The following is a 142524-nucleotide window of genomic DNA, read 5'->3' on the forward strand; positions in this document are numbered from 1 at the left end:
CCGCCTCTTAATTTTCAAATCAGAAACGGAATAAATTAACATCTATATAGGTATACCAAGGATAAAAGAGAGAAAATTCAAAATTTTGAACATGAAAAATAAAAATAAAAATTGTAATCCAGAAAATCGTCTCACCTTGGAGCTTCAATTCAAGCAAACGGTTGAGCTTTGAAATGAAATCAATCAAATGTCCGAAATAAATAAAAAATGCAAATGGAATAAATAGATGAAAATTTTTCCTCTTTCTTCTTAAAAGGAAAAAATGATGGTGAATAAAGAAAATAGAAAAGGTTGGGAAAACAGCTAGACAAGATGCATAAAAATTCCGAGAAAGAGGGAAAACAAAAGCCAACAGCGCTTCTTTTCCTTCTTCTCCGCCTATCTGACCCTACATTGAATTTTGGGAAGAGAAAGAGAGAAGAAGAAGAAATGCGAGTAAAAGACAGCATTGCGAATTGCGATGCAAAATGGAAAAACAAAGGCGATGTCCTAGACCTTTGCCTCCTTGCACTTTCTCTTTCTGACTTGGAATACTACCGACCTTTCAAACATAACCGCCACCACCCCCCATTAACAAATCGGACATGTAGATTCTGGTCTTGCTATTTTTTAACCTTTAATTTTCCGAGTATTACCGCTCTCGCCACCCTGTCCAAAGACATTACATTCTTTTTAAAGCAACATCTGTATCCAATTTATCTTTTCAACCCCATTTATATCCTTCGAATGCCAATATCAATCAATTTTTTTTCAATAAAAAAAACCAAAATCAATTTTTTTAAAAAACCCCAAAATCAATTGCTTTTAAAAAAAAATAAAGTTGTTATTTTAGTCGCTCTAAATTTTTTTATTCAATTTACTCCCTCTAAATAAGATAATTATTCAAACTAGTCACTGCAATTAAAAATTTCTTTAATCCACTGGCAAATGACTGACGTAGCACATTAATCAATTGAATGACGACATGCGACTTTTTTTTTTACTTTTGACTAAAATTTAGGGACTTCTCTATAATTATTCCAGTGCACATTTTTTTTCTCTTCTCTTTTAAAACGCCATGTTGTTATCTTACCCCCTTTCTACATTAGCATGATACGACACTTTTTCAGCTGAGATGATAGCAAGGACGTTGAAAGCATGTCCTACACGATGTTTTTTCTGTCACCTCAACTGAAAACATGTCCAATAGGACATGTTTTTTTTTCTCTCTCCAAAATTAACCTATTTATATTAATATGAAAAAATGGCCTATTTTGCTAAATATGTTTTAAAATTGACAATTTTTTGCTAATTTTCCCTAATCTATATCATGTAAAATTAAATATATAATGTTGGAAAATTTGGACATCAAATATATAATAAGGATAATTACATGTTATTATTTACTATCATGATAGGTTAGCCCAACTTAAAAGTGATCTAATTTGGTTAAAATTTTATTGGGCTTTTAATTATTAAATAAAGTATGAGTCAAATATATGTAGATACTCTTCTAATCAAATTCTAATTAATGATGGGCTAATTAGAATTTGAATGCTAAGGTTATAAATATTAGGGTTATGGTCTTCAAATTATACACAAGATATCTTTTCTAATATCCCATCATTAGGAAAGAGAGAGTAGATATTCTCTGAATTTTTTGTGTGCTAATTTGGAAGATCAAATCCCCAAGTTCTAGAAAGTTTCAAGAAATCCATGGATTCAGGTACGTTTCCGCATCTAATTTTGTTCTTGATTTATTCTTAATGATTTGACATGACAGATCCTGATTTATTAAGTTATATTGTAGATTTATTTTAATAAAATCTAACAAGTGGTATCAGAGCCTCGTCATATTGAATCATTGAGAATGAATTTATTATTTATTAATTTTGGATTGATTCTTTTTTTTATTTTATGAATTTGATATTTTAATTATATATTATGTTGAATCTTTGAGATTCTTGATAAATTTTTTGGTTTTGATTGTTTAAATAAAGTTTTAAAATTTTATAAATAGAATCTAGTTTAATATTTGCATATGCTATTCGAAAGATGAAGGTTTATATATTTATTTATAATCAATTGATAAAAATTGATTTGTGAGATTTCTTTCTTTTCTTTTTACACAATTATTTTATAAGTTTTGGTAAAGTCATTATTAAATTAAAATTACAGACTTACAACTTTTTTGCAATTGAAGAATTCCAATTGAGTTGTATAATTGGCTTTGAAAGTTGTTCACTTGATAAGATATATTTTTTTTCGTACTATTTATTTTAAATTTTCTGTTTGTAGTTGAATATATATAGAATCATCATCTTTTATCTTTATTTATGATGAACTATATTCACAATTGAATTCAATTCATATATACGAATGATTACTTTTGGTTTCAATTCATCTTTTATCTTTATTTATGATGAACTATATTTTATGTAAGTTTTAGTCTTTATGGAATATGACTAAAATTAAAATATTTTGGATTATTTTTTTTTAAATATGGTGGTTATGAATTTTCATAAGTAGTTGCACATATAAAAACTTTTATATAATTTGGGATTCTTTTTATATTTTGTGGTTATGGATTTTTTTTAAGTATTTGTGAGTATAAAGAAGTTTTATAATAATGTTTTTAGTCATGAATATAAATTTGAGTTTACATGAAATATATAAGGCAAGCCAGTATTGTTTTTATATTTGTGTGTGTATATATATTATATGCATATCAATGATTTTGATGATTAACGCATGATTATAGTTTGTGTGAACAGACGTTTATAACCATTATTCAATAAAATATTTTTTATAGTTTAATTGGTGAAATTAAGTTTTGATAGATATCATTGAAGTTAATTTTTTGTTATGGTTATATATTCAATTTTATGGGTGCTTTGGTGCAATTTCATGTCAACTATATACATATTTAAATATTTTGGTTTTAAATTTGGTTATATAATCTTAAGTTTTGGCATCTTATGATTCTAAATATTTGGTTAAATTATGATGATATGATTTATTGTATGAATTGTGGGATATGTCAACTATTATGATATTGTTTTTTGAGATTTATTGGCTTGAAAATATTTTTCAAGTATTTATGTGAATATTTGTTTAATCATAAATACAACTTTGAATTTACATGGTAAATTTAGGATAAGTTTTTCTATTTGATTATGAATACATGTATATGCGTGAATTGCTTTGGTGTTTTTATCCATGCCAAAATTATGAATACATGTGCTTGTTAATTATTTGGCTTTGAACCACTACTTGATTTCTGTTTGGTTTTGATATATGATTTTGGAAAAAAAAAGGGAAGGAAATAGTCAAAAAAAATTAAGGTTTTTGTTTTTTTTATTGCACTATTAAGACAAACTTATTTTGGGTTATTTTAGAGTCTATAAAGCAATAAAAAAAATTAGTTTTGACATTTGACTATTGAGGAAATTTAAATTTGAATATTGATATGTTTATATATATATTTTAAAATAACTTAATTGAAGCAAAAAGTCACCAAAGTGATGATTTTTTTTGTTTAAATTATTTTATTTTAAAATATAAAAGTTTGTGTGCATGTAACTTAAATTATGTTAATTGGCCCAAGTGAAGGTTAATAATATTACATGTGCAACTATGGTGATAAACATGTGACGGCTATTCAGTTTTACATGTGAGTAATAAATTGGCCCAAAGGAAGATTTATTATTCGACACGCTCTTATTGTCAATGTTTGATTACTACACCGAGATATCACTTACAAATTAATATTTTGTCCAAAGATGAAATATTAATGGAGTGTCCGATATCTTAAGATGAGGTTTACCTTTATTCAAATTATTTTGGTTTAAATTTGAAGCCTTATGTGAAGTTGTCTATGGTTTATGATTTATTCAACTATTATTATATTTGCCAACATCATTGTATGTTGTTTTAGGATAAATATATATAAATATTTATTATTATCTTTTAATTTGATTGAAAGATGAAATTAAGGTAAATATTTTGAAACAAAAAAATTCAGATTTTGGCTTTTAATTAAGGATGTCTAATATTTTAAATAAATTAGTTGAAACAAAATGCCGCCAAAGTGACCTCTTTTGTGTAGTTTAGTTTATTTGAAATATTAAGATGATTATATGTTTTTAATTTACCCAAAGGTAAGTTAATATTTGCCGGAATTACAACGACATCTGTGGTGATAAATATGTGACAATTATAAGGTATTTTATATGAGCAATAAGTTAGTCCAAAGATTAATTCATTGTTTGATATAGTTTTATTGTCAATATTTGATTGCTACAACAAGAGTACCGCTTACTATTAATATTACTGTACAAAGACTTGATATTAATGTTGTGTTTGGTATCTTGAGATGGGATTAGTCATTATCCTGAATTTATTGTTTACTATGAATATTGATGTGAGCTTATTTTTATTTATTTTTTGTTCTATATTCAGCTAATTCATATTCTACTACCACAATATCTGCTAATATAAATTCTATACCCATACTTAATGGGGCTAATTTCAATGAATGGAAAAGGCACTTACTTATAGTGCTTGGCTATATGAACATAGACCTTGCACTAAAGGAAGAACTACTCGCACCTCTCACCACGGAAAGCACCCCCTATGTTAAAAGGGATTTTGAGAGGTGGAATCGTTCAAATTGCATGAGTCTAATGATCATGAAGCACAACATTTAGAAGCCTTTAAGGGCATAGAATCTGAAAAGATTACTCAGGCCAAGGTTTCCTTGATGAAATTGAGAAATGTTTTGCTAAAAACGATAAGGTTGAAATGACATCACTTATAATTTTTTTGATGTTTGTAAAGTTAAGGGTTAAGGAAATTCTGAGCAATCTAAGGGCTATGAATTTTATGATCCCACAATTAGGAATATTTTTGAGACAAGAATTGCAACATTCTTTGAGGATGTTGAGTTTGGGGGAGAAATAAGGTTAGAAACATTGCTTTTGAGGAGGAATTGGATTCTAACTCAGTTCCTACTATGACTTTTGATGATGTTTAGACTCTCATACCTATCATTGATTAAGAAGTGAATCTAGAACCTCAATAAGACAATGTTAAACAACTCCCTATTCAAGATGAGGTAATTGTTCCAGAAGAACAAACTCAACAACCTCAAGAATGAATGTCATTAAAAAGTCCACTAGAGAAAGGGTTATAATAGCTTTAGTGGAATATTTTGACCTTAAGCTACATCAGATGAATATTAAGTTAATGGTTTCTCAATGGTAACATCGATCATACATTTATATGGTGCGATTAGAAAACTTTGTGTCTGATGATACAAAAGTAATGATTTGCAAATTAAAGAACTTCATCTATGGGCTTAAGTAGACTTCTCGTCAATAATATTACAAAATTTACCAAATGATTATCTCATTCGGTTTAGAGATGAATTTTGTTGATAATTGTTTATACCATAAGTTTAGTGGGAGTAAAGTTTTATATTTGGTTTTATAAGTTAATGACATATTGCTTGTCAATAATAAGTATAGCCTCAATCAATGCCCTAAGAATGATATTAAGATTACAAAAATGCATTGGATTTTTACATTTTAGCAGTGGAAAGTCTAATGTATGTTTAGGTTTGTATACATTGGAATCTTGTATACACTATTGGGATGTTAGGCAGATATTTTAAGCAACCCTGGTTTGGACCATTAGATAGCATCCAAGAGGGTTATAAGGTATTTTCAGAGAATAAACGATTACATGCTCACATATTTGAGGTCTAATAAGTTAGAGATCATCAGGTATATAGACTCCGATTTTGATGGAACATGGATACAAGATTTTGTCACTAACGTGCAAATTGTGAAAACAAATTGCAGTCTTTTATTCTAATAGCAACAGTAGCACATTAAAGTCAAAACACAAAGACTTTAAGCTCCTGGTTGTTAAAGTAAAAGTTCAGAGTGGTTAAATGCTTATAAAGCATATTAGGACAAATTCCATGATTGCGGATCCACTTACTAAGGAACTACACCTAAGGTTTTATAAGAGCATATTGCTCATATGGGTGTAATGTCATTTAAAGGATATTTGGTTTTAGTGGGAGTTTGTATTTTTAAATGCTTTTATGTTATAGACACATTTTCAGTTATTTCAGTTTAAAGATAATAAGTTTATTTCTTGCAGAAATAAAGTTTATTTGGTTTATTCACACTCTGATTTTGGTAAGATTTGATCTCACTGAGGAGGACCAGTTGGAAATAGACATGTTTAGATCATATTGCATGTAATTTCCATGCTACACATCCATACTTGATCTATGTCATTTGGTTGTGTTAATATACGTGATCATAGATGGATTTAGTTACGATATTTGTAACAGCCTAATTTTCAATGGTGTCGGAACAGTGATTCGAGATCACTAAATCCGAAAAATGAGTAGAAAATATTATTAATTTAGTGAGTATAAGTTAAATGTGAAGTTAGGAAAATTTTTGAAATAGTGAAATGTACAGAAATATATATATTAAAATAATTAGAATTGAAAACGAGGTATCGAGACCTCGGGAATTTTAAATCGAGCCATAAATATTTATTATAAATATTTATGGAGTGTTAATAAGTTAGTATTAAAGTTTCGTCAAGAAATTTTAAAGTACTGATAGCTAATTGAACAAAAAGAACTAAATTGTATCAAATGCAAAATTGTGGAAAATGATTAAATAGCTTAAATGATAAAATAAAGAGGGTTTAAAAGGCAAATAGACCCAAGGTCTATTTGGGCTGGACGGCAAGAGCATGAAATCACCAAGAAAATAAGGGCAAAATTGCAAAATTGCAAAATTTACTTAATAAAGCTAGGACTAAAGTGGAATTATCTAGATTTCTCTTTATTTTTCTGCATTCTCATCAGCAAAAACACCATGGAAGAGTTCCCTTAAGCTTGTTTTTCATATTTTTACTGCAAGTAAGTTCAATTCTTGATTATTTCTTGAAATTTTTGTGTTTTTGTGACTTTTACAACTAGGTCCATTTGTTGAATTCATTAGTTCTTGATTCTATGAAAGAAATTGAAAGTTTCTATGAATATGTGCTGGAAGTATATGATTATTTGATATAGAATTATAGCTTTAAATTGTTTATATGCTGATTTTATTGAAAGAATTGAATAGAAAGTGAATGTTTGGGACCTAAATTGTAAAAGAGTTTGAAGTTAGAGTTTTATGTGGAAATTCTGAATTTCAATAGTTATGAAATAACTTATAATTTCTAGTAAAAGTATTAATTGAGAAAATTAGTTTAATTGAGGGGTTAATTAAATAAGGACTGAATTGTATGAACTGTGAAATTTGGGGCAAAATGAAAATCAACATTTTGCACTAAAACAGTTTTGGACAGCAGCAATAGTCTAACTTTGAAAAATCTCCAAAAATTTTAAAAATATAATTAGACGATGAATAAAATATGAAATTAAAGCTTATCGAGTCTAGTTTCTTATAGAAGAAACGGTGTAAGTAATGGAATTGTAAATCATGAGATATAATAAGTTTTGTGAGACAATGTCAGAATGATTTCGGGTTCCCCTGTTCTGACTTTGGAAAATCATAAAAAATTTGAGAAAAATAATTAAGGGATTAAATTTATATGTTTAAAATCCTTAAAGAGTCTATTTTCAATAAAAATAAGCAGGAACATCATCTGAATCTCGTATGATGATATAATTAATTCTTAGTGAAGAAGGGTCGGAACTGTCAGACAGCAGAACAGGGGCAACTTTAAAGAATAAACCGTACTTATTGGCTAAACCAAAAATTCTGAAAATGTTATGGTAATAAAATAAGTAAGTCTAGTTTCAGGGAAAATTAGCGGATCTTAATTTCGAGTTCTGTAGCTTAAGATATAAATAATTTAGTGACTATGACGCAAATGGACAGTTTTGAATATACATAAGTAAATAGTGGAATTATTGATAATGTTACTTGTTGCATGTTATATAAATTAAGGATGTGGAATGGAGAGGAGGAGGAGGAAAATATGTATGAATATTCAGCTAGCATGGCTAATTTGTATGTTTTAGACTCATGGACTAAATTGAATAAAAGTAAAATTTTATGGGCAATTTTGAAAAAAAAGTTAAAAATGACCAATTTGCATGAAATGGATTATTTTATTATTTAAATTACAAAATTGAATGAAATTATTAATTTAGCTCAAGATCAGGGAAAAACATGTTTTAAGGATTAAATTGAAAAGTGTTGAAATTATGGAAAATTCTGACATTTTATAGAATTCATAGGTTGTTATCAATTTGTGTGAGAATAACGGCTAGAAATAAGGATTAAATTGCAATAATTTTATTTTATTTTAACCTAAGGATGAAATCGTCATTAATTAAAAGTTTAGGGGTAAAATGATAATTTTGTTTAGAGCATTAGTTGAATGTATTATAACATGAAATAAATGAAAACGACGATCAAATTTCTTTATAAAGATCCGGATGACTTGAATACGAGACTTGAACGTGGAAAAGAAAAGATATCGGATTAATGAAATATCTGATAAATGAATCGGTAACTCCGGTAATGCTCCGTAACTCTATTCAGTGACAGATTCGGGTTAGGGGCGTTACAATATTTGTAACGAAAGTCGCCTTGGTTCTATGTTAACATAATTAATGGACGAGATTGTACGAAATGCCTTTTGAATATGATAGTAAAATTTTGAGCTCATAAGGTTATATAATGACATGTAATCATAAAATAATTAGTATATATATGTGGTCCAAGTGGGAGATTGTTGGAAAATTTGGACATCACATATATAATAAGGATAATTACATGTTATTATTTACTATCATGATAGGTTAGTCAAACTTAAAAGTGATCTAATTTGGTTAAAATTTTATTGGGCTTTTAATTATTAAATAAAGTATTTGTCAAATATGTGTAGATACTTTTCTAATCAAATTCTAATTAATGATGGGCTAATTAGAATATGAATGCTAAGGTTATAAATATTAGGGTTATGGTCCCCAATTTATACACAAGATATCTTTTCTAATATCCCATCATTAGGAAAGAGAGAGCAGATATTCTCTGAATTTCTTGTGTGCTAATTTGGAAAATCAAATCCCCAAGTTCCAAAGTTTCAAGAAATCCATGGATTCAGGTACGTTTCCGCATCTAGTTTTGTTCTTGATTTATTCTTAATGATTTGACATGACAGATCCTGGTTTATTAAGTTATATTGTAGATTTATTTTAATAAAATCTAACATATAATACTATGTAAATATTAAAAAGTAAGTTAAGATGTCTATTATTAAAAATTTAATAGAAGAAAAAAATTTAAAATGTTAAATGCTAAATTAAAGAGAGATAAAACAACATTTAATTCTTAAATTTGACAAAATTTTTAACTTAGTCCCTAAACCTGTTTTTTATATTAGCCATTGAATTTGACAACTTTTTCCAGTTTTTTTAAATATGACGAGGTAGCACTTTGATATCGTGTCATGTTATCACCTAAAAATATATATTTTTTATAAAAAATTTTAGTTAATAACATAATACAATCTCAAAGTGTCATGTTATTATATAGACCAAATTTTTTTTAAGAATTAAGTTGAAAAAAAATTGCTATATTCTAAGATTAAATGTTGGCTTATTCCAATTAAAAACAATATATATATTTTTTTAAATAAATAAATAATATAGATTGGCCTACAACATGCTTGAATTAATTATTTGTAAATATAAATAAATTTAGATAAAACTTTAGACTCGGGTAGACAAATATAAAATATACTAATATTATACATATATGCTTCCTAAATTTTACTTATCAACACCTCCTCGTACAACACATGAATGTTAATCCTTGCAAATTGGCGTTACTCTTGCAAATGATTTAAACAAACAATAGATGATGGTAAGGAATGTAACCTTTTTAGAATCGTCAAAGTTATCGGAACATGAAAATGATAATAAACTTAACTACAACTTAAAAATTAAATATTTATTTTAATTTTTTTAATAAATATTTTCATAATTTAATAATATATTTTTATTTTTGTTACAAAATTATCAGTATTATCTACCGTGTTCAAAGATGATGAAGCTTAAGAATAGTTTGATTTTAACTTTTTAGAATAGATATTTTATTAACACTTTTAAAGACTTCAACCTTACATTTGCTTTGATTTGATTTGGTCAAAGCAATTGGTTAAATTATTGATTTTGTTGTCCAGGAAGATTGAATCTATTTTGTTGAATTTGAATCTTGAGCACACCATCTATATCATATTTTGTGTATAGTGACATAATTTGGTATCTAAGATAATTCTTGATGTATAATTATGGTCATAATGATAACAAAATGACCACAAAATGTTATCTTATATATAAGATAATTCTTAACACATAATTATGCATGTGGTGTAATAACTTATATAATTAACTTAAATTATGATTACAAAATGATTCGATTCAATTTAACTCGATCGAATACTAATCCTAATTATTTTAGTGTGATATGTTAAGGGACTAAGACCCACAGCTAATTACAGCCAGAAAAAAAAAATCATCTCTCTACTCTATCCCCCCCCTCACAATCTCTCTCTCTCTCTCTCTCTCTCTCTCTCTCTCTCTCTGCGTCGGTCTCCGTTTCCCTTTACTTTCCCCAGATCCGATGAAACCAAAAAAGACATCCCCAAAACCCCAATTTTAAACACCCCCAGCCCCCTCCCATATGGATTATTATTATTCCCTATTCATACTTTCTGATTTATAAAAGAAAAACCCATCTTTATCTTTTTTTTTTCTTGCTCCCTCATTTCATTTCCCAAAATTTTACCTTTACCATTTTGCATTTGCAATTCCCTAACCCTAGAGGAGAAGGGGGGAAAAGAAGGTAGAGAAAATGGCGACGAGAGGGAGTAGATCAGAAAAGGTGAAGAGGATTTTCCAGCAATTCGACACGAACCGAGATGGGGGTCTTAATAGGGATGAAATGGCAGCGTTAGTCGTCGCTGTTAACCCCAGAGTCAAGTTTAGCGACGAACAAATTAACGCCATTCTCGACGAAGTATTTCGAACCTATGGGGAGTTCATTGACGGCGAAAAGGGGTTAACTTATGACGGTTTGTTGAGAACTTACGACGACGGAGCCGGTGACGTGGACCGTGACTTCGACGCGCTGGGGCTCGAGCTCAATTTCGACGAAAACAAAGGCGCATCCATCGTGTCCGAAGCATCGTCGTCGTCGATTGCGGATGAGAGAGTAATAGAGTCGCAGAAGAAGCAACGGACGGCGGCGTGGGCAGTGTCGCCGCATCACGGGATAGTTTTCGACGACACGTGGAAGCTCGTTGATGATTTGGAGATTTTGCTCAAGAGGTTGAAAGCAAAGCAAGCGAAAGACGCGAAATTTAGAAATGATAATTTTGATGCGTATTCAGATGCCGGGTGGTCTAGGGAATTAGGAGCCTCTGCAGAGCTTTCAGAGAAAAGGGTATATTGGGAAGAATCAGGGCCTGATTATGCACTTTTTGTTAAAGAATTGGGAGCTTTAAGGAGTAGAGCTGATGGCGCAAGGTCAAGAGAAGAAGCATTTGATGGACACATGGCAATTGGGAGGGTCTTATATGAGCACCAGTTGTTTAAAGAAGCTTTGATATGTTTCAAAAGGTCTTGCGAATTACAGCCAATGGATGTCAGGCCACATTTCAGAGCCGGGAATTGTTTGTATGTGTTAGGGAAGTCCAAAGAAGCTAAAGAAGAGTTTCTGTTGGCTTTGGAATCAGCTGAGGCTGGTGGGAACCAATGGGGTTACTTGCTTCCTCAAATTTATGTCAATCTTGGGATTGCTCTTGAAGGAGAAGGTATGGTTTTAAGTGCTTGTGAGTATTATAGGGAAGCTGCTATTCTTTGCCCTACTCATTATAGAGCTTTGAAACTTTTGGGTAGTGCTCTTTTTGGGGTAGGGGAATATAGGGCAGCTGTAAAGGCTTTAGAAGAGGCTATTTTTATGAAACCAGATTATGCTGATGCACATTGTGATTTAGCCTCAGCTTTGCATGGTATGGGTGAGGATGAGAGGGCAATTGAAGTTTTCCAGAAAGCTATTGATTTGAAACCAGGTCATGTTGACGCTCTATACAATCTAGGTGGGCTTTATATGGACTTGGGTAGGTTTCAGAGAGCTTCTGAGATGTACACTAGGGTTTTAGCTGTGTGGCCGAATCATTGGCGGGCACAGCTCAATAAGGCTGTATCCTTGTTGGGGGCCGGAGAAACTGAAGAAGCTAAGAAAGCTTTGAAGGAGGCCTTAAAAATGACAAATAGGGTTGAGTTAAATGATGCCATATACCATCTGAAGCAGCTACAGAAGAAGAAAGTCAAGACTAACGGTGGTAGCAATGGGGAGGCGGCTTTTGTAATAGTGGATCCCTCAAAATTCAAGACTTTGGGTGAGAAGACTACACTGAGGCAGGATTTAGGAAATGCTCTTCAAATTAGGGCTTTCCAGAGACTTACTAGATTGAACCGATGTGAAGTGGATCTTTTGAAGAAAGAAATGAGTGAAACTGATGTACCAGTCTCCTATTCTGGTAGCGGTGGTCCTCAGAAATCCATACGCAAGCCTAATTTGGAAGAAGTTCTACGCAAATTACTTAATTTTCTAAAACCTGAAACCTTCCAAGGAGCTGTCAAAGCTATAAATGAGAAAATCCTCTCAGTCTTGGATGAAACAGGATCGGGAAGGGTGGACTTGGGCATGTTTTATGCTGTTCTTGCGCCCCTTTGTAGTGGACCTCCAGATAACCGAAAAAGGATCGCCTTTGATGCACTCTTATGGCGACCTGTAAATGAAGGTGGTTCTCATATTAGAAAGGTAGATGCAGTTCAGTACATCAAATTGTTGAGGGCTATATTTATCCCTTCTCATGGAGTTAGTGAAATGCTGGAAGTTCATGGAGAAACAGATACCTCAATGGTATCTTTCAATGAGTTTCTTGTCATGTTCAATGATCCTGATTGGGGCTTTGGTATCTTGTCCACTTTCCTGAAGTTAGAAACTGGAGATAGGAATCGTCATGAACACCATGTCTGCTCAGTTTGCCGTTACCCAATTATCGGTTCTCGCTTTAAAGAAGTAAAGTCTCATTTTAGTCTTTGTAATCAATGCTACAGTGAGGGGAAGGTTCCCCCTAACTTTAAACAAGATGAATATAAATTCAAGGAGTATGGGAAGGAAGCTGAAGCAATGAAAGATAAGTGCTTGTGCTTTAATTTGCAATCCCGCAAAGATCCATAGCTAGTTGGTTTTAAAGTCTTTTGCTAATCTTGTACCATTCCATCGTATTATTTTAGGCATCCCGTGTGCATTGTGCAATATACAGTTCATCAATATGTTCAGTGGCCGTGTCATGCTTTTGTGTAATAACCGTTTTCAAGTGATGGCTCTGAAATATCCCTGTTTCATAATAGTTGTTGTAGAGTATTTTTACTCTTCTGTTTTGGGGGGGAAAATTTGAGATGATGTATATTTGAGATTATTACACTGTAACTTCTGCTTCTGCTTCCTTTTTTTTTCCCTTGGTGGTGTTGAATTTTCCAGGAGAAATTTCAATGGAGAAACAAACGTTATGTTTCTATTGGGCAAAAAAGATGTTATCCTTTGGGGATGCAGAGCATTAATTCTGCTCAGACTATTCAGCTGAAGTAGTTGATACTAATTGATGAATTGTGATTATTGTTTTGCCTACTTGACTCTTGTTGAGTATCCATTGTTAATTTAGAATAACCCCAATTGTCCTTTTATATATGACTACTGAATACATCATTGGTGATTGCAGGCCCAGCAATAGAAGATAACTAAAATGCTTTAAGGAAGAGTTGGTGAAACTCATTCCTGTTTTTTCAGTTCGACAGTCTTAATTTAAGCATATAGAGCTCCATCAATAAATAAAAGTATAGTGGAAAATATCCCAAGCCGGTTTTGCCATTGTTGTAAGTGCTAAATACCAGTAGTTAATGCTCATGAATGGGAGATTTGACTTTACAAAATCATCATTCCAGCGGATAACAGTAATTACAGGGTACAAGAACAACACCCCGTATTAACAACTGTTATATGAGCTTCTATGTTCTGATATTCATTGCTTTCTGAAGAGAGGCTTTTATTGTGTTGCCAGCAGTAATTTCAATTTGCTAAAGAGTATGATTGTTATATATTGATATCTGCATTCAATGTAAAGAAAATATGAATAAATTATCAATTATTCCATTTTTATGTCCAAAAAAAATTATTCCATTTTAATATAAAGTTATTACCATAAATCATGTATTAACTGAGAGTTTCCTTAGGAGCAGCTCCACCGAGTGACCTGGAGCGCACTGAGTCAACTTTATAAATCAGTTATTTAAGTGGAAAACTTGCCATAGTGGTTCAGAGCCCCATCAGATCAAACATACATGCATATTCTGATACTTAAAGATGAAATCTGAGCAAATTTTTGTATACCCTTTTCTTATTTCCTATTCGGCATTTATATATATATAAAGATCTAAGATTTTCATTAAAAAAATTAAGATTGAGGGCCTTAATCTGTTGGTAGTTGCAAGTAACTGTAAATCATTCAAATCAAACATCAGCAGTACAGCAGCATTAAATTTTCATTTCGTGGTTTCCTTTCTTTGGCCCTTCATTATTATTACAAGACTTTTAATGGTAGCGCTATAGTGGAAGCTCTCAACTCTCAAGGATGGGGCAGTGAGGACATCTGACAGCAGTTGTAGGGATGCCATCATTAGTCCTGACTTTGAGAAAGAGGGCAGGTAATACAGTTGACCTATGCAGATTTAAAGTGTCTTTGTCCTTTTTTATGTTATTGAATTACAGTAACAATAATAAATATATTTTGAAGTAGTGGAAGGATTTCATCAAGAACCCTCCACCCCTCATATGTCGCAATTAATCTTGCAGAAGATATGAGACAATTTTTAGGTTACCTTCCATTTGGGGGAATACTCCAGTTTCAATTATTGAATACTAAGGTCAAACCAACCACTTGCCTCTGTCGTTTAATGTTTTTCTTTTTATCCTTTTTGTGTGTGTGTGTGTGTGTCGGTTTTTCTCGCCGCGTTCAAATGCATAATTCCAAAAACTAAATTGCTTATTCCACTAACGAAACTTGTGCCGAGAACTTGGGATGGGAAAACATGTATATGTCCATCAACACTGACCTTGCACTCACATCTAACTCAAACTGCTGGTGACGCTTAGTAAAACCGATGATAGCTTATACTCAATAAATAATTCACTCCCAGGATGTTAATGGGCCAGTCTTCCTATCTTGGGATGACAAAGTAAATGTTAAGACAACTTGATATGTCAGGACAACCTGGTCCAAACCCCAGTAAGAGAATTGCAAACAAACGCAGTTCAGGCTTCAGCCCAACTTAGATGGAACGTGAAAGAAAAAGTACTGAAACTAATCTACTCTTTATATATAATAATGATAATAAACTCCAACCAAAATCCTGACACTTTGAGTGGTCTCCCAACTTGCTCTTTTGTTCAATCGTGTGTGTGTGTCTCTCTCTCATCTCATCGTTTTCAGTTTGTCTGAGAATCAAGCAAAGCAATCCATGTTTTGGAGTTAGGACAAGCACTAGATGGCTGGTGGTTAGAGTTAGGACAAGCACTAGATGGGGTGGTTTGAGCCTGAATCTGAATTAGTGAGTGCCAGATCACTTTTTGGAATATTTTATTTCGGATATGAAGTTGGAGGCATGATGGCACCACCGCTCTGAAATCAATTTGTTATGTATCTTGTGAGGAATACGTATTTACAAGCAAGATTATGGTATCCCCACAACTGTTATTTACTCCACTGCTTTTTTCCATTCCCCAAACTTCAGGGTGAAGCAAGTTTGTCTGGTAAGGAGGAGATTGAGAAATTTTCAGAAAAATAATGAAATACCAAAATTGTCATATGTTTCCTAGATTGCTCTTGTTGAGGTGTAATTTAAAGCGAAAACTTGAACAGGCTAGTGGATGCTATTTGGTTGGTTTGTTTTATTACCAATGTTCAACTCTGCTCAGCTTTTAAACATCCTTAACTACATCAATTCTCTTGGTCCTTTTTCAACTATATTTTCATTTTCCAGCTCTCATCAGATTAGTGCTTGTTATTAATTTCCACCTTTCCATCAAAAAGATCGTTTTTTGATCATTGCATTTGGGAAAAAAAAAAGCTGAAAAACTTTTCGATAGTCGATGAATGTCAATGAACATAGCCGCCTTAATAGATCGGTGCCACTATGCAAACAATCAACAAACAGACCCTAAACATACTTTCAATGTTTCTTCAACCTTCCAAAGAAGCCAACAAAACTGATGAACCCGGCGCTCGAATATGGCTAAGTGTTCACTAAATCGAGTCCATGGCACGTTGCACTTCTGCTTTCCCTTATACTTATATAATCAGGATTTAGGATACACTGATATTATTCTAATTATGTATCTTAGTTCTCACATGTGCAAGTGGGCGAGGGTGAATTCTGAGGCTTCCGGCATGCGCTAGTCACATTACAAGTGGGGACAAAGTGTGTCCTAAGGCATCTCAAACTTTACCACTTTTTGGAAGAAAACAAGTAGCAATTGGTTGTTTTGGGTTTTCCTTAAGATCTGGGTCAAAGTGGGACCAAATGTAGCTGTAGTTAAACTTTCATACAAACCCAAGTATGTATATATAGGTCGAGCAGGTTTAGGCAACAGTTGCATCTTAGTAGACATCGAAGGATGGGGACATCTGTAAAAGGTTACTGGGTCGTCGTCCTTTTCGTAGCAGTGGCGGTTGTTAGGCTGAGAGGCGATGACTTGGTAAATGGTACTGCTGCTCAAGCTCAAGGCAATACCAACTCTTCCTCACCCTCAGTTCATCTCAAGCTTCCCCCAGGTAAAGACAATGTTGAAGCAAGCAATATAAGTTCCACTGAAGTTGTGCTCAACAACAACAAAAATAGAGGACCTTACAATAGAGGTGTTGGTCGTGGGGGAGGTGGAGGTGGTGGCGGCGGGGGTGGAGGTGGAGGAGGAGGAGGTGGCGGTGGCGGGTACGGATGGGGATGGGGTGGAGGAGGTGGTGGGGGAGGAGGAGGGGGAGGGGGAGGAGGCGGGGGGTGGGGATGGGGAGGAGGAGGTGGTGGTTGGTATAAATGGGGATGTGGAGGAAGAACAGCAGGAAAAGGCAATGGAAGAGGAAGAGATAAAGGCAGCATTGGCAGAAATCAAGCGCATAGGAAGAGAGTTTTCAATAAGGAGGATTATAAGATGGGAGAGTTTGCTCAATGCACGGTTAGAGGCAGGTGCAGAGGCATGAGGTTGGATTGCCCCCTTCATTGTGGTGGACCTTGCGTCTATGACTGCCAACATATGTGCAAAGCTCACTGCAGACGCCCATGATCTCATCTAATTCAAATTCTTCAATAACCTTTCTCATTTATATATACGTTTGTTTCTAATCAGCATGGAGAAAAGTGATGGTTTGAAGATTTTTAAACTAATTAATGTTTGTTTGATTCCATCTTGGATTAATCTTTGAGTTGCTTGCAATTTGATGGACCTGAGACTTTCTGTGTGCTTTTTTTCTTGTAACTGGCTTGTGTTTCAGTGGAAAACCTTAGTGGATGAAAATAGCAGAAACTTTATTTAAGCGTTTAAAAAGCTCATTCACCTTATCTTTAAAGCCTCAACCAGTCATTTCCAATTAAGCCTTCATAGAACTTGTTGGACCCGTAGTAAAGCAGAAACTTTTTGGAGCAAAACAGATTTTGGGCTATTGGAGGCACATGTCTCAACTAAAATATACAAACCCATTTATCCACTACACTCCTTTAAGCTACTTATTTTTCTCTCTTTTTTACTGAGGTATAAATAATGTTTTAGTATTTTGGTAATGTTTGATTTTTTGATTTTATATTTAATAATTTAAAGTTCATATAATATTATTTATCAAAAAATATAATAATTATATTTATTTTTAATCATTTTAAAAAATATTAATAATATATTTTAATATGGTTGAATGAAAGTAATATGAACTTATATATTATATTATTAGTGTATCAAATACAAATTTATTTTTTTAATTAGATAAGTATAAATTTGTATGCATAAATAAATAATATATAATAAGATCCGATAAAAAACAGTATATAATAAAATAAGAAATAACCTACGCTAATACAACATAGAATCTAACACTTTTATTTATACTAGATTATAGCATATTTTTATTTGTATTTATAAAAAGTTAATATAAATAATGAGATTTAGTTAAATGATAAAATACAAATATTGAAAACTATAGAAGTTTGGATTCAAATTTTATTATATAAAATAAAATATCTTCATTATCATCCAACTAACTGAATTGATATTCGATTTGATTTATGATATCAATATATATAAACATTTAATATATAATACATATTAAATATTATTTAAAAAATAACAATTAATTCAAATCGATATATTGCGGATATCAATACATACTAATATCGATAATAAATAAATAAAACAATCACCGTTTCAATACTAACTACCGTCATAAAAAGCAATTGAAACAAGCCTACATCCGGCACCATCTTTGCTTGTCTAGTGGGCGAAATCGACCACTACAACGCTGAGATGAAAGAAGATGGCTAATGATCCAAAACAGCCATAATCAAGCAAATTAAGATCTTGATGTGATATTTCATCCAAGTAACATGTAAAAGTCATTTGAGCCCACCACAAGAGTCAACAAAAAAGTAATAAAGTTACGATTAAAGTTGCTCGTGATTAGTAACAAATTCGGATCCAACCTAATATATTAGTATATTTTTATTTTTATTCAAGTTTAATTTGATTGAGTGTAAAATTGTAGTCTAATTTATTTATATTTACAAAAGATTAATCTAAACTCGTTTTAGATTCATTCATATTATTTTTTTAAATATTTATATTATTTTAATTTAATATTTACTAGTTTTATATATTTTTTATTTATTAATTTTTTATATAATTATTTTACTATTATTTTAATATTTATATTAAAATAATATTATATATTTAGTATATATTTATTTTTTATATATTATAAATTATATAATATATAAAAATAATATAATATAATATATTATAAACTTAAAAGCTGACTAGACTAAACTAAAATTTTAAATATTCAAACTCAAACTCATACTTTAAACTAATCTATTTTTTAAATATAATATTTTTACCTACACTTTCAAATTTTAAGCCGACTTCGTGCTCAACTCCCCTACGAATTAGCTTAGGTAGGTTGAGGTTTGGGTGGTCTAGACAAAGAAAACCTTTCGGCTCCCCCAAGCAGTCCACATATTGACCCAGCAGTCGTCAATTTTGAACTGTGACTTTCTACTTTTATCCCATCATCACAAAGTACGTTCATAGTGTAAAAACAAGACCAGACTAGAAATAGAAATTATTTCATATTTTAAAGAAGATATTATTTCTGACTATTCATTTTTTATTTATAAAATTTAGAAAGTTCGTGCATGAATTGCCGTATCTAGAATAGGGACCTCCTTAGGATGTGGTCGGCCCACCAGCCGATAATGCAGGCTGCTTTAGGACAAAACCAGAGCATCCCTTTTTGCCTGCCCCTACCCCTAGCCCTGGCCCCACCCTCCTTTCCTTATCCGATCCCATCATCAGTTTATCATAAACTATCATCTATCTTCTTCCTCTTATTCCCTTCTCATGATGTGGGTCGCTCTGTCAGTTTCCATTCTTATTGACATGATACATCTCCCCGACCAAAAGGAAAGGGCAGAGATTACTTTACTTTGTTCCCATGAATGTTTGTTACTTGAGACAATTCACTTATAGGTTCTGTTGAGATTTTTTTTTGATAACGATATGCCATCCCTGCTGTTAGATTCTAGTTTTTTAAATTGGGTTTTTATTTTTATTTTTCATAGTTTCGCCCTATACGTTTTTGTTTGTAAAAGTAAATAAATTTTTGCATTAATATTTACGAAGTCGTTGCATTCTGCAAGTACACAAGGGGTAAAAGAAAGAAAGTGCTACAAACGAAACCGGCTCTATTAGAGTAGGGGGGAAAGGTAAACATCACACTGAAATCTAAATTAGCAAGAAATGAGAAAATGCAAAGAAAGGGCAATGATGTTGTCCAAGTATAAGAGAAGTTGAAGTTTTTGTACTTTGAAAATCTGATCCTACCAGAGACGCTTAGATCTCTTGGAGCTAGTGGATTGAGGGCTGATCCAAGGAACTGTAAAGGAATCATCTACCCGTCTCCTGTTAGCTTTCATGCCTATAATTTCGTCTGTCTCCTTCAACCCGATTTGCCCTCCCATTTGTGAAGAATATTGGGGAGGATACAAGGAATATGGTGATTGGGGAACCAAAAGCCCCAAACTTTCTGGTGAGGAAGTAGTCATATTGCTCTCAAGATCAGCATCAAGGAACGGCAACATACAATCATCACTCTGAAAACCAAAAAGAAAACAAAATTATTCAGATCCAAAAGAAAAAAATCACATCATTCATAAACACAACTTAATAAAAGGGAACATATCATTCTGTGTCATGACGTTAGTGGTAAGAAAGGGAAACAATAGATCAATGCAAACCTTACAGAAACCAAAGGAAGGTGAAGAGGAATCAAGAAAATCTTCGACGTGCCACCCTGGGAGCATCTCTATCAAGTATTCCGATATGCTACTCGTTGAACCACCCTCTACACTTGCTAACAAGTCATCTCCACCGCTCTTGTTATTTGTTACTGCAGCAGATGTTGTACTGATTGATGAAGATTTAGCAAGCGAAGTTCGATTTAAATTTGAAGTAGAAGCAGAGACAGAGTTCTTGACCGATTGTTGAGACTTGAATTCAGGAACAGAATGGCCAACGTTGGATAAAGAAGCGACTGAGGATGAAGAAGAGGATGTGTAGATAGCGGTGGTAGGAGAGAGTTTAACCCCTGTAAGAAGAAACCTGTTATGTTTCTTGGTATGTTCGTTTGCCGCATGAATTGGAACATCACAATCTCTGCACAGAATTGCTCTGTCTTGCTGACAGAACAAGAAAGCTCGTTTCTCCTATCAAAGAAAAAACAAACCCAAAATCAATCGATCTGCACGCCAACTGCCACATCTACACTGTAACTAAACCCAGAGAGCAAAAAAGGGAAGAAAGTACCTGACAGATATCGCAAAGAGGGACTTGCCTAGAAGAGGAAGGATGGAGAAGGGAAAAGCGTTGGTGCTTAGAGGCAAGCTTGTTGGCGTGGTGAACTCGGTGGTCGCAGGCGTCGCACAGGGCGGCTTCGTCGGCGGTGCAGAACACCGAGGCCTCCTCTTTGTTACAGACATCGCACTGGATCTTCATCTGTTTGTTGATCTTTTGCACCAATCAGATCACTCTTGGTCCCCTGAAAGAGTCTAGATGAGCTGGAATGAAGAAGGGTTTATAAGCATATGTGTTGGAGTAAATGGTAAGAGTTTACAGTTTAGAAATGAATAGATTATTTTTGACAAGCTGAGTATTCATATTTCGGATGCTGTAAGAAAGTGGGAGACACGGAAATATAATAATAATTTCGTCAATACTTTGTCTTTAAAATGTTTTTAAATTATTTCATGCTAGCAATCTAATTATGATATATAATTTTTTTTTTTTTGAATTTTTTTTTATTTCTTAAGCCATCTACTGAATTAGGTATCTAATCTTTCACTTTATGTAGGTAGAATAGATTATTTTTTTTAATTTTAATATATAATATTTTTTTAAAAGAAAAAGATAAGAGTGGGTAATCACTTATTATTTTAGTAACTTTTTAAAAATACATTTAAATTTATTATACATATAATAATATATTATCTAACTTATATAATATTAAAATTCTCATGCGGATGTTACAAATAATAATCCATTTAGTATGAGTTTGTAAAATGAAAAAGATGCTGGAATGAAATTATGACATGATTTATTTATCTAAGTTAGTAATCCACCAAATTTCTCAATACCATATTGTACTATTTTATTGACTTAATTACCTTATTTCTATGGTCAATTTTTTTTAGCAAAGTTGATTAATGAAAGCAATGGGAAATCAGAATTCTTATCTTTCTTATTATCTGGACAACATGACAGATATCAACCAGCTCCAGTATAGACACTAAAATGTATTTTCTGTTGAACATTTAATTGTATAAAATGATGGGCAAATTTTAAATTTAAGACTAATACTCTATTTTGTCTCTCATCTTTTGAAATTTTATTAATTTAAGAAAGATTTATATTTTATATATTATTAGTATATGGGGATGCATTTATAGTCTTTTTTTTTATATTTTGTTTACTTTCTTTTTATGTATTCAAAGACATGAATAAGTTAGAAATAAGTAAAATGAGATAGAAATTTCATAATTAATGAATTCAGTTCATTTGGAAGGAATAATATTAAATGGTTGAATCACCATACATATGAATTTCCAGTAAAGGAAAAGGGGACCACACTCTCACCACTAGCCTAGTTTTGTCACTTACGCAATTAAGCCATTTCTTTCTTTTCTTTTTTCCGAATCTTATTTTATAGGGATAATTATAATGTTAAATGATGATATGAAAAAAATAATTCAGAAAACAAATTATACGAAAAACGATATTCTTTTTGTCCTTTAAAAGGCTGACAAAGTAAATTCAATATGGTCATAATTAGTTGGTCAATAGGAAAATAAAGGAAATATTTCCTACTCGTAGATATAGCATATAGAGAGATGCTTCTGTTTCTCTATCAAAATATAATTATAAATATATGTTTAATGAAATAAAATCAATTTAATATAAAGTATCAATAAATTAAAAATCAAAATAAAATCTACATAAAACAACTGTTTATCATAAAATTAATGATTATCATACGATAATTGTACATATAGTAAAATTTAATCACCAAACTAGAGGTGATTATGGGCCGGGTCGGGCCGAGCTCAAATAAAATTTTAGGCCGGGCTCGGACCGGCCCAAAATATGGGCCTAAAATTTTGTCCAAGCCCAGCCTGAAATAAAATTACTGAGCCCGAGCCCGGCCCGGCCCGGCCCATATTAATTTTTTTTCTTATTTCATTAAATAAAAAAATTTAAAAATATAATAAATCAAATATATTTAAAAACATAAAAATAAATATTAAAACAAATAAAAATAATACTAAAACAATTCTTAAAACAATACACAAATTAACAATATAATAAAAAATAGTTATATTAAAAATTTAAAATAATTAAAAATAAAATAAAAAATATATATTAATATATAATTCGGACCGGGCCGGGCCTGGCCCGGGCCAAAAAACTCTTACCCGAGGCCCGGCCCGTTTTTTAAACGGGCCTCGTTTTTTTGCCCAAGCCCATTTTTCAGGCCTATATTTTTACCCAAACCCTCCCATTTTTCGGGCAGGCCTTCGGGTCGGGCCGGGCCGCCCAGCCCATGATCAGCTCTAGTCACCAAACACAATAAAACACCATAATTTTAACACGTGCATACTATATTACTATGCATAAATTCGACATACAAATTGATTTCATATCTTAGGGATTTATGAGCACTATGTTGATGGCTTTGTTGGAGATTTAATTAATTATTATAATTAGGAAATGATTATATCAAATAATGACGTTATATGATCTATATTCATTTTTAATCATTTAATGACATACCAGTTATTAATAATATTTTATTAATGATTTATAAATTAAATGTAAGTGTTTATTCTTATCATATGTTTTGATTTTCAAAAATTCAACTAGATAAAAAAATAGTAATTAAAGCAGTGTAAGGTATTAAAAAAATGCATGTTGTTGAGGGTTGTGACTTTGACCTTTTAAATTGTGAACTAAAAATAAGGGCTACCGCCTAAGGAAATGGGAAAAGTACCAAGTTACTTTCTTTCAAAGAATAAAGTTATTTGAGCTATGAAGCATACGTATTTCTCATTAGTATTTGTACATAGGGAGATATCTTGGGGAAAATCACAGGATTTACAATTTCAAGGATTTCTTTCAACTTAAAAATAGCAAGCGAAAAGTGGAGGTCGAACATCGTTAATGTGATCGGTACCACCTCATATATATGGAGAAGTTGTGTCCGCTAATGGGCGACCATTCCATTTTGATTCCACAAAACACTAAGGATAATTTTATATTTTTCTTTAATTTCTCCCCCATATCTCGTTTGTAAGATTATTTTTAATAATAAAATTATTAAAATATGAGATTATTAATTACATTATTTTGTTTAATTTATTTAATCGGAATATGAAATTTTAATATCGAAATAGAAGATTTTTAAGAGTTTATTTTATGAAATTGTCACCGTCATAAAATCTATCTTCTTATTTTTCGTAAAATTACAATAATTCTTATTTTGTATTAAAATTCGACAGGGTTGAGAGGCTTTTAAGGAGTTGGATTGGGCACCTCCGAAGGATGATGGGTTAGTTTAAACTGTGACGGGTTGGTAAGAGGTAATGAGGGTTGGCATCGGCTGGGGGGTGCTGGGGGATCGTTTTGGAAATTGGATGTTGGGGTACTCGCGGTTTTTAGGTTCTTGTTCCATCTTGAGGCTGAGTTGTGGGGGGTACTCAAGGGGCTTACTGTGGCTTGGGGCATGGGGGTTCGTCGACTTGAGGTAAACTGTGATAGAGCTATGGTGGTGCAGCTGTTATCGGTACAGCAGGGAAATAATAGTAGTTTGCTATTGGTTCGGAACATTAGATCATTCTGTAACAGCCTTGGGAGGTGTCGTTCAAACACGTCTACAGGGAAGCAAACCAACTAGTGGATGGAATGGCGAAATTATCTCACACGCACAATCTGACGTTGATGCAGTTTAAGCATCCCCCGACGCATCTGTGGAGTATTTTTCTCCATGAATCAGTGGTTATTCAACTGCTAAAAAAATTTATATATTAAGAAGTGTATATATAACTTTGAAATAAATTTAAAAAATCCATAGTTATAATAATTAATTAAAAGTTGTTACATCACCAAAAATTGACTCTTAAAATTTTTAGAACTCAAAACAATTATTTCAAATAATATAATAATTAATAATAAATAGGTGGTAAAATAGTTTTTGAAAATGAAACTCCTTCTTAGACTTGTATATTTATTTAAAAAAGGATAAAATTGACAAAAGTAATAAAAATGAAAGGTAAAATTATCAAAACTTTAATATTTCATTTAGAAATTTAAAATTACTTAAAGAAGATGTGTTATTAAAATTATTCTTTATATCTCAAAATCTTAGAAAATATTAAATAATATTATATTTCGCTAAATTTAATATCTAGAATAACCAAGCAAATCCACCTAAATTTGATTTTATAATTCTCTAATATTTTCTTTTTCCCATCTCTTTCGCTATCCCGTACAAAGATGGTGGAGATCTTAAAAAAAAAAGGGAACAACCAGAAGCCTCCCACGTGCCCCCGTCCTTGGAAAAGGGTCTAAACTGTAATTCGATTTAATCTGTAAGAAAGTATTGACACCTTGTACTTACAGATGATAACCCAAGCAAAAAAGTTAAAAATTTGTTTTAAGTCTAGTTCCAATAAAAAAAGTTAGAACCTGGGCCTTACCTGGCCAGTTTACATTAAAATTTTATATTATATTTTTACATAATTTTTAAATATATATAATAAATAAAAAATACTAAAAATATTAAAATAAATATTTCCGAATAAATTAAAAATAAATTTTAAAAAATATGTATACTTAAAAATATTAAGATAGATGTAACTTACCAAGAAAATATCTTTAAAATAATAACAAAATTAACAATAAAATAAGTGTTACACAATATCCAAACAATAACAACAAAATAGTAGCAATATAATAGTGAAATTGTTAAAAATCAGGAGAAAATAACAAGAAAAATATCATTAAAATACAAAAAAAAAAGTTTTTTTTTTGCTATTTAGTGAATTTGGGCCGAGCCAGGCTCAGGAAAAAATGTCTTACCCAAGGCCTGGCCTGTTTTTAAAACCGGCTTATATTTTTTTTCAAATCCTTTCACTTTTCGAGCGGGCCTTCGGATCAAGCCAAGAGACCTAGCCAATGAGTAGGTCTAGTCGTACTAAACATGGTATTTTTTTTTTGCATTATAGGTTAATGGTTAAATCTTAGATTTTGGTCTTGATTTAATTTTTTATATTTTAATTTAATTCTTGTATTTTTATAATTTATTAATTAATTTAAAAAGTTTATAGCATTATGTTTTTTTTATTAAAATAGTATATAATTATATATAATTTAAATGCCTTAAGAGTCTTCAATATTGACATGTAATTTTCATTTCATTTGAGTTTGTCTTATTTCTTTTTATAATGATTAAATTTTAGTTTTGGCTTTTATACTATGTGGGAATTCAAGAGTTACTCTATATGCTTTAATCTTTTTATATAATTTAGTTTTTCTAATTTATAATGTTATTAGTTAGTTTAGATAGTTAATATTGTTAATTATTTCAACCACAATGTTAAAGTTAATTTTTCTTAAAAATACTATAGCCAAAAAAAAAATTATCATAACAAATTCGAACGAGTTTTTTCTTTAGATCCTAATCATTATTCTTATTATTACATGTCTACAAAGTGAATTTTTTTTTTAAATTTCAAAATGCCATTTTAGTAAATTTAATATAATAATGTTAACAACGGTAATAACTTGACTTGAATTTTTCAATTTGAAAAAAATAAAGGGACTAAATTAGTTAAAATAAAAGTAATGGACTAAATTCTAAATGTACAAAGTATATAGAGACTTAAAGCATATTTTAATATTTAATTTTTTACTCTATACAAACAAATAATCAAACCCAACGAGAGAACGTAAAATTATACTAGTTAATTTTAATTTGAATGTACTAAATCATATTAGAATTATTTAACTAAATCGTATTAGAATTATTTAATTATTACTTTAATTTTTAATTTAATATACTATTTTTTATTGAATTTATGGAAAATAATTTTTAATTTAATACTTTTTTACCCTTTAACTGCAAGTTTCCTTATTTTAATATTGTTTTAATGTGTTTCTTTAATTATCATATGTAATGGAATTAATCTTATGTTTAGGTAAATAATTATTAAAAAAGAAAAGAAAAGAAAAGAAATGATGTATATTTATTTTGTTTAGATAGAATTAATTAGTAAAAGAATAATTAAAATGTTGGTTTAGTTAAATTGTGAAAAGTAAAAAAATGATTAATTATAATTATTTTTTTAATTATATCATTTTTATAACATAACTCATGTAAATAATTATATCCATTTATTGTTTTGTCATATTTGTAGTATTTTATATGATATTATTTTAAGCGTCGCATTTTGTTGTAGTGTATATACACCGTGATTTTAAGAACTTTTGTCCACAATGAAGAAGGAAGTTTGGAGTTGCTAAGTGTACTCCGTACCATATCTATACCATATTTATTAATATACGATTTCTTCTCTGTTACACCATTTTGATCTGGTGTGTCTGACAAGGTGTTCTGAGTTATAATACCTTGCTCTTGAAAAGAATTAGCGAATGGACCAATTGCTTCCCCAATTCTAGTGTATCTACTATGATATTCTCCACCTTTATTTGATCTCATGATTTTAATTTGTTTTTCTCATTATCTTTCTACCTCTGCTTTAAATATTTTAAAAGCATCCTACGCTTCATCCTTGTTGTGAAGCAAGTCGAGATACATGTATCGCAAGTAGTCATTTATGAAGGTGATAAAATATTTATTATCATGTAAACTCATATCAGGAAAACAAATATTAGCACGTATGATTTCTAATAATTCAGTACTTGTAACATCCCTAACCCATATATGTCGCCGGAATAGGGTTACGAAGCATTACCATAATATACAGAACAAATACAGACATTTCATATTATTTAACATTCATGTCAGAAATTATTCATAAAGTCCCTTATATGAGCCCTGAAGGCCCAAAACATACATTAGAAACAGGTTGGGACTACACTGGACACTCAGAGAATTTTTCACAAAATCTCAAAATTTTTACAAGGTGCAAGTGACAAACGCCCATGTCATAGGCCATGTGGGCATTCGAAATAGGGCACACAGCCTTGTCCCAGCCCATGCCCGTACCCGTGTAACTCTCTGACCTGGGTCACATGGTCAAGTCACACGTCCGTGTGCTAGGCCGTGTATATGTTCAGGGGTCACACGGCCAAGACACACGCCCGTATGCCAGGCTGTGTGATCAATTCTGAGTATTCTATTTTGAAATTTTAAAGATGCAAGGGACACACGGCCGAGTCACATGCCCATGTGCTAGGCCGTGTGTCACACACGACTGAGACACACGCCCGTGTCTCTGCCCGTGTGGACAAAATAAGTTCATTTCTAAGCCATATTTCTTACCCTTTTGGTCTTTCACCTACATTAACATTTTAACACATTCAATAACCAATCTAAAACATTTAAACTAAACCCAAAACCAAGTCATAATCATGTCATATACCTCATTTCTCAACATTCAAATTTACCATATTAATCAAAACATCTATTTGCTTACTTATATCAACTATACTATCTCATCTCATACATTAATATGCCTATAACTCGGGATGCTCCGAAGAGCTATTAACAGCAAGCTCGCAAGAACCATATAACGGGAAGCTCGAGAGGGCTAGTAACGGGATGCTCTTTCGAGCTATGGTGTGTCCACAACATATGCAGGACCACAACTAATTCGGGGAATCCTGTATCCATTGCATTTCATTTATTCAATTGGGACTTGATATTTGTCAAACGTTGTCGGATATAATATTAATTTTCATATTCATAGCAACAATACAATCACATACACAACATCCAATTCAAGTATATAAATATACACTGTAACACCCCGTACCCGAGACCGTTGCCGGAGTCGGACACGAGGGGTTCACAGACTAAATTTACTTACTATCACAGTCCATTTTAAAAATTTCTAGGCAGTTGGCTAACTGTGTCACTGTCACCTTAAAAATCATATCTTGAGTTCCAAAACTCGAAAATCAGTTTCGTAATTTTTCCCTGAAATAGACTCATATGTCCATCTACAGATTTTTTCTAGAAATTTTGGTCAGGCCAATTAGTACAGTTTATTAGTTAAAGTCTCCCCTGTTATAGGGTGCAACTACACTGACCTTCATGCATTACGACTTGGATATCTCCCTGTACAGGGTTTCAATACTGATTCCGTTTGTTTCTATAGAAACTAGACTCGAAAAGGAATCTATACATATATGGCATGACTTTAATTATCTCTGGTTAATTTATAATGAATTTCCAAAGTCGGAACATGGAATCCAGAAACTGTTCTGGCCCTGTCTCACGAAAACTTTAACATCTCATAATATACTGTTCATATGGACGTTTCGTTTCCTTCCTATGAAAATAGATTCATCAAGGTTCGATTGCATAATTTATCCACTATTTAATTTCATTCCTACTATTTTTAGTGATTTTTCACATCCACATCACTGCTGCTGCCAGCATCTATTTTTAAGGTAAACTTTACCTATTTCATGATCCTCCATGGATCAACTAGAGTTTGTCATACATATACCAAAAGTGATCATGAATAACCATTCCCATGGCTAACCGTTACCAACATTTCCATACCTCTCGACGGACAACATACAAAACGATTATAATGCTATGATCAAAGTATATTTAAGCCATTTTCGCATGGCTATCCAAATTTACACAAAACCAAAGGGTCAATGACCAACAACAAAACGGGTAGTCCTATACATGCCATTTCAAAGTTCAACCAAAAGTATACCAAAAGGAGCTTTGATAGTGTGGGCGACTTCGACTTCAAAATCCCGAGTCCGATAGCTGAAGAACCAAAATCTATAAAACAGAGAATTAAATAAACGGAGTAAGCATTAAATGCTTAGTAAGTTTGAGCAAAGAATTTAAGCACAACTGAAGTATAGCATTCATATAACTAAACGGATAATTCCATATATACATATTCTCAAATCATTCCTACTTCACATTCCAACCCCTATATTCATACATAAGGGATCATCTTAGCCAAATACCAGAAGCTCATTACTCGACTGAGCGAATATTATTCGAAGGGAATCAACTATTCCAATGCACATACGAAACATACCTCATTGTTGGGATTTTACAAGCGTATTAACTGAAATTTTTACAGCAAGATCGCTCATTCCCGAATCACGTACCTTCGGAATTTAACCAGATATAGCTACTCGTTCAAATGCCTTCGGGATATAGCCCGGTTATAATAACTCGCATAAATGCCTTCGGGCTTAGCCCGGAATTAGTAACTCGCACAAATGCCTTCGGGCTTAGCCCGGATATAGTCACTTAGCACAAAGCCTTCGGGACTTAGCCCGGACATCATTCGAATAACCATGCACATTTATCAATAAATCATGACACATCCGTATTTCATTTTCATTACCAAAGCTCAAACACAAGACACTTATCACACTTGCAATTTCGGCTCAATAGCCACATACAAAGAGCATGATTTTGATTTGCTTAAAACATGATCTAATCAAATCATAATCTAAGTTCCATTACTCGAAAACTTACCTCGGATGTGGTCGAACGATTTCGGCGGCTATTCGATAACTTTTTCCTTTCCCTTATCCAACTGTGGTCCTCTGAGCTCTTGAGCTAATTCAAACAAATTTAACTTATTAAAGTCTCATTATGCTAGCTTATGGCCGAATATGACAAGGAGTTTAATAGGTCATATGGCCACCCTTTAGCTCAAATACACAATGGTCATGCGCATTTTTAATCACATTAAGCAATTTAACACAATTCATTTGAACATCAAAAGGGGACCTCAAGGTACTTAGCCCATATATACATTAGACATTAGAGTCACATATGTACGAAATCACGAATCGAATTTAACATATTAGCTAATATTCCCCTTAGCCGAATTTTCTAAGTCAAGATAAAGCCATCAATATGCTTACCTATGGCCGAACATACACATCAACTTATGTACTCATTCATGTGGCCGAACATACATGTCTATGTTGAGGCCGATTGCAACACTTAATACATTCTACAAGTATGGTCACTTGTATGGACTAAACACCATTTTGTTTCAAGTTCAAAACTTGGCCAATACACATATATACACTAGTAAAGCATCCTCTCCCTTTCCATCAATTCAACACATGCATTACTCATTAATATACAAAATTATATTCGGCCTTGGCACACAACTTGCTAGCCGATTCTTTTCCATCTAGCAACTAATGCACATATGTGCTCATTTGTTAGACTCTACTTCTTCTAACAACAACCATATTTCCCTTCTACTTCCTACCATGGCCGAATGCATCACAACACCATACCATTTCAATTTTGGTCATGGTTAAACAAAGAACTTAATGTTTCACTCAAAAATGCTAAAAAGAAGATTCAAGAGTCATCAATCCACCATCACATGCATCATTACAAAGCTTCACTTTTAGCATGCAAATGACATCAACACAAATCCACCTTAGCCGAATATCATCTCCATAACATAGTAAAGATTTGAACCATGGGCTAGTTAGAACTCAAACTAACAACTAAAAACATGCATGAATCTCATGGACAACATCAAACATACCTTAGTCTAGCAAACCACCATAGCCGATTTTCTCAAGCTCTTCCCCCTTCTTTTCTTTCTTCTATTTAGCCAAGAACAACCGAAGAATGAAGCCTTTTTTTTTGTTTTCTTTCTTCCATTCACGGCAAAGGGGGGGCATGGATGAGACCATTTTTTTTCATCACTCCTCCCTTTCATTATTTAATTACCATGCTCATTATTTTATTTTTCCTAACATACATCACTAGCATAACATGTTTGTGACATGTTTCCACCCATAGCATGGCCGGCCACTATGCTTTAATTTGGCTAATTTGACATGCAAGGACAAGCACTTTCCCACATATATTAATAGGCCACTTGAACACTTGCCTAGCATATTTCTAAATTGTCTCACATAAGTCCCTACTAATAAATTTCACATACACTGACCAAATTAAAGTATGGAACTATCACACAAGCATTTACGCACATCATAAACACAGAATATAACCTTTAATCATTTATAAGACTCGGTTTCGTGGTCCTGAAACCACTTTCCGACTAGGGTCAATTTAGGGCTGTCACAACTCTCCCCCACTTAAGAAATTTTCGTCCCCAAAAATCTTACCAGTAAATAGGTTTGGGTATCGCTCTTTCATAGAGTTCTCGGGTTCCCAAGTAGCTTCTTCGATCCCGTGTTTGAGCCATAACACTTTCACTAACGGAACCCTTTTGTTTCGCAACTCTTTCACTTCACGAGCTAGGATACGAATCGGTTCTTCTTCATAACTCATATCGGCTTGAATTTCAACCTCGGAGGGGTTTATTACGTGCGAAGGATCGGATCTGTAACGTCGAAGCATCGAAACATGAAAAACGTTATGGATTCTTTCGAGTTCAGGGGGTAAAAGCAACCTATATGCAACTGGGCCAACTCGTTCGGAGATCTCATACGGTCCAATGAATCTCGGACTCAATTTGCCCTTACGGCCAAATCTGAGTATCTTTTTCCAAGGCGATACCTTAAGAAACACTTTGTCTCCCACCTGATACTCAATATCTCTTCGTTTTAAATCCGCGTACGACTTCTGACGATCTGATGCTGCCTTCAGACTTTCACGAATTATTTTTACTTTCTGTTCAGCATCTTTAATCAAATCCACTCCGAAAATTTTGCTTTCACCGAGCTCGGTCCAAAACAATGGCGTACGTCATTTACGCCCATACAAAGCCTCGTAGGGTGCCATCTTAATACTTGATTGAAAACTATTGTTGTAAGCGAATTCAATCAAAGGTAAATACCGTTCCCATGAACCACTAAACTCGAAGATGCAACATCTCAACATATCCTCAAGTATCTGAATTATCCGCTCGGATTGACCATCGGTTTGTGGATGAAAAGTGGTGCTAAAATGCAGCTTGGTACCCAAAGCTTCTTGCAATTTCTTCCAAAATCGCGAGGTGAATCTCAGATCTCTATCCGACACAATAGAAATCGGTACCCCTTGTAATCTCACAATCTGAGAAACATACAATTCAGCTAGTTTATCCAATGAAAAATCCGTGCGTACGGGGATAAAGTGAGCCGACTTAGTCAGTCTATCCACAACAACCCAAATTGCATCTTTCTTACTTGTCGATACTGGCAACCCAGATACGAAATCCATCGTGACTCGATCCCATTTCCATTCAGGTATCATGATCGGCTGGAGTAAACCCGTAGGCACTTGATGTTCCGCCTTCACTTGTTGACATACTAAGCACTTCGAGACAAAATCGGAAATGTCTCATTTCATACCATGCCACCAAAACTGACGTCTTAGGTCGTGGTACATTTTCGTACTCCCCGGGTGAATTGACATTCGGCTACAATGAGCTTCGTTCAGAATCATCGAAATGAGTTCTGAATTTCTTGGAACACACAACCGATTTCTGAACCTCAAACAATCGTCATCATCAATTTGAAACTCTGATTCCACATTCGGAATACATTCAGCCCGTTTTGCAACCAATTCATCATCAACTTTCTGAGCTTCACGAATTTGATGAATCAATAATGGCTTGGCCTTTAATTCAGCTACTAACACATTGTCAGGTAGAACAGACAAGTGTACATTCATCGCTCGTAAAGCAAACAGTGATTTCCGGCTTAAGGCGTCCGCAACCACATTAGCCTTTCCCGGGTGATAATCAATGACAAGCTCATAATCTTTCAACAACTCAAGCCAATGCCTTTGTCGCAGATTCAAGTCTCTTTGAGTCATCAAATATTTGAGACTTTTGTGATCCGAAAATACATGGCACTTCTCACCAAATAAGTAATGTCGCCATATTTTCAAGGCGAATACGATGGCAGCTAATTCGAGATCATGGGTCGGATAATTTTTCTTATGTGGCTTTAATTGTCTTGATGCATAGGCCACAACTCGACCTTCTTGCATCAATACGCAACCTAACCCAAGTAGGGAGGCGTCACTATAGATGACAAACTCTTTGCCTGATTAGGGCTGCACTAAAATTGGAGCTTCAGTCAAATAAGTTTTCAGTTGATCAAAACTTTTCTGACATTTTTCCGTCCATTCGAACTTAACATCTTTTTGAAGTAGCTTCATCATGGATGTGACTATCATCGAGAAACCTTTTACAAACCGTCGGTAGTAACCGGCAAGTCCCAAAAAGCTCCGAACCTCAGTAATATTTCTCGGAGGCTTCCAGTTAAGTATGGCTGAAATTTTGCTCGGGTCAACTCGAATACCCGATGCGGATACCACATGACCCAAGAAGCTAACCTCTCTTACTGAACTTAGCATATAACTGCTTATCCCGTAAAATTTGCAACACTAATCCCAGGTGTTCAGCATGATCGGTTTCATTTCTTGAATACACCAAAATATCATCGATAAACACAACTACAAACCGATCCAAATATGGTCTAAAGATCCGATTCATCAAATCCATAAATACCGCAGGGGCATTAGTGAGCCCAAACGGCATCACTAAGAATTCGTAGTGACCGTATCTCGTTCTGAAAGCAGTTTTGGGTATATCCGAATCTCGAATTCGCAACTGGTAATAACCCGATCTCAAATCTATCTTTGAAAACACTGAGGCTCCCTTTAGTTTATCAAACAAATCATCAATACGCGGTAACGGATATTTATTCTTTATCGTCACTTTATTCAGCTGACGATAGTCAATGCACAACCTCAAATCAATAGTCTTGCTTTTGCAATTCACAACCGCATCATGCACGGTCAACCAATCTAAACCGAGGATAACATCAAATTCATCAAACGGCAAAAGCATCAAGTCCGCCGGAAAATAGGAACCTCGAATTACTAGGGGACATTTCTTACACACTTTGTCGACAAGCACGTAACGGCCCAAGGGATTTGACACCCGAATTACGAACTCAGTAGACTCAATAGGTAAAGTCTTACTGGATGCTAAGGTTTCACATATATAAGAACGGGTAGAACCAGGGTCAATCAAAGCAATCACATTAGTATCAAAGAGAGTAAAAGTACCGGTAATAACATCTGGCGAGGAAGCATCCTCACGTGCGCGTATAGCATAAGCCCTAGCAGGAGCACGAGCCTCAGATCTGGTCGCAGCATCTCTAGATCCTCTCTGACCACCACTAGCATTGCCCGTATTTCTAGATGGTCTACCCCGAGCAGTGGTAGCACCCGTTTTCCCACTCTGATTTACATTCTGTTCAGACAATCTCGGGCAATCTTTGATAAAGTGGTCGGCTGACCCGCACTTGTAACAGGAGCGGTCATGGAATCTACAGCTCCCTGAGTGCCATTTACCGCAATACCGACACTCCGTCCTGTCTCGACGGTCATTTCCAACACTGACGACCAAAGTGACTCGTGCACTCACAGGGGGTCGATCACGGTCTCGTCTAGAAAAACCCAATGTGTCTCTAGATCAGCCCAAATCATCTCTAAATTTCTTCGATGACTGTTGAAAGGGCCTTCCTGAAGACCTCTTACGGAACTCCTTTGCTCCCATATCAGCTTTTCTTTTCTCCATACTGAGCTCCTCGGCTTTGTAAGCTCGCTCGACAAGTACCACAATTTCTCGGATTTCCAATATGCCAACATACAGCTTTATATCATCATTCAATTCATCCTCGAAACGTTTACACATTACGGCTTCTGAGGAAATGCATTCTCGTGCGTACCGGCTAAGCCTTACAAACTTTCGTTCATAGTCGGTAACCGACATGGAACCTTGTTTAAATTCAAGAAATTCCTTCCATTTTTGATCCATAAATCTCTGACTGATATACTTTTTCCGAAACTCGGTTTGGAAAAACTCCCAAGTTACTTGCTCTCTAGGCACAACAGAAGTCAACGTGTTCCACCAATAGTAGGTAGAATCACGTAGCAAGGAGATGGTACACTTTAGGCACTCATCGGGTGTGCAAGATAGCTCATCGAGTACCCGGATAATGTTGTCCAACCAAAATTCCGCTTGCTCGGCATCATCGGTGTCCGTAGCTTTAAATTCAGTAGCCCCGTGTTTTCGGATTCTGTCAACTGGGGGCTTATTTGACCTTATTTGGTCAGTTACCGGAGGTATTGTAGGTGTGGGGGTGGTATTTGTCGGAAATGGAGGTTGTGGAACAGCCGTATTAGTTCGAATGTATTGGTTGAACCAATCATTCATCACGCTATAGAAAGCTTGTCTAGCTTCATCATTCGGATTACTAGCAATAGATTGAGAGTCCGCCGGCGCTGTCCCTTGTGCGGGAGCAGGCGCTACACTATCAAATAATCACAAAATGGCATTTATAGCTAGACCCAAACGTAGTACGGTAGTCCTAGAATCGACTAAACCGTAGCTCTGATACCAATAAAATTGTAACACCCCGTACCCGAGACCGTTGCAGGAGTCAGACACGAGGGGTTCACAGACTAAATTCACTTACTATCACAGTCCATTTTAAAAATTTCCAGGCAGTTGGCTAACTGCGTCATTGTCACCTTAAAAATCATATCTTGAGTTCCAAAACTCGAAAATTAGTTTCGTAATTTTTACCTGAAACTAGACTCATATGTCCATCTACATATTTTTTTTCTAGAATTTTTGGTCGGGCCAATTAGTACAGTTTATCAGTTAAAGTCTCCCCTGTTACAGGGTGAGACTACACTGACCTTCATGCATTACGACTTGGATATCTCCCTGTACAGGGTTTCAATACTGATGCCGTTTGTTTCTATAGAAACTAGACTCGAAAATAAATCTATACATATATGGCATGACTTCTAATTATCTCTGGTTAATTTATAATAAATTTCCAAAGTCGGAACAGGGAATCCAGAAACTGTTCTGGCCCTATCTCACGAAAACTTTAACATCTCATAATATACTGTTCATATGGACGTTTCGTTTCCTTCCTATGAAAATAGATTCATCAAGGTTCGATTACATAATTTATCCACTATTTAATTCCATTCCTACTATTTTTAGTGATTTTTCACATCCACATCACTGCTGCTGCCAGCATCTATTTTTAAGGTAAACTTTACCTATTTCATGATCCTCCATGGATCAACTAGAGTTTGTCATACATATACCAAAAGTGATCATGAGTAACCATTCCCATGGCTAACCGTTACCAACATTTCCATACCTCTCGACGGACAACATACAAAACGATTATAATGCTATGATCAAAGTATATTTAAGCCATTTTCGCATGGCTATCCAAATTTACACAAAACCAAAGGGTCAATGACCAACAACAAAACGGGTAGTCCTATACATGCCATTTCAAAGTTCAACCAAAAGTATACCAAAAGGAGCTTTGATAGTGTGGGCGACTTCGACTTCAAAATCCCGAGTCCGATAGCTGAAGAACCAAAATCTATAAAACAGAGAATTAAATAAACGGAGTAAGCATTAAATGCTTAGTAAGTTTTGAGCAAAGAATTTAAGCACAACTGAAGTATAGCATTCATATAACTAAACGGATAATTCCATATATACATATTCTCAAATCATTCCTACTTCACATTCCAACCCCTATATTCATACATAAGGGATCATCTTAGCCAAATACCGGAAGCTCATTACTCGACTGAGCGAATATTATTCGAAGGGAATCAACTATTCCAATGCACATACGAAACATACCTCATTGTTGGGATTTTACAAGCGTATTAACTGAAATTTTTACAGTAAGATCGCTCATTCCCGAATCACGTACCTTCGGAATTTAACCGGATATAGCTACTCGTTCAAATGCCTTCGGGACATAGCCCGGTTATAGTAACTCGCATAAATGCCTTCGGGCTTAGCCCGGAATTAGTAACTCGCACAAATGCCTTCGGGCTTATCCCGGATATAGTCACTTAGCACAAAACCTTCGGGACTTAGCCCGGACATCATTCGAATAACCATGCACATTTATCAATAAATCATGACACATCCGTATTTCATTTTCATTACCAAAGCTCAAACACAAGACACTTATCACACTTGCAATTTCGGCTCAATAGCCACATACAAAAAGCATGATTTTGATTTGCTTAAAACATGATCTAATCAAATCATAATCTAAGTTCCATTACTCGAAAACTTACCTCGGATGTGGTCGAACGATTTCGGCGGCTATTCGATAACTTTTTCCTTTCCCTTATCCAACTGTGGTCCTCTAAGCTCTTGAGCTAATTCAAACAAATTTAACTTATTAAAGTCTCATTATGCTAGCTTATGGCCGAATATGACAAGGAGTTTAATAGGTCATATGGCCACCCTTTAGCTCAAATACAAATGGTCATGCGCATTTTTAATCACATTAAGCAATTTAACACAATTCATTTGAACATCAAAAGGGGACCTCAAGGTACTTAGCCCATATATACATTAGACATTAGAGTCACATATGTACGAAATCACGAATCGAATTCAACATATTAGCTAATATTCCCCTTAGCCGAATTTTCTAAGTCAAGATAAAGCCATCAATATGCTTACCTATGGCCGAACATACACATCAACTTATGTACCCATTCATGTGGCCGAACATACATGTCTATGTTGAGGCCGATTGCAACACTTAATACATTCTACAAGTATGGTCACTTGTATGGACTAAACACCATTTTGTTTCAAGTTCAAAACTTGGCCAATACACATATATACACTAGTAAAGCATCCTCTCCCTTTCCATCAATTCAACACATGCATTACTCATTAATATACAAAATTATATTCGGCCTTGGCACACAACTTGCTAGCCGATTCTTCTCCATCTAGCAACTAATGCACATATGTGCTCATTTGTTAGACTCTACTTCTTCTAACAACAACCATATTTCCCTTCTACTTCCTACCATGGCCGAATGCATCACAACACCATACCATTTCAATTTTGGTCATGGTTAAACAAAGAACTTAATGTCTCACTCAAAAATGCTAAAAAGAAGATTCAAGAGTCATCAATCCACCATCACATGCATCATTACAAAGCTTCACTTTTAGCATGCAAATGACATCAACACAAATCCACCTTAGCCGAATATCATCTCCATAACATAGTAAAGATTTGAACCATGGGCTAGTTAGAACTCAAACTAACAACTAAAAACATGCATGAATCTCATGGACAACATCAAACATACCTTAGTCTAGCAAACCACCATAGCCGATTTTCTCAAGCTCTTCCCCCTTCTTCTCTTTCTTCTATTCGGCCAAGAACAACCAAAGAATGAAGCCTTTTTTTTTGTTTTCTTTCTTCCATTCACGGCAAAGGGGGGGCATGGATGAGACCATTTTTTTCATCACTCCTCCCTTTCATTATTTAATTACCATGCTCATTATTTTATTTTTCCTAACATACATCACTAGCATAACATGTTTGTGACATGTTTCCACCCATAGCATGGCCGGCCACTATGCTTTAATTTGGCTAATTTGACATGCAAGGACAAGCACTTTCCCACATATATTAATAGGCCACTTGAACACTTGCCTAGCATATTTCTAAATTGTCTCACATAAGTCCCTACTAATAAATTTCACATACACTGACCAAATTAAAGTATGGAACTATCACACAAGCATTTACGCACATCATAAACACATAATATAACCTTTAATTATTTATAAGACTCGGTTTCGTGGTCCCGAAACCACTTTCCGACTAGGGTCAACTTAGGGCTGTCACATACACAATTTAGTTACACGAACTTACCTCAACAATGTTCGTGAACTTGTATGCTACTAATCTGTTACTTTTTCTTTACCTCGATCTAGCTCCATATTTGGTCTATCTAGATCTATACGAGTAAATTTAGCTTAATGTAATCCAATTCATATTCAATTCAATTCACATCTTAGGCAAAATTATCATTTTGCCCATATACTTTTAATTAATGACGCTTTCGTCCTTAGGCTCGGAAAATGAAATTCATGCAATATAGTCCTTATTCCAAACCTAATTAATTTTTGCATGTAACATTAATAGCCCAGATATTTCATAAAATTTAGAATTTTTCCATAAATTTTACAACTTTTCAATTTAGTCCCTAAATCACAATTTCATCAAAATTCCCTTTACAAAAGTTGTTTATCTATCAATAACCTTTCATTTTCTACTATAAAACTTCATAATTCATACATACTCATCCTTGGGAAAAATCTATTACTTTGATATATTTACAAATTAATCTCCGAGATAGCTAGATTAAACTATTACGATCTCGAAAATATAAAAATTACTAAAAACGAGACAAGAATGCTTACCCAATTAAGCCAAATAAGTTTGCTTGAGTTCTCTTCTCTTAGCTAGGGTTTCCATAAAATATTTGGGAAAGATGATGAAAAAGATGATATTTCTTTATTTAATCAATTATCATCTTTTATTATTTTTACTTTCCAATTTAGTCATTTCCTTTATTTAATTTTCCATGGATGACTAAGCATACTTATCTACTAACTCCTCTTAATGGTCTATTTGTCATATAAGCACCTCAAATTTTGAATTCCATGGCTATTTGATACTTATAGCTTCTAAAACTCAACTTTTGCATTTCATTCAATTTGGTCCTTCTATAAAATTAGACATGTAAGCGGTAAAATTTGCTTAACAAAATGTTTATATGACATTCCTATCATAATGCAGACCATGTAATAATATTAAAATAATTTTCCTTACGGACTCGGATTTGTGGTCGCGAAATCACTTTTTCGATTTCACTGAAAACGAGTTGTTATAGTACTTTCTTGGTACCTTTATTGGTTTTATTTGTTTGCTTTCTTTTGATGCAATTACGTGAACCAAAATCTATAAAATCAAGAGTTTCAATAACTCCATCATTTACTAACTTTTTAATTCTTTTAATAGAGATATGTCTCAATCTTTGGTGCCATAAATTGGAAGATTTGTCATTCATAACACAACGTCTAATACCAACATTACCATGAACACAAATTATTTTATAAACTGTATTGTCTTGCAAATTAATTCGAAAAAGATTATCAAACATTGTACCATACCTAGCAAGATCATATTTATAAAATAATTTAAAACCTGTATCTGAAAAATTAAAGGAATAATCCAAGGGCACAAATCTTAAAACTAAGATCAAGTTTCTAGAGAAACTTGGAATATAAAATGTCCTTTCTAAATTCAATACAAAACTAAAATCTAAAACTAATGTGCATGTTCCAACAAATTCCTCGAGTGATCGCATCTTATTTCTTGAATAGATGCTCTGCTCACTGTCCATTGGCTTTCTTTGGTTGAGAAAGCCATACAAGGTATTTTAAATATGGATTGTAGAATCAGAATCAATCCACCAAGTGTTATGGCAAACATCAGTCATATTAGATTCATAATAAACATGAGCGATCAAATTACCTTTCTTCTCAAGCCGAACCTTAAATTTGGCTCAATCTTTTTTTATGTACCCTTTCTTTTTACAGAAAAAGTACTTGAAGTCCTTATGGAAGTCATTCTGAAAGTTAATTTAGGTTATTTTACTTTTTCCTTTTGTTTGGCTTGTTTAATATTCTTTCCTTGCATTATCATATGTGCACTTTCAACTAATTCAATCTACAACCTTCCTTCTTATTAAACACACATGTTTAAGAGTTCATTAAGCAATCATTTTTCCTTATGTGTGTTATAAGAGATTTTAAAAGGTTTGTATTGTAGTAGAAGTGAATTCAATATAAAGTGCATAAGGAACGAGCCATACATCTCAACTTCAAAAGGCTTTAGTTGAGCTGCAGTATCTCTCATTTTCATGATGTGCTCACGCACACCATTAACACCAATGAGCTTCATCAATGATAACTTTACCTTTAAGGTGCTAGCTAGGGCTTTATTAGAAAAATCAAATTGTTCATCAATGGCCTTAAATAAATCTTTGATATTTTTACGTTTTCCAATTGAACCATATATACTAGCAGAAAATTTTGTCTTTATGAACATCATACTAAGGTGATTAGATCACTCCCATTGTTCATAAAAAGCAGTTTCAACTTGAGAGCTAGTATTAGTAGGTGCAGATGGTTCATCTTTATGAATAGCGTAATCAAAGTCCATCCACTTTAAATGAAGAAGAATTCTCTCATCCCAAATTTTATAGATATTAGCATTTAAATTGATATGTCACATTTGATATCAGAAAAAATCACAAGTTGCTTGCATAAAATAAAATATATTTATACTTATGTCATAAAAATATTGAAGCAAGTAATCATACCTTATATTATACCAATGTGTAACATGTAAATAATGTTGCAAAAATATGAATCCTAAAATAAAATTTGTCTGTGGGCTAAGTCTCTTTTAAAGAGTCATATTTAAATTTTATAATGAAAGTATTAGATTGTATTCCTTTTCTTAAATTACATGGGTAGATTAAGAACAAAAATTTTAGATTTCACCCCAATTAATCGTATAAATATTATAAAAATTTCTATGGGATAAAATTTATTATATTTCATATGATTAATCACAATTGCGTTCATATTACTATTTGTGATTTACTTTAGTTGTACTCCATAAATAATTTAAAAATAATTAAAGATGTTATGGTTACTCTTTAATTAATAAAAAATTATATTAATTATATCGCATCTAATTTTATGCATAAAAGTAAAATGAAAATATGCATGTATAAGTATATAATAATCACACATTTAAACGAAGCAATTGGATAATAATATAAGAATAACATACATTTTACTCAGTTGTGTATAAAATCAAGCACAAATATTCAATTAATAAAAATTTTTCAAATTTTCTAATAATATTTTTTAAAAAATTTATCACAATTAAACGTCATTTTTCTCATCTCCAACCTTTAGTCGGTTCAAACTCGATTTCATTAATCAACCATCTCCCAATATATACACAGAAAATTTAAAACATCAAGACAAAGATAAAAATGACTCTTACACTAATAGTTAAAAAATCTATAAACGATATTAGATATCTCTAGATATTTTATATAAAATATAAATATGCTCATAAATATTAAAACATAAAAATTAAAATAAAAGTAGAATAAAAATTTAACCTCCAACTATTGAAGTTTATTTTATATGTATCGGTTCTTCTATGCTATTAACAACTCACTTAAATAATGTATGTTCATAGAGGCATCTTCACAACTTCTATCTATATAGACATGCATATGCACATTTTCCCATAAAATATATTGCATTCATACATTTTATGATTATTTGAAATGAAATATTACCATCTTCAATAAATGGAAGAAACTTAAGCATAATTTGTGTTAATGAAAACATGTAAATTTTGGTTACATCATAATCATCATTAATAACACTCAATGAAAAATAAAACTTACAATTAACTCATATTTAAGAATCTTGAAAAGTAAAAATACATGAAAAATAATTTACTTAGGTTAAAAATTCATATCTTAATTCGCAATGGGAAAAAAAATGAAAAGAAAGAGTACTAAACTTACAAGTGTGTTAAAATAATAAAACAAGACAACTTCAGTTCATTTTTTTCTTTCAAGAAAACAAAAAGAAGAGGAAACTTGGGAAAAAATTGAAAAGAAACTCTAAAGAGAGAGAAAAAAAAAATGAAGATGAAGGCTTCTGAATTACAATTGAAAATTGAATATTTTAGAAGAAAATCAATAAATTTCTCTCTTATTGGTTATTAGGTTTCGTTTTATCATTTATTAAAAGGTATATAAGTATGTGTTTTTACCGAATAAATAGCATAAATTTTTAGAAAGAGTCTTAAATCTCTTAAAATTGAAATTGAATTATTTTAATTTTATTGCTGCCAAACAACTTATATAAAAAGATTTATAAGCTAAGAAAATTGAAACACTCTAAACAAATAACTGAGGTCCAACAAAGGGTTTGCTCCAGAAAAAATTGGGTTCCCCACTCGGCCAGTGGCTACACCCATGCCCCTTTGCTTCTCCAGCACTTGGCTGCAAAATTTAACATCCTTCACTTGAGAGTCAAGAGTTAGCGACCTTAGGCCAATCCTTGGGCTGGAAGAATAAGAAGCGGGGGCACCAACACTTCCATGGGCTTGGCTCCAACTCACCCAAATTAAGATTTAGCCATCTTGAAATTTTTACTCATCATATAATCCCAAGACATCAATTTCTTATTTTCCATAACCTATAAGTTCATGCAAGCCGGTTTATTAATGAAGTAAAAGTACGACTACATTTCCAATATCTTTTAATAAATTCTGTGACTTAACCCAGGACCTCTCTGTTCTGGACCTCGTACTTTGTTTTTACTCTTTATATGTGGAGGAGAAAAAAGGGGCTTGACCATCTTGAAATAAAGCTGAGTCAACCTTCTTCCTGCATCTAATAGAATTGCAATAAAGTTTTAGAGAGGTACAAATCTCTAAGCTGAACTTTATATGAAGTTGGTAAGCTTTATTTATGGCACCAATGAAAGGCGGATTTTGGGGGTGGGCGCACTAACCAAATCAGAAGCTGGACCATCTAAAACTGAAGATGACCAAGCCGTTAAAGCATACTGCATATGACATGATATATACGGGGAACCAGAATTAATTTAGACCGGTTTCAGTGAATTCCATGTGCAATGTTGTGACTTCCAGGCTGTCTTAAATGTCATCAATTGTGATGCTGATGCATATCTATGAACGAACCCATCACATGGACAATGACAAGGTATTTATCTGTTGTTCGATGCCCCCATACTTTCCATGGTTGAAATTTATACACCAGTAGCAGCAAAGGGTGGAATTAAGAACTGGAGCAAAAAACCAAGTTGGAGGGAGAGTTTAGAACATTAAGGATATAAGATAAACAAGGGCACAATATTGTTGGAAGCTAGCGTTTGTAAGTGAGCTAAATATCGGTTTCCAATCCAAATTGAAATACAAGCAACTTGTGTAGAGAAATTGATATATAGACAATAATATTGAATTACGTTTCTAGGTTGCATGCAACTTGGAAGAAAGACAACATCCCATGGAATTAATGAAAATGCAGTTTATCCTTCTATGCAAACTGTATTGTTGGAAGACAGCAATTGGGTTATTATCCTTTTTTCTCTAATACAGTTAAGGTAGAGTGAATATTCTTTATATTTCCCATTTTATATATACTTTTTAGGGTTTTATGTGTTAGTTATTCAACTTTAAAAAATTATAAAATGGTCACTAAACTATTAAAATTTTCATTTAATTTATCAAACTATTCGAAAGTTTTTAGTTAAGTTACCAGACTACTGAGTTATTATTATTTTTTAAAGTCTAACTCTAAGCGATGATTCAATAATTGGTACAGTGGATCAGTACCCATTAACGAATAGAAAAACATATCTTAAATCAAAGTCAATCTGACGATCAATGTTGGAGATCGGTATAGAAAGCTGTTTGGATTTTAATTCGCAGATTTATAACATTCAAAGTTGTTTAATGAAAAAAAAACTGTAAAAAAGAAAGGGAATAAGAGCTTTCGCTTAGTGTAAGCGATGTGAATGAAGAAAGTCATACATTAGCGATTTTAATAACGACTTAAATGAAAAATTTCATATAATTTAATAATCATTTTATTACTTTTTGAAGTTGAGTGTGTAAAACATAATTATACTAAAAATTTAGTCGCATTAAATTTACAGTGACGAAATAGTTAATATATATTACCAATATATTTTTCTAATGAATAAAATCTAAACATGATGGAGGAGTTGAATGTAGGTCTGATGAATGCATAAACTTCTTTAGCAGGAAAAAAGTCAGAAACATTTGATTTTGACATGTCTCGTCAAAATTGAGGTAGCGAACAACATAATAAAACAAGTTACTATATAATATCATGACTCTGAACATAAAGTCATAAGTTGTGCACCTAATCCTGGGAAGTAGACAAGTTTAAAATTTTATAAACATCAAATTAAAAGTTTATGCTGTCCAATCAACATCCCTGGTTAACTTACTAGTCACCTTCATGATATAATACCATTTTCAAGATGATTGTGCTACATTTGTTCTTTTCTCGACTTCATCTAGGGCTTACCATATATATCTTTTCCCATGCCTTTTATTAATTGAACAAACGCACCAGATGATTTAAGCAATTCAAATCGTCCAAATCTATATGTAATCTAAAAGTCATACAAATCGAATTTCAACGGCAGTATTATATGAAGATATTATCGAATTAGGTAAAATTTTATTTTAAGTATACACATTATAAGCTTCCAAACCTGAAGGGAATCGGCACCTTTTTCTTTTCCTCCATATTTAAATCTCGAATAACGTATATCACCAGGCTATCATTTTTGGATGTTTAATTATTTTATTCTTACCAAGAAATGAGAGTGTTTACAGATGAGCATGCTTACAATAGCTACAAACAAACTGCAAATTTTATAGCCTAAACAACTAGTACGAGACCGAGTATATAATATTAATTGCAGGTGACTTCTGCTGCTTCTTCGATCCGGGGCTTTTAGATTATGGAGAAACTGTTGGTAAATGGTGGAGAGTGGAAATTGGATCATTGTCGGGTAATAGCATTCTAGTGTTTAGCAGCGTGAATATGGTGAGACCAAGCGAGACTAGAACGGAGAGAGCTAAAAGAAGAAGCATAAGGAGGTGTGCGATGCTGCCTTTTACTTCTTCTGCATATTCGGTTGAAGCTAGCGCCAGTATGGTCAAGGGAAATGAGTAAGCCCACCAGGCAACATTGAATCTCCTCATCGATCTCCTGAAAAGAGCTGGCCTGCAAACCTATTCAATACCACAAAAACTCAATATATAATAGGGCGAAGTCAAGAAAATTTAATTTTTTAAGGCTGAAATTAAATTGTATATTTTTAGGATAATAAGAATACACAAATTTTTTTAAAGAGTCAAAGTATAATTTTACTTTTATTAATTTAAATTTTATAAACTTTAAAGGGATTTAAATGGAAAAATTCCCATTTTTAGGGACCAACCCCCCCGGCTATCCCCCTGTATATAATATATGTATAAAGCTATTGCATTAGTTCTATAAACCTATTCAATACTATACCATTCCAAGTCTGAGTACTGACCAAACCGGGACGAAAACGGTCAAGATTAAAATAATATAAAGGGTCCTCGAAGGACCACCGGTGATGCAAGGATGAAAAGTGGCATACCTTTAACAATTTGCAGTTCTTTTCATTGAATATGCCAAAACAAATAAAAATGGCCTTGGGGACCAAATATACTTTAGTCCCGTATGAGCCATGAAATGACTTAGAAAAATTTCCGATTTATAGTACCACTTAAGTCTACGATGCTAACTAGCACATCACTGCATGACAGTATCTTGATATGCAGTATTTTCCGATTTATATACATTACCAGAGAGATGAAGAGGAAAAGGGATAGAAAGAAAAGCATCTTGGATGCGGTATCAAAAGCACCAGTTATGGATTCCCAAGCCAAGCTTGCCACGCTCGGTGCAGCAAAGAACAAGAAGAAAACCGGCCTAAGCATCGCTGGAATCCGATCACTGCCTGAAAACCGCTGGTAGAGAGTCACCAAAAGCACTAAATAATGCACCATCCCCAGTGAAAACAAGCAAACGGCGCTTTCTTTCCACCCCATACTTGCTGCAGCTAGCGCTCCCACCAGATTCCCGATTACTGATATTTGGCTCGTTGGATTTGCCACCGTTGACAGAAACTTCTTCCCTTTGGTAAACCATTGCCCATAAATTTTCACATCGAGTGCCACAACGGGGACCGCAAAGAACCACCAGAGTACGTAATAGGAGGTTGTCTTTGGTGTGGCAAATGGAGCTGATTGGAGTAAAAGGAGCCAGGAAATCCATGGAGCGAAAAGGTAGTTAACTCCTACATGGTGCAAGAACTCTGCTTTGACCATCTTAAAGTAAAACAAGCATCTCAAGATGTAAAGAAGAGAAAGCAAAATTAGGATAAAGAGAGCGAAAGACCACAATACAAGAAAAGCAGTGGGGTGGAACTTGTGGACCAAATGCCTTAGAGTGCTTTTGTCATGGGTTGGTCCGATCAGAGTCTTCCATAATAAAGCCTGGCCGCCTAGAGAAAGGCTTATCCTAAAATAACCTGCATGAAATTTGGTTAAGATGGAGCTTAATGAACGCTTAATCCCGTCGGTAAACCTGCTGCTCTGGGGTATGTTGACCTCGGGTTGGGATCTTTGGCTGGCCATTGATCGGATCATGAACTCGATGTATTTGAGCCGAAATCTGGTTCACGCTATGGCTCGCCTCTTATAGAGCTATGTAGAGATCGAGATAAGGAGTGAGACAAATTGAGACATTAAAAAAATACGGATGGATGAATATTGAATTGCATGTTGAGTAGACATTACCTTGGAAATTCAGGATATTTTAATAAAATTATATAGGAAAGGTAATATCCCCAGCAAGATGCATTGCGTGCAAATGGATACACCCCGCAGACCTATCACTGAGAAATTACGAAAAAGAGGGAGGCATTTTCGTAAGCTGTCGCGACTCATGACGGCTGACGATGAGGGTAATAAAATGCAGACTTCAAATTTGTATTTCCTGTGGAAGACATGAGATCACCAAAAGCAATAAAATGTGATTGGCGTGAATAAGCCAATAAGCCAGTTTTTCTTATTCATATTGCATGTTCCATCGTCACGTTTTGAACGTTGAACATCCATATAATTAATAACAAACTCGGTTTTTTCTTCATAGAATAGAACTGAAAGATCCAGGGAGCCGCGCTGAGCTGAGACACTAGCAAACAAGGAGTCTACGCTACCCTAGGTTTAGCACTCCCAAGAATTGGTTCAGTTTCTGATTTCTCTTGGGAAACATGGAGAGGACCAACGATTGTTTGCATTGGAATCATGTTGCCGCCGACTCACGCAGGCCTGACTGCAGTCAGCCCAAACACTTTCAGGCCATTAATCCAATCGAATCATGGCTTGCCAATGGGCTTTTATGGTGACGTTGAACACCTTATTTAAACTATAGCAGTTGCAAACCCAGAAAACCTTGGCTGGCTTTTAATTTGCTGTTCCTATCTTTGATTTTCTTATTTTTTCCGCCTTGATAAGGAACAAAATGGTCAAAATATGTGGCTAATCACTATAGACAAGATTTTAAATTTTAGTCTAAAAAATAAATCTTTTCACATTTTTATTTAAAAAAAATTGAATTATTGATGAGATTTTTAAATTGGAAGTTTTAACCTACATAAATTTTATTGGCAAATGTGAACACAGAATTCATGGAAAGGTTTAATTAAGGTTAAAATGGAGAACAGAACAATGTACAAAACAACTAGAAATCGTGTAAATAGACATTCAAGTGTAAAGCCCTAAATAAAAATAAGAAAAATTTGGAATTTTGAACCAAAGTCTTTCGCAAGTTGTACGGATAAATAGGATTGGGACGTCTTGAAAATGAAGTCTCAGAAAGAGAGTTCCGTGGAAAGGCTGCTAAGCTATGAAAGGAAGGTGTTGAGGTTGAGGTTGAGGTTCTTCACACGGACAGACAAGACAACTCTATTCTTTGCTACAGTTGTTGGGGGAAATTTCCTCAACTTAAAAGCTGCTTGACTTCATTCATGGAGGGTGAATTGACAGCTTGAACTAACCAACCCCTTTCACAATCAATCTGACTTCCACTGTTTTCTAAATCTTGGTTTAATAACAAGCGACAAAATTTTGATTTTGACATAATATGGATCAGTTGCAAGAACAGACAAGCTTGGAATTATCAGTTTTCAAGATATATCTATTCTACCTAATCTAAACATATCGACGGCTTCATTGGATTAAAATTTTCTTTATTGTGAAGTTCATCTCTGGGCGGATCAATTATAAATTTAACGTTAACATCCTTTGCTTGTCATCTTCTACGAATTCAAATCATACTTATATGCTAGCTGTTCTCCATATCATACAACAGATTATTAGCTGTTTTCCGCATATACATACTAATATTTTTTTTAAAGCCCTCAATGTTTCTTTTCTGTTCTTTTAAAAAAAAAAACCCAATATTTTTTTCCCTCGAAAGAAAGACATCTTGTTATAAAAACAATCAAGCGCAAAGAGAAAAGTCAAACGAGAGGAAGAACTAATTTAAATCCAAGTCGAGAGACTTATCCATACACTCGATCTTAAACTTGTCATTCAACGCCCGTCACAATAAAGACATTCAAATTAAGAAAAGGGATAAAGAACTCTAAAAAGTAAAATCCCAAATGGAAAAGCTTGTAAATTAGAGAGTAGCTCGTGCCACAGTGTGTGTCATCTTATTATTGTCTTTTCTCGTCCAAGAAAAAAACAAGTTACAAAATGGAGCTTTAAGCTCCTTACAGTCGGCAACTGCCAATCCGAACTCAGCGATATTCAAACTACGAGTCAAAGCATTAAAAACAGCAAGCGATCCAATTCAATGATAACTAAATCCATACCTTCTTGCTGAAGCCACAAATGAACTTTTTTAACAGCAACAACTTCAGCTAGTCGAGGCTCCAAAAGGACTCACTGATAATTGATCTGTCGTATTCTTATACGTCAAATTTTCAATCTTTTGTTCTATTCAATTTAGTCCCTGTTCTGATATTTAATTTTCAAGCAAAGCATTTCAACTCAATAATCATTAATAACTTATCTCAACATTATCTAATACAAAATGTCATGAATATATAGTAATCAGATTGATCTCGAGTCATACTCGTCTTTCCCATTCCTCTAACATAACATATCCTGAAACTCTACATCCATGGACAGAGGCAACCAAACATGGAGAAAACAATAATTGACAAGGATAAGTCGTAAACAAAGAAAACAAAAGATGTGGGGCAAGACAAAAAGAAAATCCCAATGTTTTAAATCTAATGAGAACCCTAAATTTCATTAGAAAGATTAAGGAATATCGTATTGATGATGTTATTTAATAGGCAAGGATGATAAGTTTTTATCAAAATATGGGGATACGGCATGTAATTTTGTTAAATTTTAAGATCTAATTTTTGCATTTAAAAAAATGAATATTGATTTTTTTTCTTTCAAAACCACAAACTTTAGAAAGTTTATTTTCCATCCATCAAAGAGCTAAGGACAAACCTAGATTTTGATATCTTTGAATAAATTGCACAATACCAACTTAAAATCTTTGAATAAACTTTTTTTGATATTTAAATTTATTTAAAGATAGAGACTAAATTTTAAATTTATGTAAAAGATTAAGACTTGTGACATTTTTTAATCTTATTAACCTAAAGAGAGAGAAGATATATATTTGGAATGAATGATTTGGAGGCCATATGTCATAAGTAGGCAGGCAGTAAAAGGTAGGTGATCTCAAAACGCATTTCCATTTATCATATCACCAATCTCCTTCACATAAATTGTACAAAATCACCATTGCTTTATCTTGGGAATTGTTAGGCTGTCAATTGATTTGGTACCTTGTACTTGTCCTTGCGTATACCAAGAAATCGCTTTCAACTTTGAAAATAAGAAAAAAGATGCATTTGTTGCAGCCAGTCAGTATACATTCCAAAGATTAGTGGCAAACGTCAAAGCACAAGTTGCTAAAGCATCAATGTTAATGCAAGAGGAAAATTTGAATTGTTACTCTCACAAACTGTCAGCGACTTGTACACCTACATTATTAACTTATTCAAAAATCTCATATTAGGTGTTAGCGTTCGATCGAATCGAATCGAATCGAATGAAAAAATTTCGAGTCAATCGAGTTGACGAATCATATTTTATCATTCTAATTTGATTTGAAATTTTCTCGAATCGAGTCGAGTGACATTGTATTCGAATCGAATTGAATCGAATATATTTGTTCGAGTTAAATTTAAAAAAATAATTTTAGGTTCTTGTGACCACTGTCACCCATCGTAATAAAATTTGTCTGCCGTAATCAATTTCTTTATTAACTTTCATCACCTCATAATTTATTTATTAATATTTTATATACGAATTAGCTTCTTTGCTTGCTTAGTTGTTTCAATTATCTTCATATTCTTGTCACTCTATATTTTGGAATTAAAAAATATATTAAATGTAAAAATGTAATTTTTTAATAAAAGTTATTTTAAAGATAAAATGTGAAATTGATACTAATATAAAATTTTAACACGAATATTTTTTGACATCATTAATAATTCAATTTTAATATAAGTATTCAATATGACTAAACAATTTAATAATATAAATATGTGAAATTTAATTTAATAATATAAATAGTAGATATAAATAAAATTATTACTATTGATGTTTAGGGATTTTTTTTGGATAATTTTGATTTTTTTTAGAGTAATGAGTGAGAAGTAAAAATTTAGGGGAAAATAAAAAGTTTTGGAGAGTAAAAATTTAAGGGAAAGTAAATAGGGGGAGTAAAAATTTGGAGAGAAAATATTAAAAAAAAATAAGGGGGATGGGTTTGGGGTAGATGGGGCTGGGATGGGAAGGAAGTAAAAGTTTTAGGGGGAAAGTGGGAAGGAGTAAAAATTGAGGGGGAAAATAAAAAGTTTTGAGGGTTTTTGGGAGTAAAATTTTGAGGAAAAGTAAATGGGAGAGTTAAATTTTAGATTTTGGGTAGATGGGGGGTTGAGATAGGAGGGGAGTAAAAGTTTTGGGGAGAAAGTGGAAAGGAGTAAAAGTTTTGAGGGAAAAATAAAAAGGTTTGGAAGTTTGGGATAAAATATTATAATTTGATATTCGAATTATTAGAGTTATTCGAATTCGAAAACTTAACTTGATTCGAACTCGAAATTTGAAAAAAAAATTTAATTAACTCGAAAAACTTGATTAACTCAAATAACTCAATTCGTTTAACTTTAAATTTTATTTTTTTTATTTTTTCGAGTCGAATTAAATTTTACTCACCCTTATCCCATTCACTTTCATCCTATACTTATCTTTTTTTTTTTCTCTCCAAATTGATAAAGAGGTAGTAATTTGAGACAAAAAGTTATCAATGCTGACAAGCGCACTTTATATCTACTAGACCAACTGTGAGAGTACTGTGAACCAATTGAATTATATTAAAATGTGTAGTGGAGGTGATGGATAACCCTAAGAGATCTCGCCCATAACTTAAACCTTTTCTCTTTTTCGGACTAGAAATGCAAATGGAAATGTTGTGTGGATTGCTTCGAAAAGTCTATGATATGCTTCTCACTAAAAAGTAGCAAAATTTTCTTAGATTCGTTGGCAGACTTGGAACTTTAGCCATATTCAATATGACATTCAATGGGCAATCCAAATTTTCAATGGTAAAACCTTTTTGATTAGGTTTACCTGGACAGCATCTATCTACCACAATCTTTTAAGTTCTTCTAGGATGGAAAATGACCGGTATGAGGGGCAAGAACCAGAAGCAATTCAGCCGCTATATTTTTTTTATCTCAATACATGATTAAAACAAATAGAATCAAAATTAGTTTGTGATGCAATATCTCCAACAACCACAAAAACACCCCAAGCTTCCTCTCAACATTCTCATGGCTTTTAAACAATCAAATTCAATAATGATATCTTGCTAACCTAACCTAATTGCAAGAGTTTTTAGTCACAAATGTCTTTAATGATCATGCTTGTGCATTAATACCATCAATAATGTCGTCATTACTATCTCTCACAACAGCCACAAGTCCCATCATATTAAAATCGCCAATAACTGAAGAGTTACAGTTAATGTTGATGACATTAGGTGGAGGAAGAAACCATTGTGTAGAGTTGAAGTTCTTTTGATATATTCAGAAAATTTCACAATATCTCTTCCTATCTCCTGTATTTGGTGGAAGATAAATGCGATGAAGCATTGAGGGAAAACCCAAGAGATTCTTTTAATTGATTGCTGCACAGTGCAAGTTTGTAATGTAAATATCATTATTATAGATGTAAATAATTGTCTTTGTAGAATGTGGGGTAGAAGACAAAATTGAAAATGTATGGCTACACTATAAGTACTTTGTATCATGTTTTCTTTTCGATTTCGTATACAAATTCAATTATTAAAAATAATAAAACGGGTAACTCAACATCTAAGATGTACATCATCTTTTATGTAAGAAATAAATTAAATTTCTCAAATAAGAGATGAGAGAGCATTTACCATACGTATATACAATTGTTTTATACATAATCTTTTAATCTAATTAAACACTTGCTGTAGTTGTTGAATTGCTGCGTAGTGTTGGCAAACTTGAAATAGGATCGGAATTGTGGGGTAAGACCAATATGTGGGTGTTGAGCAGAGTGAAAATGATCAAACCAACGGAGACGATGACAGAAGATGTTAAAAGAAGAAGCATTAGGAGATTTGCAGCGTCGCTTTTCACTTCTTCTGCATATTCCATTGAAGCCAGAGCCAGCACTGACAAGGGAAACGAGAAAGCCCACCACGCCACATTGAACCTTCTCATTGATCTCTTAAACAGTGTCGGCCTCAAAACCTGTCCCAGTGCCACTATTACTATTAGACAAAACAAAACCATGTTTTAAAGCTTCAAGCTGTGCCATTATCTTAATGACTTAATTGACAGTAACTTTTAGCATATATTAATTAATTACCAGTGACATGAAGAGGAAGAGCGAGAGAAAGAAGAGCATTTTTGAAGCAGTATCAAAAGAACCAGCAATAGATTGCCAAGCCAAGCTCGCCATGCTTGGTGCTGCGAAGTACAAGAACAAAGCCGGCCTTAACATCGTTGGAAGGAGGTCGGTGCCTGAAAAACGCTGGTATAGCGTCACGAAAAGCACCAAATAATGCACCATCCCTAGTGAGAAAAAGCAAATGGCACTCTCATTCCACCCCATATTTGCCGCCGCTTGTGCACCGACCAGGTTCGCTATAACTGACAAATGACTCGTCCGATTTGCAATCGCTGACAAAATCTTTTTGCCCTTAGTAAACCATTGGCCATAGATTTTAACGTCGAGCACCACGATAGGAACCGCAAAAACCAACCAGAGAACTACGTATGAGTATGGATTGTTGAAGCAAAAGAAGGGTGCTGATTGAAGCAAAAGAAGCCAAGAAATGGATGGAGCAAATAGGTAGTTGACCCCTACATCGTGCAAGAACTCGTCTTTCACCATCTTGAAGTAAAATAAACACCTCAAAAGGTAAAGAATGGAAAGCAAAACAAGGGTAACGAGTGCGAAAGACCAGAGTAGAGTAAAAGCTCTGGGATGAAACGTATGGAGGGCAACTCTAAAAGTCCTTTTATTATCGGTTGGCCCTATTAACGTCTTCCATAATAAAGCTTGGCCACCCAAAGATAGGCTTACCCTAAAATAACCAGCATGGAATTTGGTTAAGACGTTGGTGAATGATTCCTTGATACGCCGAGCAACAATGGTTGAGAGGCTGCTACATTGAATTTGATGGGTAGAATCGATGCTGCTGATGTGGGATACAGTACTGTCTACTACGAGCTGAAGCACGGTTTGAGATGTTACGATGGCCATTAGCATAAAATGTAGGTGAGTAAACTTTGTTTTCTGATGAACTATGAGTTTGAAGAGATTTTTCTTGGTTAGCATGGTGATTTATAGGGGTTGAGCAAAGGCGAAGTACACAGTAAAGCATTAAAATGTTGGGAAATATACTAAGTACTGCCTTGACTATAATTAGGGGATATATATGCAAACTGTTGCAGGTCAAACAGCACAACTGAAGTTAGGGGACATCAAAGTGCAAATTGCTAGTTAAAGCAAAGCGGTCAAATTTGGATTGTAATACTAACACTTCTTTTTCCCCTCAGAAAATGACAAGGGAAGATGCGTTTATCACTTATCAAAAATGTCTATTAAATGGACCCTTTTTCTCCATTTCCGTCTTGAATATTTTTAATGTATACCATGAATGTACTGTCCACTTGACACTAGGGATAGAGACGAATTTAGGGCCCGAATAAGAAATCTTTTTAAGGTCGGAATTAAATTATATATTTTTACGGTAATAAAAATATAAATTTATCATTTTTATAATATATATCTTTATCATTTAAATAGAAAATTTTTATAATTTTTGTAGGGATTAAAGTGTAATTTTACTATTATTAATTTAAAATTTTATAAATTATAAAAAATTAAAATTAAAATTTACTATTTTAGACGAGCTATGTGCTGGTTCTCTACTAAGCTCCTCAACTGGACGGAACCTATAGAATTTGTAAGAAATGAAGTCATTTGCTTTAAAAGAGCGACGGATTTAGGGTTTGGAGAATATAATAATTTAGGTTAACAGCATATTCTCTCAACACTTGAGCCCGCCATGCAAGAGCGAACCTACCATTAGAAGCCCAATTTATTGAAATAAAAAACCGGAGACGAATGAAATATTGTTCCAACAGTGGAGGCCCATGGGATACTGGATTTTGCTTTTCGGAGTGGAGTAAATGTTGGGTGTTCCCACCGTTCAACTTGTAAAAAAATTTTAAGTGTTGGGTTTTTAAAACTTAAAAGGAACCATCGTAACAAATAGCAAGTAACAGTATCGGCTTTTCTTAAAGAAGAAAAGACATTTGGGGGAAATGAGAGAGAAAAAAAAAAAAGAAGTTTCTTTTGTGAGGCATCTGTGGTTAAGAGGCAAGCGGTTTTAGGTTTGTGTCAAAAGGTTAAAGTAGTAGGCACGTGATAAGGAGTTTTGTAACCTCCCTCTGAGACAAATATGTCATGCAATGCCTATTTACTCAAATAATAATATGCTTAAAGGGCAAAAACCTAATGCCCTATACATTTCGACCCTATAAATCCTCTCAATCATGCCATCACATGCAAAAGCCCAGTGGGTCCACTCTAACCCCATTCCCTCCCAACCCTATTGTTTTGAACCCACTCTAACGCTATGTTTGATGGATAATTAGTAAAAGAAAAGAAAGAAAAAAGAAAAAGGGTTTTAAAAGAAATGAAATAAGGCATCTTTTCCCTTATTTAAAATGTTTGATAAAAAGGAAAGGAAAGGAAATAAATGTTGGTCTTTATAGTTAGGGTAAAAAGAGAAAAGAAAACTATGCATTTTAATGAATATTATTTTAAAAATATAGGAAACAACAAAAAATCCAGTACTAGTTAATTGCAAGGTTGAAAGGCAAAACTCTCATCACGGTTATACTTAAATTGGCATGAAATGCTCACTTGTACTGAACTTGGAGGGAAAGAAATAAGAAATTGTTTAGAAATCGAAGGAAAACAGAATTAGAGTTGCTTGTCTTACATATACTGTAAATATTACTCTTTGTATAGCTTGAGATATTAAGAGTTAGGAATTAAACGTTTACAGATGATGTATTCTTTTTCTCCATACATTCTGCCTTGTCTGGTTTAATGAAATTAAAGCTTATAAAAAGAACAACAAAAAATAAGTAGAATAATTTTGCTATAATTTTCAATGTCAACTACGTGAAGTATATGAGTTTACAAAAGCAATAGTTATTTTGATGAATATGAAATGGTAATAATGATATTCAGATTTGATTTTTTTTTTTTGAAGTTTAATTTCCTCTCTTTTTCTATGATTTGCAGTTATGAAAAAGTTGAATGGTATTTAAATATATATATATATAAAAGCATCCCATTTTCTTTTAATTTAATTAAAACGTTATTGAAATAAAAGGAGGTTTCCTATTTTTCCTGCTTAATTCCCTCAATTTAAACATAGCGTAAACGTTCGAAAATCTTCCAAATCCCGATGTCAAAAATTGTAGAATTGTACGTAGATGAATGTGAACGCAAATTTCAAGTTTTACCTAACCATGTTAGACGAAAGGGTTTTAAAAAAATATACGTATTTTCAAAGGTCTTGAAACCAGAAGGACGTTGTATGATATAACAAAGAGTAGTGGGTGGATAAAGGCTATGACTCTATATACCTATATCTCCCCACCCACTGCACTTTAAAAACCTTCACCTAAATTGTACGCAGTGTCTCCTCTGGCCCTCCTTTGTGGTTGAGCTGGGCGACATTGGTTAAGGCTAGGTAGGGTGGGGCTCAGCTGTGCCTGTGTGCGTGTGTGATTTGGAGACGGACCCCTACATGTACCCTGAATAGGAGAGTTTAGTAGCCGGCTTGGGGTCCCCGGTTCACTCCTTTGCAGGTAGTTTCTAAAGGCATTCTTCGGCTACTACTACTACTATCTTTTATGCCCATCTTTTCATTAATCCCTCTCTGAATTTGTATCTATATATGCAAAATCGCGTGAACCTTTTTAGGACTGAATAATAAAGAATCATGTAGAAAACGTTATATTGAAAAAAACATATATAATGATGCCATATCTCTTTAAAGTATACAAAAACAGTGATAAATTGACACTTGATGACACAAAGATTCACTTATAGAAGTTTTTTTATTCCATTTTTAATGATGTTATAAATAATTATTCTGTCAATTAAAAGGACATTTGATAAGAGAAGTTTTTTACCTTAATGCCAATAATATTATAAATAATTATTTTGTTCACAATGAAGTAAAAATTAAAATTTAGTAATTGATTTGAGTATGGTTATTTATTATATCATTTTAAACTGTTTTTGTATAAATTTTTTTACGATGGATAGGATAATAATCCTACTTATTATTATGGCGAAGGTAATGCAATTTTAATTTGCAAGATATGGTGGCTAGGCCAGACCTAACACATGGATTGGAGAACGTGTAATGAAGAGAGATTAAAGGTTCAGGAGAAACAAAAGCAGCCAGGGCCTGCACTAAATCACCTGAATGCAGAAACCACAATTGGCTTTTCAATAAAGGGGACCTAAGGGTTTCAAACTTTCAAACAGTCTTAATATGCAGCTCTTTTCATATATTCCCTTCCCTTGAATCTTCATTGGAAATTAAAACTGTGAAAGGTTTCGTATGTATTACTATATATTCTTGTTCATAAAAGGCTCACTGAACTCGTCCCCAAAAAACAATTTTTGATTCGATAAAATTTTTTTCCCATCTACTTAACGACATAGTTGGCAGGCATCATCTGGCCATTGATGGAAAGGCTATAGTTTGACGTGACTTCACACAACCCCTTGTAAATTATCCCTGTTTTCTTTTTTGAAAATTTTGATTTCCAGGGTCAAGGAAATGTTCAAACCCCACACAGAAATCTAGTGAAATTAGGGTTATTATAGTTCTATTTTGATGACTGATATAATAGGTCTTTCGTAGGTCATATGGTTCAATCTTTTGTACAACAAAAATTTTGGCTTTGATGAACAGTACAACACTTTTGTCTTTCTCTTTTTAAAGGACGGAAAGCTAATGATTAGTAATGAGAGTTAAAAAAAAGAAAAAAGAGCATATAGAGAAAAAACTACAAACAAATTATAGTCATTCGCTAAATGGATGGCTAAGCTTATTAGCTTTGTCGAGTTCATGATGAAATGAGATGACTAGTTCCAAACCCATGAGAGGGGAAAAAAAAGGAATCGTAATGAAACATCACTTTAAGTCATCTAATCTTAGATCTGTCATTAAAATATCTCTAAAAAATTATGCCGAAAGTAATTGTGTTTATGACCCCTAAACGTGCAATTTCACTGCATCCATCGAACATTAGATGCACAATTTCGTATTATTGAAAAAAGTCGACAAGTTCCAACTCGGGACAATTGCACCTTAATGTAATAATGTCAAATTACAAATAAATAAAGTGTTCGAGGCGGGAAACGCTTGGCCCTGAGAGAGTCAACCAACCAGGAGAAAGCAAAGCAAAGCAAAGCAAAGCGCAGGGCTCGAGAGGCAAAGACACAGACACAATTATTGAGACCCTCACACATCATTCAATCTTCCAATTAAAACCCATCTCTCTTTTTTGTTTTTATCTTTTTGTTGGTCGTTCTCTCTCTCTCTCTCTCGGCATCCCCTTTTTATCTTTAAGTTATGTCATATATCCCCATTTTGGCATTGAGTTCACTTTAACGACGGATGGTTTACTCAAATTCTACAGCCGTTTAACTTTCACTCAATTTGAGGAAAATGGGTGTTGATCATTATCTGCAACTCAAATTTTGATGCTCTATTATTCTTCCCACTATCTCTGCCTTTTATCAAATCAAACTCTCGGTGCTGGTTTAAATTAAAAAGATGTGTGGAATACTAAGTTATTAAAAAAAAAACTCTAAAGGTCTTCTTCCTCTAATTTGAATCCATAAATATTTGGTATCCTAAAATATAATCATGAAAGATAAGTTTGATTGACAAGACTCAAATTAGGGAAAATGTTCAAGATCCGACAGGGCCTTTTTCTTTTTTGTTTTTTCATCAGGCTTTTCCATATTTTTAATTTACACCATACGCATTTATGTGAATAAAGAAAATTACCTCTTTATGGTATAACATTTTATTGAAAATTTTAATAATATATATAAAAAAAAGAAAGAAAAGAAATCGCAATCTAGCAATAAAGGTGAGAGAAGAAAGGATGGTAAGAAGTGTTGCTTTGGAACCTAATGCAATACAAGTTGCAGATAAAAATGTTGTACTTTAATGGCTCAATGAAGTCCAAAGCACTTTTTTTGGAACAATGAGTTAAAATCATTAATTACCCAACTCTTAATCCTATTAAAGAATTACATTACAACTTCCGGCGGTAAGCATGATGTAATAACCAAGTCTTAAATTTTCTTTAATTAAACATAAAACCATCAAATCCCCCACCCTGCAATGCAACAAGAAATAACCTAATTTCCCAACTAGTTTAGTGATGTGAATGTTCCATCAAAGCTTTATTTAGAACAAAATTAGTAAATTACATGCAAGATAAGAAAAAAAAATGTCGAAAACAAAGCATATTTAAAGAGGAACAAAAAAAAAAGCTAGCTAGGTTCCTCAAAATTTGCATGAGCATGGTGCTTGCATAAAACCAGACAGACCTTTTCCTTTTGCAAGACAAAGACTCATTTAATTCCAAAAGAAGGAAGAAAAAAAGAAGGTAGCTTTCATCGTACCTCGAAGAAGGATATATAGTAAGTCATAGTAGTGGTTGTTTTCATTCATGTCCAGAAAAAGGCAAAATTTAGGGTCCCTAGTTTTAAAAATCATGAGCAGATCAGCTTCAGCCTTAATATATTTCATCAAAGTTAGGAGCTCCATGTCTGCTACTATATATATATTCTAATAAACAATCTAATCGACTATATTAGCATTAGTCAACAGTAAAGGCACAAAAAAAAAAGGGTTCATCGCCTCGGGCCCCTAATTACTATCGGCATTAAATTTAATTGACCTTTTTTGGGGATTAATTAGTAATAATCATGATTACTTTATCATAGCAAAAGTTTGATTAGGCATGGCAAAGCCTGTTTTGTCCAGCGGCTGTGATTGTAGGGTTGGGACTAACCTAAGCCGCCATCCGTCTTGTTAATAATCATAATTATAATTTATTAATTTAAAAGTTAATTAATGTCTGATGAGAAAAAAAAATAATTGCAATCAATTCATTTTTTATTGAATTCAGTAAAAGAATGTATCAGACGTAAAAAAGAGAAAACCAAAAAAATTGGTAATAGTTTAATTCCGCAAATAAAATTTTATAAATAATATTAATATATTATCACGTATATTTTATTTTTTTATATTATATTATATTTTCTTGAATTCATTTTCCCCATAAATATGAGCTAAGTGAAAGAATTATTAATATACATTAATCAATGATCGAGGGTTCGATCCTTATCTTTAATATAAAATAGTTTTAAAACTTGTAACTAATATCTATTCTTTTAATAAACCTATAAAATACAAAAGATTAGTTATTAATTTCATTCTAGTAGATACATTAAAAAATAAATAGAAAATATTAAAATCCAGTAATTAGTGGCCACTAATTTCACGCGGTTTACACGTGATTGTTTGTTTACAGAAACCATCTGTTTTTTATGAAAGATTATAAGTTAACTTTTGTCTTTTGGTCTTTGGGTCATGAAGTCATTTTCTAGTTAGGCTTGATCTTGATTTTCTAAAATTTTCTTATTTATCCTTTAATCTATGTACGTGATAGGTGTACTCATTAATTAAATTTAAAAGCTAGCCCATTTTTTTTTCACCTCTACTAATATCAACTCATGAATTAGTCAAATATATATTCAATTAATCAATTTAATTTAAAATTATAATGTAATAACAAATTACGTAACACTGACTATGCGTATGAAGAAAAAATTATTAAATTAGATATATTTATTTGTCAAAATTAAAATTATAAACACTCTCTTGAGGCATTAACAAACGGTGAGATACAAATTAAAATTACACTTTAAATTAAAAATATTATAATTCAATTTCTGTTCCTAAAAAAATTAATTTTACTCTTGCAAGGTTTAAACCTTGGTATTTTGTTTTTTCAATAGTTTCCCTTAAAGAGATAATATATAGATATATGTATATATATATTTCTGTTGTTACATTCCTCTTTTCCATTCAATCAATCAAATCAAATATGAAGATTGAAAACTTTTAAGTCACATGAAAGATAACCCAAATAATAATGACAATTAAACCAGTTGTGTTATATTATTTTTATTATTACTATTCATGCATAGAGTTACTCTTTTTCTAATTATGCGTACAGTTACTTTGATATTTCTTAATAGTATTCTTAAATAAACATATTCTTATATTCTTATATTTTTGGCAATTAATATTTTCTTATTATTCATGCATGTAGCCACATTGGTATTTCTTAAGGTAAACATAACATCAAAGGTGTTAACCTATATTTTATCAAATGGAATTGTAGTTTTTTTTTTCATTATTCGTTTATATAAAAATAAATTGATTTTGGGGTCAAATGGTAAATGATTACATGAAGAATTTTAAGAAGAATACGAGGGTTTCACGGAAAATAAAATACCCGCACGGGACATATGCAGACACGGAAATTTTGCATACTAACAAGATCTCATTACAGAACATTTTTTCGCCGTTGGATTCTACATCACTGACAGATGTTATGTGAAAGTAATCCATGTTTTTTTCTTTCTTTTCTGCTTTTCTTTTTTAGTTAAGAAATAGATTGCTTGTTATATGAGAAGATTAAAGGGGCAAAAAAGAGAGTGTGAGAAGGGGTGAAAATCAATCTAATTACAAGGACGGTCAGATAAAGTACTAGCGGGTTTTCCGGTGCAAGGACGAATAAGGAAAAGCTGATGCTGTGCCACGTGGGGAGAATAGGGAACGTATGATGGACATGCAACGGCGGAGATTCAAACCTTTAGTTGATTAGATTCATTGAAACTGGAAGTGAACTGTAGACTGTAGAGAAGTGCCCAGAGACATATTTTCTTGCATTTTTGTGTTTTTTTTATTTTCTTTTCTTCTATATCTCTCTCTCTTTTCTCAATTGCATTACTCAACAAAAACCAAAGATTTATAGCAAGTTGTTCTTTTTGTTAGAATTTAGACAGAAATAGAGGAGTGGGCAAGTTTTGTAATAAATGAGCTGAGATGTAGGAGAGAGCAGGGTGCAGTTCTCGTGGCGGCGTTGCAGGGGCTCTAATTCCGTGCCATTATTGCTGGGAATTGAAGGGAGAGAGGAGGGGGTGGGAGTGAGATAAGTCCAGGGAAACCATCGTCGTTTGTTTTTATTACCCTAAAAGTTTCTAACCTCAAAAATCGAAAAAAAAAACCCAAAGATCACAAAAGAAATTAAAACAGGCCCTTGTATTAAATTCTAGTTATTGAGGGGGAGGGGAGAGGGGTAGATATAGCAGAAATAGCAAAGATCGGGTCAAAACAAAAAAAAAAAACCCCTACAAACATTCACAGACTAACAGTGGGCTTTAAAAACTGACCAGAAAAAGCTTCCACAGTTGAAACCCATAAAGACCCCAAGGAAAATCCAACCAGCTCATCACATTAGTGTGATCTGGCGGTGGAGGGTGTGGGGTACTAAATAGGGTGTTTCTGCTATGGATTTTTGGTCAAAATTGAGATTGGTTTCAGCTTTTGGGTGCAACAAATGGCTGGCTTCTTCTATCTAGGTGGACGTGAAGGAGCTGCTTCAAGCAAACAAGAAGGGGAAGATAAAGAAGAGAACCTTTATTTTTACAGAAACGAGGAGATCTACAACAAAGGGTTTGAGATATGGCCTCAGTATTATTACCAACAGCAAAACGTCAACAATTTGTCGTTTGGAGCGGGTCCTAGTCGAAGAACAACCGGCTTTAATCTCTCCGATGAGTCGTCTTCGAGATCAGCAGGGTTCACGGTTATGAGACAAGGAGGTATGAACTGTCAAGATTGTGGTAACCAAGCTAAGAAAGATTGTGCGCATTTGAGATGCCGGACCTGTTGCAAGAGCCGAGGGTTTCAGTGCCAAACTCACGTTAAGAGTACATGGGTTCCTGCTGCTAAAAGGCGAGAGAGGCAGCAACAACTCGCAGCTTTGCAACAAACACAACAGCAGCAGCAAAATCAACAACAAGAACACCAACAACTGTTTAGAGGAGACAATCCCAAAAGGCAGAGAGATAATCATGGTTCTCCCTCTCTTGCCTGCACTCGTTTATCCCCCACCACGTCAGGTAAAGTTGTACTAGTTCACAATACAAAGACAATTCCAAAAGACACCCCCCGCCCCCAAAAAAAAGCAAGAAAAAAACATCAATGCAAGTTTTTTGGATTCTTTTGAAATGAAACCATGAAAAGGTCTATGATGGAGAATTTTCAAGAACCGCGTATTTGCAAACATAGACAAAAGTTTAATTTGGTAAGATGTTGAGGAATTCCAGTGACTTCCAGCAGTACCTAGTGCCCCAACAAGACCGTATCATTTGCGTGTGAGCAAGTCCACCTCCATAGTCACCCAACCAACTGCTTTTCCTTTTCTTTTTTCTCCTTTTTCCCATTAATTCTGCCACTGTTTGCTGGTAAAACTGACGAAATCTCCCATAAAAATCGGGAAAAATTTTCAAACAAATCTTCTTTTGTTACTTTTCCAGTTTAGTAAGTATGATTATTAATATTATTATCGTTATTATTTTTGTATGCTGTTGAACTTTGAAAATTAGGGTTGGAACTGGGCCAATTCCCTCCCGAAGTTAGTTCTCCAGCAGTGTTCCGCTGTGTAAAAGTAAGCGCTATGGACGACGTAGAGGGGGAGTTTGCATATCAAACGGCTGTAAACATCGCAGGTCATGTATTCAAGGGAATTCTCTACGATCGAGGCCCTGAAAGTCGTTATACTTGTGGAGGTGAAAGCTCTCAGCAACTCAATCTCATCACAACTGCTTCTACTACTGCAGCAGCTGCTACAACGACAACAGCAGCTACTTCCAGCAATCCAGGCACAAGTATGATTGACCCTTCCCTTTATCCAGCTCCACTTAATGCTTTCATTGCCGGTACGCAATTCTTCCCACCTCCAAGGTCTTGATTTACAGGCATGTCCTCCAATTGTTCCACTCTCCACACTGATCTCTATAGGAGCTGTTCCCTTTCTTTTAGCAAAAAACTTCCATTTGTCAGAAACGACTCTAGATTGCTGGACTTTAGTTCTCATTTTTATTTGTGGTCCTTTTTGTTTTTTTAAATTATCTAGTATGTCAAACCTTAATTAACACCCACCGAAGAGCATTGTAATTGAAATGAGAATTTAAACTTTTGAGGATGGATATGAATATTGGGGGAGGGAGTTGGTTGATTTTTGTTTTCGAATTTCAATTCAGATTTCCAGTGCTTTTGTTATTCTTCCCATCGATGATTAGCCCTTTGTTTTTCGATTTGAGCGCACTTAATGTAGCATGTGGATGTGCGCTTTTTTGGGTGTGAATTATTTTCTTGTTTCTTAGTGTATATTTGGAATTTGGTTGGTTTTGAATTCGAAGCCGCTTTTCCCAATTTATTCGTCTGCGTGCCGGATGGAAATGGGACGAGAAAATTAGGTTTCGTGTTCGGCTAACCAAAGAATTTTAATGCCTCCTTTTTCTTCAATTTTTAAATCTCTCAAAACGTTTACTGGAAAGAGAGAGAGAAAGAAAAGAAAAAAAAAACAAAAAGAAAGGAAGCCGAGCCCATGAACCAGCTTTACAAGTCTTTCATGCATTGGCAAATGAAAATCCTGGCAATCCATTCCATTCCAAAAAAGCAAAAACCATGAAAGATCTCATCCTCCATTTCCCTCTCTTTTTGAAAGAGAATGTATGTATTTTTATACGTATTAATATATCAACTTCTATGGGGCACATTTTTATCAGCTACTGATTACGCCCTGCAAATTAGAAATGCAGGCACTTGAATAGACCTGCATGGATGTGATCCTCTGCTAGAAGGGAAAACCCTTGCTCATTAGCCAAAAACTTTTAATGCTTCTCTGCAACTTTGTGCATGTGATCACGTTACGTTTAGCCTGAGACTGATGTGTTTGCGGCTATCTAGTGAGATGCTTCTGTTTTTCTAGGCTTCTAGAATTATCCCATGGGGGAAGCAAACAGAAAGATTATGAAACTTTCCTAAGTTAATAGTTTCTGGCTCAAAAATTGTGCTCTGATCATCTTTTTACTTGACGTTGTTGAGTGTAAGGGAGGATATTCACGGAGGCTGTCATCATCCCAATGATATTGGAAGTTGGAACTTTAATGCATCGTTTTGTTACCATGGAAAATCTTTGATTCAAAGAGTAATTCTAATGGAGGATATAAGAATTCACCACCATGACCAATATTTTCTAGATGGTGATGAATCTTCATGATCTTGAAATGGCAGTGAATAGGGAAAATAATCTAAATTGTTGTACTGATAGAGGGGTGTAGGAATTGTTTTGGAGAGATGCTTCGAGTCTTTGATGCATACGTAGTTAAGTTAGTATTTGTTTAATTAGGTTCTGTAGATAGTAAAGAATACTGTCGCTGCATGAAGTCCATGCATCTAAAACTTTATAGAAATGCGTCAGGTTTTAAGATTATCATAATGCCTTTACCGTAATTTATCGGCATTACCTTACTAAAATTGCACTTTTCGATTTCCTAAGTTAAAGATTGTCTTTAGCAATACTAGGAACAATACAAATGTCTTAATTATATACTAGGTGTACATCCACGTGGATGATGAAAAGGTTGAAGGATAAAGTTAAGTATTTTGAAAGCACGGTTCTTAGGATCAAATTTTATCATGGGTCATTATTTTTTTGATTTATTTGAAAAAAAAAACATAAAAATACTGAGACCAATTTATTTTAAAATTGATATTCATGACTGTATCTTTACCCTATGAGTTAAGTCATAATGGAAATTTCTGCATGCTAAATTACTGTGCTAAATATTATGAAATGATGGTAGTTCAAATAAAGTACTGGTTAAGATCATCTCAAGAGGCAAAAAAATTATATCATCCTTTAGGTTTAGGGGCATGCATGGCTGGCTATTTCGAAGCAAGAGTCAAGTTTCTTTCTCGGATTCCTTCCTCCATTTCATCAATGTGAAAATCCCTCATGTTTTTCATACTGAACCAAATAATGATGAATATAATAGAATTATCTTTTTTATTTTATTCAAATAATATAGATTTTAGAAATTTAAACACAAATATATAGAAATTTTATCAGTTAGGTTTTTTTTTAAAAAAAAAATTGGCTGTTGTTCTAGAATTTGAAACAATAAGCTTTGAAATGCAAAAGCATATTTGTTTGTTAGATTAAGCACCGAAATGTGAAGACAAAATTATGGCTACAGTATGTGAAGAGACTTGACGAGGGAATTATATTCATAAATCTTCAAAAGAGGGTTTGCATGTGGGAGGTCGATGGGGAAATTATAAAATTTCTAATATTTGATGAATGACAGCAATGCATGTGGGCTTCAGCATGCTTTCTTCTTCGTGATGACACCACTTGTAATTGACAATCGCTATCCTAAATCAGATGCATCCGAAGAATATGGCACCTAATTCTTCAATGAAAAGCAAGACTTTCCTGCGCAGCCCCCACAATACTAGAAAAAAAGGTAAAAAGGAAAGCAGCTAACTACTTATTTCTTATAGGTTGAAATAAATACAATAATTTGGTTTACTGTTTTAATATATTATTTTTTGTTTTTTTTGGGAGGGTTCACGTGTAATTTTTTTAATTATCCATATAAATTGCACCATCTTGAACTTAAATGTGATAGTTTAAACTTTAATTCCAACTTAAAAGTTAATTATTTTATATATTAAGCTTGATAATACGATTCTCGATCAATCAATCCTAGTTTAGGTAACCGGTAGGTAAGATGTGTTGATGATGTGGGTGAGTATAAATCACACGATTTGGGACAAGAATTAAATCAGAAAAGATGGTTTATTTGGTTTCAACATTGATGGAGACTGTTGAGACAGAAGATCTCAGCTTGGCCATACTTGAGAGTAAAGGGAAGGACCGATTTAGTTGACCAATGCTAACCGAGTTTGGCGCAATCATTAACCATCGAGAGGAGACACTGTTGCTACGTTTCTTTTCCGAAACTTGCCCAAGTTATTGAATTGACAACTGACACTTGAAAAAGAGTGTTGGTCCCGATTTGAGGTCTCCCGTAACAAATGGTGCTAGGGTTTCCAGTATCCTACAATAGGCTGTTATAGGGTTGTGAATTTAAGGTTTTTGGAATAAGGACATATCGTCAACAGCGGCTTGTGAATCCACTTGTAGTAGCCTCTTGTGATATTGGCTGTGTGTTTGCGGGTCTGCTGCAAGTTTTTGTGGTCCAAAAACTCGGTATTGTTTCATCCGAATGGATCGTTGTGACTTGTGATTTCCATGCCTAAACAGATTGTTGGGCTGCTGTTTGCTTGTGAAGCTATATAAAGCTCGTTCCACCTATTGCAGGCTACAGCGAACTGAAACATTGGCAAAAGGACTTGAGAATTAATGGGAAGCGACATTTTTATTTTTATGCATGTAATTATGGTGCAGATAACCGGAAAGAAAATTAGTGCATGAAATTCACGCAAACCTTGAGACTTTAATGTTTCTTACGTATAAAATGTTTTTTCTTCCCTTTGTCTAATTGTCTTAGTTAAGAATAAATTGTTGGAGTATACCTGTTACGAGAAACTCCAAATTCCCATGACAAAATTAGCTTGGAAGCTTTAAGACCGATGAACATCAAACATGTCTGTTCTATTTTTTGTAAAAAAGATTAATGAATAAATTTACTGCAAATCATTCCTTGGCCCTGTTGGGCCCATATTACAAACATTCAAATGGGTCATAAGAAAAGGGTCCATTCTTTTTTATCCTTTATAAATTGGAGAGTTGCTTTGGTTAATAGGAAAAGAGAATTAGCGACAGTTGATCCACAAATGAGATGCCTTTGGGTCCGTCCGGGACGGCATCGTGTAGTCATTTTCAATTTTCCTTGCACTCCACCCAACAAAAAGCGCTAGAAAGCGACGGTGAAATAGAAGACGAGCAAAAACAGTAAACCAATCATCACCAGCGGTCCTGAGGCGCCTGAGTACCCATCTCCGGCTAGGAAATTTCCTAAGCTTGTATGACACGTTATGTAAATTTAATTTAAAGGTAAACTACACTATTATTTATTAAATTATGAATAAATTTTGGTTTTAATTATTAATTTAAAAAATAGAATTTAATCATTAAACTATTTAAAAGTTTTTTTAAGTAATTGTATTGTTAAAATTCATGCTATATGGCTTTGTTTGTTTGCACTACAAGCGCCAATTGAAAGTCTTACTTCCTCTTCTCTTCTACCATTCATTTTTTTTCATGAGGCAGTTTTGAATGTCACGAATCTACGAACTAAAATCAAACAATATTTTTCTTCAATCTTCAACATTGACCATCAGATCAATTTGGATCTAAGGTATATTCCTCCGCTTGTCGATGGGGATTGATCTACCGTATCGATAGTGAAATCATCGCTTGGTTAAAAACTTAATATCCAAGTGACTTAAATAAAAACTTTTAAATAGTTCAATGGCCAAATTGTAACTTTTTAAGTAATCAAATGAAAATTTACCCATAGTTTAATGACTAATTATGTAGTTTATCTATATTGAAATAAAAAAATATATATAAAAATTAAAAAAATAAAAAACTAGTCCACAAGCTTGTCTCGCTCGAAAAAATTAAATTGTTCAAAAAAAATAAAAGTATAAGGACTTGTTTTAACAAATGGAAAACATAAAAAACTACGTTAAAATAAATAGAGAAAGGAGGAAAACAGAGGGAGAAGCAGAAGAGAATGGAGAAAAAAGGAAAGTTAAAAAAACATAAAAGAAAAAAATTAAATTGCTTAAAACAAAAAATAATGGACCGATTGTATAAATTAACCTAAAATTTTTGTTTGAAATGATGATTTAACGTGCCACGTAAGCTTATTGTTACACTTACACCGTTAACGATAATTAACGACTTAGTGACTAAAATGTTACAGTACAATAACATAAGTGACCAAAACGTAACATTTCAAATATAAATGACTAAAATGTAACCTGAGATAAAAAAATAATTATTTTAATAGTTTACCCTAATTTTTTAAATAAATAAGCACTAGGTTTTTTAGCCATTAATTGTGTTAATTAATTTATCGTTTGAAGAAAATATGTAGAATTAAAAATTTAAACTATGAATTGAAATTGATTGAAATAATTGGAATCATAAAATTGCGATAATGTATAAATAAAGATCATATTCTTTTTGGTAATTATTTTGTACAAAAGGCAATAGAAAGTTTTCATTTTACACTCCGAGTTGAGATTTTATAACATGTTTTAGTTATTTAAATGTAATTTAATGACACATAGTCAAAATTTTAATCTGCTTGTAAAATTAAAATTTTCAATCACAAGTGCACTAAATAATTATCTTTATTTAATTTTTATATAAATAAATATCAAGAAAAAAATATTTGATAAATTCTTTTAATATTTTACAATATCTCTATATGATAGTTGTCACCTCTCTAATCCTGTTTATTGAGTCTAAAATCTTCATTGATAGTGTCTCAAATATTTCTTTTATTTATATAATGCATAGAATTATCTATAGCCTTTTTACAACCCTTAAATAGGAAGATATTGGGCTTTAACGCACTCGAGCCCACGTCCTCCTGTACTGACAATAATATCTATATTAATCGAGTTAAAACTCAATCAACCACTATTTTTTGTTTTTTAATTAATCAAAGAGAATCTTAAAATTATATTAATCCATGTTTATCAGTATACGTTTATTCTTTGTATATAAGCATTTTTTGTTTTTAAACTAATAAAATAATTTAAACTTCAAAAAAATAAATTTAAAATTATGATCCAGCATTTACTGTTTTTTTAATTAATAGAAGATAATCCACCAAATTTTCAGTACATTTATTCTTTATATATAACCATTTTTTTTGTTTTTAAATTCATAAAAGACAAATACACCGTTTTAACATTATATATGCTTCTTTTTTTTGTTTTTTTTTTCAAAAATTAAATATAAAAAAAGATATAAAATTTAAAAGATATATACAAGATAAAGGCCAATCTAGATTTTATCTTCACAAATATTCAAATTTAATTACAGAATTATATTAGTATAAATAATGACATTTTTCCGAGCAAAAATTACAATATTTTCAAGAGATTCGAATTCTATTTTTCAACTATGAAGTAAATTTGGAACGTATATATAATATCATTTATACATATTCTTTTGTTTTTTAATTTTAATTTTAATTTTTAAATTTACGGTGGTTCAAAACGTAATTTGTTTGATCTGAAACCAAAATCTTTTCAATTTGGTGAAGACAAATTAGATAAAAGAAGATTTGATAATTCCTCCAGCAAAATAAAAAAATAAGGTATTATTAAATCTGACTGCATTTTATTTATACAAATAATTTTTATAAATTTTTTTTATTTTTAATTCAATTCAATTCATTTCATTTATATTTTATTTTATTTATTGTTGAGTCATATGAAAATTGAATTAATAAAAAAAAACCAAAAAGATCAATTAATTAAAAGAATAGTTTTTTTTTTCTTTTTACCGTTTTATCATTATAAATAGAATGTTCACACTCTACTTGTAATAAAATCTTTACACATTTGCAAGTAGTTATGTTTATGGATCGAGTCTGGTCGATGAAAAATTAACAATAAAATAAGAATTATATAAAATCTAAACAATAACAACAAAATAGTAACAATATAATAGCAAAATGGCAACAAAATAACAAGAGAGAAAAAATTTTAGGCAGATTCGAGCTGAGACGGGGCCGGGCCAAAAAAATCTTACACCAGACTCGACCTGTTTAGAAAATAGGTCTTATTTTTTGTTCAACCCTATTTTTTAGGTCTATATTTTTACCCAAACCTTCTTATTTTTCGAGCGGGTCTTCAAGCCTGAACGATTAGCCTGACCTATAATCAAGTCTATTTGCAGGGTATTTATGTTCACAAACTTTATCATTTAACACTTTTCAAATTACTCTAGTTGGTTTTTTTTGTTAAATATTTTTTCTCATTTTTCAATATATTTTTTCATTTTTCAATTAGCCGTTCAAAACAATAATTACTCACACTTTTATTTATTTTTTTCTACTTTTCTTAAAATTTTTGCCATAATTATTCACATTAAGTAAATGGAAAAATCGAAAATTAGATGGAAACCCTTAAGATGAAAATGGAAGATGTAATTGAAAAGTAGTCATTTTACAATGTTTTAATCCAAGAATTCGAGAAGCTAACGAAGATAAATAGCTATGTATTCATTGAATTCACAACTAAGCAGGCAAATGAAGTTAAGGAAAATATAGATTTAAAAAAGAATTGTATGAATTATATTGTAGGAAATAAGTTTTAGAGGATTATTATTTAATGTAATTCCTGATCTATTCAAATAAATTCGGATGAAATGATAGTTGTTTTCCTAATGACGTCTTTTTTGTATATCCTTTTAAAATTATCTAGTTCTAATTATTTCTTTATATTCTTAATTTTGTTTTTTTTTTAAATTTATTCTTTCAAAACTAATACCGATGTAAACAAATTGCATTTTTTTCATGGAAAAGATAAAAATCATGATTCCAACCCATATCATAATCTAATTAATCCAACATAATATTAGACCAAAACAACTTATCTTTTACTATTTGACAATGATGATATATTATATGGCGATAATATGATAATGACAATAAGAATGATCACAAAATAATAAGAAATAAAAAGAAAAATACACAAATTTTATGTTAAAAGAAATGGAGGATGAAGGAAAATAGAGGAATAAACAAAATAAAATGAAAAAAAAAAAGAAAAGAGGAAAGTTAAAAACATAAAAGAAAAAAATTAAATTGCTCAAAATGAAAAAAATATGAGGACCGATTGTATAAATTAACTTAAAATTTTGTTTGAAATGATGGTTTAAACGTGCTAGTGAGTTTACCCTTACTCCGTTAAGGGCAATTAATGGCTTCATGACTAAAATATTATATTTTAAACATAAATGACTAAAATATACCTTAAATTAAACAAATGTAACTATTTTAATAGTTTACCTATATATATATTAAAGGTCTTAATTAGAACAAAAACATGAACATTAGCGATCTCCGACGGATAAGGTTATTGAGTTTCAAGGCACAGCAGACCAGGAAATAATACTTACTGATATATGTATATATAACAATGCTAATGTTACTTACCATTTAGTTACAAAGCAAATCTAGTGTGATAGTTGCTGCCTTTTTAAAATATGCAAGGCAGATACACTGGACACCATGGAGTCCACTCCACAAACATTGTTACCTCTACAGATCTTGTAATATCCGTTTTCTCCCCATGAATTCTTTATGATCCAGTAAGGCTTGTTCTTAAATCGAACCGGTGCATAACCAGCAGATCCATACCCTACAAGGAGGACTCCATGATCCAAATGTTTCCCACAAATATATGGGCATGAAACCCCGTGAATGTATGTCTATGAAAACGGCATTGATACCCACTGCAATAACCAAAGCAAACCATATATATTATATATGCATTCAGGCTACCAAGTTATGATGCCAACAGCCAAAAGGCATGAATTATCAAAATTTACCTGCAAGAGGGCCATGCTTAACCAAATTTGCAGCGATTTGGTCCTCATCAATGGATATGACGCTGAAGTTAGAAACAGAGGCAGCGATTTTGGTCTTGTCAAATTTGCAGGGACCACGGTCGTTCCGAGTGTAAGGATAGTCCTTCTCTGTCTCAAGTCCACCAGCTTTTAGAATGTACTCAAAAGCAGTAGTCATAAGCCCACCATTACACCCTGAATCACACGCACCATATTCTTGTGGATCACACTGCAAAACTACCCAATTGTTGATGTTTGTTAGATACAAAGCGCCTAATATGAGTTTTATGGCAGTAGTCAAGGCAACCACCAAGAACACTGATAGTTTTAAGTTTGGCACTGGAATTGCAGCAAAAAGCCATGCAAAACACAACAAGAAATGATCTTCTAGGGATTAAATGCAGCAAGGGGCAGATATTTCCCTCCTCTAAAGCATCAATTTACAGATTTAATAGTAAAAGAAAGGGAAAAAAATGAAACCTCGTGATCACAATCAACAAGCTGCTGTTCGCTCAAGCTGACAAGCTACCCTGTTGCCAAATAATGGGCTCCCTCCAAAGCTCCAGTCGTACTAAAGGACCAGCACGACCCACACGAGCCCTGCTTATCAATGCAAAGTTTCTCAGCCATCATATAGGTAAAGTGGGGCCAGTTTTTTTTAACTAACCCATAGTAATAGAGCTAAAAAACTAAATTTGATAGTACCTGATCTTTAACGCCGGTAACGGCGCCTTGGTCGCGCCAGTCAAAGTCATCGGGTAAATCATCAGTCGGAAGAATAGGAGCCTTTTGAGCATCAGCCGGGAGTTTGAGCGGTTTCAAGCCGAGGAACTGACGACGGAACTCCGATGGAGTTAAATCGGAGAACTTCGTAATGCCGTGAACGGCAGTGGGGTCCAGGAGCTGATGACGCTTGGCCCGGCGCAAGTTAGCCTTGAAGACTCCCAACCGGTAATCGTGTTCCTCCTTGGAAGCGTATGTTTTCCCGAACTTAGACTTGAACAGCGTAAAGTGGTGCTCGGCGTTGAGGAGTTGGTTAACAAAATCTTCTTCGGCAACTCCGTCGGATACCACTTGGCGTATCAGACGACCGTCGTTGCTGATGACTTCCGCGACCACCGAAGCAACGACTGAGGAGAGGAGGAGGAAGAGAAGAGATAGGCGTTCCATTTCTAGGAAAGAACTTTATGAATTTAATGTGCAGAGACAAAGATATTATAACAGTGCTTCCTAGATTACTGCGAGTAGTTTTGACACGCTATCTGTTTGCATTGGTTGGGCGCCTGACAACTTGATCTAACTAAACAAATAGGAAAAAATAATTGTTTTTTCATTGAAATAAATTTCTAAATGATTTTAAGAAAAATTTTTTAAAAAAAATTCTGAACAGGTACATAAATCATTTTTCAAAGTTATTTTCATCTGAACAGATATAATCATAATAATATAGAGGTGAAGGTAGAATCAAGATCGTGGCAGTCTAAAAATGAAATAAAAATTTAAATTGATATATGATAAAATTATATTTTTTATTGAAATTAGGATGTTCGTTTTCGGCGTGATTAATTCTCTCATTACAAGTGCTTTATAAAAAGATAAATGATTAGCTAAAAAATACAACTACATTCTTATAGACAGTAATCAAAGCCTCAACCTCAAAATTAATGGATAAAATTATAATCTACTTTTTAAATTTTGATATATTTTGATTTAGAATAATAAAATTGTATTTTAACTTTTGATTCACATGTTATAATGAATTCTACATTAATACATAACCTATAGAGAAAAAAAGAAGTAAACCCACTAACCCAAAAGTAATGGCATGTCTTTTTTGAGTCTCTAACATTTATTAACTTGCATTTTATTCTTCCATTTATTTATTTTTGTTTATTTTAACTCTTTAACTTGTATTTTTTTTTGGTTAAATCACCTTCAACTTGTGTTATAATAATAATGTATTTAAAATTATAAGATTCAGTAGTTGATAAAATCAAGATACGAGATGAAGGGGAAAGCTACTAAGCCCATTAAGCTTCAAACTGAACCCAATCGTATCTATATTCCTGAAGGCGTTAGGCCCATTACACTTGCCGTTCATTTACTAGCTTAAAAACGAAGACACGTTCGGCTTTGCTTTGCCTCCAAAAGCTGGTGACCTCAACTCGTTCTTTCAGGTTTGTCATGGTCCAATTTATCTTACTTCTACAAGTTTAATAGAAGAAACAAGAAGGAAAAGAGAATAACATCTTTATTTGTGACAATTCCTCAAAACACCAGTAATTGTAAATAAGTTTTAAGAAAAATAGAGAAACGAAGAAGAAAACAATTCTGAACCAATGCTACCCTATTTCTTCTGTATAGATTGAAACTAATTTATATACCCATACAATTCACAAGTTGATCGTGTGTGTTTTTTTAAATATGTTACAGTAATTTGTTTATTTTTTTAATTTGAAAATCAGAAGCATTTTCAAAATGAAAAACAATTAATAGGATTTTATAGTAAAATGTGCAATTTTAATATGAAATTTTTATTTAAAACTAAATGAAATTATGTAGTATGAGTAATATAAATCATGAACCAAATAATAATATTTACGTAAAATTCAAATTTGATTAATGCAATAACTAGTTTGTATTTCAGTAGGATGAACAAGTTAAATATGTGTATTATTAAATTATTATTTTTAAAAATAAATTAATATTAAAAAATTGCAAAGTCTATTGTATGTCCAAAATATAAAAATAAATTAAATTTGTAATCATAATTTGATATTAATAAATGTTTCAGATTTTAATAACTTGCCCTTGGGATGAAAGAATTTATTGCACGTAATAATAAAATTATATTGAATTATGTCTTTATATAGTTTTTTAAAAAAATAAATAATATAAGTTAAATCAAATTCTCAAAATAAGTTAGATTAAATAATTATTGTCAGATAATTTCTTTCCATAGATGTTCTCAATTTTTTGTATTTAAAAAATAAAAATACAGTATAAATTACTTTTTTTTTGTTTATAAAATATTAAAATATAATTGTTTCATAATTGACCCTAATTTTAAAGAAAATTTACATGAAGAATTTACATATATTTTTTAAAAAAATTAAAAGTTGGTTTGATTGAAAATATATATATTTGTAATTATTCTGCGTAAACATAAAATTATAAATTCAAGTTACCTATTCCCATTTAGAAAAAAAGTGTGCTTCACGATGGTAATGCATATTAGTTGAATCGCAATATATATGTCAAATTTGTGCTTTCCGGGCAATGAACGACTTCACCGGTTGATAGCCTGCCCTAGCCATGCCTTTTTTTTTTTTACGCTTTTGCTTTGGTATCCATTTTCCCAATTCCCAAATGAGTAAAAATTTCCTGCCACTTTTCTCTCACACCTGTAATCATGAAATTGCAGAATTATTGCACAAACAAGGGAACAAGCAGAGTTATAGTTGTAGATATTACTTTTGAGAGCTACCGATAACAGCCTTGAAAATGTTTCATTAATTGCTATATATACACTTACCTAGGGGAGGTAGAACCTGGGTGCGAGATGAACTTGATTCTATCTAGGATAGCCATATTGGATGAGAATTGAGAACGATACTACAATGAAAACACTTTTGGACATTTGGTAGGGATCCATAGTTTTTTTGTTTTCACAAAATCTTGACAAGTTGTTTATCTGATGTGATAGAGGGATTAAAGATTTAAAATCTATGTATTTTTAAAAGCACTTTTAAGAAATGATATAGTTTATCTTTATTTCTAAAAAAAAGATACGAGTATTGTATAAGGTTTGAACCTTAATCATGAATGTTAACATAGGGCATCTAATATACCCTCGCAATCAATTAAAAATTAGGTATAAAATATGAAATAGTAATAAATTACAGTGAAAAGAAGGGGAAAATAATTTATAAACACAGAAATTAAACCCTTAACTTTATGCTTGAAATCCACACAAATTTACTACTATATCAATAGTGTGATGGTAACTTATTCAAATTCAATAAATATGGCATCCATGTTTACTGTTTAACCATATATATATAACTTTTGAAGTTTATTATAACTAAACTGATGTTGACGCATATATACAAAATCATGTATAATTGCTATCTAGTATTAAATTAACATCCCTATAAAATGTATCATTTATATATAAAAGATTATGGTTGTAGATCTTAACTACCCTATAGTGAGGCAGTCGATTTTGATAATTAAATGCGCAATGGTGAAGAAAACATAGTCAGTCAAAAAGTAGGAAACGCAATCAACAATGCATGCCTAATTAATGACTAATGGGATAGTTGAGATATGATCAAGTTTTCAATAAGCTCAGACTAGAGAAGACGCAATTAGGAAAATTAGATGAACCCCATCTTATCATATTGGGATGCCTTCAGCAAAAGCAAGTGTAAAAGCTTTGCCTATAGTTTAACCAAATATCTCTGTCATAGCACGTCCACACTATCGCTGTGGGTGGAATCACTTTATGTGCCAAAAGCGCCAAGTAGTAAAAAGCAATAAAAAGAATCACACTATTGCTAGGAGGCAAACAACATGGAAAGATATAGGGATGTTTCCAAAGGTGGGGTTTGAAGTTTTCCTTTTTTTGACTTCTAAAATCTCAAATCTCAAATTCATTAAAGCTGGAATATTTTTGGGATTTCATTGGGTGGTTGTTGTTGTCTTTTTATCTCCAAAAGTTAAAAAAAAAAAGTTCAAAACAAAGTGAAGGCTTAATGCAAACTTCCAAGCTAGCTTTGCTGATCCTCAGCGATATACCTACTGAATTCTCTTGATTTATAGTCTTGGAAGTTTGTTTGAGAAGCGGTAACAATTATTCTCAACATAAAAAAGAAAACTTGTATGAGTCTTGATTTAATTGGAGTATGGTTACTAAGATTACTCAACCTAGGCTATAGCTTTCCATAGGATGAACCAGGCCAATGAGTATAGACATGGATGGTCTCAAGTCTCGAAAGCTTTTACTGCAATTGGTGTTTGTTTTCCGGGGATAAATATTCTCACTTTTTATGCATGCTGGGTACTGACCCACGTCCTAGTCACTTGCTGATGCATGTTGCAGCGAATTACTAAAGCAGAAAAGGCCCAGTTAGAACTTTTAATCAATCTACAAAATGAACCTTAAGACTTTGGGAATATAAACAAACTGCAATTTATAGTTAGATTCATTCATTAATAACTCAAATGAATACGACTTAACAATAAAAGGAGATCAAAACGGGATCGGTCAGCTACTCAGCTAAGTACCAATTATTCTATGACAAAACTTGAACTGTACAATAGATTTTAGATCAACCCGCTTCGAATGGAGTGAATTTTCTTATTTGAAAAGTGGATGCGAGACAAGTAGGAGTGGGGTGAATTTTTTTTTTTTGGATAGGAGGTATGGAGCAGTTATAGTAATTGCTTACTCCACTCTGACCTGCTCTATTATATAAAATTATCATTTTATCTTTATACATATAAACTATTAAAAGGGTAAAAATGTAATATAAAAAATTATATATTTTATGTTTAATTTTTTTAAGAAGTATGTTTAAATATTTACTTGATTTTAAAAAATTAAAAAAAATTAAAGATAAATAACAAAAATTGAATTGAATCAAAGATGAAGTTGGGTAGGGTAGGGTAGGGTGAGGTGGGGTGGGGCGGTGATGGATTCATCCAACATCCATGTAAGTGGTAGCGATTTTCAAGATTATATATCGATAGTGGAGCGGGATAGATGATTGAGTAAAACATACTAATTATGAAATGATAGTAAATTTAATAATATTCACACTTAATTTACTCTATTGCCTTCCCTACTTAAAAAAAATAGGGGGTTTGTGCTTATCTGAATGTAGCCAAAGTGAAATAGATAAAAAAACAAAGTATGAATAGGACTTCAGAATGAGCAAGCAATGTGAACAAAGCAGAAGTGCCCATGCAGATTAATGGGAGACGTGACATGACCATGGAAAACAAATTAACAAAGGGACTTCACCTTGTCCGGGAAGTGCTCAACATCATGAAAAGAATGATTTCATGGCATTTCAAGTTTTCAAACTTAATATCGATTCCCATTACTATTTCCGACTTCTCAAATTCTTTATGAAATTTGAATTATTTAAGTAAATTTGGGTTGTATTTGTTTTTGTAATTTATATTTATGTTTAGAGTTAGTAACTATCCCTCTCAATAATATGATATTTAATGTTTGAATTTGAATCTCCTCTTAAAAATATAATGTGTCTTACTATTACCATTGCACCTAACACTTATTAATATCATTTATTTTTTTTTAACAAAAAAGATTATCCCGTACATTTAATTAATCCTATAACATATCATGGTAAGAGCTTAGCAAATGTTATTACTACAATAATTATATATATATATTATAATTATGATAACTATATATTTTTACATGATTTGAAAAAGAATGAAATTTTCATTGTTATTCATCGTGTTAATGGAAAATTAATAATTTTGTCAATTAAGTTTTAGTTGGTTTAATGATAAGATTAAGGTCTTGAAAACTTAAAAATTACGTACATGTTCCATGTAAATACATAAATTTTTAAAAATATTTATTATGATTTTAATTAATTATTAAATTAATTATTACATTTAATGTTTATAATAATTGATTTTGATCGAAATAATTGATAATATTGTAATTTTTAAAAAGAACCTCAACTACCAAAATTAATTTTAAACACTTAAAATTAGTTTGAATGAATAAGTACAAACTCATCTATATATCATCTATAAATGTCACTAGTTTGGTGCATATATATGGTTAAAGACTAAATAAAACATATTTTTCTTCAGTCTATTTAAGCAAAGTCTATCATGTCATGCGTCCTTTATGGACATGTTTGTTTGTTTCACTGTATACCTCGTATCAACATTACTTAAAACAAAAACTTGTTTTATTATTTAAAATTTTAAAATATCAACATTAATCTAAGTTACTTTTAATAGCTTTTTATGATTTAAACAATAATTTAATTAAAAAATTATCACATGTATTTTTTATAAAAAATAACAATAAATTACAATTACATCAAAACATGTATTCTCACAGAAAAAATTCACTATTTATATATATTTTTCCTATTTATATATAGCTAGAATCGTGGTAAAAAAAATTATATAATTTTATATTCCCAACAATGATAAAATAAAATAAAAAAATTATATGCCCTACCATTAATTTTAGAATATTGGGATATCCACCTTTTTTCAATTTTTGATGTATTCCGTGATACACTAATGACAGATACTTTCTTTTAAAAAAAATTAAATTAAAACATATGGCCAATTGTCATGAAGGAAATATTAATACTAGTACCATACATGGATTTTGGAAGAAGGAGGAGTCGACTCAATCCTCGACCAGAGTCTGGCATTGAAGATTCTCCCGTGCAAACAAAATCTATTCTAGCTGTCAGTCCTGTACTTATTATGCGACCCCAAAGGGAGAATGAAGCTTCGGCATATGCAAGTAAGATCACAACTGGATTGGTCAGGCCGGTGTCCGACCGGTTCAGATGAGACTCACCCACCCACCTACCCACACCCGGTCCTTCTTACACTTCACTCACCGGTTATCCCTATTAAAAAAATATTTGAACAGGTTAAAGCATTTGCTGTCAGCTGCAAACACTTTTTAATGATGAAAAAAGGCTAATAACATTCTTTTTCTTCTTCCAGGCAGGGCCTCTTCTTTTGAAAATTAGCATGATGGTGGTCTCAATTGAGGGGGACCAACATGTCTGTTAAAGCAAGGGAGAGTTGAGATCAGAACACAGACCACAAATTGAAAATTGAGCAAACCTTGGGAGTGGGAGCCTTAGTGGAAACACTTCATTATTTCCTGGCATTGGGTGATCAAATATCTTTAATATAACAAAAAGTTAAAGATCATCCCTTTATTAAATTTATTAAGGTAATTACATTAAACATCTTTTTTCTTTTTTAGTACAGTGGCGAAAGAAAAGCTATACATATCGTTAAATTAAAGATGGATTTCTGCAGGTGGCAATTACTTTTTGAATACTATATGCAGTATTGGTCCATGCTCTAGAAAGCCGAAAAAGAGAGAGTACCAAATCGTCTTTTACCAGTAAATTTATTGGCTCTCAAATGAAACTAGATCGATTTTTGAATTATCCCTTTTTCCTTTTCCGAGAGCAAAGGAATTAGGAAACGAATTCAATTGGATCAATCTTGATTGTGTTGTACCTTATAACACAAAATAAGCCGTTTGCAGCTTGGTTCAACAATTGTTTTACTTACACAATTATGGATAAGCAGGTGGGATCTTTCCGACAAGAATTTGCTAATTTATTGAATTGTAGATGTTGATACAGAGCAAAATGCAGTATCTCCGTTCCTGTACGGCGAGGAGGAATTGATTTATTGAAATGTCAAAAAACCAAGCAAAGGAATAATTGTATGTATTAAAATAATGAAAAATACAAGAAATATAAAGCTTAGTATTATACATGTGAGGTGGGGTTGAAGGGGCATGGGGAAGGGTACCCACCTTCCCCCTCGTGCGTGCAACTGCGCCTATCTATCAATGGCGGCTCACTCTCTCCATCACCTGCAATTATCGTCATTAATGGCATGGAGCCAAAACAAAACCTCTTAGATAACAGTGTAGTAAATAATCATCTGTTTTCTTTTTCACTTTTCTCTCCTTTTCTTTTCTGTTCATGTCATGGTGCGTTTGAAGTTGTCTCGGAGAATGTGGGAGACAGCCAAAAACATTCCAAGGGTTATTAACAGTTGACATAACGTCTTTCTAAGGACATTGTGGGTCACACCATCCACATTCGAATCTCCTTTATTTTATCTTTCTCCGTATATTTATACCACCGTTTCATTCCCTATCTTCGCATCCTCAGCTTTAGCTTAATCTCTTGTAAAAGCCATTTCTTTAGCTAGTTGTTTATCTAAGTTTTTGCTCCAATGACTGATTCTGGTGGTTCAGCCTCTGCTAACAGGATGTTGTGTTCCGTTCCTGAAAGGCTACAGCTGCATATGGCCATGTTGGCCTTGCAATTTGGCTACGCAGGGTTCCATGTGGTCTCCAGGGCTGCCCTAAACATGGGAATTAGCAAACTTGTATTCCCAGTTTATAGGAATATCATTGCGTTGCTTCTGCTCCTTCCCTTTGCATATTTTCTTGAGAAGTAAATCATACAAAACATAACCACCCCATTACTCTTTGATTTTGAAAACCCTTGATGTAGTACTAAACCCTAACTTGTTTTTTCTCAAACATTTTCTTCTTTATACAGGAAGGAGAGACCTCCCATTACTCTAAATTTTCTTTTACAGTTCTTCCTCCTCGCTCTTGTTGGGTACGCATGATATCGATCCCTCTAAGACTCTAAAATATAAAGTTGAAATAAAAAACTAACTGGTTCCTGTTTCAATCTTGTTAACGAGACAGAATAACAGCAAATCAAGGTTTCTACTTGCTGGGCTTAGATAACACATCACCAACCTTTGCGTCAGCAATCCAAAACTCCGTCCCAGCCATTACCTTCCTAATGGCAGCCATACTACGGTAATTAGCACACATTTCCTCTTTTATTGTATACATTAATTTACGTATGAAATGTGAGTCTGAGTGTCTTCATTTGCATGCTATTGTATTTCCAGGATAGAGAAAGTTCGGCTAAATCGAAAAGATGGGATATCGAAAGTTGCAGGAACAATCTTGTGTGTGGCTGGAGCATCAGTGATAACTCTATACAAAGGTCCAACGATATACAGCCCAATTCCACCTCTGAATAGACCCACCCCGACGTTCGTTTCATTGGGAGATGCAGAAGGAAAGAACTGGACCCTTGGTTGTCTCTATCTGATTGGTCATTGCCTATCCTGGTCTGGTTGGCTGGTGTTGCAGGCACCGGTCCTGAAGAAGTACCCAGCTAGACTCTCCGTGACGTCCTACACATGTTTCTTTGGTCTCATTCAGTTCCTCGTCATTGCGGCCTTTGCTGAGAGAGATCCTCAAGCTTGGATGTTCCACTCTGGCGGAGAACTCTTCACTATTCTCTACGCGGTCAGTATCTCATCAGTCAAAAACCATTGACATATTTTTCTTCTTTTTTCTAAAGGGAAAGTATCCTTTGAGCACAACTTTATATCGGCTCAAGTAAATTAATTGCAGTGTATATGATATCATTTATTCAATAACACGGGTGGGCAGAAATCCGCAAACCAAACCAATATTTTCTTAATTGAACATCAAACTTGATTGTCTAGCAAATAAATATCTGAACAATTCAAAACTTTCTTCTTATTAATTCATTAAGCATGTCAAAAACATTTTAAATGACCGGTGAGAGAATAAAGATAGTTGGCAGGAATTCTTTATTGAGATTCTTGGCACACATTTGCCTTTTTACTAAAAGCAAAAAGATGAATCCTTCTGCATCTTCTTTTGTAATGTGTTGTGGATTTTATAAAAGCAAATGTAATTAAGAAGGTTTTTGATAAATCTATAAGAAAATAATTAAAAGAAATTTATTTAAATATATATAAATTCTATAAAATAATTTAAATCCAAAATAAATAACTCAATTTTGTAATTTCAAACAAATTCTCATTTATTTCTTACTTAAAGTTTTTATAAATATATTTTTATATATTTTTCTTCATGAAAACGCCTACTTATGTTAAGACCCAAAGGGGGAGGCTATGTACTAATCGTGGGGAATGTCTAACATCAGAAAATAAGAGCCTAAATTCGTACCATTTGAACCTGCACAAATAATTATAGTGCAATATTTGAGTCCAAGTTCATGGGATACTACCCTTAGTTTTATTCGATATGATTTCTTCTCATTGTAGTTGATAAAACCGTAGCAATTAGAAAAAGTGGTTTACACAATAATGCGGGGGGTGGATCTACGTGGTGGGTTTTTGAAAATGAAATAAGACCAAAACATTTTGTGTGGAAAAAATGCAGGGAGTGGTGGCATCCGGGATCGCATTCGCTGTACAGATTTGGTGCATTGACAGAGGTGGCCCAGTCTTCGTTGCTGTTTATCAACCAGTTCAGACTCTTGTTGTCGCCATTATGGCTTCCATTGCTTTAGGGGAAGAATTCTATTTGGGAGGGTAAGTGGGTCCTTTTCATCCCTACATTACCTCTCTGCTCCTTGGTTGAAAACTCATCAACCATCCATCCAATAAAGTTGGTCCCCGTATGTTCATCTCTAGGATCAAAATATCTAGCATTACATTAATCTTGTGATTAACTTGGCAATTTCGGTAAACACAGGATAATCGGTGCAGTGTTGATCATAGTAGGATTGTACCTAGTGCTATGGGGAAAAAGTCAAGAGAGAAAGTTTGCAGCTCAAGAAAAGGGTGCAATTCAGTCTACTCCGGAGCACAGCAACATCAGAACCTCAAGCCATATCAAGGCCTCCCTCACGAAGCCACTTCTCCCTCCTTCAACCGAAAATGTTTAACTATAAGCCCCCGCCCAGGCTTTTAACCACAATGCTGGCTACCTGAAGACAAAAAGAACAACTATAGCAGCAAAGGAAGGATAAACGAATGGGAAGCACGACGCCACTAGCTATGTCAGAAAGTTTGTGTGTATGATTTTCTTTAATTTCTTTCTCCTTTCCTTCATTTTAATTAGTCAAATGGCTTTTTCTCCAAGTAGCTGAGAGGGTTAAATGAGAAGCGTTTTTGAAGGGGGAATGATCATGATGATCACTGTCAAACCTGTGTGGCCTATGGGAGCCTGAAATTCTCATATACTTTCTCTATGGTATAATTATATGGTTTTAGTTCAGATAATTATCAAGTTATTGCTAAATATCATTATCTATGTACGGTGTGATGGGACCCTAAGATTGCATCCATGCTTATCCATACTTATTAATATAAAATTCATAATTGAAAACCTTATTCTAAATGGTATAATAACATATTTAATCCTCAATACTTATATATTCTATCAATTGATCTTAATTTTAAATAATTTAATAAATTTAACTCTTCATATTTACAAATTTTATCAATTTGATCATTAAAATTTCTAACCAAAGCTCTCCACTTTTAAAACAGAGGCATGTCACATCTATTAGTTATTTTATTTATAATCGAAATAATCCAATTTAGTACATAATCTTTTTTTAAATCAAATGTCATCTTTATCAATAAGTTTTCTATGTCAATGTGAGTTCTTTTTTTCTCTTTGCTAAAAGTATTATAATTTTTTTTGTTTTCGTATCCTTAAATTCTCGTTTTTGGGAAGATTTTGACGGATAGATACTTAATTACTAGGAAACCAGATTACAATAACTTACAAGCTTATTTTTTCATCATTTTTTTTTGTTGGCGCATGAATTTCAAGATATTTATTTTATATGCTTGAGTTTGAACTTTTAGGCATGTAATTCTGATATATTATTTTGCAATCAAAAAGTATTTTACTATTTCATATGACTAATAAATGTAGTTGGCAACTAGCTTTAATCATGGGATTTTTTGAGTCTATATGTTTACCTAAACCTTCCTACTTTTCGAGTGAAACTTCGGGTCGGACCTGGCCGGGTGACTCAATCCATGATCAAGTCTACCCATAAAGTGGACTAATTTTTTTTAACTTTGTGTTTTCTATCTTGATTTACATATTTTACCATATGTTAGGAAGTAAAATGGTCAAATTTTGCATTTTTGTTCAGTGAAAATTGCTTGATTTTACACTGTTTAGCTTTATTTACTATTTGCCTTCTTATTTGTGTTGTTTTCTTGATAAGTATGAAATTTCCTTCAATGTACATAGAAATGGTTCCCGAAGTTGGTCATTGAAATTGGAAATTAAATCTAGATTTTAAAAAAAAAAACATGACTTTGAAAAAACCAGTTGTTCAATTAATATTTATATAAGAAAAAATTATGAACATTTCATTTTTCATAAGAAAAAATATGAAAAAATTAATTGAGTTTTCTTTCGTTACATTGATAATATTTTTTATTTTATTTTATAAATTGATTAAGAGATTATTTTGTGTTTTAGTTATTTTTAATTATTTGCAAAAGTAAAACAATTAATAGACATGGAATGCCTCTATTTTAAAAGTTGAAAGCTTTGGTTAGAAAATTTGAGTATCAAATTGATAGTATTTGTAAATATGAAGGGTTAAATTTATTAAATTATTTAGAACTAGGATCAAATTGATAAAAAAAATTATAAGTATCGTTGACCAAATGTGTTATTATACCAGTTAAAAAAAGGTTTTTCGTTATTAATTTAGCAATGAGTAACCAAAATAGTAATGAATTCAAATGTTAGTGCTCAAAATTAAAATTTTTTTAAGTTAAATGACTAAAATAGAAACGTGGGCATAATTAGGTAAACATTTATATATATATATATATTTGTAATTTTTGATAATCTTATTTGGTGTACCGGTTTTTTTTTCTTATAAAACCCTTATTTCAAAATTAAAATTTCCCCTTGTCTTTTTCATCCGATAATTTCTCTTTGTTTTCAGTTTTTGTAACACAACCCTTACAGCTGAGAAGAAAAACTGAAAATTAAAAAATCCATCAAAAAGATGTTATTTAAAAGGTTTTGCTTCATAAGTTTAAAAATAGTGTCGAATTTTGTTCAGCCGGGTTGTTAGGGGTTGGTAGTGCTCAATCCTTTAAAATCAAAATTTTTTTTTTTCAAGTTGTTTAAAATTTTTAAAAATTTAAATTAATAAAGCTAAAATTATATTTTAGCCTCTTAAAAATAATAAAAATTTGATTTAATCTTTTAAATATTATAAAGATATAAACTATTAAAATAGTGAAATTACATTTTTAATATCGTAAAATTACAATTTAATTTCGACTCCTAAAAATATTTTTTAGCATCGCCTTTGATTTTATTTTTATAAAATTTAAAATTAATTTTATTTTTTTATCATAGATATTTTTATTTAAAATAGTAAAAATAATTTAAAATATTATGTAAAAAATATTTTTGGAAAAAATACTACATAAGAGTTATTAATAATTTTTATATATCAATATGTGTTGCACTAAATCATAAACCCAAATGTAAGTTCAATATGTGTTGACCATGAACTTTAAGTGTGAACTGTAAATTAAACATAAAAGATATTAAAAAATTAATTAATTTTTTATTTATTTTAAAATTTAACTTTTTAAACAATATTTATGAAAAATAATTTAAAACTTAACAAAATAATAACCATAAAATAAATCTCATTTTATTAAAATAAAATCCATAAATTTAAAACTCTAAATTATCTTAAAAATTTAAAAACTAAACCAAATCAAATTATGATAAAAAAAATTTAAAAAAATCTAATTTAACTGAAATGCTTTTAAATTATGTACTTGTAAAGCGAAATAGAGGCATAAGATAAAACTTGATGGATGTATAGATTAAAATTAAGGAATTAAACATTTTTTAAATGAGAAGTAATTTGAAAACAAGGTTTTAGATAAATAAAATAAACGAAGAGTTTTCAAAATTTTGGATAATGTATATAACTACGAAGTTCGAAAATCTAAGAAATTAGAATGTTTAAAATGTTTGCATACTAAAATTTAAAAACCTCGAATTTCTTGTGTTGATGACCAAAATCAAAATTTATAAAAAAAAAAAAATATGAAAAGAGCAAGCACAAAAATAACTGTTTTATTTAAGTCATGTTTTGCGGTGTATAATCCATCACGATCATGCAAAAATTAATTTTTAGTTCCTATATATATAGATTACAAAATTAGTGGCAGTAATTATGGAATATATTCAAAATAATTTATAGTTGCCCATTTTTTATCCATCGATTGAATAAATAAAAATAAATTTAAATACAGATATATGTTGATACGATCAACAAAAGTTGAGAATCCAAAAAAAATAAAAAATAAAATCAAAAGATAAGTTTCCATTGCCTTAAAATTTTGACTACTTAAAACTATAAACTTTAAAATTTAATTTACATAATCTAAATGAATGTCACACATACCATGCCATTATATAGAGAGTAAACCTTTTGTTTAGTAGTTGAAATTTTCTAAGCTATTGAAATGGTTCAAACTACACTAATTTTATGCAAAACACAAGATTTTAAACTTACAGCTACTTTCTTCCTCGTTCTTAGGATTTGCTATTCAAAGTCCTTTCCATCAAAATATAACACATAAAATTTCTCTTCTTTTTATTCTGCAAGTAGAGGCTAGAGATACGAATGAAAGAATAAATTAAAATTCACTCTTATCTTGAACTTTTATTTTATGCATGGCAGCGGACCTAGGCTGTATCGACTGAGGTTGATAACGTCAGCAAGCTAATTCCCTGAGACAACAGGACATCTTTGAGATTATATGGCCAACACTAGCAGACCCAATATGGGCCAACTAATTTAGGCTCTCGGCCTAATCTGGGCTCTTAACCATGGGAATTAGGCCACCATCCTGACTAGCCTCGAGCGTCTTGCATATGCTCCTAACTGAAATTGGGCTCTATATGAGTTCATGGTGATAGATTTTGTGGTATGTTCGTTTCAAATTCTTAGCAAAAGGATAAGAAATAAATGGATCTACGCAATGACCAATATATTCGGACCCAAGGAATGGATATTCCTTTTTGAAGGATTTTAATTGGATGGCTCCGCCTACCATACCAAACCTTTTTTTTTTTTTTTAATTACAAAACTGACCGAAGAAGTGGAGGCAAAACAAGCTGTGTTATCTCTGCAAGCGTTGTAACCATTTATATCTTGTAAGAAACTATTCACAAATCAACTACCAGTCTTAGAAAGAAAGACAAGACATATCAACTATCGGTCAGTCTTTCGAGTTATAAAAACAAAACAAAATCTGTGCAAATGTTATACGCTTGAAAGGCGGTGCATGGGAAAATAAATGACAAGTACTATTTAAAAGGCATCAACCTCTGAATATTCCCTTCGCCATTTTCTTCTTAATATAATTGTGGGAGATCCTTCTTCCACCGCGAGTGTTTTTGGAGTTGCTGGTGACACACTGGTTTGGGATTTAAAGATGGTTGCTGCGAGGTGGAACTGTTTTAGTTTTCAGTTGGTTATTGCGATTAGCTTTATTTTTATTATAGCTGAGGTTTGCAATAGAGGAAGAACCAGCAGTTTCGTAAGGAATAGTGACTTGTCTCGTGATATGCCACTGGACAGCGATGTGTTCCGGGTGCCTCCCGGCTACAATGCTCCCCAACAGGTATGTTTTCTCTTTTTTTCTTTTTTATCTATTTCCTGTTCATATAAATTTCCTGCTTGTTAAATGGTTAATCTTGTGATAGGCAGCTGAAGTTTCTTGAAGGACCCTTTTCCGTTTCTAAATGATCAGTTTTAGGAATCTATTTCAAAACTGTGAAGCCTTTCTTCCAATTGATTTAGTTGGGTTAATATTGTTTGATGATTCAACTGAAGGTTCATACAACACAAGGGGACCATCTGGGGAATGCTGTGATCGTCTCTTGGGTAACTCCGGATGAACCTGGTTCAAATTCAGTCTTTTACTGGGCTGAAAACAGTGAACTCAAAAACAGTGCACAAGGCATTGTTCTTACTTACAAGTACTTCAATTACACTTCTGGTTTCATTCACCATTGCACCATCAGGGATTTGGAGGTTTGTACTTCCTCTGCTTTGTTTGAAATCTATGACATGAAAATATAATAGATTCTGCTTCTGGTCGGCCTAATTTCAGTTAGGTTTGTAGTTTGATACCAAGTATTACTACGAAGTTGGGATCGGGAATTCATCGAGACGATTCTGGTTTGTAACTCCCCCTGCAATTGGCCCTGACGTACCATACACTTTTGGTCTCATAGGTATTGTTAATGACTTTGTACGGAGGATTTAAGCCATAAAGTAACTTGTTGAAGTGATTTTTACATTTCAAAATTTATCATGTGGGATGCTACATGTGTATCCTGGTCTTACAATGTTGAGCATTTGAGTAGGTGATCTCGGGCAAACTCATGATTCAAACAGCACGCTCACCCATTATGAGTTAAACCCTGCAAAAGGACAGACACTGTTGTTCTTGGGAGACCTCTCCTATGCGGATGCCTATCCATTTCATGACAACGCAAGATGGGATACTTGGGGAAGGTTTATTGAGCGAAATGCGGCATATCAACCTTGGATATGGACTGCTGGAAATCACGAAATTGATGTTGTTCCCGCAATAGTAGGCAACTTCCTGCTTTCTCCCTTGTCATTTTCTTATGAGTCGATGCATTAAACTAGTTAACTAAAGTTTTTTTCCCTTTAACTTTCAATTAATGCTTGCCTTATATCAGAATCATAATTAGCATAAGCGTATTAATTAAGCAATTGCGGTTTTGTTTCAGAGGGAAGTTATACCTTTCAAGCCCTACACACACCGTTATCATGTACCCTATACAGCATCAGGGAGTACATCTCCTCTTTGGTACTCCATCAAGAGAGCTTCAACGTATATCATTGTCTTGTCTTCCTACTCAGCTTATGGTATTAATTTTACTATTTAACTTATTTGTGTGTTGTCAAACAGGCAATAGCAGTCTATAACACATAATTAAATGATGAGCATATGGCATTCCATTTTAGTAGACTTTTCACTAGAACTTATGGTGATTCATCTTATTACATTAGTGGGAAAAAAAAACTTCATGAGGAAAACTTGGTTCATTGTTTTCTGCCTCATGTAAAAGAACCATGAAGTTGTAGTTAGCTGCCTTTTAAGTTTGAACTGTTTGTATGCATGTAGCTGATGAAGATATCTGGAAATATGTCAATTATCTACTGAAAATGCCTATTGCAGGGACATCCACACCTCAGTACAAATGGCTTGAAAGGGAGCTTCCAAAAGTGAACAGGACAGAAACACCATGGCTCATTGTTCTTATGCATTCTCCTTTTTACAACAGTTATGTACATCATTATATGGAAGGGGAGTCCATGAGAGTAAGTTTTGAGCCATGGTTTGTGGAGTACAAGGTTGATGTTGTATTCGCTGGACACGTCCATGCCTATGAGAGATCCGTAAGTTCACATCCTCTGTTCTAGAATTTTACTTGGAAAAAAAACTTCGCGAGTTATTGCAGTTACATAATGGTCCTTTGGCCTTACAATGCAGTATGTTTCTTCCTAATTTGATACTCACATCTCATTGATTTGATAATTTTTGTAACACTGACTGCAGGAACGCATATCGAATATTGCGTATAACATTGTTAATGGATTGTGCACTCCCATAAAGGATCCATCTGCTCCAGTGTACTTGACCATTGGAGATGGAGGAAATCTGGAAGGATTGGTGAAAGAGTATGCAATCTCGTTTTAAGATCCATCTCTCCTTGAATCAAAATTCTGTCTGTGATTGTGATCATTTATCAGTGTTGGTGTTATTGAACAGGATGACAGAGCCACAGCCGAACTACTCGGCGTATCGTGAAGCTAGTTTCGGTCATGGAATACTGGAAATTAAGAACAGGACTCATGCTTACTTTGGCTGGCATCGAAATCAAGACGGTTATGCTGTGGAAGCCGATTCCCTATGGTTGCACAATAGATATTGGAGCGTTTCAGATTCAGAAGAATTATCTGTAGCCACTGCCACCATATGATTTTACCTTGTGTCGCTTTAGCTAGCAAGCTCAATTATATCTGTCAAGGTGTTTTTATTCATTGCAAAACTTACAAGTTTTACTTCCAGTAAAAGTAAGGTATTGGAAATAAATGGCTAAAACTGGAATAACCATTAACCAAGCAGGTGGTGGTTGCCTTGCGACATGGAAAATGGCACCCCAGGAATTCTATATTAGACTCGATCTTTGTAAAAACTCTGGAAACAGCCAAAACATTGTAGAATCTCTATACTATTTGGGGGGGAGGGGTAAAGTAGTAGTACTAAGCATCTTTTTTTCATAAAGATAATGCATGTGGGTTTGGAAATGTGAGGGAGATCTCTATTAATGAAGTGAGGGAGGGTTCCATGATTGCTGTTCTTAAAACTCATTAGGGAAAATATATGTAAGCCGAGTTTTTTCAATCTCTAATTTTTAGTTAAAAGTTAAAAAAAAAATGTGACTTAATTTTTTTTTACCGACAGTTTGAATAATAATAAAAAAACAGTTATTTATAATTCACTATTTATAGATTTGACATTAGTGCTTTTATATGTTAGATAGATTATGGTACTTAATCTTGTCATAATTGATGCTTTGTTCCTGTCAAAATAGAACAGAAACTATCCGTTCATCTGTTTTTTCCTTTTTGTTTCTCTCTTTGGTTTTCATATGGCTATAGATAATAAAGTTAGGTTTAATTCTATTATTAGATCCTGTAACTTTTTTTAAGTTATAAATATAGTATTTGTACTTTTAATTTTGTTATTTTCAATCTTTGTACTTTTAGAATTTGTAATTTTTAGTTCTAACAAAAAATAACTATTAATTCATTAAATTGTGTTCTGTTATTTTTTAAATTTAATGTGTCAAATATATATTACATGCATATTGTTATGTCTGTTTGTTATTTCACATATTACTTATAAAAAAAGTCAGTTAATAGATTTAACCATTCGTTTGTATCAAGATTAAAATTTTAAAATTTTAAAAAATAAAACTACTAAAAATGATCCAATTGGTAAACATGGACTGAATCTATAACTTTACACATGGTACAATAATTTAACCAAACAAATTTAACTGTTACCGTTGATTAGGAAAAAATTTTTAAAAATTAAAAAATACAAGTACTAAAATTGATCAAATTAAAGTAGAGGTACTAAATTTACAATTTACACAAAGTATAGGGTGTTATAGCGAAATTTGACCATAAAGTTATGTAGATCAAAGCTAAAGTTTAACATATTTAAATGAAATTAAAGATTTAAAAGGAAAAAAAGGAGGGGACAAATACAGAAAGCAATTAGATTGAAATATTGCAGACATATGTCTTCAATGATTGTCTGCACATTTTCAACCCTCCATTAGTTATTCCATTGGTTACTTTAGGCTTATCACTACAATTTTATCATTTTTTAAAGAATAATCAGATCATATTTTGGTATTAAATTAATAAACTCACTCATGTCTGAATATAAAAATGGGTGTGCATTAGGTTTAATGATCAGACCTTCCTCTAATTAACTGCAGTCGACTGTGGTTCATATCTTGAAACCACTTAGACAACTCCTTAATCATGGTTAAATTTTTATCTCATAACAAAACCTAGGAGAATAATAAAGAAGATAAGAATATTATTTAATTCTTACTTTTTTGACGTGTGGCAGATCCATTTTACAATTTCCTCAGTTTTATGTATTGTATTCTTATAGAAGTTATTCATTCTATTGAAAGCATATTCTAAAAATAGACACTAGTGAAGGGAATTTTACCAAACTGTCAAAATATACATGAACTAGAAACCAAGGGTCAGTTTCAGTAGGTATGTTGAAGAGATTCTACTAAGATGGCCTTGCTGAAAGTCTTTGACCCTTGTGCTATTTGTCTCCTCTGTTTGGTATTGAGTGCATCTGAGTTGTGCAATGGAGGAATAACTGGTAACTTTCTAAGGAAAGAGTATTCTCCAGATATGCCCCTTGACAGTGATGTTTTCCAAGTTCCTCCTGGTTATAACGCACCTCAACAGGTAATGCTTATTTCTCTTATTAAACTTCTTCCAATATTTTAATGGGTTGTTTTAAACCTTAGATAGCTGGTTTTCTGAATCATGATAGGTCCATATAACACAAGGGGATACTGATGGGAGGGGAGTGATCATCTCTTGGATAACTCCTGATGAACCTGGCTCTGACACAGTTCTCTACTGGTCTGAAAATAGTAAGAATAAGAATCGTGCCGAGGGGATTTTTGTCAGATATAAGTTCTTCAATTACACTTCAGGGTACATCCATCACTGCACCATCAAGAACCTGGAGGTATTCTTTTTCTCTTTTTAATCAGGTTTTTCATCTTAAGAAGCTTAATTTAGTTTATTTATTAGTTAATATGACCATAAGCCAAGTTTAAGAGAATTATCTGGGTATAATTAGAGCTTCATTTCACATTCTGCAGTATAACACCAAATACATGTATGAGATTGGAATAGGATATACTATCAGACGATTCTGGTTTAAGACTCCTCCAAGAACTGGCCCTGATGTTCCTTACACTTTTGGTCTGATAGGTAACATCTATGTCACCGTCTTACTAACTTTTGGTCTTTGTCGCCTCTGATTTGTCTGATTATACTCTCATAAATTGATTACAAAGTATTGCATGGATTATTTTTATCTGAGTCCTAATTGAGCACTTTGGAACAGGGGATCTTGGTCAAACACATGATTCAAATGTTACACTCACACATTATGAATCAAATCCAAAAAAAGGGAAAACAGTCTTGTTTTTAGGGGACCTCTCATACTCAAATGACTATCCGTTCCATGATAATACTCGGTGGGATACATGGGGAAGATTCATAGAGAGGAATGCTGCTTATCAGCCTTGGATTTGGACTGCAGGGAATCATGAACTTGATTTTGCTCCTCAGCTTGTATGTCGTTTAACTCTTCTTCCACTGACTGGAACTGCATATTATTCATCTTCCATCTACAACCTTTTACCGATTCCACAACCATTTTACTGTAATCTGCTTCCCTGTACTGTTGCCTATGCACACGAGCAGAATGTCCTAAAACGTCGTTATGTTGCAGGAAGAAACTACACCCTTTAAGCCATATATGCACCGTTATTATGTCCCATTTGCATCATCGCATAGTACATCTCCATTATGGTATTCGATCAAGAGAGGCTCAGCTTACCTAATTGTTTTATCGTCTTATTCAGCATACGGTAAGTATATATGGAAGACAACAAAAGGTTACAGACATTTTTGTTTCTTGTAAAGCTGATTTCCAATTTTGATTTCAACAGGAAAATCCACTCCTCAATACAAATGGCTAAGAGATGAGCTACCTAAAGTGGATAGAAGCAAGACCCCATGGTTGATTGCTCTTATGCACTGCCCAATTTATACTAGTAACTCGCATCATTTCATGGAAGGAGAAACCATGAGAGTGGTGTTTGAGTCATGGTTTGTCAAGTACAAAGTGGATGTTGTATTTTCAGGCCATGTTCATGCCTATGAGCGATCCGTTAGTACCATCCATTTTTTAATCCAAGGCGGTTTTTTCCCCTTCCAAGCTCTGTTTTGTGCTTAGCTTAGTACCTCAATGCTTCCATTTGACTCCCATTGTTTAGGGTTGCAGAAGCGTATATCAAATATTGCATATAATATTGTGAATGGAATGTGTACTCCTGTTGATGACCAGTCTGCACCAGTCTACATTACCATTGGAGATGGAGGAAATCATGATGGACCAGCTATAGGGTAAATATTAATGCTTATTTGTAGATATTAATGCTTTTATTATATGATCCTACTATGATATTGACTGAGCATTCTCTGTCTGGATTATGCAGCATGATGGAACCACAGCCCAACTTCTCAGCCTATAGGGAGGCTAGTTTTGGTCATGGTATATTCGATATCAAGAACAGGACACATGCCTATTTCAGTTGGCACCGAAATCAAGATGGATATGCTGTCGAAGCTGATTCTTTCTGGTTTCACAACAGTTACTGGAATCCCTTAGGGAAATCCTTTGTAGCTCAACACTAATCAATCATTCATCCAAACTAGTTCTTACAATATAGTAGTGGTTAAACTGTAACGTGCCTCTGTCTGTCATGAAAGAAAAATATATTTTGGATTTTAAGATCAGTGTGAACATAAATTGTCAGCAGAAAACAAGTGTGTGAACACAATTTAAATTTGTCATTTTGTTGGAAAAACATAAAAAACCAAATTAAGAAATGTCTTTTCTTTGCACGTATACCAGGAAAAATAAAAACGGATGTTATGTGCACGAAAAAAATTGCGCTTGCTGACAAGAGAAAATGGAAGACAGCAAAGGTTTCATCAATATTAAAGTGCGCAATCGCAGACGTTTCTTACCAAACATGGATTCTTGGTTTTTTCTTTTTCACCTTAATTTTTATTGAAAACGTAGTGAATTCTTCAACATCTGCAAATAGTTCTTAAGGATGATGAACGCTGATTTATACAAACTTGAGTTGATTAAGTTTAGCCCTACCATTGATGACTGAATCAAGCAATGATGTAGAAGAAGTACTTACTACTAATGGTGGACAATAATAATGTAACATTTTTTTTCTATATATATATTTTCCACTAAGTAGTCTTAGAAATTATTCTATGACAAGACATATATTGCACATGTTGATTTTATACAAACGTTATACGCTTCGACACAGAAGCCGGCTAGAACAGCACGTGACTTATATATACACTTACAGAAACAAAAACGTAAAAAAACAAAACAAAACAAAACAAAACCCTTAAGCCAAGACAAACCCAGAAAAACCCATGATGTATTCATGGCTATTACTATATGAGTATAGACTGTAGAGTGTAGACAGTAAGGACACAACATTTATAATATCTATATACACATATATGCACCCTATCCCTAAGTATGTATAGTTTCAGGTTTCCACGTAAGTTAACATCTAGCTTTGGTTTACATGCACCAGGGGGATTGCAAGGCGTCCCAGCCAGTTACATCCACAAGGCTGCTTGCAAAACTGCCAGGATCATCCATCACTGGAAAATCTAATGAGATAGCAGCTTCAGCCCAAATCGATTCATCTAAGACGGGCAAGTTCACACACATATTTTCCCAAAACCCGTCAATTCCATCTTCATTTTGTCCTAATTTTGCATTGTTCCCACCCGGGTTCCCTTGAGAATCAATTTTCTCGTTGGGGAAAGATATGACTGAGTCATTGTTGTACACAGGTTGTACATCATTGGTCCTGATAATTATTGGGCTATTTGATGAACACGTACCTGAATTATTCAGGTTTTGAGTTTGGTTCCCCATTGCAGCAGCCTGAGTATTGGTTGAAGGTGGTGGATACCGAGGGCCGACACATAACTCTGGCAAGTTGAGCTTGGCTTCATAGCCGTAGAGTTTGCGAGCGGCAGCATCATAAGCCATTGCAGCTTCATGAGAGGTGTCAAAAGTTCCAAGCCAAAGACGAGCACCACGGTTGGGTTCACGAATTTCAGCCACCCATTTGCCCCAAGTTCTCTGCCTGACACCTTTGTAAGTGCAGAGAGCATTCTCTGGACCTCCCTTGCCTCTCATGCACCCTTTTCTGGAGCTAGCTTGAGCAGGCCTCCTTATTTGTTTTCGCTCTCCAAACCCACCCATCATTGATGTTGACATTGTTCCAAGAGAGAACCAAAGGGGAAGCAAAATAAAAATGAGGAAAGTGATTGATAAGCACATTGTCTGAAAGGGAGGGTGACTGATGGTATTTATATGACAGTAAAGGGAGATAAGAGCTCCAACGGGTGTAATTAAGCTTGACCGAAACGTGTCTTAAGGTGGATTTGGGATGAAACTTGGCATGGAGACCTTGTTTGCTCGTGTCGACAGCAAACTCACTGTCATTTCTCCTAGACACACTTGGCCTAGACTCTTGTCTGTACACAAGCTCAGGTGGCAAAGAGGAAGGAGAATAAAAAAAACAAAAAAGGGGGGGATGGATAATGGTCAATGTAGGGAAATGGAGAACGGCGTGTTTGGGTGATCGGTTGAAGATAAGAACGTGGGGGAGGGTTCCGAAGAGGAACACATGACAAATGACAAACTAGAGAGGGGGATTTGATACGTGGGGGCTCCCAGGTACATTGAAGTGGTGGGGGCTTTGGCAGTCAGTGTGAACTGTGAAACCAGGTTCAACAATGGCTTTGCAATGCATTCATGCATCAAACAAGTGGGGCCCATGCTACCATAACTTTTTCCCACAAAGATCCCTTCGTACACTGAATCATTCCCGAGTCGGAATATGAATATGAAATCAGGGTTACAACTCGGTTGTCTTCATCCTATTTCATCTTGTATCTAGACTAGAAAGCCCTGCTGCTTTCTCGTGTCGTGTTACTCTTTTGTCAGAAATTCCCGGGATACTATCTCTCTTTCACTTTTTTAGTCGTCGTTCAAACTCAATTTACGTTTCACTCTTATTATGAAAATACTTCTAAATTGGTTTAACTTATCTAAAACTCTATTGTACTATTTAGAATATATATTCAATATTAAAAACATTTTTTTTATAAATTTAAGTAAATATTTTATTAGAAAATAATTTACGCTTTCAAAAACCAATTTTCATTTTCAGAAAAAAAGAAAGTTTTTTTCAAAATATGGGAAATGAGAAAAATGCAAAAGCCAGCGTTGCTATCAATACAAATCTTTCCAAGTAAAGCAAGCTAAAAGTGGAGCATTCCAGTCACATATGGTAAGAACTAAGAAGTCTAGCCTCTTCCTTGACGCGATTAATGAAGAATTGCACTTTCTATCCATTTTTTCATAAGAGTTATTGCATGCAAAAGCAGCCCACCAAGACCAACTTCGCGTGCGGACTTCCATTTGAACCCAAATAACGAAATCAATAATTATATTATAGAAAGGACTCGCTCAATATGTTGAGATGGCCGAGTTGGTCGGGCGTGGGTTCAAATCCCACTCTCAACATAAATTTTTCTTATTTTTCAGCTTTTGTTCAAAGCTTACTGGTTTGCAGGGCCATGGACTTAAAATTGGCTGAAATGAGTTTGGGCCATGACTTTTAGCAAACAAGCAACTGGGCTAAATCGAAGAATGATTAGGAATTTTATAACACCCAACCCAATCATCCCCGCAAAATATATTCCTTATGCTAAGGATTAAGAAAACATTACTACTAAATATAATTAATTTATTATCATAAAATATCTAAAAATGGTCTTCTACTTATGTAATATTAACATACCTTTATAATTTATCTTAATCTAGTGGTGTTTGTTCTACTATTACTAAAAACGAGTTTTAGGATTTCTGCTGCAGAGGCAGCCACCCCCATTGCTACATTGCAAAATCCCCAGTGCTTTAAAACGCTGCTTCACGAGAAGATGCACACTTCAATAAGAGCATGAACATCCAGATGCACCCAAAATGAAGGCTACATTCAAAAAAAGTTCAAAGTGTAAGTCCTTATTTTTCTCAAAAGCAAAATGAGAATTTGCTGTTAATATTTAATATATTATTTTTCAATTTGATATCATCAAAACTTAGGAACGGGCTTTATGGAGCTTAATACTTGATTCAGATTTCAGGCAAAGATTGGTCTTACGCGGCTTACTCTATAGCCCGTCACTTGTTTCAATTTGGACCAATGAATACACGACGTAGTTGAAATTAAAGGAAAAAACCAAGAAGAAACCGACAAAACACAAGCCCGAAGCTTTGGGAATTCATTTTTAACCTAGTCATCCGATTTTACTTTTTTTTTTTCCCGACAAGGCGAAGATGATAAAGGAGGGTGTGGTCGTTTCGGACAATTTACTTACTCATTGTAAGAAAGCCATGTTTTCAATTCCTCTTTGGTTGCCCATATTTCTAGGCAACTTCAGTCAGCTAAAAAGATATAGACCATTTAAAAGACCCAGATCACCCCCCTTCTTTTTCTCAAACAAAAAACAATGGAACCTCTTTTGGCTTCCTTTCTGCTATCTTTCCTTCTTTTCTTTGACCTTTCTTCTGCTGCTGCTTCTCCCTCCCATATCTCCAAGAAATTTGAAACTTGGTGTCAACAACATGGAAAAAGTTACTTATCCGAGGAAGAAAAATCTTACAGGCTTAAAGTCTTTGAAGACAACTATGCCTTTGTTACTCAACACAATGCTATGGTCAATTCTTCTTATTCTTTGGCTCTCAATGCCTTTGCCGATTTCACTCACCACGAGTTTAAGGCCTCCCGCTTGGGTCTCTCCGGTGCTGCCATTCAGTTTAGGCGCCCCAACCTTCGAGAGCCGCGCCTTGTTCGGGACATCCCGGATTCATTGGATTGGAGGGAGAAAGGTGCCGTGACTCAGGTCAAAGATCAAGGGAGTTGTGGTATGCTCAATTTTTTATTGTCCTTTTTTGGGTGATTAACAAGCACTGATTTAAGCTTCATCTAGATCACATAGCTTATTTGGCCTATTTTATAATTACCAGAAAATTGAACATACCGTTTGTCTTAATAGACTGCTGTATGATTATTTGGGAACTTAGATAAGCGATGATCCCTCTGGTTTTGAATGATTCTTAGTTCTTTCTAGACTTTTGCAGTTTCCCTTTTAAATACTTAGATTTTATTGGATTAATTTTAATACATCCATTGTAATGCGAAAAATTCTCTCAAGTTAATGTAAATATATCTCATTTACTCTCCCTGCTTAATTTGAATTGATTATGTTATGTGCAATTGAAAAGAAACCACTCATTTGATTTCTCTTCCTTCTATTTCCTGTTTTCACTCTTCTGTTTTATGGTTCTTAGAGTTTGGTTCAAATATGTATTATGATTATGAATAGGTTTATTCCAACATCATAAGTCATACATGGAAATGTTACAGAGCAATCTTTTGAGTCACAACTTGTGGCTTAAACTTGTTTTTAATGTAATTTAGATGGAAACAAATCTTATTATTGTCCTTGTTTAGGTGCTTGTTGGTCATTCTCGGCAACCGGAGCTATAGAAGGTGTAAATAAAATTGTCACTGGATCTCTTATCAGCCTCTCTGAACAAGAATTGGTTGATTGTGACAAAACTTACAATACTGGCTGTGAGGGTGGGTTGATGGATTATGCGTTTCAGTTTGTCATCAATAACCACGGAATAGACACTGAAGAAGACTATCCTTATCAAGGTCGGGAACATACTTGCAACAAAGAAAAAGTACTGGTTTTTCAATTCCTTAAATCTTTTACTCTTGTCAAAAAGTTTCGTGTTTGTTCAATAACCTCAGTTTTGATATCTGTGGTAATTTGTTACAGCTGAAACGACATGTGGTAACAATTGATGATTACACTGATGTGCCTATGAATAATGAGAAGAAACTGTTGCAAGCGGTGGCAACTCAACCTGTGAGTGTAGGTATATGTGGGAGCGAGAGAGCATTTCAATTGTACTCCAAGGTTGGTTATAAGTTTTTAACTTCTGATAGTTTTCAAAATTTACTTTTGTTGATCCGTTATAGTTATGATTAGTGATTATTTATGTGGCAGGGGATATTCACTGGTCCATGCTCAACTTCCTTGGATCATGCGGTGCTGATAGTAGGTTATGGTTCAGAAAATGGAGTGGATTATTGGATTGTGAAGAACTCATGGGGTAGGAGGTGGGGAATGAATGGCTATATTCATATGATACGTAACAGTGGCAAATCTGAAGGGATTTGTGGCATTAACATGTTGGCTTCCTATCCGATAAAGACTAGCCCAAATCCACCTCCTTCACCTCCTCCGGGGCCAACTAAGTGTGATTTCTTCACTTACTGTTCGGCTGGGGAAACCTGTTGTTGTACGCATCGCATATTCGGAATATGCTTTTCGTGGAAGTGTTGCGGGTTGGATTCAGCCGTGTGTTGCAAAGACAATCGTCATTGCTGCCCCCATAATTATCCAATCTGTGATACAAAGAACAACCAATGTCTCAAGGTTAGTAACAAGTTTTTCATTTCTATCTCAAGTAATTGAAGCATGGTTTGAAAAAGAGTCAGGTGATTTGTAATGTCAAAGTGATACTTGAAGGGCTCTTTTATGGTTGCAGAGGTTTTTTTTTTTGTTTTTTTGTTTTTTTTTGTGTGTGTGTGTTTGATTATTCCATACTAACGGACATTTTTATGCTTGCAGCGTGTTGGAAATGCCACAATAATGGAATCATCTGATACGAATCTCGCTTTTAGGAAGATCAGCAGTTGGTGATCCTTTGTTGACAATTGGATTCTATAGAATATATTCGGAGTTGTATTAGTAACACATTTTTCATTGGATTTTCCTTTTCATAACGCTGGAAATTTCTAAGTAGAATATCTACTTTTAAAATCTATGGATGTAAAGGCGCAATTTTACGTGAAAAAGAAGGGGAGCTTTTTATTTTTATTTTTAAAGGAAACAATACATTGAAGATAATTGGTCTGGCAATGCCGGCTACCTTGCTTAACTAGTTGGTGTTGCTGCAACTGCACGGTTCAATTGGTGTTGGTTTATACGTTTCATTGAAATAAGACTGAAATTGCAGCGAAAAAGTCTTAACTGCATGCTTCAACCATGTTAATATCAATAATTCATTCAAGTGGCTAACAAGGAGCAATAGCTAATTGAAAAAACAAGCAGAGATTCCATATCCGTAATTTACAGTTCGTGTATAACGAATTACGCATCAAAATAGCTATATATTCACTGAAATTTTTCGCTTGATTAAAGTCCTCATCACGAAGAGGGAAACACGTCTTTCACGGCCGAGGCGGCCGACAAGTAATTAAGGGTGTTCCTTAAAGTTTCCTTCTCTCTTTTTAACCTGGTGGCAGTGTCTTCCAACTCCAGTAAAGCCTGCTGCTCTCTCGGCGCCCCTTCGAATGTGCTCCCCACGAAGAAGGAAAAAGGGGTCGGAAACAGATTCCTCCTCAAATCCAGCGTTTCCTTTTCCGGTTTCCCGTTAAGACGATTCGATAACCGAATCACGTCTTTCATGTAAGTCTCCACTTCGCTGGCCAATCCTTCCAAATCTTCGTCCCCGGAGGGTCGGTCTTCGAGCCAATTGACTTCTGCGACAAGATAAGGCTTCGTACGGACAACGTTGGTGATACGGAACCGTTCCTGGCCTTTACATATGAGGAAGAAGCGGTCATCGACGAGACGCTCATGTTTGACGATCTCGCCGACGCAGCCGACGTCGGTGGTGCCGGTGACGGAGTCGGAGTAAATGACGCCAAAGCGGAGGTCGGTGTGGAGGAGCGTGTGCATCATAATGCGGTAACGGAACTCGAAAATCTGGAGAGGGAGGATAGCGCCGGGGAAGAGAACCAAGGGCAGAGGGAATATAGGGAGCTCTACGACGTCGTCTGGTTTAGAAGGATCTGTTTGGTGATGATCGGGGAAGGAAGAGGCCGAAGCTCGAAGAGAGCTGAGCCTGTGAAACCTGCGAGATTGAGAGAGAGAAGATGGCTTCAAAAAGGACTTCAACATGGGGTATGGATTGGCTGCGTTAGGGTTTATGGAAGGCTGGTGAGTGAGTGAAGAAGAAGAGTGAGAAGGTATTAGCTGAGGGAGAGCCATTGAGGTAAGACCAGAAGCTGTTCGAAGTTTTGCGTAAACGAAAAGAATAAGAAGAAGCTAAAACTGAGAGTACTAGTTTGAGTTACCCATTGTTGAAGAGAAGGAAAATACTTGCTTACTAGTAGCTCAGATATTTGTTTTTAGAAGGGCATTTGATATGTTGAAATGTATTCTGGAAAAGCTTAAGCTAGGGAAGAAAAAAACCAGTGGTATATGTGTTAAGAAGGAGTGGATAAAATTGTGGGGTAGAGGGAATTCGGGGCTGAAAATGTGGATTGGAGAATCCCACGTGGGAGTTTAGTTATCTGGATTTTTCTGGCCCATTTCTTCAACTTTTGGACGTAAATTTTTGCATTGGACAATTGTGGTGCTGCTGCCTGCTGCTTCATCATTTCATCACAAATGCAAGGGGAAAATAATATCTTTCTCAAGACTTGGATTTATCATTGATACAAAATTTGGGATAATGACCAAGAATTTTAACTGTTATTGACGACATGTATCGTGATTTTATTTGTTTCCAAATTTCCTGAAACTAATGAAAATTTATATATCTATCTACATATATTAATGTCACCTGTCAATTTTATTTAAAGTAGTAAATATTACTTTGAACAGATTTTTACTTTTTTATATTATATTATAAAATCTAAAAGCTATAAGAATTAAAAAAAAAAAAGAGTTGAGAGCCCAAAATTACATGACCTTTCATCATTCAACCTTACCCTTTTAGCATTGTGTTAAATAATTATTTCAACCTTTCATCTTTTAACCTTATAAATCTGTTTAATAATTAATTTCAAGTTATACCCACAATATGAATTTATTGTAATCTAATAATATATCATTGTATACAAAGGCACGTTCCACGTAAAGCAAAAATGGCCAAAGATGTTATGAAAAAGCTAGCGAGGGACAGACAAGTTGCGCTGCGCTTGGCAGCATTGATTGAGCAAGACAGGGAAGGTGCCGCTGCTGATGGCTGTTAGATAGTTTGGTTGGATCTTATCTAAACCTGTTCATGAGTCGAGCTATCCGTTCAGGTTTTAAGGCGCGTTCGAAATTTAGAAGAGTTTGAGGAAAATATTAGGCTCAAAAAATAGGATTGGATAAAAAAATTAAGCTCGTTTAAAGTATGGGTCGGGCTTAAACATTCAAGGCTAAAGCCTAACAAGCCTGACCCGATCCAATCTATTTTTAAGTTTATAATATTTTATATTATGTTATTTGTATATATTATGTAATTTAAAACACATTAAAAAATTAAAAATATACTAAATATATAATACTGCTCTAATGTAAACATTAAAATAATTTTAAAATGACTATATAAAAATTTTCAATAAATAAAAAATTATTAAATATAAAAATAAAATAAATATTTTTTAAAAAATAATATGAGTGAATTTAAAATGTGTTTGGATTAGTCTTTTACAAATATAGACAGATTTGAATAAAATTTTAAACCTATATTTTAGGTCGAGTTGCACTTGGATAAATATAAAATATGTTAATATCATACTTAAACTTTGCCCGGACCCAGTCCACGAGTAGCTTTAGTCTTTTCTCCTGATTACCTCATTTATACAAAAAATTTATATATTAATTATTTGTTAGTGAATTTGACCCAATACAAAGAAAATGGATATTGTAAACAAAAATTCACGAGTTGGGCTTGTAAAGATAAACTCCAATCCAAATACAATAGACCTTTAACAAGGCTTGGGCTTGAGCTTCGGCAAAGCAACACGAGTTTATTCAATGTGAAACCAAAACAAGCACATGGGCGCTAGCACCGAGGCGATATGGTTTTTTTTTACCGTCATGCAACATGTTGGGTGTCGACGTGTCGTGCTCTTATCCAAAGTCAAAGGGGAGGGCGTTTGGCTTTTCCTTTACGCGATACTGAAAAACACGGTACTATCGGCAGCCGTTGTAAGGGATAAGTATGGTAAGTGATTATGGGAGATTGAGAGAAATATTGAAAGTTACGATTGTTAAATAAGCTGAGTTTTGAACTATTTATGACGGTGTTAAATTAGTATGGGATGTTAAGTGAAAAGAAGTTATAGTTGAAATTGATTGTATTATAACTATTAAAGGTATTTTTGGTAGTGTTAAAGGACAAATGAATAAAAATTTGATCTCAAGAATAAAAAAAAACTGTGTAAGTATGATGGGCGTGTGATTATTGAACAGATTCTAAGTAAAATGAATTTTACTTCATTCATTTTGGCAGGATTAATGAAAGAGTTTTCAATTGATCCCCAAGTATTCCATGTAGTTCCTCCTAAAATTGTTGATCAGATTCAATTAGATAATCGATCCTTACGATCTAATTCTAACGACGCTTCTATTAGTTTGTAATTGCTTCAATCCTATTTTTACTAAAATAAAAAATATGGTACTATTATCGCCGTTGACGGTATAACTATGTGTTGCTGTCATATGAGAATACGCACGTGTTTCCATAACATTTACCGAAGGCATTCTCGCAACAGGATTACAAATTCTGTAACACTCTTATACCCAACCTGATCGCCAAGTTAAGATATCAGAATGCTACACTTGTTGCCAAAGTAAAACAATCAAATTCGTTTCATTCTGAATACTTATTTAATCACGTTGATCAATTTAAGCTTTTGATATGCCTTAGTATCATTCGAGTCTGATACGAGTTTATTGCAGCCTTTAAAATAGTCTAAAGAGGAACATAGACTAGAGTGAAAGGCTTTCAAAATTTAGGGGTGACATTGCGATGTTTAGGGGTGACATTGTGACGACTTCACAAACTGACTTATGTCGTCATGATGTGGTTCCTCTGTCATCGCGTCAAGAATTCTATTTCCCATGTTTTATCATATTTTAAATTTTTAACATCCAAGTCCTTTTTCAAAGCTCAAAATTCAATTAATTCGACTCATTTCACATAGCAAATCATTCAGATTTAAGTATTTATAGTTTCAAATCCACATAATATAACATGATATTCAATCAAAAATAGCAAGGCTTATAAAATTGACACAATTATTGAAGTTTTACAAGTAAGTCCATTAGAGGATTCACACTTACAAATACAATTTATTTTTTTCTACACCTATTAATTTATTAATTAGGACTTCATCAAATCATTTTATGAGAATCACTTACCTAGTACCTCACCAAAGCATTTGAATTTATTTTATATATTTTCAAGTCCATTTTTTGCAACTAGAGTTGAGTATGGGTCGGGCCACCCGGCTCAGCCTGAAATATAAGAGGGTTTATAGGCCCGAAAAATGGGTTTGGACAAAAAAAATAAGGCATGTTTAAAAAACGGGCCAGGCCTTGAGTAAGGCATTTTGGCCCGAGCACAGCCCGAATTCATTAAAGGACAAAAAAATCTAATTTTTTCATATTATTTTCTTGTTATTTTCTCCCTATTTTGCCACCATTTTACTATTATGTTGCTACTATTTTGTTGTTATTGTTTGGATATTATATAAAACATATTTTATTGTTAATTTTGTTATTATTTTAAAGACATTTGTTAATTTTATTATTATTTTAAAAACATTTGTTTGTTAAGTTGCATCTGTCTTAGTGTTATTTAAGTATACATATTTTTTAAAATTTATTTTCAATTTGTTGGGAAATATTTATTTTGATGTTTTTAGTATTTTTGATGTATTATATATACTTTAAAATTATATAAAAATAATATAAAATTAATATGGGTGGGCCGAGTCGGGCCCGGGTTTTAGCATTTTTATCCGAGTCTGACTTGGACAAAATTTTAAGCCTATTTTTTGAGCCTGGTCGAGCACGGGCCTAGCAAACGGGCCTAATTTTTAGTCAGGCCCGACCCAGACCCAGCACGGCCCATGCTCACCTCTATTTGCAACAATTCCTTAGTATTATCACTCTTCTATTATTTTGCCTCCTCCTCCTCTCCATTCCACATCCTTAATGTATATTTTCTTATACATAATTTTTTTTCTCTTAACATATCATGCCTATGTGGGACATTAATTAAGGTTTTTTTTTAATTACACAATACTCTTATCAAGGCTATCCATTTGAGTGTCAGTCACTAAAATTATTTATATGAAATTTTTACGATAAAAATTTCAAAATTTTTACTTATTCCAATTAATACAGTAAATTCTTTAAAATTTTTCCTATTTTGCTGCTAGGCAACTCTAACCCTTATTCACTAAAAATTAAGGTTCTTAAGTTAGAACAGAGGAACCCGAAATCAATTTGAACTTGTCTCACAAAAATTCATATATCTCATAATATAAAATTCTTTTGCTTACACCGTTTCTTCTATGTAAAACTAGGCTCAATAGGTTTAATTTCATACTTTAATTAATCTCTAATTCGATTTATACAATTTTTGGTAAATTTTCAAAGTTAAACTACTACTACTGTCCAAAATTGTTTTAGTACAAAATGTTGGTAACTAAGTTTATATCACCCTTCTTTCCTTTCTCTACAATATTTTCCATCACTTCCTCTTATTTCCCTTCACTAACATATTAAGAACATACAACTTTATATAAGAAAATTCTACTTTAACATTATTTTCATGCTTTTTCAATAATATCAAAATTAAAAATATATAGAAATCTTGATGTTCTTACCTTATTCTATTGATTTCAAACTTTAACTTTATTTTCTCTCTCCTCCAACTTCTTTTTTCTTGAATTCAAGATAATATTCTTGTTCTCCATAGTCTCCCTATCATTTTGATCTCTTGATGGTTATGGAAATTCCTTGAAATTCTAAGTGAAAATGATGGATTTTTGTTGAAAGGTTCAAATTGTAACAAAAGAAAAGTTTTTTACATCTCTCCCCTTCACTCACATTGGAAAGGTGGGAGGATCATCTCTTCTTTTTTTTTTCATCATCTTTCTCTCCTTTTATACTAGCTATTTATAATAAAATATTAATAAAATATCTTATTAAAATATTAATAAAGTAATATTTATCTAATTAAATAATTACAAAATATCATCAAAATATCCCCAACATCATCATTGCCTTCTAGAGTTCTCTCTCTTTCTAATTGACCATTTTGTTCTTGAATAATCACTTAATTTGATAAAATTACAATTTAGTCCCTTATACTTTTTTGGCTTATTCAATTTGGTCCTTATTCATCCATTTTCCTTAATTTCTAGATCTTTCTACCTTAAGGATATTTGCACTATTGACTTTTCACTTTTCACTTTCCATATTTATACATATGCCACAAAACTTTTTGCATATCTACAATTTAGTCTCTTCCTTAATTTAATACATTAAGTTTCGCTTCTTGATTTAACTTTCTTTTGATATCTTGTAACTTTCGTTTTCTTGATCTTATAGATTTTTACGCTAAGATTTTATCTCATATTATTTATTACAAAGGAAATTTTGAGGATGTTACAAATTCCCTATGTAAAAGAATTGCAAGTAGTAAACCTCTCTCGCAGAAATCAACAAACAAAGCAAAGGAATCCAATTTTGCTGATTTACTAGCTTTGACTTTGGGAGGAAGGAATCAGAGGGAAAAACAATGGTGGAAGAGGGACAAGTAATCAACTGCCACACTGTTGAGTTGTAACACCTCATACCCGTACCCGAAACTGGGATAGGATACGAGGCATTACTGAGATTTTCAGAATAATTTCAATTAATTTATATCATTTAGTATTCGTTTTCATGTTTCATGTAACATCATATTATAATTCTCGTATCATATCAAATATTCTATCCGTTGAATCATTGGAGTTCCGATGGATTTTTCAACGGTACACTTAAAGCGTACATTTCCATATTCCATCAATTCATATTCAGAAATAACCTTTAGGACGTTTAATCATCAAGCACTCTCTCGAGTCACTTCTCATGTAGCTGTAGCGAATCAGGATTACCTTTTCAAGTCAAATTCTATCCGCCTTAAGTTACCGTAGTGAATTAGGAACAAATCCTATCCACTTTGAGGTATTATAGTGAATCAGGAACGAATCCTATCCACTTTATATTCTCGAGAAGGCTTTTGTCAGATTAACCGTTCGGGTTATCTATTTCTGCAACACATGCAGGAACTCTTTCATTTGGGAAATCACCTATATCCATCCGGAGCCTAATATTTAAACAGATTTTATCCCTTTCAGGTAATTTCAGAACATACATTATTTCTTTCATTTCAACATACATACATTTCATATATTCAATTCAAACATCATATAAAATACGATACAATATTTAAATTGTCATATTTACATACTCATTCAAGTTATACGAACCTATCTGACTAAATTACATAAATACCAAGATTTTTTGGTAATTTACCATTTTCCCAATTTTTACCCGATCTTAAATTAATAATTTCATTCAATTTATTAATTTAGATAATAAAACAATTCATTCCCTTCAATTTGGTCATTTTTCACATTTTTACAAAATTGCCCCCTAAAGTTTTACTTTTATTCAATTTAGTTCTTGAGCCTAGAACATACAAATTAACCATACTAGCTGAATATTCATATATATTTTCCTCCTCCTCCTCTCCATTCCACATCCTTAATTTATATAACATGCTATAAATAACACTATCAATAATTTCACTATTTACTTATATGTATATTCAAAACTGTCCATTTGAGTTATAGTCACTAAATTATTTATATCTTGAGCTATAGAACTTGAAGATCTGCTAATTTTCCCTGAAACTAGACATACATATCTTCTTACCATAAAATTTTAGGAATTTTTGGTTTAGCCAATAAGTACAGTTTATTCTTTAAAGTCGCATCTGTTCTGCTGTCTGACAGTTCTGACCCTTCTTCACTAAAAATTAATTATCTGTTCGTACAGGATTCGAATGATGTTCCCGTTTATTTCTCTTGAAAATAGACTCTTTCAGGATTCTAAACATATAAATTTAAGCCCCTAATTATTTTTCTCCAATTTTTGATGATGTTCCAAATTCAGAACAGGAGAACCCAAAATCATTCTGACCCTGTCTCACTAAATTTATTATATCTCATAATTCGCAATTCCATTACTTACACCGTTTCTTCTATAACAAATAGACTCAATAAGCTTTAATTCCATATCTTTTTTAATCTTCTAATTCTATTTTCACAATTTATGGTGATTTTTCAAAGTTAGCCTACTACTGTTGTCCAAAGTTATTTTAGTGCAAGATGCTTATTTACCATGTTTATAATACCCTTATTTTCTTTCTCTACACTATTTCTCATTACTTTCTCTTATTTTCTCTTCACTAACATATTAAGAACATAAGACCATATATAAGAAAACTATACTAAAACATCATTTCCATGCTTTTTCAATAATAAAAATCTTAAAAATATATTGAAATCTTCATGTTCTTACCTTGTCCTATTGATTTCAATCTTCAACTTGATTTTTCTCTCTCCTCCAGCTTCTATTTATTGAATCTAACTTGATATTCTAGCTCCCCATAGTCTCCTTGTCATCTTTCTCTCTTGATGGCTATGGAAATTCTTTTGATTTCAAAGTGAAAATGGTGAATTTTCGGTGAAAGAACCAAATTGTAAAGAAAATATTTTTTTTTCTTTTCTTCTCTTCCAACGTTGGTTGCATAGGAAAGATGGATGGTGTGTGTGTGTTTTTTTTCCACACACACACACATATATATACACTAAATAAAATAATAAAATAATAAATATCTTATTAAAATATTAATAAAATAATATTTATCTAATTAATTAATTTAAAATATCATCAACATAATTATTACATTCTAGAATTCTCTCTCCTACTAATTCACCATTTTGCTCTTCATAATCTTTTAAAATTTTATCATTGAGTCATCACTTAATTTGGAAAAATTACGATTTAGTCCCTCATAATTCTTCACCTATTCGATTTGGTCCTAATTCATCCATTTTTCTTAGTTTTTAGATTATTCCACCCCTAAAATATTTGCACTATTGGTCCTTCAAGTTTTTCATATCTACATTTTAACCCCTCAAATTTTAAGTATTTATTCTTGGGCAACAAAACCTTTTTTAACTTTTACAATTTAGTCCTTTCTTGAATTAATAATGTAATATATCATAATATACTTCCCAATGTTGACATAATAAAATTTCCCTTTTTGTCACTTTATTTCTTTATTTTACAATATCAAGGATAATATCTTACTGTAAAAATTTTCGGGATATTATATGAGTCATGGAAATAGCAACTTCAGTTGGCTGAAGAGTTCAAGAAGCTAGTAAAAATTCATGTTTTGTCTATTTATTTGATAATCATGATTTGGCTTTTAAGACCCTCAGTTGACTTGAATTTGAATTTTGATTTTCAATAATTAAGTAATTTTCTATCCTGTCCCATTAAAGGGGACAATCGAGTATTTATATACATGGTTACTATTCGTGGAATTGACATTCTTAGTAGACTCTATGCATATTGGACACGTATGCTGTTTTGGGTTGTCTGTTAGATTTCGTGGTCCCTACATGCGAACTCCTTAGGTATATGCGAGCTGAAACCACAAGCTCCCCTTGCGAGCACCTTGTGGCATGTGTGAGCTGAGACAGTGAGTTCTCGTTGCTGACTTCTCACTGTAAAGCTTGCACGTATCCGTCTGGTAAAGCTAAACAGTGTGTCCAAGCCGTGTGGAATGGTCCAACCCGTGTGGCTCTTGTACCTTGATCCAATTTTCCGTTTTTCACTCTTTTTGCTCCCAAATGCTCTCCTAGGTATAAAAACATGAATTTAAAGGATTAGAAGCATAAAATTCACTATTAACATCGAATAATCACAAAAAAAAACGCATTAAGAATGAGATTAAAATATATTATTTTTAACACCTATGAATAATATTTTAAAAGCTTTATCATACTCGAGCTAAGATTTTCTTGAGTAGGACATGGTGCATTTCATAGCTTCATGGAGAGGGACATTTCGTGTTATTGCACCAGTCCTGGTAGATCTTGCTAAAAAGCTGCCTAATGTAACATACTTGAAGGTGGATGTGGATGAATTGAAGGTAGCGTTATGTAATTAGATTTTGATTTGTATTAAACTTTGACTGAATAAAAGGATGGCAGAAGTAGTTATTGTTTTCTTGACGAATTCATTGTTTTATTTATCTCTCAGACCGTGGCGGAGGAATGGAATGTGGAGGCCATGCTAACTTTTATCTATCTCAAAGAAGGCAAATTGATTGACAAAGTTGTGGGGGCAAAGAAAGACGAGTTGCAGCAGAGAATAGTCTTGACCAACTTGGTGCACAAAGTATGAAATAAAACTTGTATTCTACTGCTTCAACTTTGTTTCTGAAACTAGAATATCATAAAGATCTGTCTTTGGACAGATACGAAATAACATGCGGTTGTTGTGTTCTACTACTATTTGCTTCAGTATATTAAAATTGTTTGTTTTTCTGACCTCAGGAATTGACTTCCCTGTCAATAGCAAAAAAATCTGGAAACAATAATGATCCATTTCTTGAAATCAATGTTGAACAATACTGTTAACTGCTTTGCATTTTGAGAATGAATTTGGCGCTCCTCTCAGTAGAAAGAGATGGCCAAAAATGGGATTTCAAACTCAGATATTAACAGGCTAGCTTGCCATCAGCCCCCATTTCTTTACAGAGCATTCTTTTCATGCATGGTGAGTTTAATGACGGCTGCCTAAGTAAACCAAATAAAACAATAGTGAAAAAGAATTTAGACAGTGAAACTGGGATGTCTTCTCCACCTATATTCTTGCACCTTGTTTTCCTTCCCAGCTCCCAGACTTGTGGTGTTGTCTAGGCAATGTTTATAAAACTGATCTCCTCACAAGAGATATTTTTGATACATCTCCACCAAGTTCTTCAAAGACTACTAACAAATTTTTTGTTGGCTTTAGCCATGATCTTGGAACATGGTACCTAAAAGGAATCCAGAAGATGAGGAGTTTAGAAGTATTCAAATATAATTGTATTTTATGCTAACTGCATCATGAGAAGTTCACTGAGCTTAGACGTATATGGAGTTTGAGGATATACCATCTTTGGGTTGGCTGGTCACAACCACTCTGGCACTTTGTAGTTCGGAATGTCCCCAAGTAACTACAAGTACCGCAGTTACCCTTTGCATAAGCCATCCAATATCTTCCTAAGCTTTGTCCGTTAATCCATACTTGACCCTTTCCCATACTCCGCATATCCAAAGCCAGTGGTTCATTACCTCCTGGGGCATTGAAATACGTCTGCAATTTCCAGGACACGGTTTAGCTTCTAACGTAAGGCCAACAAAAAGAATGACAAAATGCCTTATTCACCCCTTACCTTATACCATGTCATAGACTGCCGGCTCCGTGCTGCTAGTGAACCTTGAATCCGTTCACCTCGAATCCATTCAACAGAAGAGGCTCCATGGGGAGAGACCAAATTCATTGCTTCTCCTCTTAAGCCAACCTGTTTGAGAGTGGTTATGTGAGCCTGAGCAACTTTTTCCCGGAATTTAATAAAGCATTATCGAAACAGGCCAATTTTAGTTTGTGCAGACCAATGCAAGTTGTCAAACCTGGTATGACCATTTCTGCCACGTCAAATCCTTCTTTCCTTGGTTAAGGCCATGTAACAATACACTTTGGATTCCAGTTTTCCATGTCTCGAAATGCAGTCCATCATTCTTCACCCCACCATAAATTCGTGTCAATAATTGTAAAACTTTACTATATAGTGTATTGAGTTTAAAGTGTTGATTGGGACAAATTCAGTTCCCCATCCCATCCTAATGGACCCGAATGTAAAGGAAATGTCTGAATTATGTGATAGCTAACATTTGCATCCAGATAAGCATGGTCAAGAGCAACTAACCGGCAATCCAACAGCTACGCTGAGGAGTGCAATGTGATTTGTTCCAGCATGTAGATTCACTGGTCCTGTATATGTGAATCTCCTGTTTTCCCTAGTTCCATATGCTGACCCTGTAATGTACTATACGCCTTAGTATGACTTAAGCAGATACAAGGCACAGTGCCCTTAGTATGTAATGTAGGTCAATCATTTCTCTTGCGAGTAAATCTACAACCAACCTGAAAACTGTCCGTTGACAAAAACATGAAGAGCATGGCCAGCTGAATCCACATTGAGAGTGGGTTTTTGTCCTCCTCGCCGAAACGATTCTGATGGACTAATGTCAACACTGGGATGACATTTAACCAAGAAGAAATTATTCATTAGCTAATTGCCTCGATCGATTTAAATTAAATATTAAACCTCAAGTGTCTTGAAATGCAGTGCCTCACCTGGTTGTGTACCACAGGTAGTCACTATTATCTCTGGTAACATTCATTTGCTCCAAGAGTCCAGGAGCTGTGATTCTTGAACTTGCTCCTAGAGAAGAAATGTCTTCACCATAAGCCTCCCATGGGAACATCTTGGTGTTTGCTGGCAGCATTTGAATCCGTGAGGTTTTAACTCCAACCTTGATGCACATAGGATAGTTATGTAAGGATTTCCGTAGGAATATCGAAAGATTTAAAGAAAAAAGCCTTAAACTACGCTAAAAAGATCTGAATTCACTTACTAATGCAGTGTTAAACGCCACATTTTTGCAATCCGGAAGAATGCTAATAGACCAAGGGGGCAAATCGTAGTGCCTGTTATTAAACGTCACCCTTGCAGCAGATTTCATATGGAAATTTGAGAGAAAAGCAGCACAGCCTCCTTGCCTTGAAGAGAATACATGGGCCTGAAAAGTAATCATGATTAACATTATCAGTTGAAAGTTCCTTTTTCAAATCATCCTACTATCAACATATAATAAGAGTAATCATTGACCAAAGAAAGCTTACTTGATGATAGGTTCCTAAGGAAGTAACAGTAGGATCTGAGGAAACTAAAGCATGTTCACATAGCTTAATAGCCCTATGAAGCTCCTTCAGATGATCGTATTTAGGCTGTCGGATTAAACCTAAACGAGGTAAACATATCCATAACTCAGAGTTCAAAGACAAAACCCCTAAAATATTTCGTTATATGTTCAACAGTCAGATCTAACTGCTCCTGTAAAACTAAGATAAGGCACGCTTAGATTGTGAAAGATTAAGAGAACTTCAAATTCGTGTTTTTAACTGCAATGAAATTTAACTCAGTTTCTCACCATATTCATCGATTGGAGCATCATAGTCATAACTGGTTGTAATAAACGGTCCGCCAGCAGTCCGTCCAAAGTTGGTTCCTCCATGGTACTATCAAAAACAGAAGGAGCATAAACTGGTAAGCTTAAACTTGTTGCTATTACCGTGAGTATTTTTGAATTAAAACCAAAATGAACATGGTAACTAACCATGTAATAATTAACATAGGAGCCACCCTTTTGTATGAAACGAGCAACGCCAAATGCCAGGTCTTGAACCGGGCGCTGGTGAATTGGGCCACCAAATTCTGTAAACCTTCTCAGTATCGGGGGAACAAATATCAGATAAAGGAATGGAGAAATCAGCATTTCTAACGTTAATCCACTATCAATTCCAAACATCAGCCTAAAAGATCGGCAAAGAAAGTACTAACCAGCCACTCCAAGCCTCGGTCCACATCGTGGGCTTGTAAGGTTTGTTGGGTGAGAATCCATCACAGTAAAAGCCATTACACGCATTTATCTGAAATCAAGATAAGAGGGTAAACAGAGTCAAGGGCTTTTGAGATGACATTAAACTCGGTAAGGATGAAAAAGAAAAATGATTGAAGTAGATCATTGCCTACCACAGGGTCTGGGGCGTCATCTTCCTTGCACATTACCCATGGGACCCCTGTGTTAAGTTCAACAGCCATTTTTGCAGCCCAATTAATGTATGCATGACCAGCTGCTCCAAGTGCCCTACTCTCAGGTCCATATTCATTTTCAATCTGCACAAAAATGAATTAGTGTAAAAGAGATTAAAAAGCTTAAACATAGTCAGTCAGTTCATTGCTGATTTAAGCAATATACAAAGCCTCTAAAACTAGAAACCATAAATGCCACAAATAGCAAGAATCTCATACCTGAGACAAGATGATGGGGCCACCTTGTGACGCAAAAAGTTTTTCATTCTTCATCATTTGTACAATTTTCTGGGTAAATCCTTGCATCGCCCTCTGTAAATAAAATGAAAAAAGTTTCCATTTTAGTAAAGTAACAGAAAGAAAACAAAAAGGTATAAATTAAAGGGAGAAAAAGAACACCTTGAAGGGCTCATTATCAGTTCTGAAGCTGATACCAGGAACATACTTTAGCCAAACAGGAAATCCTCTGTAGCAGAGCGAGAATGTAAATTGTAAACCACTCAATTAAACAAAATAAATAAAAATACATTAAATTATAACAAATCTTTTTGTCAAGCCAAACGATATAATAAAAATAGTAACTACCCAAAATTCCATTCTGCACAAATATAAGGTCCAATGCGAAGATGAACATATAGTCCCAGTTTTTGCACTGTCTTGATAAACCGTACAAGATCATATCTTCCCTCGAAATTATACTGAAAAAAAAACAGAACTCCAAATGAAATGTTAAAAGAAGTTAAACTAAAAAAACATAGAATTCAAAGTTCAGATGAGCCATTTGAGATCTAAGGTAGTACATTGCCAGGAGAAGGTTCATGGCCATTCCAAAAGACATATGTGTCTATGACATCTAAGCCTCCATCTTTAGCCTTCTTAATAAGATCCTCCCACATCTAAATACAGGGGGAAAAACACCCAATAGATCAGTCCTTTGCTTTTAAAAGTTTTCAGGGATTGTTTTTTTTAATGTGAAGAGACTATACCTCAGGAGTGCTTCTGGGATAATGAATGGAGCCGGAGATGAGGATTCTCCTTTGTCCATTGATGAGAATGGCTTTCTTATCATAGGTAATGCTGCACTGGATTAGCTTAGAACTCGCTAAAAAGGCTGAGAAGAAGAAAATCAACAGCTTGGAAACTGAGCTAGTTTCCATTTCTCTTCAATACAAAGTCAACTCGAAGGGAACTTTTGAAACCAAAAAAAAAAAAAAAAAAACTTGAATTGGTAGAGCAGAGAGAAGTTGGTAAAGACACTGATCTGCTACTCTGAAACTAGCATTGTTCTTTTCACAGTTCACATAAAAGCTCTGAACTCTGCTTGTCTTTATATGTACTTGGGATATGTTACTCGCAGTTAAAAAGTAATGGAAGAATCCCCTACATTAAAATATTGGAGAAGCAAACAGTACCAAAGAAAAAAAACTTTGTATAATGTTTCCATCCCTCGAGTTCAGTTTAAAAACTTGAAATGTTCTGGGTTTTGATTGTAGTGAAGAATCAGGGGAATTTATTTATTTTTAATGTTTTACGGCAGGTATTAAAAATAAAGTGTAAAAATCATTTCTATGTATTGATAATTGGATATATATTTATCGGAGTTACTATCATTGAATGTGATGATGAATAAAACTTGAAGTTCAAGTGAAGTATAGTAATCTAGGAAATGCTAATAAATGACAACTCTAAAGCAAGTCCTCCATTCAAAATCATTAGTACAAAAGAAAAACAAATCTCGAAAAAAAGTTACTATCCCCAGTTTCTTCTAATATGTAGCTTAAAGCAGAACATTTTCGAAGTAGGAAAAAAAAATTGTTTTTATGATGGGTTCATTGTAAATTTTTTATTAAAGTTATATGGTTTGAAATTCAAATCCTTAAACTACTTTACTTTTCACTTATTTCGAGTTAATTTTTTGAATTACTAAATAAAAGTTTTTTTATTGTTTACTTTTTTAATCAAATGAAATCAAGTCCAGAACTCTTAATTATTCATATTAATATTGAAACAATAATTAAAATTCTCTTCAAATTATAAGTTGAATTATTCTCTTTTCTTCTCCTCTATATTAAAAAAAATTTATTTATGAAGGAAATGTATAGCTTAATCAATGAAATATCACAAATCTAATTTACTATCCATACCCCAAATACAAAGCAGTAATAATATTGTACAGCATGTATTGCTCAAACTTTTATGATTTAAATCAATTTCATACCAAATGTGATAATAGAGAATAACCCTTTGTGTGGTGTTTGCATGTGCAAATCATTTCTTTGTGTCGTTTCATTTCATTTTCATTAGAGTCCCTTTTTCGGATAATGCAATTCCTCAACCACACCCTCAAAAAATTATAAATGAAATTAAATACTATGATCGCGACGGTGGCATGCGACATACTATCGTGTTTTTTTGTCAGTTCATGTACTGCAGACTCTCTTCTATCCCATCTGGCATGTGATGTGTTTTGTTGCCATTTGATCATTCATATTAATCACTCCAACAATGAAAATTTTAGCTTTAGGGTTTTCATGTCTTTTGTTAACCCATTTCTTAAATAGCTGTACTGAATATGGAAGCAGATTAGTTGCTGAATAAAGAAAAGTTTGTTGTCTTCTGCTTTACTTCATCTTGATGTTCTGTCTGTGTGTGTTATCCCTATTGGTTCCCTTAAAAAAGAATCTTGACCAAAAGAAAAAACACAGTTGGCTGGCTTAGAAGATAAGGTACTTAATTAATGTTTTAGGTTGAAAATTGGTTTAGAGCCAATGTGGATTGGTTGAGCATGTTCACCTTCCTTGCCCATGTGCACCATGCAATTGTATATACAACAAAATCTGACCGCATTTCACTTCTGTCGTTTACAATGTTTCATAGGAAATTAGGAAGATCTTAGGTGACCAAAAACATAACCCTAAGACATCGGGCTCTTGTGTTTGTGTTTGTAAGCTATTAACATTTATATCCTCTTATTACATAACCATAATTCAATAAAATATCTGAGGTTTATTTTTTATTTTTCTAGTGCAATCACAACTTTTCTTGCACTTTAAGTTGGAAGGAGGGGTGTGAGGTTACATACAAGGTCGAATATTGGTCATAATGTCCGCGCATTATTTATCACTAAACCAGGAATAAGTTTGATGGCCTTTTTCTCATCAAGTTAATGTTTAATATTATTATTATTACTATATAAAAATTGTCACAATCTGAAAAAGCAAAATAGGCACTGAGATTCAAACTCATAATTTTTAAATATCATGATTGATTATAAAAATCAATTTAACTAAACTTCGATGATTAAACTTTATTTTAAACCTCCTCTTCCCCTATTGGTATTTTTTAATTTAAATATTAAATAGCAGTACACAAGAATTAAGATAAAATTGTTTTCAAATTTGTATATTACTTTCATTATTACGTCTACTCAAGCTTCTATAAAAATATTTGTTAAAAGGGCGTTCTTTATTTTCATCATTAAATTATAAAAAATTCAAAATTTTCAATCATTTTTGTATTAATCACTTTTCGTTAAATGGTTAAGAAAAATATAATCTAATTTTTTTACCTAGTATAATAACATAATTAGTTTGCAATATTTACTCACTCTATCAATTTGATCCTAATTCTAAATAATTCAATAAATTTAACTCTTCACATTTATAAATTTTATAAATTTTATCCTTAAACACATAAATAAATATAATTATAATTAAATTTATAATTAAAACGTTAATGATCGAAAACATTAAAAGGAAAAAGAATTGAATGAATCCCGGGAAATATAGTCAGTGACCCAGCAACCCTCCTTGGGGTCTCCAAAAATAATGTAAAAGGAGACCCAAAGAGATTAATGCAAACTGCTCTTAACATTTTGTCAAAACAGAGCAGATCAATTACATGCCATTCATGCAGTAGTGGAGTCGGGTTATGATGATGATTCAGCCAGGGGCGAAGCCAGAAAAATTTTTTAGGGGGGCCGGATGAAATTTTAATTTTTTATAGTTTATATTTTTATAATTTGTAAAGGATTAAATTAAATTTTTATAATTTTAGGGGGGCCAAAGTGAAATTTTACCTTTACTAATTTAAAATTTTTAAAAAATTTCAAGGGCCTAAAATGAAATTTTCCATTTTGGGGGGGCCGGGGCCCATGCCAGCCCCCCCTGGCTACGCCCCTGGATGCAGCCCTCTTCTTGGCAAAGTATTCCTTAGCTCGAGCAAGGTTCTTCACAATCGATGGCTTAACCCACTTCTTTCGTCTCGGCAGTACAGTGTGAGAGCAACCGGCAGCCTCAAGCTTTTCCCTTTGCAGATGTTGGGAAAATCATAATTGCATGTGTTTGAGAATCAAAATTCATAAAATTTGTAAATGTGAATGGTTAAATTTATTAAATTATTTAGAATTATGATCAAATTGATAGAATGTGTGAGTATTGAGGACTAAATGTGTTCAACGTTTAACAAATAGTAACCAAAACAGAAATAATCTAACTAGTGACGAAATTAAATTTTTTATAATTTGATAATCAATACAGAAACACTGTAATAATTGGGTGACTAACTGTACAATTTTTTAAATAAAACTTTTATAAAATATTTGAACCAAATTACAAGGCTCTTTAAAGAAATCCTCTATGTTCAAATCAAACCTCTTAGGTAAGGGCATTAACTCACCCTTACACCTTAAGATAATTTAGGCAGCTTAACAATTCAAAACCAAACCCTGTCTTTATATAATTAAATTTTAGTTTTTTATATATATATATATATATGTAGGGGTGAATTCTGAAGTTAAGTTTTAGGCAACTAATAAAAATTTCAATGAAAATGTTTTTTTTAATTTAGATGTGTAATTAAAATTTTTATAAGATAAATGAGAATTTTTTAAAATTTTAAGAACTTCAAAAAGAAAATAAAAATATTTTAAAAAATTTTGGAGGACCAAGCCCCCATAAAGATCGACCTCTGTGCTTATATAATGTGTTATCTCTTTGTTCTTTGTATGGAATGGTTGGGGCATAGATTTCACCAGAGCATTTCGGCAAGGGAGTGGAGCCTCGTTCGATTATCGCGCACAGGTCCAAATTTATCACATCTTTTCTTTGCAGATGACCTGGTGATTTTTAGCCAAGCCGATTTAGTTCATAGTGGCCTCCTTAAGGATTTTTTGAACAACTTTTGCAAGCTTTCTGGTCATAAGGTTAATGCTAAGAAGACGAACGTGCTTTTTTTTGTGGGGGTTAATGAACCCTTAAGGAAAGCCATAAATGATACCCTTGGGTTTCAAGAAGTTAAGGATTTAGGCCACTACCTTGGGGTCCCACTTTTTCACCGGAGAGTTACTAATAGCAACTTACATTTCTTGGTGGAAAGAGTTCGTAGTCGACTTTCTAGTTAGGAAGCTAAGAGTCTTTCTTTTGCTGGAAGAGTCACCTTAGCACAGTCGGTTTTATTGTCTATACCAAGTTACCTCATGCAATCAACCCCTGTCTCTAAAGGAATTTGTGACTCTATTGAAGAATTAGTGAGACAATTTATTTGGGGAGCTGCGAATGGTAAAAAGAAGATGGCCTTAGTAGGGTAGATGATATATGTCAGCCTAAGGTTCATGGAGGACTTGGTCTTCGTCGCTTGGGGGATCAGAATAAAGCTTTCATGCTGAAAATTGGCTATAATCTTATTACCAAGTCTGAAACTCTCTGGGTTAGGATCCTAAGAGCTAAGTATGGTTTGTGTGAAAGTATGTCGGAATCCATTATGAGGAATAGTTGCTCCTATATGTGGAAAGCAGTTGCCAAAGCTTGGCCTCTCTTGCGGAGTAATATGATTTGGTCTATTGGTAATGGGAAGACTATACGATGATGGAAAGATAATTGGATTCCTAATTTGGGACCACTTAATCAGTATATTCTAAGTTATGACAACATTGCGCCTGAGACCAAAATCAATAAGATGGTTTTAGTCAATGGTGATTGGAATCTTGATCTTTTTAGATTATGGCTGCCAGAAGAAGTGGTTAGGCGCATCATCAGCATTCCCCTTCCTCTAGATCAGGCCGGACCGAATTTTCTTTCTTGGTCTAGAACGACATCAGGGGTTTTTTCTGTGAAAAGTGCGTACTTTTTGCTAAAAGATGAGTTTTGGAATCCGAAGGAGGCGACTTGGAGCATGCTTTGGAAAATTCCAGGACCTCAACGTGTGAAACATTTCATCTGGTTAATTCTCAAGCAGAGGCTTCTAACTAACTCTGAAAGAGTTATGAGGGGTATTGCGCAAGATGCGACGTGCCATCTATGTGGTTATATTAAGGAATATACTCTTCATTTCTTAGAGATTGCTCTTTTGCAAGGGAGATTTGGCAAAACATCATCCCTGCTAATCAGCTTGGGAGTTTCTACTCTGGTAATATTTTAGAGTGGCTTTTCTCGAACCTGTAACTTTTCTTTACGAACAAGCTGGGTGACTCTTCTTGGGCTTGTCTTTGTGAGATCATTCTATAGCGCATCTGGAAAAATCGAAATTTGTCCATCTTTCAAGGACATGCTATGCACCCAAAGGACATTGTCAGTGTCTCTTATAGCTGGGCAAAGCACTTTCTCTTCGTCCATAATGATGAGACGACTTCTCAGCTGAAGTAGTTCTCAGCCCATCATAACTCATGTACGTGCGTTTTCCTTAATACTGATGGTGCTGTTCACCCTGTGTCTGGTCTTTCTGCTACAGGTGGCGTGATACGTAATAGCAAAGGGGAGTGGATCTTGGGGGAATGCTCAATTGCGACAGCTGAATTGTGGGGCGTACTAAATGGACTACTTATTCTCCAAAAACAAGGCTATGATGAGGTCATTATACAATCAGACAACCTTGAGAACGTGATCTCTATCAATGACAGTAAAATGGGTGATTCACAAAACTCTTTGATAAGGAGAATTCAACAAATTCTATCATTTGAAGAGAAGTGGTCTTTGAATTATGCTCTTAGAGTTACTAATCAAGTAGCTGATGCTTTGGCAAAAAGGGCTCCGTCGAGTGCTGAATCTTTGAACATTATTGAGGATCCCCCGTTGGAGATTAAAAAGATTCTGAAGAATGATAATTCTTTTGTTAACTTGTTTCTGACTTTCTCTTTGTAATTCTCTTTGTTTATTTAATCAAAAAAATTAAATTGGAGTTACAATTTGACATAAACTCAATTAAAAAAAATTACTTAAAAATTTATTTTTAATAAAATAATAAATATTAATACAACAATGTTTTCTTCTTTTACTATTTAATAAAAAAATCAGGTTAAAAAATTACTTTAAAGCCTCAATTTTAGGTTTCAATCAAAATGTCATCGACAACTAATTAAATTTAATAAAAAAAATTAAGTAGGGAGTTTTCGAGTTATTAGTTATTAGTTAATAGTAGTGTTTAAGAGATGACATATTCGCCTCCTCATGTGGATCCTGACAGTTACCTAATATTGTAATCTTGTGTATGGTTGTTGCATGATTAATTAAAGCAGCAGTTAACGAACAATTATATACAAGTCAGCAGTAAAGCATGCATATGAAGACATACAACCCCGATGCTCATTTCTAAGCTTTTCTTTCTTCAAAATCACTACATTTAATTTTTTTTTCAAACCCAAATTAACATTTTCACTTGATGTTATATTTTAACTTCAACAGATTCAATACGTATTACGTATATATATTTTAAAGTGTGAAAAAAATAGTGAGAAAATCAAGCTAATAATAATTTAATTGTCTTTGTTAACCTTTATAGAATGAGATGATTTTATATTATATGACGACGAATTAAAGATAATATAAAGTGGAGATTAAAGATACTATCAATCCGATGACGAGTATGGCGAATGAATTAGGCAATAAAGTTGATAAGGAATTTGGGACCTTTATGTACTTGTGTGGATGTAATGAGTAATTTAGGGGGCACCGTTAGTTAGCCGTTTGTTTCTTTCCATTTTTCAAGTTGTGTTTTTAAAGCAAGAAGTTGTGTCCCGCTAGACCTCCGTTCCGTTTACGTCGGTGGAAGCAACATATTCAAAGAAACATGCCTTTTCTATTTTGGTATGATTTCAAATATTTGTCCACTTCTGATAATAACAAATCTAACAACCTCTTAAACTATTGTTTACAGCTTAACGTGATCTTTGGATCACATCACATGAAGTTTAATAACTAATGAACACTCGTTTCTATCTCGGTCCTCCCCACCATCATCATGCACTTAGAAATGAATGGCTTTAATAGTCCCACATACAGTTGGCGAAAGCCTTTCATAACAACATTAATTCAAATTAACTCAACCCTTTATTTTTTTAGTGTAGTTATTTTTGCGTTAGTTTAGTCAAACTCTATACTTTTTAGTTTACCCCACTAAGTTAAAGTAATAATGTATACTCAACCGAATTAAATTAGCGGATTAAACAGATTAAAATGGGAATCGATTAGAGGATTGGTCCGAAAAATAACTTTAAACTAATTAGATCGAGAACTAGTTAAATTGATAGTTGAACCGAAAATTTTAAAATGTTTTAATTTGTAATAACTTTTTAATTAGATCGATGAATCAATGGCCTAATTGATTCAACCATTGATCTGATTTAAAAAAATTGAGCTAATGTTATATGGTTTATATATGAACTAACTATGGTCATATGTTATATATTTGATTATTAATTTTCATTGTACATTTAGCCGATTAAGTTTTAATTTTCATTTTAAAAACATGAGTTTAAAGGTACTAAATGCATAATATCCTTCATATTAGGATAAGATTGAATTCAATTTAAAAAGTTTTAATGGTTCATGATAATTGTTTTTGGTTTTTTAACATTAATTTTGAATTTTCAAACTTTATTTTGATATAATGAGTTTTTGTTTAGATATATAAATTTTTTATTCATCCAAAAAGAGCAATATTTTGCTATAAAAACATCAGCCAATTGCATGACCAATCCCGATTTTTTGCCTGTCATATTTAAGTTATTTACAGCAATACGAGTTTTAGTAAGCCTCTCCCTAACTAGATTCTTCAACTGAACAAACAGCAACTCTACAGTTTTCCCTGTATAACCATGAGATATCCTATTTCTCTCTTGCCAAACCAGGTAGATCTTTGCATTCCAAGCAATCTTTAGTATAGCTGCAAACAAGCTTTTACCCTTAAACAGCTTTTTGAATCCATTCCAGTTCATCCTCCCAAGAAGCAAACATACAAGCTTGCAATTCAAAAGACAGCATTATCAAGCCCCATAATTCTTTTAAATAGGAACAACGCACAAAAAGGTGTTCCTTGTCTCTAAACTATCATGACAGAGAACACAAACTGAATCAACTTGTAGACCCCCTGCCAACATTCTGCTCTTTGTAGCCAGCCTATCATGTATCGCTAACCATGCGATAAAAGAATGTCATGGAATTGAAAAGGTTCCCCATACTAATTTATGCTAGGAAACTTCATTCTGCTTTTGTCTCAGAGTATCCCAGCTCTTCTTAGCCTTGTAAGTGGTTAGAAAGCCTCCCAACAGTGGCACTAACCTCAATTTTAGTAAATTCCCCCACGACCAACTATGATATTGCTTGGCCTGAACTTGAAAAACATTTTCTCCTTTAAGAACATATGCTTCAATCCAGGCAACCCAAAGAGTCCCTGCCTTCATCCAAACTGCCCACAGATTTTGCAGCATGCACACTTTGTTCCAAAGATGTAAATCCCTCACCCCTAGTCCTCCTACTTTGGGATGACATATCTTCTCCCAAATTACTTTTACACCTTTAGCTTGCCCTTCATAACCTCTTCAAAGATAAGCATTGCATAATTGAGTGGGGGTGATACGAGTAACTCAGCCCAATTCAAATGCCATAATAGAGATGAGTTTAGTTTTCCTCAAGGCCCAATTACGAGATCCAAATTCAAACAGATAAAGTCAAAACTCAATTTAATGGTTCAAGACTTTATCACAAAAAAGATTCGAGAAGAAGAGTTGAAGTTTCAAGACAATTCATTATTATTTTATTTCTCTTTTGAGTTAATAAATTCTCTTTGAGTTTTTCTTTTCAAAAATTTCTCTTGAGTTTCTTTTAGAATAGTTTTAACAATCTTTTTAGATTGTGGGGATTATCTTCAAACTTTTTCTTATCAAGGTTTTTATCTTAGAGGGAAAATTAGAGTCGCTTGGAGGGGGTTATGGATTCTTCGTGTTTCCAAGGCTTCTTAGGACTTCTACACGCCACGTTCTATCTTTCCATTTATCTTTTTTATTCACTTCCTTAATCTTTGATTTATTATTTATTTTAATTATTTTATCTAACTTGGATTTAATTTCGTTTCAAGTTGTATCAAAAATTCAAGTTTCTTTCCGAACGTTTAAAGTCCTAAGTCAAATCCAAGACTTTAACAAACTTTACGATCCGCTTTCGCGTTCATCCTTCTCATCCTTTATCAAAGGGAATGAGCAGTACCCTGCATCAGCAGTTCTGAATGCTAAAAACAACCGACTGCAAAAGCTGCAGTCTTCCTGCAAAAGAAAGGTGTTTAGCTGCCCAACATTTAATACTCCCTGTTATCTTATTCACCAAATTTTAAATTTTTACAATCCATACTCTTCAACCCTTTTGCAATCAAGGGCACTCCCAAGTACCTTACAGGCAGATTGCCTAGTCTGACCCCAGAAAGCCCTATAATTCTTTATGATTGTTGATCCCATAACAGAAAAGTTCACTCTTGGCCTTATTCATCTGCAATCCAGAAATACTATAGAAAAAATCCAGAATATTGTTCATAGCAAAAACAGAGTCAGCTGACCCCTTTGCAAACACAAGCAAATCATCAGCAAAACATAAATGTGTTAGCTGAATTTCCCTACATTTGGGATGATATTAAAAGACTCTCTTCTGCAGCAATATTCAATAACTTACATTAGACATTTATGGCTTTATTTTATTACTTTTGGAGTGAAGTTCAATGTCTTTGTTTTATAAATATTTCTAAAAAACGTTATTCTTTTCAAGTAAATGGAAAATTTAAATTAATGAATAACTTTATAAACTTTTAGGTAGTTTTTTATTATTTTCTCTATTTCAAATATAAAATTCTTATGTTTACACCATAAAAAATAAATTAATTATAAATTAAATAATAATTAAAATTCAATTCTGTTCATATAATATGAATAAACTCGTTTATATTCATTTAAACCTTGTTTATTATTTTATTAATATATATTAATAAAATTATTTATAGCTTGTGTGCTTAATTTTTATTTATAATATAATTATTAATATTAATATTTAAATATTTTTAATCTAAAAAACAATATAAATATGTATACATGCTTATTTTTATTTATTATTTGTTTGTTAATTATTAGTTATTTATGAATATTGTTGGTAAACATATTCAATTATATGTTCGTGCACATATTCGTTTAATTTAAATGAATAAATATGAACACATATAGCTTTAAACAAATAAACATAAACAAATATTATGAAATTCATAATCAACATAAACAAACTTAAAAATAACCAACTAAATATAAACAAAAATTCACTCATTTCAAACTCGGTTGATTTATTACCCTAGAAGCTAACAGCAAGCAAAGGTCTTGATTCTGGTAAAATAAGATGATTGTAATTTTAGATTCTCCCAAAAATTAAAGTCTTTTTAACTCTCTGATTAATGGAAAAAAAATACATGTTTGACCTCTCAAAAAATTACGAAATCAATTTAAGTTTTTTTTAACAATTTTTTTAAATTTTAATCCTTTAGAATTTTATATTTTTCTCTCACATTTTTTAAAATTTCGGGCTTCATCTAAACAGGCAATTTAAAAATTGTGTTACTTCATTTAATGAATTATGTAAGAGAAAGGAGGTTTAAATTGGATTAAATTGGTCAACTGCTTGGTCAACAAATCAATTGTTTAGTCAATTTCATTACCGATCTAATTTTTTAAAAAAAGAAGAAGAATTAAATTTAACAATTTAACACAATATAGAGAGGAACAATTGAAATATGACATAAAATAATACATAGATATAAATGTAAAAATATTAAAAAATTATATAATATATGGATATAAGTCTATAGTTTTTAAACATTGTTGTAACATAAAAGTAAATTAAATCCTGCGCAAATATATGGATTATTGCCATTTTTTAAGAAAAGAAACAAGTTAAAAGGAACGAGCTACAATAAGGCTCTATATTAATCATTGCTTGATGACCATCTTCTTCAAATAAAGATCGAGTATGATCAGGTGGGTCTTCAAAAGCCGATAACGGCCTGTTAAGATCATTAGGAATAACTTTGGCCATATAAACTGGTAGTCTATTATGCTCTCGTCGGACATGCCGAAACTTAAGTTGTCAGATTTGCTTGTATAAATCATGTATTAAACGAAGTTCAAAAAGGTTATTATCAGCCGCATAATCATCCCCAATTATATCAATCAGCAATGCATTGTTGCTTTGATCACAACTTTACGAAACCCTTTTTTCCAAGCTAGAGTGAATCCTCCATATATAGCTCTTGCTTTAATCTGAAAATTGTTAAATACATAAACCTTCATAGCAAACCCAAACAACTAGCCTCATGTTGAATCTCAAAGAACACCACCAATAGTAGCATTAGAGTACTGTAACAATAGTGCGCCATCTATATTAAGCTTCACTCATCTTTACTCAGATGGATACCAATTATCACAAGTGATTGTGCTGCACATAAGTTAATCCGTACATTTATAATTAGTGATATTTCTGGTCCAAGCCATGTATTTCAAAATCAGATAGTTATTGTTACTACTATTTTGCTGGAAAGTAAATTCATTTCGACCCTTCCAAAAGTAGCCAATACATGATTGAAAAGAAAGTTGGCCATTCGCCATCAATTTTCGTGATGCCTCCCCTTATTCATGATGTTCCATTTCAACCAAGTTTTCAGTGGATAATTAAAAAAAGAAGTCCAAATATTTTTAGGTACAATAGTCTGTCAAACCGTGATAGCAAATTGGCAATCTCGCACAACATGAATTGTTGTTTTCACAGGTCCTCCACACTGCACATAGTGAGCATTATCAGTCATTCCACGTCTCACTCTATCACCATCAGTAAGTAGACATAAGAAGACCCTTACTCGTTGGAGAGTATTAACTTTCTAAATCATCGAGTTATCCCTTTATAGTAGTAGATCTCTTCTCTCAACAAGTTTGTAAGTTTTAGAAGAAGAGAATCGACCTCCATACAAGCTGATCAGGATCTGCGGCTTGTGTAGGCGGTAAAATTGCTGCAATACAAGCTAAGATGTGTCGAGGAAGAAGCAATTCAAGTCGATGCCAATTCCAAGTTCCACCAGCTATGACCAAGTCACAAACCTGGAGAGTTTCATCGAATACTCTGCTTATATGATGCATTCAAAGAGAGCCAATATCTTTTACCCAACGATCATTCTAGAAATTTGCTAGTCATCATGGAAATTCGTTCTATATTTTTATTGAACAAGTGGAGAGCTGGAATTCTATTCTTTGTGCAAAAAGCTTAGTTTTTGCTGAGTTGCAATAACGAATTAACTATGAAACATTTTGTGATTTTTAGGTTAGATTTTGAAAAGGGAATATATTCAATTAGCTTGGGCTGTATGGCTTAAGGCCTAAAATGCATTGGATTGAGGCAGGCTTGAATTGGGTCCATGGATTCGATATCTATTCCGACGTGGCAACTTACATCCAGAGTCTGCTTCTACGTGGCTCAACTCAATTGGAGGTCACATTAATCACAAAGAAGCCAGTTGCGGAGGATTACACCCACTGCCTAGCAAGGCATAGCCTTCCCCTTCCACACACGCCTCTGCAAATTGTTATCTTTCAATCCATCCCATTATCTTTTAACCTCTAAAAACACACTGCAAAAAATGAAAAATTAACAGAGAAAAAAAGGACATAGAGAGGCAGAGATTATTCAGAAATTAGTTTTAAGAAATGGAGAATCTGATGATTACTTGTATTTCAAAACCTCCTGTAATAATCCCAACAAAACATGACAACTTATCTGAATTTTCTCAACCCCCAACCAAGCTCTCCTTTACTTACACAAAAAACATCAACAACCCAAAAATCACCGACAACCATGTAAAGTACCTCGCACGAAGCGGCCGCCTAGCTGAAGCTGTAGCCGCTCTTGATTCAATTGCTCTCAGTGGGTCTCAGGTAAGACCCAATACCTTCATTAGTTTACTTCAGGCTTGCATTGATTTCGGGTCTCTCGACTTGGGTCGAAAACTCCATGCCCGAATCCATTTAGTTAAAGAAAGTGACCCGTTCGTTGAAACCAAACTTGTCAGCATGTATGCGAAATGTGGGTCCTTTGCTGATGCTCGTAAGGTGTTCGATGGAATGAGTCAAAAGAATTTGTACACTTGGTCTGCTATGATTGGTGCGTATTCCAGATTGTCGAGGTGGAAGGAAGTTGTGGAACTTTTCTTTTTGATGATGGAAGATGGTGTTTTGCCTGATGAATTTTTGTTTCCGAGAATTTTGCAAGCTTGTGCTAATTGTGGGGATGTTAGGACCGGGAGATTGCTGCATTCTTTAGTAATTAGATTGGGGATGGTTTGTTATACACGTGTTAGTAATTCGGTTTTAGCTGTTTATGCAAAGTGTGGGAAATTGAGGTCTGCGAGGAGGTTTTTCCATTACATGAACGAGAGGGATAGAGTGACTTGGAATTCAATGTTATTGGCGTATTGTCAGAAGGGCGAGAATGATGAGGCTTATAAATTGTTTAATGGGATGTGGGGTGAAGGAATAGAACCGTGTATTGTTTCATGGAATATATTGATTAATAGTTATAATCAGTTAGGGCGATGTGATGTGGCTTTGGGGTTGATGAAGGAGATGGAGAGTTCTAGGGTAAGTCCTGACGTCTTTACTTGGACCTCAATGATCTCGGGGCTTGCACAAAATGGTAGGAGGTGGCAGGCCTTGTTTTTGTTTAAGGAGATGCTTTTGGCTGGGATCAAGCCTAATGGTGTTACCATCACAAGTGCAGTTTCCGCTTGTGCATCCTTGAAAGTATTAAAGCTGGGGCTTGAAATTCATTCAATTGCCCTTAGGATGGGAATAACTGATAATGTGCTTGTTGGAAACTCCCTTATTGACATGTATGCTAAGTGCGGGGAACTGGAAGCTGCGAGGCAAGTCTTTGATATGATTGAAGAGAAAGATGTTTATACTTGGAATTCAATGATTGCTGGATATTGCCAAGCTGGGTACTGTGGGAAGGCTTATGAGCTCTTTATCAAAATGCAAGAATCTGATGTGAAGCCCAATGTGATTACATGGAATACAATGATCTCAGGATACATACAAAATGGAGATGAAGATCGAGCCATGGATCTTTTTCAACGAATAGAACAGGATGGAAAGATTAGGAGAAATACAGCATCTTGGAATGCTCTTATCGCTGGTTATGTGCAACTCGGGGCTATAGACAAGGCATTTGGAGTTTTCAGACAAATGCAATCATGCTCCATTAGTCCAAACTCAGTAACTATATTGAGTATCTTGCCTGGTTGTGCGAATTTAATTGCTACAAAAAAGGTGAAAGAGATCCACAGTTGTATTTTGCGGAGGGATTTAGAGTTTGTAATCTCTATTTCAAATTCTCTAATAGACACTTATGCAAAGTCAGGTAATATATTATATTCTAGAAACATATTTGATGGAATGTCGACTCGAGATATTATTTCCTGGAACTCAATAATAGGCGGTTATGTTTTACATGGTTGTTTTGATGCTGCCCTGGATCTCTTCTATCAGATGAGAAAGTTGGGGCTTAAACCTAATAGAGGTACCTTTTTAAGTATTATCCTTGCACATAGTATTGCCAAAATGGTGGATGAGGGAAAACAGATTTTTTCTAGCATCAGTGACAACTATGATATTATACCAGCCATAGAACATTACTCAGCTATGATAGATCTCTATGGCCGCTCTGGTCGGCTTGGAGAAGCAATGGAGTTTATTGAAGACATGCCTATAGAGCCCGACTCCTCTGTTTGGACTTCCTTGCTAACTGCCTCTAGGATTCATAAGGATATTGCTTTGGCTGTCCTTGCAGGGGAACGATCACTTGATTTGGAACCAGGAAATATTGTTGTTAACCAATTAATGTATCAGATATATAGCTTGTGTGGGAAATTGGATGACTCTTCAAAAGTGAGAAAGCTTGAAAAAGAGAGCACATTACGAAGATCTCTTGGGCACAGCTGGATTGAAGTCAGGAATAAGGTGCATACATTTGTCACTGGTGATCAATCTAAGCCATCCTCAAACCTTTTGCATTCATGGGTTCAAAACATCACTAGAGAAGTGAACATAGATGACCATCATGGTGGGGTTTTCATCGAGGAAGAAGAGAAAGAGGAAATTGGCGGCATTCATAGTGAAAAACTTGCAATAGCTTTTGCCTTGATCAGCTCACCTTCGTCCCCTCAAAGTATAAGGATTGTTAAAAACACCAGAATGTGTAGGAACTGCCATTTAACTGCCAAGTATGTTTCCTTGAGATTTGGGTGTGAGATATATCTGAGTGATACAAAGTTCTTCCACCATTTTAAGAATGGGCGCTGTTCTTGTGGAGATTATTGGTAGAGTACTTATGCTGGATGTAAGAATTATTTGCATGGATTTGTCATATCCAAATGCAAAGAAATTATCATGGAAGCTACAGCAATCTTCTATGCTAGAGCACATATGTAAAAAAGGTGCACTCATATGACTTTTGGTTATTGACTTTGCTTTACCGCATATATTGAGAACTTTGCGTATCATGTTTATTCTTCTGGCAATTAATTTGTATAATCATTATTTATATTATATAAATTATTTGTGCAGCTTTTGTGAGAAGCTTAAGCTGATGATTTGATGGGACGCTGGTCACTGAAGAATTAAATTTATTTACACTCATGAGTGGCTAATGGGATATTCTTCTATCCCATCCAAGTCCTGCTTTTGACAGAGAAAGATGTCGAGCATTTGCAAGGATTTTTACTTTTTTTTCCGGTATGCATAACATCTTTTGTATTATCCCATTATTAAAATAGATCTTTTTGCAAGTTGAAATCCTTTTCATGCCCTTCTCACTTAAAAATCATTTAAGCCTACTGCATTTGCTTAAAATTTAGTTGTTACTTTTGCAGAAGCTTCAGGAAGTCCTGCAAGAACTTGGAACTTGAATTCGTCCAGTTTAATTACTGCAGTGGATCATGTCTTCTTTCGATGACTCTTGGCTAGACCTACTAAATAGATCTTAAAAGGTTCTCTAATTACAGGCATATTGCATTCAGAAGTGGGCTTATGGCGTCTTGTTACAAGAAACTTCCGATTGTCCCTTGCGATAGGCCTTGCCAATTGTAGATCATGACGGTCATAAAGCACGTCGTATTTTCCATCCGTGCTTAAATCAACAAGGAATAATATACTTCGCTGAATGAAGGGTACTTGTCAAGATGATGTGAAATATATCTTTGTCGAGATTCAATTTAAACCTGGAAATTCCAGTGAAACATATATTCCAAGGTTGTGCTGCCTGCATTTGGCTTTGAATTTCACCTATCCTATCCTGTTTGAAACCTCACGTTTTTCTTTTCCATTATAAATGATGAATTTACAATTCTAATTTCCTGAGTTGATCTTTTACGGCTTCCTAATTGTTGATGAAATATCCTCCATCGAAAATCTTAATTTGCGATCCAATGCAAAAAGAACAGAGGCGGTAATTGGGAACGTTTCCATTGGCTCATCTAATGATGACAAATTTTCTCCCGTCTGTCAAACAAAAATTTTCGACAGAGATTAGAAAGAAAGCCCCGATAGACTTGGAATTTGACGAGAGTGGCTGTTTGAGTGGATACTAAGATGCTGAATTCCACATTATCTGGCAATGCAATCTGGCAGAAGATGCTGCTGCAAAATAACTTTATCAACAACGACCAGGACACGAAAATGTTAAAGCTGATTTGCCTCATTTCTAATATCACTCTCAAAAGGTGCTTACATAACATAAAAGAGCAAGCTTATCAGTTACCATCGAGTGTACCAGAAACTACATTGGCAGAAAGTTTTCTTTGCATCAAATCACTGTCAGAATCGCTGCCAATTCGGGTATATTGGTTATACTATCTCCTGAAATGGAAAGAATAAAAGAAACGGAAAAAGTGTTCCATGAATTGGATGCAGTTGCTTGACAAAGCAGAAACCCGCTGCTTAACCATTAATAATAAGCAATAATCAACGTTTCAGTTAAGGTTCTTGACATGACTGACAACGGAGAAAGTTAATTTGAAATCGATTTTAATAGCTGACGTGGGGGGAAGAACGCATCTTCAAATTCAGGGAATTCATGATTTATGATTCTCCCCCATGCCCATTCACAGTTTCCCGAATTTTCACATCTCAATATCCTGACCGTCAAAAAGGGTGGAACATTTCTTGACAGAAGATAAGAGCTCTTTTCATCAAGACACTGCTTTTGGTGCATCTGATTCCTTTCCTTTGAATTGTTTCCCTTCAAAGTGGAAAACAGAATAAGCTTCTTCAGCAGTATGCAGGCTTTGAAAACTATATATTTAGTCCATAATATTCAACTCAAAAATACCCCCCTCTTTTCTGCTTATAAATACATATCATATATCTCAGCCACTTACTCAGTGCCGTTCTAAACCGACTTCTTACGCCTGTACTGGTCACCTTAATCTGCCAAATCTTTGCTCCTTCAGAAATGGTAACCAATAGTATTTAAGTTTTACTATTTCTTTTCGATTGATTGATTGGTTTTCTGGTTAATTAAATTCTACTCCACGATGTTGGCAGAGTACTGAGGATGATAAGAAGCCTGTATCAGTTGGACCATGGGGAGGCCAAGGCGGCACTTCTTGGGATGATGGAGTTTACTGCACGATAAGGCAATTGGTGATAGCTCATGGATCCGGCATTGACTCGGTCCAGATTGAGTATGATACTAAAGGGAACTCTCTTTGGTCAAGGAAGCATGGAGGAAATGGAGGCTCTAAGACAGATAAGGTTAGTGTTTCATCTCTTGATTTGGCTAACAAGTTCTTAAGCACTTTTTAAGCTTTTCATATGAAGCAAGTTTACAGTTTTCCATGCATTGAAATTCCTCAAAACAACTACTGACTACTGTACTTAATATCAAATATTCCATTAAATGGTAATTTAACAAACTTTAGTAAGTGTTCTTTAGTCATCTCAAGCTTAGGTTGATCGAAAAAGGCATCGTTCTTTTAGATTTTCCTTCGAATTTTCTGGAGATGTTTAAACTACATAGCATTCATTGAATTCTGTATTGAGTTTTGAAGTTCAGCATGAAGTAGCAGATCTTTCTTAATTCTTATAGATTGCTATATATATAGTTCACAACAAAAGTCAGTTGGCTGATATTCGTTGCGTAAAATAAATTCCTTTAGGTCAAACTTGATTTTCCAGACGAGTTTCTTACTTCAATCCATGGGTACTATGGGAGCCTGAACCAACGAGGACCAATTATTGGTCGTTCGCTAACTTTCCATAGCAACAGGAAAGCATATGGACCCTTTGGTATTGAACAAGGAACTAGTTTCTCAATGAACAAAGGCAAGATCGTTGGATTCCGTGGCAGGAGTGGTTGGTATTTGGATGCAATTGGAGTGTATTCAAAGCCAGTACTAAAACTAAACCCTTCAAAGCCTATTGTTAATGCCCAAAGTTTAGCTGCTACTGGGCCTGAAAAAAGTGGCTATTCAGTGATCCAGGGAAGTGTTGGAGAAAGCTACGACATTGTTCTAGCTGTGAGGCAGAGGGATGGATTTGTGAATCCCCAGCCAAGGGAACTCATAAGGCAAAATTCTAGCTCTAGTAGCTCTGACGATTCGAGTGATGTAGAAGCCAAAAGCAGGGTAAGAAATACACTATCAGTTATTGCTTTCGTATGCGCGATGATATAATTTCTTTGTTCTTTTTGCATGTTTAAGGTTCCATTTCGGACTCCTATGAAAGTCCCTCCAAGGTTACCGGAAGGAGTGTTAACTTATGGACCCTGGGGTGGCCAAGGTGGAACCAAGTTTGATGATGGAACCTATACTGGTATAAGGCAAATCGTTTTATCACGCAATGTTGGAATTGTATCATTGAAGGTTTGCTATGATCGTGAGGGACAAGCAGTATGGGGAAGCAAACATGGAGGGACCGGAGGATTCAAAACTGAAAAAGTGAGTCTGGCTTTTCTCTTATAGACTTAATATCAATATTGCCAATTCTTTTAATAGACCTTCTCTTGCATTATTTGCAGATAATGTTCGATTATCCATCAGAAATTTTGACACACATCACAGGAACGTTTGCGCCTTTAATGTATATGGGGCCTAATGTGATAAGGTCGCTTACATTCTACACCAACAAAGGAAAACATGGACCATATGGAGATGAACAAGGACCTTCTTTCACTAACAAAATGAATGAAGGCAAGATTGTTGGATTCCTTGGCAGAGAGGGTTTATTCCTGGATGCTGTTGGTGTACATGTAATGGAAGGGAAAGTACCACCTCCGAAACCATCTTATTCCCAAGCAATCATCCAAAGTGAAAGGCCTATAGCTGAGATCGATAACTCTCCATGGTCTAACAAACTAGTTCTAGCAAGGAGAGGACCAGTTGAAGAGGTAACTCATCATACATGTACATATGTTTCATTCTAAACACATACTTCAAAACTAAATGTGTGATGCATAATTCCGGAAAACTTTCTCAGGTTGCTTGTGGTGTTGTAAAAGAACCATCACCATGCGGACCTGGTCCTTGGGGAGGGGATGGAGGGAGAGCATGGGATGACGGAGTGTATTCTGGGATTAAGCAAATATTTATTACCAAATCTGAAGCTATTTGCTCGATTCAAATCGAGTACGATCGAAATGGACAATCTGTTTGGTCTCCAAGACATGGAGGCCATGGAGGCACCACCACACATAGGGTACTACTTAAATATCTTCATTACCAAATTTCAACATGTGCTTTTGTTTCCCCTCTTTTTTTGCCTGACGATAATCTTTGATGTTGCAGGTAAAACTGGATTACCCGCACGAGGTACTCATCTGCATATCAGGCTATTATGGCTCCATAAATGATGAAGAGAAATTCAAAGTTATAAGGTCGTTAACATTTTATACCAGCAGAGGGAAGTACGGTCCATTCGGTGAGGAGGTAGGCACATATTTCACTTCAACTACAACACAGGGGAAGGTGGTGGGGTTCCATGGGAGATGCAGCTCTTACTTGGATGCTATTGGAGTTCATATGCAGCACTGGCTGGGAAATCAGAAAGCCTCTAAGATGTCTCTCTTCAAAATTTTCAGTTGAATATCTATTGCTCTGCTCTTTTGGTTTAGTATAATTAAGATGAAACTGGTACCAAATAATGAATTATTACTATCTTGATTCACACACACACAAAAAGGAAGCCCAATCCAATTCCAGGTTCACTCTGGTCCTGTTGACTTGAAGGATTGTTATTGTAATCTCTATCTCTGAGTTGATAAAATAAATGAAAGTGTATGCTCTATGTTTGTTAAATAACACCATCTTTTTTTTCTTTTAATTAATTAAACGATTGCATAAGGAGATGAGAGCAAGGAGCATAAAACAAAAGATGCACATCAAACTATGGGCCTCTTCGGCTACATATCTGACTCCACTGGCCCCAATTCCGATTTCTTAACACAAGCCTTTTGGAAGCATGTAATCCGGTTATTACTTAGGTGTATTTAAACACTAAGTTAATTCACCAAACCTTCCTAAATTATAGTACTCATTTTAAATTAGTTTTTAAACTTCAAATTATTTTAATTATATTTTTAAATTATCAATTTTATATTAATTAAATCCTTTTATTACTAAAATTGTTAATTTAATTGTTAAATGACGAGTAATAGTTTATGTTACTTAATTTAAAATATTTTTTAAAAAAATGAATACTGTAAAGAAAATATTCTAAAATATTAGTTTTGAGGTTTTCAAAACTTCTACATAAGTTTTATCGTTTCTTTCTTCTTCTTTTTTGTTTTACTTTATTTTTTGTTTTTACTTTTAAAAGTTATGCGACAATATTTTATTTTATTTTTTCTTTTTAAATTTAGTTACATAAGATTAACGTGTCATTTGACAGTTAAATTAACAATTTTAATAACGAAAGGACCCAATTGATATAACATTATCTAGTTTGGGGATGTAATTATAATGTTTTGAATTTTAGAGACCAATTTAGAATAAGGATCATAGTTTGGGAGTGTTTGATGTAATTAACTCATGAAAAACACAGTTAAAGTTAAAAAAAAAGATAAATTATTTGATACATTGTTTGATGAGGTTTTAGACTTTGGAAGCTGAGTTTAAAGGGTCACACAAACCCCTTTAAAATGTAGTTAAAAAATAAAAGGAACATGTGACAATATTTGAACGTTGATTGTACAATTAAAATTTTTTAATGTGAATGTATCAAATACTAATTATATATATATATATATGGATATTTGATAAGGGGAATCGGAATTGAGTTGTCGGGTTCCAACCCTTGACCTAATGTCAATTAAGATATCAACTCAATTAAAGTCTTTTATCGTAATGACAAAAGCATTATGTTATAGATATGAGAGTTTGAGTTTGATCCCAAATCTAACTAATAATTTGATAGATTAAAAAGTAAATTTGATAATAATGCATTTAAATATAACAAATGTATGATATTAAATTGATAATTGAGTATTTGTTGGACCCCAAAAAGGATTTAAGGGGCCAAGAATATTAGTTTAAAAATACCGCAAATATTTTGTGTTCATGCAGTTAATAACTTCAAAACCATTTCAGATTTACAAAAACTTGGAAAATCACACCTATCATATCACTAAAAATTGGTTATGGTCACATCGAAATTGCATCATCGTCATAGAAAATTTTGTATTATCTCTTCCTCAATAAATTGAAAAGATGGATTAGATAATGATCGGAGAAGATTAATTTAGTTTGTCATTGTGTTGTGTACAGGGAGTATATCATATGCATATTATGATATTTGTCCATATAAATTTCATATAAAGCCCAGACATCTTTACACTATAATTTTACCTTTCAAATCAATACTCAATGAGTAATCGAGGTTTAGGCATGAATCTAAAGTAGAATGCATAAAAGAAAAGCCCAGCTGGTTTCGAAGGTGGAACCCATGCAAAGATAATATGGGCACCACCAACAGATCTCTCCCCTAAACTATCGTTTTCATTTAAGTACTTATTATTAAACAAAAATGAATGAAATGAGCATAAGCATGAGCATGAGCATGAGCATGTAAAGGGTTTGAAAGTAATGCCCTATCCACTACTTGTCGTGTTGTTTCAATAGATGTGTCTAAGTCTTGGGTAATAATTGCTGAATGCTCGAAATAACAAGCAAGGAAATGGACGATGGAAAGGCGGTGGTTCGCTACAAACCTAATAGCTATTATAAGTATAGAGTATAAGACCTAAGTCAATAATTAGAGTGGGTGTGTACCGGATTCCAATATTAATTAATTTTCCATGGTGTGTTTGTTTCTAGGGAAATACTAGGGATCATCAAATTCGAAACCCCATGAAAAGGATTAATGAGCCAGGGCCCATATATATCTTCTCTAAGATAGTGATGTAGCAACCATATCATCAGTCCGCTGGTAATAATGGAAACCAGATTTTGTGTTAGATATTATTCCTTTGCCGCTACCGCATTCGGGTTTCACTGTACTAATTAGTAATTACTTATTACACAGCATACATCAAATTAAGCACAGCAGTTGCTAGCTAGCTAGTCCATATGGTGGTACACTTGGACATGAACCTCCTCAATCACCTCTTTGTTGGTTTTCAAAAAATGGAAACAAATTCGTAATGCCCTTGTCACCTCAAAACATTTTTGCCCAATAAAGAAACTTGCTAGCTGCTATACACCTTCATTCAGTTCAGCTTCTACTTTAGTGAAAAATTAAAAAAGAGAGAATTTAAAAGCAAACCATCATGTCAAGTTTGAACATCGATCATACGAATTCATCATCCTTATCGAATCCAGCTGAAATGGTTTACTAACATACAATTATATATGGGCCGCCTCTAGCAAGTTGCTATCACGCATGCTGTACGACTAAGGAAGCACATATAGGGGGGATTAAGTTATGGCCCCCTCTAAGTGCTTTGTTCTTTTCCCATTTTCATGTCCTAGGTTACAAATTTAATCTTATATCAGAATCAATTTTCACAAATTACATTTTGGGTTTGCTTCTGCTGCCTAACTCTCTATATTACTTATAAATATTGGCATCGAGTTGAGCTGCTATATGCTTTGTCCATGGAGATATGATCTTATTTAACTGCATTTTCTGTTTACTACTTAATCGCTAAGGATAACAACTTTATGAGAAGCAAACGAAATCGTGTGGTTGGATTTGGCTTCATTTTATTATGTAGCTTAATTTGTTAACAAAAATTCCCAGTACTCTAGTGTTATTGTACGGATACATTTGGTAAAAATGAGACTAACCTTCTTATACGGAAATTTGAAAAAAAATAAAATAAAAGATAGAACAAAACAAATTTGATCAGCTGGCTTCAATCCTCCAGTTCATTCTTCATCGAAAAAAAAAAAGAGTTTTGGTGGGGAAGAAAACCAGCTCATTATTATTATAATTATTTTAGGTGGGAGTAATTCTAATTTACTCATATTGGAAAGTAAATATCTAAGGATGTGTTGAATAAAAGTATGGTAATTTTTTGAGTTTTAATTTTCATATATTTATACAATCATATCTTATTTTTAAGAAATATATTCACCGAGTCCTAAATTGATTAACATTATTTTTGTTAGTAACTTGAACTTATACTATATAAACTACGAATTGTATATAGTAGTGATGCTGAGAAAAAGGGTTTGAGGAGCTGTAAGTAGGGAGAAAGGCAAGATTTATAACTTCACATGATATTCCATGCACCTTTTCTCCATCGTCTTTTTCTAAAGGCAAACTGGATCCTGAATCCCTTAAATAATAGTAAATTGGATATATATGCGTGGGTTGAGACTTTGTGGGTAAAGCCTACCTTAATTATAAACTGGAGGGAGAAAGGATAAAAGAATCTAATCTAAGGAATAATTGGTGACTAGTATATATC

The 142524-nt window shown here is 33.5% G+C and overlaps 17 protein-coding genes, 1 long non-coding RNA gene and 1 pseudogene across 22 annotated transcripts in view; 11 read left to right on the forward strand and 8 right to left on the reverse strand.

Moving 5' to 3' along the window:
• LOC107941584 (kinesin-like protein KIN-7E) overlaps nucleotides 1–640 on the reverse strand; it is a 5325-nt gene extending 4685 nt beyond the window's left edge. For 2 of the 3 annotated variants that reach the window (XM_041113790.1, XM_016875150.2), the window contains exons 1-2: nucleotides 136–640; nucleotides 1–6 (exon numbers count right to left, since the gene is read on the reverse strand). The exon at nucleotides 1–6 is cut by the window's left edge and continues 425 nt beyond it. The gene's annotated coding sequence lies outside the window, so the exon portion shown is untranslated. Of the gene's footprint in view, nucleotides 41–135 lie in introns of those variants that run through there. The other variant, XM_041113789.1, reaches the window with a different exon arrangement.
• Nucleotides 641–10522: 9882 nt separating this feature from the next.
• Nucleotides 10523–13730, forward strand: LOC107941585 (uncharacterized TPR repeat-containing protein At1g05150). The gene has a single exon (XM_016875152.2). The coding sequence runs from the start codon at nucleotides 10884–10886 to the stop codon at nucleotides 13278–13280; it is 2397 nt and encodes a 798-aa protein (XP_016730641.1). The 5' UTR covers nucleotides 10523–10883; the 3' UTR covers nucleotides 13281–13730.
• Nucleotides 13731–16772: 3042 nt separating this feature from the next.
• LOC121228876 (probable H/ACA ribonucleoprotein complex subunit 1) lies at nucleotides 16773–17435 on the forward strand. The gene has a single exon (XM_041111887.1). The coding sequence runs from the start codon at nucleotides 16773–16775 to the stop codon at nucleotides 17433–17435; it is 663 nt and encodes a 220-aa protein (XP_040967821.1).
• Nucleotides 17436–20005: 2570 nt separating this feature from the next.
• Nucleotides 20006–21653, reverse strand: LOC107941587 (B-box zinc finger protein 21). Its single transcript, XM_016875154.2, has 3 exons — nucleotides 21219–21653; nucleotides 20651–21118; nucleotides 20006–20506 (listed from the first exon to the last, which is right to left on the reverse strand). Exons 1-3 carry the CDS (start codon nucleotides 21405–21407, stop codon nucleotides 20234–20236), a joined length of 930 nt encoding a protein of 309 aa, XP_016730643.1. The 5' UTR covers nucleotides 21408–21653; the 3' UTR covers nucleotides 20006–20233.
• Nucleotides 21654–46376: 24723 nt separating this feature from the next.
• Nucleotides 46377–48426, reverse strand: LOC107943067 (S-type anion channel SLAH1). Its single transcript, XM_016876796.2, has 2 exons — nucleotides 47517–48426; nucleotides 46377–46913 (listed from the first exon to the last, which is right to left on the reverse strand). Exons 1-2 carry the CDS (start codon nucleotides 48360–48362, stop codon nucleotides 46638–46640), a joined length of 1122 nt encoding a protein of 373 aa, XP_016732285.1. The 5' UTR covers nucleotides 48363–48426; the 3' UTR covers nucleotides 46377–46637.
• Nucleotides 48427–54020: 5594 nt separating this feature from the next.
• LOC107943069 (S-type anion channel SLAH1) lies at nucleotides 54021–55740 on the reverse strand. Its single transcript, XM_016876797.2, has 2 exons — nucleotides 54720–55740; nucleotides 54021–54601 (listed from the first exon to the last, which is right to left on the reverse strand). Exons 1-2 carry the CDS (start codon nucleotides 55692–55694, stop codon nucleotides 54305–54307), a joined length of 1272 nt encoding a protein of 423 aa, XP_016732286.1. The 5' UTR covers nucleotides 55695–55740; the 3' UTR covers nucleotides 54021–54304.
• Nucleotides 55741–57929: 2189 nt separating this feature from the next.
• On the forward strand, nucleotides 57930–59014 carry LOC121229437 (uncharacterized). Its single transcript, XR_005927176.1, has 2 exons — nucleotides 57930–58249; nucleotides 58744–59014. It is a non-coding gene; the product is annotated as an uncharacterized lncRNA (long non-coding RNA).
• Nucleotides 59015–63222: 4208 nt separating this feature from the next.
• LOC107943066 (protein SHI RELATED SEQUENCE 5) lies at nucleotides 63223–65794 on the forward strand. Its single transcript, XM_016876795.2, has 2 exons — nucleotides 63223–64676; nucleotides 65163–65794. The coding sequence occupies exons 1-2, from the start codon at nucleotides 64112–64114 to the stop codon at nucleotides 65525–65527; spliced, it is 930 nt and encodes a 309-aa protein (XP_016732284.1). The 5' UTR covers nucleotides 63223–64111; the 3' UTR covers nucleotides 65528–65794.
• A 7786-nt stretch (nucleotides 65795–73580) lies between these two features.
• On the reverse strand, nucleotides 73581–75445 carry LOC107943068 (cysteine proteinase 15A-like; annotated as a pseudogene).
• A 7601-nt stretch (nucleotides 75446–83046) lies between these two features.
• LOC107943070 (protein WALLS ARE THIN 1) lies at nucleotides 83047–86056 on the forward strand. The gene is made up of 6 exons (XM_016876798.2): nucleotides 83047–83421; nucleotides 83530–83592; nucleotides 83685–83801; nucleotides 83897–84302; nucleotides 85212–85363; nucleotides 85527–86056. Exons 1-6 carry the CDS (start codon nucleotides 83198–83200, stop codon nucleotides 85717–85719), a joined length of 1155 nt encoding a protein of 384 aa, XP_016732287.1. The 5' UTR covers nucleotides 83047–83197; the 3' UTR covers nucleotides 85720–86056.
• Nucleotides 86057–89872: 3816 nt separating this feature from the next.
• Nucleotides 89873–93298, forward strand: LOC121229438 (purple acid phosphatase 2). Its single transcript, XM_041113792.1, has 8 exons — nucleotides 89873–90475; nucleotides 90688–90888; nucleotides 90980–91091; nucleotides 91224–91453; nucleotides 91617–91755; nucleotides 92069–92289; nucleotides 92450–92571; nucleotides 92663–93298. The coding sequence occupies exons 1-8, from the start codon at nucleotides 90287–90289 to the stop codon at nucleotides 92871–92873; spliced, it is 1425 nt and encodes a 474-aa protein (XP_040969726.1). The 5' UTR covers nucleotides 89873–90286; the 3' UTR covers nucleotides 92874–93298.
• A 1231-nt stretch (nucleotides 93299–94529) lies between these two features.
• LOC107905477 (purple acid phosphatase) lies at nucleotides 94530–97030 on the forward strand. 2 transcript variants are annotated; one of them, XR_005927177.1, is made up of 8 exons: nucleotides 94530–94902; nucleotides 94991–95191; nucleotides 95328–95439; nucleotides 95576–95805; nucleotides 95966–96104; nucleotides 96186–96406; nucleotides 96513–96642; nucleotides 96735–97030. XR_005927177.1 is itself a non-coding variant. In XM_041113793.1 (8 exons), exons 1-8 carry the CDS (start codon nucleotides 94723–94725, stop codon nucleotides 96931–96933), a joined length of 1404 nt encoding a protein of 467 aa, XP_040969727.1. In that variant the 5' UTR covers nucleotides 94536–94722; the 3' UTR covers nucleotides 96934–97030. The 2 variants fall into 2 exon arrangements, 1 of the variants encoding a protein (XP_040969727.1); XM_041113793.1 differs by having other exon boundaries at nucleotides 94536–94902; nucleotides 96521–96642.
• Nucleotides 97031–97514: 484 nt separating this feature from the next.
• On the reverse strand, nucleotides 97515–99340 carry LOC121229439 (dehydration-responsive element-binding protein 2D). The gene has a single exon (XM_041113794.1). The coding sequence runs from the start codon at nucleotides 98627–98629 to the stop codon at nucleotides 97856–97858; it is 774 nt and encodes a 257-aa protein (XP_040969728.1). The 5' UTR covers nucleotides 98630–99340; the 3' UTR covers nucleotides 97515–97855.
• A 1346-nt stretch (nucleotides 99341–100686) lies between these two features.
• On the forward strand, nucleotides 100687–103311 carry LOC107905474 (zingipain-2). The gene is made up of 5 exons (XM_016832133.2): nucleotides 100687–101281; nucleotides 101871–102106; nucleotides 102205–102345; nucleotides 102436–102867; nucleotides 103063–103311. The coding sequence occupies exons 1-5, from the start codon at nucleotides 100867–100869 to the stop codon at nucleotides 103132–103134; spliced, it is 1296 nt and encodes a 431-aa protein (XP_016687622.2). The 5' UTR covers nucleotides 100687–100866; the 3' UTR covers nucleotides 103135–103311.
• Nucleotides 103312–103469: 158 nt separating this feature from the next.
• On the reverse strand, nucleotides 103470–104487 carry LOC107905475 (lon protease 2). Its single transcript, XM_016832134.2, has one exon. It carries the CDS (start codon nucleotides 104485–104487, stop codon nucleotides 103642–103644), a length of 846 nt encoding a protein of 281 aa, XP_016687623.2. The 3' UTR covers nucleotides 103470–103641.
• Nucleotides 104488–113941: 9454 nt separating this feature from the next.
• On the reverse strand, nucleotides 113942–119061 carry LOC107905472 (beta-galactosidase 5). Its single transcript, XM_016832131.2, has 18 exons — nucleotides 118264–119061; nucleotides 118078–118173; nucleotides 117863–117975; nucleotides 117677–117743; nucleotides 117497–117589; nucleotides 117218–117361; nucleotides 117026–117114; nucleotides 116802–116907; nucleotides 116616–116703; nucleotides 116308–116426; nucleotides 116040–116204; nucleotides 115759–115937; nucleotides 115546–115655; nucleotides 115328–115437; nucleotides 115032–115139; nucleotides 114794–114922; nucleotides 114512–114714; nucleotides 113942–114394 (listed from the first exon to the last, which is right to left on the reverse strand). Exons 1-18 carry the CDS (start codon nucleotides 118432–118434, stop codon nucleotides 114283–114285), a joined length of 2202 nt encoding a protein of 733 aa, XP_016687620.2. The 5' UTR covers nucleotides 118435–119061; the 3' UTR covers nucleotides 113942–114282.
• A 4171-nt stretch (nucleotides 119062–123232) lies between these two features.
• Nucleotides 123233–124413, forward strand: LOC121228877 (uncharacterized). The gene is made up of 3 exons (XM_041111888.1): nucleotides 123233–123682; nucleotides 123781–123914; nucleotides 124023–124413. The coding sequence occupies exons 1-3, from the start codon at nucleotides 123233–123235 to the stop codon at nucleotides 124411–124413; spliced, it is 975 nt and encodes a 324-aa protein (XP_040967822.1).
• Nucleotides 124414–131110: 6697 nt separating this feature from the next.
• On the forward strand, nucleotides 131111–134967 carry LOC107957954 (pentatricopeptide repeat-containing protein At1g19720-like). Of its 2 annotated transcripts, none has more exons than XM_016893585.2 (3): nucleotides 131111–134053; nucleotides 134184–134351; nucleotides 134489–134967. In XM_016893585.2, the coding sequence occupies exon 1, from the start codon at nucleotides 131268–131270 to the stop codon at nucleotides 133938–133940; it is 2673 nt and encodes an 890-aa protein (XP_016749074.1). In that variant the 5' UTR covers nucleotides 131111–131267; the 3' UTR covers nucleotides 133941–134053; nucleotides 134184–134351; nucleotides 134489–134967. The 2 variants fall into 2 exon arrangements, with proteins under 2 accessions (XP_016749074.1, XP_016749075.1); XM_016893586.2 differs by having other exon boundaries at nucleotides 131125–134053; nucleotides 134492–134967.
• Nucleotides 134968–135871: 904 nt separating this feature from the next.
• Nucleotides 135872–138910, forward strand: LOC107957956 (jacalin-related lectin 3). The gene is given in 8 exon segments (XM_041113795.1): nucleotides 135872–136071; nucleotides 136161–136370; nucleotides 136775–137219; nucleotides 137318–137361; nucleotides 137363–137554; nucleotides 137635–138003; nucleotides 138093–138311; nucleotides 138401–138910. Coding segments are annotated over 8 exon segments (1779 nt in total). The 5' UTR covers nucleotides 135872–136068; the 3' UTR covers nucleotides 138698–138910.
• Nucleotides 138911–142524: the final 3614 nt, after the last annotated feature.

The sequence above is a fragment of the Gossypium hirsutum genome, chromosome A05 (assembly GCF_007990345.1).
Source record: "Gossypium hirsutum isolate 1008001.06 chromosome A05, Gossypium_hirsutum_v2.1, whole genome shotgun sequence".
Lineage (NCBI taxonomy): Eukaryota > Viridiplantae > Streptophyta > Magnoliopsida > Malvales > Malvaceae > Gossypium > Gossypium hirsutum.

What these genes read in the sequence shown, in the direction of transcription:
- LOC107941585 (XM_016875152.2), top strand. Translation starts at nt 10,884, where the DNA reads ATGGCGACGAGAGGGAGTAGATCAGAAAAGGTGAAGAGGATTTTCCAG.
- LOC121228876 (XM_041111887.1), top strand. Translation starts at nt 16,773, where the DNA reads ATGGGGACATCTGTAAAAGGTTACTGGGTCGTCGTCCTTTTCGTAGCA.
- LOC107941587 (XM_016875154.2), bottom strand. Translation starts at nt 21,407, where the DNA reads ATGAAGATCCAGTGCGATGTCTGTAACAAAGAGGAGGCCTCGGTGTTC. An exon ending in CTCTTTGCGATATCTGTCAG is followed by an intron (nt 21,119 to 21,218) that starts GTACTTTCTTCC and finishes TTTCTTTGATAG; the next exon opens with GAGAAACGAGCTTTCTTGTT. An exon ending in CTTCCTTTGGTTTCTGTAAG is followed by an intron (nt 20,507 to 20,650) that starts GTTTGCATTGAT and finishes TTTGGTTTTCAG; the next exon opens with AGTGATGATTGTATGTTGCC.
- LOC107943067 (XM_016876796.2), bottom strand. Translation starts at nt 48,362, where the DNA reads ATGATCCGATCAATGGCCAGCCAAAGATCCCAACCCGAGGTCAACATA. An exon ending in TTTTCCTCTTCATCTCTCTG is followed by an intron (nt 46,914 to 47,516) that starts GTAATGTATATA and finishes GGTATTGAATAG; the next exon opens with GTTTGCAGGCCAGCTCTTTT.
- LOC107943069 (XM_016876797.2), bottom strand. Translation starts at nt 55,694, where the DNA reads ATGCTAACCAAGAAAAATCTCTTCAAACTCATAGTTCATCAGAAAACA. An exon ending in TCTTCCTCTTCATGTCACTG is followed by an intron (nt 54,602 to 54,719) that starts GTAATTAATTAA and finishes GCACTGGGACAG; the next exon opens with GTTTTGAGGCCGACACTGTT.
- LOC107943066 (XM_016876795.2), top strand. Translation starts at nt 64,112, where the DNA reads ATGGCTGGCTTCTTCTATCTAGGTGGACGTGAAGGAGCTGCTTCAAGC. An exon ending in TTTATCCCCCACCACGTCAG is followed by an intron (nt 64,677 to 65,162) that starts GTAAAGTTGTAC and finishes TTTGAAAATTAG; the next exon opens with GGTTGGAACTGGGCCAATTC.
- LOC107943070 (XM_016876798.2), top strand. Translation starts at nt 83,198, where the DNA reads ATGACTGATTCTGGTGGTTCAGCCTCTGCTAACAGGATGTTGTGTTCC. An exon ending in CTAATGGCAGCCATACTACG is followed by an intron (nt 83,802 to 83,896) that starts GTAATTAGCACA and finishes TTGTATTTCCAG; the next exon opens with GATAGAGAAAGTTCGGCTAA. An exon ending in TCTTCACTATTCTCTACGCG is followed by an intron (nt 84,303 to 85,211) that starts GTCAGTATCTCA and finishes GAAAAAATGCAG; the next exon opens with GGAGTGGTGGCATCCGGGAT.
- LOC121229438 (XM_041113792.1), top strand. Translation starts at nt 90,287, where the DNA reads ATGGTTGCTGCGAGGTGGAACTGTTTTAGTTTTCAGTTGGTTATTGCG. An exon ending in GCACCATCAGGGATTTGGAG is followed by an intron (nt 90,889 to 90,979) that starts GTTTGTACTTCC and finishes TTAGGTTTGTAG; the next exon opens with TTTGATACCAAGTATTACTA. An exon ending in CTGGAAGGATTGGTGAAAGA is followed by an intron (nt 92,572 to 92,662) that starts GTATGCAATCTC and finishes GTTATTGAACAG; the next exon opens with GATGACAGAGCCACAGCCGA.
- LOC107905477 (XM_041113793.1), top strand. Translation starts at nt 94,723, where the DNA reads ATGGCCTTGCTGAAAGTCTTTGACCCTTGTGCTATTTGTCTCCTCTGT. An exon ending in TTGATTTTGCTCCTCAGCTT is followed by an intron (nt 95,806 to 95,965) that starts GTATGTCGTTTA and finishes GTTATGTTGCAG; the next exon opens with GAAGAAACTACACCCTTTAA. An exon ending in CATGATGGACCAGCTATAGG is followed by an intron (nt 96,643 to 96,734) that starts GTAAATATTAAT and finishes TGGATTATGCAG; the next exon opens with CATGATGGAACCACAGCCCA.
- LOC121229439 (XM_041113794.1), bottom strand. Translation starts at nt 98,629, where the DNA reads ATGTGCTTATCAATCACTTTCCTCATTTTTATTTTGCTTCCCCTTTGG.
- LOC107905474 (XM_016832133.2), top strand. Translation starts at nt 100,867, where the DNA reads ATGGAACCTCTTTTGGCTTCCTTTCTGCTATCTTTCCTTCTTTTCTTT. An exon ending in CAAAGATCAAGGGAGTTGTG is followed by an intron (nt 101,282 to 101,870) that starts GTATGCTCAATT and finishes GTCCTTGTTTAG; the next exon opens with GTGCTTGTTGGTCATTCTCG. An exon ending in ATACTTGCAACAAAGAAAAA is followed by an intron (nt 102,107 to 102,204) that starts GTACTGGTTTTT and finishes AATTTGTTACAG; the next exon opens with CTGAAACGACATGTGGTAAC.
- LOC107905475 (XM_016832134.2), bottom strand. Translation starts at nt 104,487, where the DNA reads ATGGCTCTCCCTCAGCTAATACCTTCTCACTCTTCTTCTTCACTCACT.
- LOC107905472 (XM_016832131.2), bottom strand. Translation starts at nt 118,434, where the DNA reads ATGGAAACTAGCTCAGTTTCCAAGCTGTTGATTTTCTTCTTCTCAGCC. An exon ending in ATGACGCCCCAGACCCTGTG is followed by an intron (nt 117,115 to 117,217) that starts GTAGGCAATGAT and finishes TCTTGATTTCAG; the next exon opens with ATAAATGCGTGTAATGGCTT. An exon ending in CCTTAGGAACCTATCATCAA is followed by an intron (nt 116,205 to 116,307) that starts GTAAGCTTTCTT and finishes ATTACTTTTCAG; the next exon opens with GCCCATGTATTCTCTTCAAG.
- LOC121228877 (XM_041111888.1), top strand. Translation starts at nt 123,233, where the DNA reads ATGGTTTTAGTCAATGGTGATTGGAATCTTGATCTTTTTAGATTATGG. An exon ending in GCTTGGGAGTTTCTACTCTG is followed by an intron (nt 123,683 to 123,780) that starts GTAATATTTTAG and finishes ATCATTCTATAG; the next exon opens with CGCATCTGGAAAAATCGAAA. An exon ending in GAGACGACTTCTCAGCTGAA is followed by an intron (nt 123,915 to 124,022) that starts GTAGTTCTCAGC and finishes GATACGTAATAG; the next exon opens with CAAAGGGGAGTGGATCTTGG.
- LOC107957954 (XM_016893585.2), top strand. Translation starts at nt 131,268, where the DNA reads ATGGAGAATCTGATGATTACTTGTATTTCAAAACCTCCTGTAATAATC.